Source organism: Martes martes (assembly GCF_963455335.1).
Source record: "Martes martes genome assembly, chromosome: 12".
NCBI classification, from domain to species: domain Eukaryota; kingdom Metazoa; phylum Chordata; class Mammalia; order Carnivora; family Mustelidae; genus Martes; species Martes martes.
Genome location: NC_137900.1, coordinates 43,073,190 through 43,197,932, shown reverse-complemented (window position 1 = coordinate 43,197,932; position 124,743 = coordinate 43,073,190). Strand labels below are relative to the sequence as shown.

General features: G+C 38.8%; 1 protein-coding gene across 4 annotated transcripts; it reads left to right on the top strand.

Annotated features, from left to right (window-relative positions):
- Positions 1 to 3,050: 3,050 nt before the first annotated feature.
- Positions 3,051 to 59,528, top strand: ZDHHC21 (zDHHC palmitoyltransferase 21). 4 transcript variants are annotated; one of them, XM_080819600.1, is made up of 9 exons: positions 3,051 to 3,163; positions 10,799 to 10,931; positions 16,670 to 16,868; positions 18,161 to 18,259; positions 26,049 to 26,160; positions 29,167 to 29,305; positions 47,797 to 47,913; positions 58,126 to 58,169; positions 58,717 to 59,528. In XM_080819600.1, exons 3-9 carry the CDS (start codon positions 16,715 to 16,717, stop codon positions 58,847 to 58,849), a joined length of 798 nt encoding a protein of 265 aa, XP_080675726.1. In that variant the 5' UTR covers positions 3,051 to 3,163; positions 10,799 to 10,931; positions 16,670 to 16,714; the 3' UTR covers positions 58,850 to 59,528. The 4 variants fall into 4 exon arrangements, with proteins under 4 accessions (XP_080675726.1, XP_080675729.1, XP_080675727.1 ...); XM_080819603.1 differs by lacking the exon at positions 10,799 to 10,931 and having other exon boundaries at positions 3,081 to 3,163; positions 58,717 to 59,524; XM_080819601.1 differs by lacking the exons at positions 3,051 to 3,163; positions 10,799 to 10,931 and adding an exon at positions 13,519 to 13,678 and having other exon boundaries at positions 58,717 to 59,524.
- The last annotated feature ends 65,215 nt before the right edge of the window (positions 59,529 to 124,743 follow it).

The window sequence follows — 124,743 nt, the reverse complement described above, 5'->3', positions numbered from 1 at the left end:
TGATGATAAGCAACCAAGAAATCATGAATGTGCATCAAATGTGGGTGCTTAGGGCATGGTACCCAGCTGGGCAGGTGGAGAACGCCATCCACCCAAAGCTGCCAAGGGCTATTAGCCAGTGTTGATTAAACTCTGGACTGCACTTGCACTGACTTTTGGAAATTGTAGTCAAATCCAGTCCTCCCCCGTCACGGCACAGAAGCACAGTAGTTGGCTGAGTTTATCCACATAAATGCCCTGACTGTGCCTTTGTTGAGAATCTAAGTTGGCAGTGGTAGCCATGTTGCTTGTTCTTGTCTACTTTTTCAATTCCCAGATAAATATTAGTTTGATTAATAATCATGTTACAGGAAGGATGAAGTAGACTAGAATTCTGGAGGGAGAATATAGCATATCTATCTTCTCTCCATCCTTACAGTAAATAGAAAAGCTTCTCAAAAAGATTACATGATACCATATCTCCCTCACCCTCTCATTGTGACATAGGAGTCAAGTATATGGGTTGCAACATAAGACAATCATGCTTATGACTTGACCCTGATAGGGCCCTGATAGATAGGCCCCTGATTAGACTTCTTAAGTGCCCATGCTAACGAGATCATGATTTTGAGAATGGTTTTCCTGCCACTTCTCTCTTTCCACGTCTTATTTAGAGAATGCTCTGTGAAATGGGCTTGGCTGATCAGAGACAGGTTTACTCATGACAAAATGCACGAAAAACACATATAGTTCCAATTGTCACAGCACTCATGTGCCACTCAACCAATTCTCATTTTGGTACTTGTTGAAATCATTTACTGCAAATTATTCCTTCTCACAATAGTATACTAAAAAAGAGCCAAATAATATGCAATTTGGGTACTCGAATTTTGGAAGTAAAATTCCACATTTCTCCTTCACCCAAAGTGACTAGTTATGTTTCCTTCCTTCTTTTATTTATTTGAGAGAGAGAAAGAGAATGTCTGTGAGTGGGGAGAGGGGCAGAGGGAGAGAGAGAATCTCAAGCAGACTCTGTTCTGAGCCAGACATGGGGCTCCGTCCCACAACCCTGAGATCATGACCCAAGCAGAAATCAGGAGTCTGATACATAACAGATTGAGCCACCCAGGCACCCTTGCACCCACCCTTCCTTTCTCCCTCCCTCCCTCCCTTCATTTTAAAGATTTTATTTATTTGAGAGAGAGGGAGAATGAGAAGGAGAGGGAATCCGAAGCAGACCCAGCACTGAGCACAGAGCCCGACATGGGGCTCGATCCCACAGCCTTGAGATCATGACCTGAACCAAAACTCAAGAGCTGGACGCAGGTGCCCCTTTATTTCTTTCTTTTCAAACAAACCCAAGTTATAAAGATCCTACTACATAAAATGCATTGTGAAAACCAAAGGCAATTCTTTCAAAAGCAATTGTCACTGCCTTCTAGGCTAGTTATGCATAAATGGAGGAGCTGATTGCTTAATCTGAAAGCCAATAAAACTTGCATGTAGTCAAATCAATCCCAATCATTGAGTTCCTTTGGGGGGTAAAAGACAGTATTCCAGGTCAGTAGTTCTAAAACTTGAGTGTGCATTAGAATCACCTGGAAGGCTTATGAAAACAGTGATTGCTGGGCTTCATCCCTGAAGTTTCTAATACAGTATATCTGGGATGGAGCTGGAGAATGTGGATCTCTCACTAGTTTACAGGTGATGTTGATGCTGCTGGTGTGAGGACTACACTTTGATATCTACTGGTGTAGGTCTTTAAGGTCCTAAGGTGTTTGTATTTGAAATACATCAGAACATAACATGTTAAAAAATATCTAGCAATACAAGGTAACTTATGGTTTCAAAATAAGCTTCATGTGTGTGATATAAGTACAGTGGGCAGGGAGAGTACTCTGGGCTGGCAGGATTTGAACTGACTCCCAAGTATGGATAACGATCATTGGGGAGGAAGACAAAGGGCAACCTAAGAAGGCTAAATGAACCAAGTTCATTTGAGCTAAGACTGCACAGGTAAGTAGAGACAAGTTTGTGAAGGACTTTCAATGCCATCCTATAAGAAGCTCAGATTTTATATATCAAGTAACATTCTTCCATCCATACATGATCTCCTGAGGCATGCAGGCACAAAGATTTAGCTCTACATTACTACAAAGGGTGTAGTACTGTATCCAAAGTACTGCACGGCTTAGGAGAGGGAAGAGAAGGCAGGTTTTAAAGTAGATCTCGGGTGTTTGGTAAGATATCCACTTAAACCGGGAGGTGGACTGATTATTTACAATGTTGGGTCAACTTATTTTTCCTAGGCTGCAGGGATGGGAAAGCTGACAACTTTTGGATGTTTCCTTAAATACCAAGTAAAGCTGGTTTGGGTATAGACTGAGGTGGCCCACGGGAACCGACAACATCTTAGATAGCTGGGGCAACCCTAGCTCTTGCTCATAGAGGGTCTGAAGAGGGCAAGGGCAGGCACTAGAATCTGGTGCCTCTCAGTACTGAAGGTGCACATGTAGGGATCACCTGGAGATCTTGTTAAAATGCAGATACTGATTCAGCAGATCTGAGGTGGTGCATTTCTAACAAGTTCCCAGAGGATGCAGATGCTGCGGGCGCACTTTGAAACAAGGTACCAGGGGACATCCAGAACTCCTCAGCGGAAGACAGAGGCCTGTTGGCCATTGTCCCTGAAGGAAGAGGGCTACTGGGCAATCCTTACACGAAGGCCCCTCTGCGGTCCCCCTTAGAGGGGGACAGTGAGGGGTGCGGGGACAAAGAGAAGGACGGTCCGGGCACAGCTGGGAAGGTGGCAGCAGGGGAGGGCGGAGGCGCCGAGGTGCGTCAGGTACGAGTGTTCCGGTGACTGCGCGGGAACCGCCGCACGCGGCCTGGGACCGCGGCGCATCTCCCCCCGCCGGCGGCGCGATTTCTGCTCTTTCGGCCCTCGGCGGCTCCCATCCCGGCTCCCGGCAGCGGAGCGCAGACGGCGACGGCTGCGGCCGGTAGCCCCAGCGCGCGGGCGGGCGCACACCCACCCCGCCGGCCCCGGCGCTCCGGCTCCCGGAAGCGGAAGGAGAGCGCGGCCCGGCCTGGGCGACGGCGGCGGCGCCGGCGGAGGAGGAGGGGGAAGAGCGGCTGGCGGCCGCGAGAGCAGCGGCGGCGAGAGGCGAGCCCGCCGGCGCCGGTGAGTGTGTGCAGGCGCGGGGCCGACGCGGCCGCCCCCGTCCCCCCTCCCCCCCAGCCCCCGCCCCGCCGGGCCCTCCCCGCAGCCGCCGCCGTCGCTGCCCGGCGCCCGCCGTCCTCACCTGGCCGCGCTCTCGCTCCGCGCCCTGCCCCTCCCCGCACCTGCCCCTCTCGGCACCTGCCCCCGGCACCTGCCCACTCGCCCCGGCTCCGGGTCCAAACCGCGCACGCCTGGGCCCCGCGGGTCTCAGAGCAGCTGCAGCAGGAGCCGCAGCCGCCTGCCAGCTCCCCCTCCCAGAACTGGGGGTGGGGGTGGGGGGTGGGTTCCTGCTCTAGCCGAGGTGATTTAGGGTTGGGTTCCCCACCCCCCGCTTTTGCTTTTTAATTTATTAAATCTGTGCCCGGAGTTTCTCGCCTGTGAACTCCAGTTTCCCTCTCTGCATCCCTGTCCGGAGATCTGCGCAGGGATCCCGGATTTATCTATGTTGTCGCAGCCTTTCATTCATTTCCAGATCGCTGGTGTGAGGCTGCGGAGGACTAGGCGGGAGTAGAAATAGTTTGCTCCTTTATTGACCTTCTGCCTCCCTCCCTCCAGATCTGAGAATGATTTTGAGAAAATGGCTTATGGATGGCAGCAGTTTGCACTTGTTACCATTCACGATAATAAATAGGTCGCTGGATTTTAAGTGTAGAGTCCATTTAAAGTTGTGGTTTCTCAAGCTATATTTGGGTCACATTTTAAAATCCCTCGTGAGTCAGTGGAGGATGTCTGTATCTCTAGGGCTGAGAGAACCTGACCAGTTATTACTCGAAAATATTGCAGTTACGGCAGTCCCATAAAAGTACAAGAGGAAAAAAAAAATCAAGGTCATTGTGGGTGGGTCATAAATCATAGTGTAAAGTTACAGCCTAAAAAGACGACTGAGGATAATTAATCGCAAGTTGAAAAAGATGATGTGTCAGTGGATCCTCAGCCTAGGATGGTAATATGTATGTATCCTTAAAAAAAAATTAACTACCTTCCTTGTGGTAAAAATAATAATAATAACGAATAATAATAGTTATCATTTGATGATTGCTTGGTATGTGCCTTCCTTGGCTTTTTGCGCAATGGCTTGTTAAATCCTTCCATTTTTTAAGATTTTACTTATTTTACAGATAAAATCTAGAGCAGTGTTTCATGTTGCTTTAGTTGTTCGACCTCTTAATGGCAAAAAGATTTTTGAGGAAGTGATGAGGAGAGAAATCAATTGGAAGGAAGAACCAAATGAAATTTAATGTAGTGGAAAGAAAAACTCGATTCTAGTCCCATTGCTGTCACAGTCTAGCTGTAGGGTCACGGATAGGTGAGTGACTCACCCTGTTTTCTCATCTATACAACTAAGGAGTTAGGCTAAAGTCTTCAAGGCTCATTTGAGCTTTATATGTTACGTTTGTAATTAATTTAAAACCCTTTAACATGTTAAGAGCACATTTTAAACATACACCTGCAGAAGTATTGGGAAAATTATATCAAAATATAACTAAAAAATATATATTTCTATACTTTTGCAATAGTATTTGGTGTAGAAGTCCTCATTTTGGATGTAAACCAATAGGATCATATTAGGTCCCTTCAAACTGTGGTGATTTCTGTTAAATGTAAAATTCTTTAGAAGGTGTAGTTGGAATCAGTGAAATAGAACATATTTTAAAGATTTTATTAATTTATTTGACAGAGAGAGAGAGCGCACAAGCAGGGGGAGTGGCAGGCAGAGGGAGGGGGGAAAAGGAGGTTTCCCCGCTAAGTAAGGAGCCCGACATGGGGCTTGATCCCAGGACTCAGGGATCATGACCTGAGCCGAAGGCAGCCACCTAACCCACTGAGCCACCCAAAATTTTATTTTATTTTCAATAATATTTTATTTTTATTTTCAATGAAATTATGGTAACCATGTCACACTGCCTATCTCTGGGGTGTTTTATTTAATACAAGAAATGTAGGTATTTTAAAATGCACACGTGTAACCATCAGCTTAACAGATAGATTCTAAAGAAGAAGTGATCATCAGTATGAATCATAAAATTTTTACTACTTATTTGCCCACTGCCTGATTTCTTTATTTCATAGGGCCTGATTCAGAACCTGTGGAAAAGTGCATGGATAAAATAATGCCATGTATTAGTGAAGAAACTAATTGAGAAGTCTAGTATTGTCTCCATGGAGCTTTTTTTCTGGGATTGTAATTGAGTGTGAGTCAATACAATCTTTTTCAGCATAGAAGGCTACATACTGGTAGTATCCATATTAATAGGTGTAACAAGGAAGGCAGAGGAAAAGCTATTTTTATTCCCAGGGAGTTTTCCCTAAGCTCAGTTTTACTTTTGTATTAAGGCATGAAGGAATTTTATATTGCTTCAGTAAAACATTAAGGCTCAGAGTCAATTTTTCAAGTGCACTAAGTATAAATGGCATTTTAACATCTAGTAGAATAATCAGTGCACTTATAGCTCTTATTTAATAAGTGTTTTAAGCTGAAAATGTTTGAACTCTTGTTATCAGTGAAAAATACAGGTAAGAGACAAGAATAAATGGGGAAAAAACCCCTTTTTTATTCTCAGCATAGTGATTCATTGGCAAATTGAATAAACCTAGTTATTCACAGATGTAGCACTGCTCTCATTGGTAGCTACCTTGACAAAAGTATCTTAGGATGATGGTAGCTTATTTACTTATTTCCTCTTTTGATGTACCCTAGGGAAAAGACGGAACATTTTCCAAGTTTGTCTTCTGCCATTTAGGCCTCCTCTTGCCCTGTGCTTTACCTCGTAGATAAATTAACTTCATCCCATTTAAGAGGCTGACTAGGTATCTGCTCCCTTCATCTAACTGTTGCTGCTTCCACAAAAGGGCAGGTTAGGTTAAAAATTAGTATTTTGCCATTCGCTGATGAGTTTTATGTTAGTTCTTTCTAACTTTAACATGCTCATGTGTGATCTCAGCCAGGTTTCTGATTTTAAGCCTTTTATCCATAATTATGGAACAAATAATCTCCTGTAGGATTTTCAGCTTCAAGCAAGTAAGGAGTGATGATTTCTTTTGGTAGTTTTTGTTCTTGAACTGTGCCTGCTTTGGTAAAGTCTGGTGTGAAGGAAATCTGATTTGTTGTTGTTTTTCAGTTTGTCTTGGTGGAGTGAGTACTGGAGGTAGGTAGCCAGTTTCCCTTCCCCCTTGGAAGAACGTGTCAGGTTCATGTCCAGGAAACACCAGAGCCTCTTCATTTCTGGCTTTTACTTTATCTGAAGGTTTTTCCTTGGGCTGTGTTTGAAGCGAAGGTTATCTGTAGCCTTCTGTCCTACTCTACATTCAGCCTTAGTTCTCGCCTTTCCCGACCCTCTCCCATATCCCTATCTTCTAAGTGAAGATTCCTACGTGACATTTTATACCGACTCAAGCAGTATTTGGTATCTTTAATTCATATTATCCCACACCTTCGAAGCTGCTTTTACTTTCTGTTGGGGAATTCCGATGAAGTGTATCACTGCAGTGCAGTATTTTTAATGGAGGTATTAATTTACATTTATTTTTCACTCATGAAGCAGGCACACAGAGGAGCAATGGCTTATGTTCAGTTTTGCCTAGAATGTAGTGATTTAAGGACTTGTTCTAGAAGTGGATTCTTGAAACCATTGATGGTGCAAGTATGTTCTGCTTTGACACTTTGCCTACCCACATTTTCACAAAGAATTCCTGGAGAACTCAGCATTGAGTCAAAATTGTGCATTCTTCATTAGTTTCTGAAAGCAGGTCCTGATTTGCTCCTGTGTTTTAGTCCTTAAATTACCAGCCCTTCTGCTTTTCTGCTTTTCCTTGAAAGACTTTGGTTTGAAGGTTTTAGTTCACTCCATTTTAGATCAAATCTCTATTTTCAGTTTTCTGCTTGAAGAGACCCCATGCCAACATGTGGAAATAAAACTTCCTCTGTGCTCCTAGTATGATAACAGCTGAAAGACTGGGCTGTGGGAGGCTTCTCATTCCTGACAAGTGTTCTCAGTCTTTAGTGTTAGAGGAAGTAGAGCTGGGGTATGGTTAAATTGTATCATGACTTTAAAGATAGGGACCCAGAAACATTGTTGATTCTGGAGTTTGCAAGACTAGAAGTAAAACTTAATTTTTCTCTCTTCCTCTCCTGTCTCCCACTCCCCTTTAAAGTTACTGTTTTGGGAGTTGCTTTTCATTTGTCAGGCAGTTTCTCATTTAAGCATGACAACAATTCCATGAGTTATTTTTATCACCATTTTACAGATGGCTAAACGGAAGCTTGAAAAGAAACGGCAGCTTGGAGGCTGTGTCATAATTTGAATGTGGCTCTCTTTTTCATATCCCCACAAGATTAATTTCCTACTCTTGAAATAAACTGAATACCTATATGATATTTAAAAAATTGAATTACCCCCTTGGCTAATTATTGGAAACAGCTATAGCCTGATTTTTTTTTTAATTAAAAAAAATATATATTTTTAAATGATTCATTTATTTTAGATTCATTTATTTTTTAAATTCATTTTTAAAATGATTCATTTATTTTAGAGAGAGAGAGAGCAGGAGCAAGGGGAGGGGCAGAGAGAGTGTGGAGCCTGTTTCGGGGCCTGTCCCAGGACCCTGAAATCATTACCTGAACCGAAATCTAGAGTCAGCTGCCTAACCGACTTAGCCACCCAGGTGCCTCTGTAGCTTGATAGTTTAGGTAGAATTATTTATCCTGGCCAATTTTCAGAGTAGACAGCATCAGAAGTTAAATATCTATATAAATATGTTTAAAAGTATATAGTTGTAACTTCATTTTAAGGTGCAGTTTTAAGTGTAAATTTTATATATCCGTATATTAACTGTTTCCTTTTGGGAACTTTCTGTGGGATTTGTTTTGTTTTGTTTTGTTTGCCCTGTGAATTGTTGATTGTATTCTTTCAGACATCGCAATATTAAAAATACCTAATGACCTTATTATGACCTTTTACAGTTATGAAACTTTGGGATATTATTCATTATCCTCAAATTACATGGAGTTTTAAGCCTAGCATTGTTTTTGTACCTCATAGGTGAGATTTGATTCCATGATGTCGGTGATGCTGCTGAATTAGATAAAATGGTCATCCCGTTGGAAATGCTGTGGTGCAGTGTAGCTATAATAACTGAAAATGTAAAGTAGGAGTTTTCCTTGAGTGTAAGCCAGTGAGTGACTGGAGTTTGACTCATAGATGTTTGACTTGGGCTATTACCTAATAATTCTGACAGGAAGTACTGTTTTGCTGAAACATTAGGAAGCCACCCTAGAGTCATAGCCATAGCAGCGTTATTGACGTTGGCCCTGTCTCAGACATTTTGTAGTACCGTATTTAATTCTGCTTGTGATATTTTTCTAGAAGAAGATCAGCTCATTAATTTGCTATTAGAGTAGCAGCTCCTCTACTTTGTCATTCCATATTTTGTCTCTAAAAAAAATCAAAGGTGCAGGCAAGGAAAGCACTCTACACTAGCTTAGAAAGTTAGTGTAGAAACAAATTACATTTGACAATCTAACAATCATGGCCATAGAAAAATTGACACTGGGAAAAAATAGAGTTAAAAAAGTCTATAAGGGGAATGGAAATGTAATGCTAATGATTTAGGTAGATTTCTCACATCCTCAGAATGTTAATACTTTCCTTTTGCTTTTGGTAAGCAATATACTTAAGACACTCCTAACTTGTCCTTCATTTCCTGTCTTGGAAATGGTACTACCCTTCATGTAGTCCCTACACCAAAAACCTACAGTCTGCCCTTTGCCCCCCCCCCTTTTTTTTTAAGATTTTATTTATTTATTTGAGAGAGAGAGTGAAAGAGAGAATGTGAGAGGGGAGAGGGGAGAAGGTCAGAGGGAGAAGCCGACTCCCCATGGAGCTGGGAGCCCAATGCGAGACTCAATCCTGGGATTCCAGGATCATGACCTGAGCTGAAGGCAGTTGCTTAACCAACTGAGCCACCCAGGCACCCCTACCCTTTGCTTTTAATTGATTACCAAGTCCTGTTGATTTTACTCATTAAATTCTTAATCTGCCCATTTCCAGCGTGTCTCCTGTCCTAAGTATTCGTTCTTTACCCTAGTTGTTCCACACTCCCCTTATAAGTCACTACTGTTTTGGTCTTCCCCCTCCCCCTCCTTTCTCACCTGGGTGACCAGTAAGCGGAGCTTATTTTATGTAGTCAGTTTTGGAGCCTTATTCATTCACCCAAGTCCATCCTTCCTAGTGTTGCTGTTCTTCCAAAATGTGAACTTCATCATGGCATTCTTCCGCCTAAAATCCTGCAATGGTTTCCCACTGTGTTTGGTGCAAAGTCCAAACTCATTAGCATGGTTTAACAGTGTTTTTTGCTCTTAGATCATTCTTCTCTTGTGGGTCATGAAATCCCTTTAGTGGACTGTGACCGTTATATATATTTTATTGAAGTGAACTAGGGTAAAATAGAGTAACAGTGTAGTAAGAGCAAATATTTTATTAAACCTTTTCAATTATGTTTTATTTAATGAGTATAAAACATTCTCATATCATATATTTCTGTGTGTACTGGTAATATTGTGAAATATATTTCTTACAGGTGAGTGTACTCAAAAGGTTAAACATGTTTTACCCCATTCTTCCATATGTAATGACTCTAGTCATTTCGGTTTACTTAGGTTTTCTCTGCCTGCTTCTATACTTTTCTTATTTTGCTTTCTTGTTCAGAAGAGCCTCCATTCTTTGACTAGCTAACTCACAGGTTTCACTCTCTCCAGAGTGATGGCACTTTTTCTGATGGCACCTCACCATAAGAAACACCTTTTGTACTACTACCCAGTATGCGCATAAATATTCCCATAATTGAAAAAAGTTCCATGAGCCAGTACCCTTCCTATATGAGCTGCATTCCTGCCATCTTGCCCTCTAGCTCACCTTGTCTTACAAGGTATTGATCTGGTCTGATACCTAGTCTGTCTGAGGATGGGGCCCATCCCTTTTTTATCTGTATCCTGTGCAAAAGCATAGTGTATAGTTTGTAGATGCTAATTGAATTAATAAAATACTGAATCTGTGTGTGTATGTTATCTAGAAATCTTTACAGTATTATTGTTTAAACTTGAACTGTAGAAACTAACTTTTATGGTTGATTCTCTTAATGGTTCATTACAGGAGGATAGCTTTTTTCTCTTAAAACATTTTAAACTTAAACTTGCTTCTATTTTAAACTCTTTATGTTTATCAATTGTGATTGGATAGTTCCAGCCTCACATCTTGATAGACATTACAATGCATTTTGTCTCATCAGTGATCTCAGAATCTGTTGTCATTTTGTGATTTGTGGTCAGGAAGTTTGATGAAGCCCAAATGTTGGACACACAATACTAATTTGATTTTATGGGAACTGGGTGGTTTCAAAAGAGAGAACTTTCCTGTATAATGGTATAATCAAATGCAGATTTTGGGGGGATGGGGTAGGATATGGAAACACAAAATCAGGTGGAGTTGAGTCATCTTATTTTTGAATTTAAAACTTCTGTAATTGACATTTTCACAGAATATTTAGCGACTTGCAATTTTTATCTTTGTAAGAGGTCATTATTTGTTAAACCATTAATAGATTCTCATGGAGAACTGTTATTGAGGAGAGATCCATTTGTTGGGATGTAATTAAAAAAGGAATGAATCAAGATAAAACCTCTAAATGCAAGCACTAGAAAAATTACAACACATCTTGGTGAATTTGCAAGTCGGTAAGTCCACATTTAATTTTACATGGGAATATGTTTCTGTATTATGTGGCATAGTATCCTTAAAGTCTTATTTTTAGATGCATTAAACGACTATTCATTTGCAAAAAAAGATAATTGTAGTTACATTATGTTTATTTAAAATTTTTCATATTAAATTTTAACTAGGCATTTTCTTGAATAAGAAATTTCTTTTTCCATAGAGAAAAGTAAACTGTAAGTAATACAAATTTCAGAAACACAAATTTGAAATGGCTTTATAGCTGATGCTTCTACACTGCATTTTAAAAAAGATTAATTTTAAAAACAATTAGTATTAGGGTAATAAATATAATGATAAAGAGAGCTTAAATTAAACATCTTATGTACAAGGTTGTAGTGTCTCATCAGAACCCCTAGGCAATCTTTATTTTTCAGTTGGTTGAAAAGAATTTAGAAGTGCATATGTTTATTAATAAACTTAGAAGAACACATAAGCCATACATGAAATGTGAAAGCTTTCTTTTCACTGCTCTGTCCTTTAGATAGCCCAGTGATAAGCATTAGTGTTAACAGTTTGATGGACGTGTTTTCTTCTGTACTTCTTTTTCCCTATCCATATATAGAAATTACTAATACATGTTTTTTAACAAAATAAAAGAATCATGTTATATGAACTTTTCTGTAATTTGCTTTCCCTGCCAACATTTAATAGTGAAAAATTTTAAACAGAAGAGTTGAAAAAATTTTATTGTATAACACCTGAATACTTACCTCCTAGTTCTTCCACTAATATTTTATTAAACTTCATCACATGCTCAACCATCTCTCTGTCCATCTGTCAATCCACTTTATTTTTTTTTTTTGATCCATTCCATAGTAAATTGCAGACATCAGTACATTTCTTCCTTCCGCCCCCTCCCTGATACTTCAACCTTCTATCATTAGCTAGAGTTCAATGTTGGTTTATAGGGTTTTTTAAAGATAAATTTACATACCATGAAATGCACCATCCTTAAGTGTAAATTTGCTGACTTTCGGCAAATTCACAACCTGTGTATCTCAAATTCATACCAAGATAGAGATCTTTCTGAGGGAACCAGAGTGTTCCCTTATACCTTTTCCTAGTCTCTCATTATCCTCCTCTACTCCAGGAAACCACTGTTAAGCTTTTCTCTCATAACCTCCTTTCTTTCATTCAACACTACATGTGTGTACCCATATGCAGATCTAAATCTATCTCCTTTTCTTTTCTTTTCTTTCTTTCATTTTTTTTAAATTGCAGTAGCTTGGAAATAATGCTACACCTTGGATGTCTTATAATTTATTTGATCAGTCCCCTCCCTCTTCATGAACATTGATGTTGTGCCCAGTTTTTATGATTACAATAAGCAGTGTGTTGAGCACCTTGAATGTATCTGTACCTCCTCACTCTAATGAGTACTTTGGTAGCACTTACTAGAGATACAACTGTGGGTCAAAGAGTTTGACTTTTTAATAGATACTGCTGCATTGCTCTCTAAAGATGATTGTATCAGTTTACATGCATAGCCGTAATGGATGAGAATGTCCTTTTCATTGTGCTCTCTCGTCATAGAATAATCATCTGTCTTCCCCAAATTTTGTGCATACAAAGGATGAAAAAGCATACCTAGTTATTTCACATTTTCCTAATCAGTAATGATTAGCCATTAAATTTTGTTTTCTTTTGTGAATTGCTTCTCTGTGTGTTTACTTTGTATGACTCTTACCAGTCATATGTTGTCCTTTTTTTTTTTTTTTTAAAAGGATACTTTGTCTTTTTACTTTGTTTTTGGTATGTTGTAGGCTTCAGAAATTTTAATCTTTATGTGGTCTCTTATGAGGTTTTTCCTCATTTCAAGATTACAAAACCACTTGCTCTTTTCTTGTACCAGTTTTGCCTTGTGTTGTGGAATTTAGAAGGGGAAAATCACTGTGAGCTGAGGTGGCAGGAAAAATTTCGTCTGGAGAGTGAGATTCAAATTGACCTTGAAGTATGAATTGAATTGAAGTAGAGTAAACAAGATGATAGGGACATTTCAGATAGGAGGAATGAGAGAGGGAAATTTTTTTTTTTTCATTTTCATGGAACATTTATAAGACCATTGGCTGAGGTGGAGAGTCATATAAAACTCTTAAGTTTCGAGAGAACATTTGGCTAGATTTCTTGTAAATTATCTTGGCTAATTTTTATCATTTTCTAAAATCTGCATTTTCATGTTGTAGTTTTCTGTCCTATAATAGTTATCTATCCCTTTCTTTTCATAGTGATTCGAGTCTTCTTCCTGAGAAAATACACAGTAAAATTTAGTGGCCTAAAAAGGCAAAAAAGGAAAGGTCGTTTCCTCCTAGAATAGTTCGGGCATTGTAAATATTTATGTAGTCTAGTTTATTAGAGTTGAATTATATCTTTTAAAAAAAAAGTTGGTGCTGTAGTAATTTACATCATTAATGAAGTTAGTCACAGCACTCAGGTAGAGTTACCAGATAGCAATCTTAAAAAATGTGGAAGTACCAGTATGTCCACTGGTTACATCAAAGTTTGAGTTATGAACTCACCTTTTAATAGACAGATTAGCATGTCAGGATCTCTAGCTAAGGAAAGTATTTTACAAATGCCACCCTTCAGATCGGGTAGCAGCGCTGTGTGCTCGGTCTGGTCATGGCTCAGGATGTGTAATAGTTTCTGTTCAGCCATAAGCCACGCCTGGTAGATATTAGCTGAGGGAGGTGATCCTACAGTCTACCAGGTACGTGTTTCTGGTTGTAATCTGATTTGGAGCTCTTGGAAGACTACTGTTTGCTTCTCTACAGTCTAGCTGTAAAGCTTATGTGACACTAATTTTCACTCATCAGGTATTTAAAAAACAATTCAGCATCTTATTTATTCATTGTTCTGTTTTTCTTTTCTCTGCTTGCTTTTCCTTGGAGATGCTTGTTCTCTTAGAACTTGTTGCTTGTATATGCTCACACTTAGGAAAATCAGAAACCCTTTACTCTACTTTTCAGTGTCTAGTATTTTCAGTTGTGAGGAATCTCCTAAGAAAACTCATTACTCTCTGGTAGAGGAGAATACAAATAGAGTTCAAAAATATGAATGAGTGTTTGAGAATTCTGCTGCTTGTTTTGCCGGCTTGTATGCTTTTCTGCTTGTAATATTAATAAATTTAGAAATAAGTAGTGAAGTTCTCTCTTCTTTGTGATACTTGGAACTCATGGTCTGTTTCTCAGTCCTGACTGGAACTGAAACATTATAAGGAAGAAGGTACATGAAGTTAATAATATTGAACATGTTGAGAGACAGAGCCTTCTGTCATTTCTTTTGGCACTTGATGTTTGGCAAGACTGTAAAAATAAACATTCTTTTTAATGTTTCTCATTTTAGCTATGCAGACGGCTTATCATTTGTATTTGAGCTCCTTTAGTTTTTTAAAACCAAGATACCCAGTAAATTAAACAGTATAATTTATCCTCTTGTGACTTTCCTCACTTTAAGGATAACTGATAGTTCTTTTAATTTTCTAATTAAAAGGTAATGAAGGTCAACTTTTACTTTTTTTAAAGGCCTAGGTGCTATTCCTATTTTAAAATTCGTTCATAAGGACTAATTTAGACCATATCTGATTTAAACAGTTGAATAGTGTTGTATTTGAGGTTTTTTTTTTTTTTCCCCCTGCTGCTCCTACATTTGCATGTTCTAAAGATGATAGGATCAGGGTATTACTTTAAAATTAGCTAATCCTAAATCTTTCTTTTTCTCTTTGTCCCTGTAGCTTTGTAGCTTTAAAGAACATTGGCATGACCTCTAAGGGGCAGGACCCTGAGGCTCTCCAACTGATGATAGTGAGGGATAGAAGATGACAATCTGGAAGTCGTTCTTGAGTCTTTCCTCTGTAACCCCTAATATCCAGTCAGTTAGTAAAACATACTGGTTTGATTGCAACTATTTCCTCAGTTGATCTCTTCTCCAAACCTACCTTTGGTTTTTGTCTTTCCTTAACCTAACTGATCTTTCATTTTATCCTTGACACTAGAGCTTCAATGCTTCATTTAAAGTTATAAATCTCATGTTAACTTCCTGCATCAGGAACTTTCCAGTGCCTATGAATGAAGTCTTAGCATTCTAACATGGCATCTTTGTGTCCTTCATGACGTAGCCCCTTATTTCTCACCCCTCACTCTCCACTGTGAGCTTTATGATGTAGGAAGGCAATTTGTAATACCTCCTACAATGTTTACTCTTGTATACCTCCTGTTCTTCCTTCTGTTCGCCATACCGTTGCCACTTTTCTTTGCTTGGATAACTTTTACCAATCTTTTAAAACTGAACTCAGATTTTACCACCTGCAGGAAGTCTTGCCCTAACTTAACTAGTCCCCATCCTCCAGGCCTCTAGGGACATCTTGTCCACATCTCTGAAATGTCACGTGTTATATTAAACCCATTTTTGTGACTCTTTTCCCCAGTAGACTGTTAGTTACTTTGGGCAAAGACCACATCTCACTCATCATTGTATCTATAGTAACTGATATGTTATGGTGGCTCCGTGAATAGATTTGTTGAACTGGGTTCAACTCCTTGCCCTAGCATTGAAGTCTGAGGGAAGCTTTTGGATCAGTAGCTTCTAGACACCAGTCTGCTCTATCAGAGACATCTGGGGAACATTTTAAGACATTTTATTGGTTTTTTAGCTTTTATTCCATAAACAGTTATGATTCAGTAGATCTGGAACGGGACCTGGGAATAAGTATTTTTAAAAAGCTCCTTAGTTGATTCTGGTTTGCTTACAGGTTTGAGAAACACTGTCCTAGTTTATTATTGTATTATTCCATTGTATTTATGTAAAAGGTGCTCTCTTGACCTTCTGTAGTAATTTCCTGTTCAAGCCTTATAAATTATATCTACTAAGGTAGACATGTATTTTAAATCACTTGTTTTGATACCATAAACATAGAACTATCAACTTTAAGTGTCTCACTGGGAGGTCGATGAGTATTTTGTTAACACTTGTATGAAAAAAGCTCATTTCTTCTTGAATTGGTAATAGTAAGATTAGTTGGGCTTCATTCTGCAAATTTGAATATTTTTGGCAATTTGTGGTTAGTTTCTGCTTTTTATTACGATTTTTCAAAAATGATTAGGCATTGTTTTATGGTTTAAAATAAATCGCACAAATCTTCAGTGTACAGCACAGTGAATTTTTACATATGTGAGTACCCATGAAGCACCACCCAGGTCAAGATATAGAACAATTCTAGACCCTCAAAGTTTCCCTTATGTCCTTTTGCAGTTAATAAACACCCCTCCCACCACAGGAGGACCACTATTTTGGATGACCATCAGTTAGTCTAATGATTAGGACTAATGATCATTAGATCTTATCTAATCTAAAAATCATTGGATAGATCTAATGATCTATCTTTTGATATGTGTCTCACTTCTCTTGGGTTGACACATGGAATTGCTGGGTTCAGGACAGTCTCGTGTTTAGCTCCAGAAGCTATTGCCAATTTATCCTCTATGGTAGCAGTTCACAGTAAAAGTTGGAATTAAATTATTTGAAGCTTTTGATGAAATTTGAATACTCTGAAACTTCTCTTTGTTTTCCAATGTGTTTCATTTTGTCAAAAATAAACAAACAAAACTCAGTGTCATTTTATAGTTGCCAGTAATGTAGTTTTATTTTAGTCAAATGATTTTTTTCTATATAAGTAACTTTTTTCTTTGTCACCTCTCCTTAGGATCGTCTTTCCTTGTGGGTTGGCACGCAGTTGTAGGACTGCAAAATGGGTCTCCGGATTCACTTTGTTGTTGACCCGCATGGTTGGTGCTGCATGGGTTTGATTGTCTTTGTCTGGTTATACAATATTGTTTTAATTCCCAAAATTGTCCTCTTTCCTCACTATGAAGAAGGACATATTCCAGGCATATTAATAATAAGTAAGTTTCTGATCTTTATTTCTTTATATAATTAGTTTTCTCATTGTGAATATTTTTAGAGTATAGTATCACTATGATAACCTTTTAATATTATTAGTGATATTAATATTAAGTTACTTACCAGATTATGGAAATTTTAAAGAAGACTGGCTTTTATAGATTTTGCAGAGTTGGATAAATGTGGCATCTCCATATCTAACTGTGAAATATATAAAGGTCATCTTGTTTAAATTGAAACTGGCACAATAGTGCTATTTTGTGTGTGTCTGTGTGTATTTTTAATGTTTCTATTATGTACTTATTTCAAACGTGGAAGGAATTTTAAAAATGTAGATGATATATGTTACTGAGAAATGGGAATTTCATGTTACAAAATTTGTTGATTATGATGTTGATTATGATAATACTTTGAACTTCTGGATAATTATTTTCTGCTGTAGTTTCATTTGGTGATGGTTTGCTTATGATTAAAAGAATAAGATTGAAATGATATATTTTACATATACATGGCATGGGCAGTTTCCTTGTATATTATGTCCTTTTGGCCTCACAAGTGCTATGAGAAATATAATCTCTGTTATACAAGTGATAAAACTGACCAGTACCATGCAGTCAGTCCTGGAGTTAGCCCTCAAACTGAATTTCCTACTACTGGTGTGGGGTCTTCCCCCTCCTCTGCCAAATGCCCATTTTTTTATTCATCTAAAAGGTAGAATTATAATGAATGAGTCTATTTTTCCTTACTGTTATTTTCCTAGTTATTCTTTTAAAAATTCAAAATTCCTGGAATCTTTATTTTCACATTACATTAATATCATAGACTCTATGAAAAGGAGCAATTGAATGTCTCTAGCTCAAAATAATTTTGAAGATAACCAATTAGAGGTAATGAAAAAGTTTAATTGTAGGATGGGTTTAAAATGCTGCTTTGATTCTGTCAAATATATGTTTGTACATGTAGTAATTAAAAGGGAGCCCATTCATTTGTGCCATTATTGACAAGGAATCTCTGTTAATAAAAATCTGATTTATAACAAGTTTATCAGTTATTACGCAAAATAATATTTAAAGTTAATATGTATGAGATAGTCCTGTTGGCAGTATTATTTGATGAATGAGATGAATGTTTAATTATTTTATTTAATCATTTAATTTTTCCATTTTCGATTTGAAAATTATTCTGATGGCATTAATTAAAACATGCATTTAAACTTTGAATATGCTTCTTGATAAAATGTTTTAAAGAATGAATAACTAATTTCATTTATTTAACTTTCTCATTTATTTCCAAGTATTCTATGGCATTGCCATATTTTGTCTGGTTGCTTTAGTGAGGGCCTCATTTACTGATCCTGGAAGACTCCCCGAGAACCCTAAGATTCCACATGGAGGTATGGCACTCTTCAGATTGGTCACTTTTGCTCTCTCGGCATTATTACCTTTGTGAATGTACTTTATGGCCTTCAGCACATATTCATTATATATGTCCTCTAACACCACTCGCAGGTCTCTTCTCTGATGTTTCCTTTGTAGACTTCTTTTCTTTTCTTTTTTTAAGATTTTATTTATTTGACCGAGATCACAAGTAGGCAGAGAGGCAGGCAGAGAGAGACAGGGGGAAACAGGCTCCCTGCTGAGCAGAGAGCCTGATGCGGGGCTCGATCCCAGGACCCTGGGATCATGACGTGAGCCGAAGGCAGAGGCTTAACCCACTGAGCCACCCAGTCTCCCCTAGACTTCTTTATTTAAAATCGCAAAGCCCAGCTGACCCCCAGTACCCCCCACTCCCTATCTCTTATTTGTAGTTTACTTGTTTTTCTTGTCTCACACCTACATCTATACAGCCTCTGTGAAGGTATTGATTTTTTGTTTTGTTTTCTTCATTTCTTCAATTTCTGCATTTCTTAGTGCCCATCTCTGTCACTTAGTAGATGCTTGCTTGGTAAATGTTTGCTGAATGATACATAAATACCTGATACATTTTTATTTAATAAAGGAATCTTTTTGATGGTGCCCCTCTCTTGGTGATATTATAAATAGAATATTGCTTAGCATAAATATTTGTAATATAATGATACCGTTGCCTGTATTTTTCCGGGTTCTGACAATTCAGTGAAAAATTTGAAAGCTTTTTATTCTAGTGTCAATTGAAGTTGGTTTTGGGTCACCTTATTGCACAATAACCATTTGAACCATGAAAATGAATTGAAATGTATCGCTTGTTTTATTGTGTGCCAGGTATAGTAAACCTCAGGAACCCTCTTTTCTCAGTTTCACTTTTTGATCATTTGGTCTACCAGCTTTGAGAACTGTCTGTACTTTCTTCTAAGGAGACATTTCTATGATTTTGTTGGGCATTAGAACCAGAATACTTTCTATAGTGTTTTAGCGCTTTCCAGCCTTGCTGACATTAGACGTTAGAGTTGCGGGGGGAGCTTTTAAGAATCTCAGTGTCCTGATCCCAATCCCGTATTGATTAAATCATAACATATGGAGCTAGGAGCTAGATACCAGCATTTTTCAAAGATTTCAGGTGATTCCAGTATATAAAAAATTGGGGAGCCTATTAATTCCTTCTGAAATTAGATTAGTGGCAAGTCACTAAGGGAGCCTCCCTTGAGTTCCTGAATGTTGTTTTTTGAAACCCATCATTTAGGGACTTACGTGGCCTTGCAAGTTTAATGATTAAATGGGAGTGATAACGACACTAATGTTTATGTGACTATAGAAATTTCTGAGAACTGTGTGGAGTATTTCGTTTCTATTCACGTATAGAAGCCTTATCACTGGCAGTTAGTTTTTGTGTGTGTTTGGGCGCCAGTCTGCAACTTGTACTGAATCTCTTTTCTCAACTAGCCTAACCCAAAGAAAGGCTCTCTAACATGTTGGTGAATGTATTGTCTCCTTCAACTCTAGAGCCCAGTGTTTCCAGAATATTAGGAAAGCAAGTGTTTTCTAACTCAGGACCGTGTTGTGATGAGCACTGGGTATTATACGCAACTCATGAATCATTGAACACTACATCAGAAACTTATGATGTGTAATGTGGTGGCCAATTGAACATTAAAGAAAAAAGGACCCATTTCTGATGAAATCTTGAGCGTGCAGTGGTCAAACACTCAAATGCCTACATAGATCAGATACTGCTCATCAGTGAGAGGGGCCAAGAAAAAACCGTTTCATATTGAAAATCTCATATCCAAAAGCAGCAGCTACAGGGAAATTGTTGTGTAGGCCCGGTATTCATAGGTCTTATAATTTTTAAAGAGAAAACAGAGAATTGGAGGGTTTTTTGTTTGTTTTTGTTTTTGTTTTTAAAGATTTTATTTATTTATTTGAGATAGATAGAGAGACAGAGTGAGAGAGAATGAGAGGAGAGGTCAGAAGGAGAAGCAGACTCCCCATGGAGCTGGGAGCCTGATGTGGGACTCCATCCCAGGACTCTGGGATCATGACCTGAGCCGAAGGCAGTCACCCAACCAACTGAGCCACACAGGCACCCCAGAATTGCAGTTTTTAAGAGAACTTTTATGATTTTAAAAAAACTAACAACTAATTAAAAATTTTACAAACGTTGGTTTTAGATGAATACTAAACAAATGATGTCTGTATGCCTAATTGAATCTACAGGAAACCACCCTGTTACCTTTAGCTTATAGACCCTGGTGATGGAAGACTCCGTGTTACCTTGCTGCTGTTTGTCTGTATTCTCTCTGATCTCAGTTGACATTTGGCCTAGTTTTTTCCACTGAGTCCCAAAGACTTAACTTTTGCCCAGTTGAAGAAAAAAGTACATTCATTTATTGTATTTTAATGTCTCCAAAGTCTTTTACTAGTTCCTGTCATTTGATTCTCATGGTAATTGCAGGAGGTAGTTTGACTGAATAATAAAGTGTAGATTGTCCTCTCTAGGTCACAGAGTGAGTTGTTATAGAGCTGCTGTGACACTCAAATACTTGTCTCCATCCTCTTTTTTACCACGTGTCTATATTGAGATTAGTAATTTTAGCCCTTTATTCACCTTTGCTTTGATTCTGGGAAAAATTGAAGTCATCATGTGCCTTGTGGTGCTGATTTCCTGATTATTTTGTAAATACGGTTTTAACTTAGTAAAAAATACAAAATTTTAACAGTGAAAAAATAACATAGCATGACTAGAGAGTTGGGGCTATAAAAAGTAACATTTATCATTATTGTTTTAAGGTTGAGCAGTTTCATATAATTGAATTCTTTAGGAAAGGAAACTTAAGCCCTAATACTTTTGATTTTAACCATGTGTTAGGTGAATTACTCTGAAGTAGTTTACATGACTTTCTTTTTTAAAAAAAAATAGATTTTAAATAAATTTAGTATCTATGTGACCTGCCAAATATATGAAGCAGTTTGAATATAAGAGGATGTTCCTCTGTCCCACACAAAGATCCCCAGAATTTGATTTTTTTTTTTTTTAAAGATTTCACTTATTTATTTGACAGAGAGACGGATCACAAGTAGGCAGAGAGGCAGGCAGAGAGAGAGAGAGGAGGAAGCAGGCTCCCTGCTGAGCAGAGAGCCTGATGTGGGGCTTGATCCCAGGACCCTGAGATCATGACCTGAGCTGAAGGCAGAGGCTTAACCCACTGAGCCACCCAGGTGCCCCCCAGAATTTGATTTTTATAAAGTTCTTAGGATGTAGATGAAATAGTCAAATGAAATAGTTAAATGTTTATTTATATTCAATCCCATGCATGTTTGAAATATAGAAATATTACTTTATGTCATTTTCAAGTTTTATGAAATGATTTTATTCAATCTCTTAACCTTAATAAAACAGCTTTATTGAGTATAATTCATACACCATATGATTTACCCATTTTAGATAGACAGTTTAGTGGGTTTTTTATGTCCACAGAGTTGTGCAACCATTACCACAATCAGTGTCATGTAGGTATCTATGTATGTATGGAAACTCTGCATCCAAGGTAGGGCTTTAACTCATAGCCCACAGATAAGAGTTGTGTGCTCTATTGACTGAGCTAGCCAGGGGTCCTACCACAGTCAATTTTAGAACATTTTTTTTTCAAGATTTTATTTTTATTTTTTTATTAGAGTGAGAGAGCACAAGCAGTGGGATGGGGTAGAGGGAGAGGGAGAAGCAGGCTCCCCGCTGAGCAGGGAGCCAGACATGGGCCTCAATCCCAGGACCCTGAGATCATGACCTGAGCCGAAGGCAGAGGCTTAACCGACTGGGCCACCCAGGCGCCCCTAGAACATCTTCATCATCAAGCTCTTAACTCACATGTTTGACTTCAGTGTTTTTGTCATCATTAGAGCCACTTCAAGTAGAGTCACCTATTACAGAGCAAAATCTTCCAAGTTTGAAAAAAAATGTAGCATGTTTAAAATTTGTGTGTTCATGTCCGTTGAAATTTTGCCCCAGTGGTAGGGACACTTGTGCCTTAATGCTCAGGGTTATGTTTCCTCCTGTAGTTTTGCTCCCCTCCCTATTTTTTATATTGCTTTTTAAAGGAGATCTGTTTTAGAGACTTACTGCCGTTTATTTTCTGTATTGGCAAGTGATTCTGTCAGGGAACCTCTGTGAAGAGCCAAGCGTTCTATTGATTTTCATCGTTTCAGGTTATATTTTCTTCCTTAAACATTACTTTGTGGTTTGAAATACAGTAATTGGGAGAACCTAATACGTAAGGCTTTTAAAAGTCTTAAATAGAAGGTGATTCCTTTCTTTCTGAGGGATAGCTAAACAAAACCAAATCTTGCTTTGTCTTTATTCATGCATTTACAGCATTAAGAGCATCCTTGCTACAGAGTACAATACTGTTTACTTAGGTTACTTACTTAGGTTTTCCCAGGCATTTACAGGGTTTGTCTTTTCTTTGATTTGTCTTATGTTTTGATTTTTTTTCCTCTAAAAAAAGTCACTTTTCAGTTTTTCTTTCCTTTAAAAAAAAGTCAGTTGTCAATTTTTCTGTAGCTACCATAAATTAGCAATTGAATTCTCTCTCCCATGGGCTTTTTTTTTTTTTTAATTTAAAAATTTTATTTTCATCACTTACAGATGGCATTTTGCCTTCTGATTTTTTCCCCATAGGCTTTTATTTTATATTAGATGGCTAGTACAAAATTTTTCAGACATCAGAATATGTTGGTCACCAAGGTCACATTTAGAATGAATAAACCTAAAGAAGGAAAGGGAGAAGAGCAAGAAACGGTTTCTAGATATGTGGGGTAGGTTAAAATGGATGGATTTTTTTTTTTTTTTTTTTTGGCTATATGAGGCAAAAACATAGATGATACTTTAGTTAACTTTCTAGGTATTTAAAAAAGTGATTCTTTTCTTTGTTCTCTAAACAATTGGGGTATGTATGTTTGAGAAAATGGTGAGTTTTCAAAGCCATTTTAGATGCTTGTATAGTGGGGCACCTGGTGGTTCAGTGGGTTAAAGCCTCTGCTTTCCGCTCAGGTCATGATCCCAGGATCCTGGGATCAAGCCCCATATCAGGCTCTCTGCTCAGCAGGGAGCCTGCTTCCTCCTCTTCTCTCTCTGCCTGCCTCTCTGCCTACTTGTAATCTCTGTCTGTCAAATAAATAAATAAAATCTTAAAAAAAAATAGATGCTTGTATAGTATCTTAAGGTTAGCCAGTGGAATGGCTCAAGCTCTTTCTTTAAACAAACTTATGATCCAGACCATAGATTGGCAAACTCTTCCTCACTGTACACATCCAGATAGTAAGTATTTCCAGCTTTACAGACCGTACAGTCTCTGTCAGAGCCTCTTAGCTCTGCCGTTGCAGCCCAAAAGCAGCCATAGGGAGAATGTAAATGAATGGGTGTTCATTTGAACTGTGTTCAGATAAAACTTTATGTGTGGACACTGGAATTTGAATTTCAAGATTTTTACATATTACACATTCTTATTTTCAGTTGTTGAAAATTGTAAAAACCATTCTTAGCCCATGAAAACAGGTGGTGGCCTGGATTTGCCTGGATTTGCCACCCCGTGGTCTAGACTACACAATTACAGGATTTCTCTCACTATAACCAAATGCTGTCTTCTTTTCCGAGGACACAACGTGTCAAGTATGAAATAAAGAATTTTACTCTCTAGAACATCATATGCTGAAATGACCAGTAATGAATATGCCATATTTATATATTAAGGCACTAGTTTAAAACTAAAGTTTTTCTGTTGTCTTTTATTGAAAATTGGCTCATCAGGGGGAGTCTGCTTCCTGACTATATTCCTTGCAATATGTGAATTCAGAGTTTTAACACTGGGATGTTTGGGAGCATCTAGCTAAGTGGGAAAAGCATCTGCTTATGACACTGTATTGTGCTACATATGAAATGAGTTTTCATTTCAGTTACAGTTAAATAATACTAGTTTAACTATCTAAATTAAACTTTAATGTTGCTTTCTCACGGAAGTTTTTATTAAAATAAGAACATAAGTAAGAAATGAAAGAGGATCTTTAGGAAACAAATTGCGGGTTGCTGGAGGGGGTGGTGTGTGGGCAGATGGGGTAACTGGCTGATGAGCATTAAGGAGGGCACATGATGTGTTGAGCATTGGGTGTGATTTGCAACTGACGAATCACTAAATTCTACCCCTGAAACTAATAATATAATATATGTTAAGGAAATTGAATTTAAATAATTAAAAAAAAGAAATTTTAAATGCAAAAGTTAATTTCTCAACTTTAATATTATTGGAACAATAAATTTGATATTATTGTTATTATTATCATTATTATTGATTTCTTCTATGCAGAATGTTTTCCTAATACTTCACTCTATAAAATTCCAGTATATTGATTTTACTCCTTGTCATTATACTAAAATAATGGAATTAAAATAAGGTATCTTTTAGAAAATTGAATACTACCTACTATTATCTTCTTTTACTTACATTTAGAATCTTTCATTTTTAAAAATTCATACTTTAGCAAGCATTTAATGACCACCTCCTATGTGCTAGGATCATACTTTGCATATATGAATATTCACTCAAAATGGGAATTAGGTTGATATTACTATACCCATGCTTTTAACAAGGTTAGAGTGTAGTTTAAATATAAGTGATGGAAGGTCTAAGAATTTTGTAAAAGTAAAGTTCCATTTCAACAAATATGAAATAGATACATTCTGTATAATAAAGCAGTTGTCTTGGTAGGTGACTTTCATATAGTTCTTATAGATCTGATTAGAAAGGTTTATAATGGAAATAAATGACTTTTTATGTCTGTAAACTTAATGTTTTTAGCACAAAACTTAAATGTCTGCTCTTTAATTACAAGGTAAAAGAAATTGTTCCTTGGTGGTAAGAAAGAGATTGGTAAAGAACTCCCTTATTTCCATTAAATAATAATTTTCTTGTAATCTTCTTTCCTTCTGAAATCATTCTAATTCCTCCTAAACCCATCTGAAACCCTTTTCCAACCCTCTCCCATAAACACTCCCAAATGAATTCACTGATATTAAAAACATAAAATGGTTAGGGGATGGGAATGCTATCTTTGTTTTTCTAATGAGTTTATAGGATTGAGTTTTTTTTAAAAGCTTTTATTCATTTATTTGAGCAAGTGAGCAAGAGAGAGAGAGAAAGTGAGCACAAGCTGGGGGAGAGGGAGAAGCAGGCTCTCCGCTGAGCAGGGAGCCCAATGCAGGGCTTGATCCTGGGACCCTGAGATGATCTGAGCCTAAGGCAGATGCTCAACTGACTGAGCCACGCAGTTGTCTCATAGGATTGATTTTGACTTCTTAGTGAAACTAGAATTCAGTATTATTTCTTCTTTAGAGTCTTTAATAAATTTTGAGAAATTAAATTGTTTACATAAAATTCTATTTTAATATAATAATTTGGTTGTACTTTTGGGTTTTGTTATTAAAATTTTACTTATAGCAATTATGTCCATCACCCAAATACATTATTTTCTATCCCTTAGTTTAACATTAATGGTGTCTTAACTATGATAGTGTTTAAAATTAGGAATGTATAGAGTAAGACGTGTAGAATAGAGAAGCAATATTTATGGCAAACTCTTCTACAGTGAAGATGTAGAAGAAGAAAAATCTCTTGAACACATATATCGAAGACTTCCTGTAAAAATCTAAACTGTTGTTGCTAAATTTCAACATTACTCATTTGCCTTTATTAAATGGATTTTAATTTCCTTCTCTAGAACGGGAGTTCTGGGAATTATGTAACAAATGTAATTTGATGAGACCAAAGCGTTCCCATCACTGTAGCCGCTGCGGCCACTGTGTTAGGAGAATGGATCATCACTGTCCATGGTAAGAAATCTATGATTTACTTTTAGAAAAAGAAATAGTAAAAAAGAAATCTTAGTACTTAGCAGATTTAAATAAAAGTTATGTTAAAGTCATGCAGTTTAAAAAAAAAATCCTTCAGTAAGGATAGCTTTATTCTGTCAGGTTCTATCAACTGCTAAAGTCATTTTTGCACAGAGATCCTATCTTTTCTAACAAAGAGGCATTGGAGCAGAAAACTGACATTCAGATGCACCCACGTGTACAAGAGACCTAAGATGGTTGTATTCAATGAGGCAATGTATGTAAACCATTGTAGTGAGTATCTGACACATAAAAAGCAAATAATAGCTGTTATTGTCTCTAACTGTGTGATAAACCATATACATTGCATGGTTTGTATTTCCCTTTCCAGTTGTTTAATTAAAGAATAACACATCTCAGATACCCTGATAACCCCATCTCTACCCCTGTAAGCTTTTTTCAATATTGTGTATTGGATACAGGTATTAAGGTTACATGCGAGTTAGATCTGTGTCCGTGGTAGTTAGCTGATTCCACTGAACTGCCAACATTTTTGGTCAATAGGGGGCTCTCTTGTAATATTTTTAAAAACAGTTCAGTTGAGAAAAAGAATGTTGAAAACAAATGCTGTGAGAATTCTGCATTGTATCTCATTTCAAAGCTGTCACAAAAATCTGTGAACAAGATATTGTATTTAATTCTGTTTTCCTAGCATGGGATCTCTGTATAAATATTTAAACTAGTATAGTGTAGCACTTTGTAAATATATCTAAATACATATATATTTATGTTTGTACACACATACAGGCACATATACAAAGTTAACTGCACAATGGGCTTCTTAAATTCATCACTGCATTTATCTATAGTTGACTCCTTGATGGAGTTTAGCTTTCCCAGATGATGCTGACCAATTTAGAGTTTCCCATATTTTTGATGATTTCACTCTGCTAGCACAAGATCATGTTTGCAAGCTTTTTGTGAAAATTTGATTTTTACCGTAAACTGATTATTTAAACAGAAGGTAATTTCCTGAGATTAGGAAAAATAAAAGCATTTTAGATAAAAGCACTTTGTTATTATATAAAAGAAGTTTCAAATTGCTTAAGTCTGTCAGTGGGATAGTATAGTGTATAATATATAGCTGATGTTTAAGAAATGTGCCTTGAATTTAAACAAATTCTCAAGTGATTTCCTAAACCTCAGTGATCTGTTTATAATTACAATAGTAATACATTAAAAAACAAAAGGCTAGGTAAAACATGTATTATTAGGCAAGTAGTAACCACACTGAAAAACTCAATTGTGTAACCTTTTTTAGAGTAATGTTTCTGATTAACTAAGAATATAATAAATGTTCATGTTATGGTTGGATATTGATACTTCCTTTTAAAAGAATGCTAGATTTTAAGCTTAAAAAATAATCAACCAGGAGATGTTTTGGTCCTGTAGAGATTAGCGACATCCTTTCTTTATTTTTAAGGAATAGAGCTTAACTTGGTGACAGAAAAATGTGCTGTTAATCTAAATTCTAAGATTCGGGTGAGCTCTCTGTTTGTCCGCCTCTTCCGTGGTTTTCAACTTCTCAGAGTACTTGTGGGAAGAAAAGTGGAAGTAGAAGGAATTGGAGGTAGGGAAGGAGGGTAGATCAGAGGCCTTTAATAGATCCAAGGGACTTTGGTGACTGAATTCTTAATAGGGCATTGCCGAGGTAGTCACAGGGTGAGGGAAATGGACAGTGTGAAATGAAAGCAGGGAAAATTTTTTATATATTCAGAAACTACATTTCTTTACTGCCTAACAGCTTTAGATTTGAAGGTCAGTTCTCAGGTCACCTGGAGCTTTTCTCTCTTTCTGGCCCCTTGAGTAGTTTGCTACCAAGAGAACTCTTACGTATAGACTGAGTATCTTCATGTTTCTCAGAGCTCTCTGGTTAAGAATGCCATCATTAAAGCAGGTGGGTTCAAGGAGGATGGGACGAGGAGAAGTCCTTGAAGCCAGAGCTGTTGTAGAGTATGTTTGAGGGCACACATGAACACACTTCTGTGAAGACCCCCCTTGCAAGTCACCAAACACAGGAACTTTCATGGTTTACAAAGCATGAGCTCTTAAGTTTAGGAAATGCCTCTTTGGCTTTTGTATTTAGTTCTATATCTGAGTTAAAAAAATAGTTTAATGATACACTTTTGAAATAACAGTTTGTTAGCAATGAACCAGTTATATCTTTTTTCCCTCAAACAATAGCAGTATAATGCTATAATGAAATGAAAACATTTGAGCAAGGTCAGTGATTGTTTTGAACTCGGGTTTTCTGCGGGAATTGTAAAATATTCTGAAAATTTGGAACGGTGAGATTTTCAACCTGCATTAGGCTTGACAATTTTAGGATTTTCACATTAATTATTTTTCCTAGCTGTGATTCCCTGTTGTCATGGTGGAAGTGTAGCTCTAAGAATTTGTAAATACTTGTGGGTATATACATTTATTTTTAGCGACGAAGGGCAGAATTGAAAAATAAGAACTGGGAGTGCTTAGCAGGAAGGTCAGAGTGGCAGGTTTCAGTCCTCTTACTTCGAATCATTCAAATTGCTCTCTGCAGCTGGGATGCTGTAATGGGAGAGCAATATACAGAAGAAGGTTCTTGTTCTCTTGGCTACTTTCGCTTCCTCTGGCAAGTGTCTTCACTCTTTTGTTCCTGTTTCCATACCAATGAAACGAGGAGACTGCCATCTGCTCTTCCTGCCACACCGGGTGGTTGTGAGTTGAAGGCAGCCGTATCCATGGACTTCCTTTGTAAAGTAGAGAGTGCTTTGCAAATGCGAGGTGGCATATTTAGAGTCTGTCTGTTGCTGTGTACTGTTTGCTTGTAGGTTTCAGTGGCATTAGCGGATCTCCATAAAGTCAAGCCTATATGAAGTTGTTTGTGTTTATTTTCAGTTTTTACCAGTCCTGAGGTGAACATCTTATTAAAGTCTAAAATATTATTTGTTTTCCTTTTTTCTTCAGGATTAACAATTGTGTTGGTGAAGATAATCATTGGCTTTTTCTGCAGTTGTGTTTCTACACGGAACTTCTTACTTCCTACGCTCTGATGTTTTCTTTCTGCCACTATTATTACTTTCTTCCAGTAAAAAAGCGTAACTTGGTAAGAAATGTTTATATCCACTAATGTTAGAACGACTGTAGCATACAGTTATTAACATGGGGTTCCTTCAAGTGCAGAAGATTGAAAACAAAAAGGAACAAAAATAAACTCCAAACTTGGTGAATTCTAAAATATATTGGGATTGAGAAAGTGGGCCCTAATCTGCCGTTCCCTTTTAACCAGATCCATTTATGATTATTTATTAGGGTTGAGTGACTTTCTTGAAAAAGCAACATATTAGATCTTTCAGTATATATGTTTGGGTTTAAAAATACCTACAACAATGGGAGAGTAAGTGAAAAATGTTAATTTCTTGTTTCCTTTCAGGAATAAAGATAGACTTTAATTTTTTAAAGGCACTCAAAGGAATGTTAAATTTTTGAGAAAAAAGGACTTTTCCCCTCTGACTTTTAATAATAATGAAAAGAAGAATTTGCAAGATCCTTTAAAAAGTTATTATTATATATACCATTGGAAACAGTGCTCTTCCCATTTTGTACAGGAATAACAACAGATCTTAGTAAGGCTTGTCCCAGATTGGTGATGTTGGAGGTGGTGATGGGAGTAAGAGCAGCAACAAGTTTTAAGTACTTGACTATGTACGTATCAACACCATGCTGTAGGCTTGCCGCTTCCATTCACTTTAATGCCCACAACAACCACATGAGGTGGGGTATGCTTTTCCCCCATTTTTATAGATGAGCAAACAGATTAATAGAGGTTCAGTAGGTAGTCATTGAAGGCACAAAGCTAGTAAGTAATTATTTGACTGGTTTTAGTGGTGGAGCTGGGATTTGAATCTGCTCATGTTTTTGAATCTTTTGTATTTTGTGTGTGCAGTAGTTTTTCAGCCTGATCTTGTGTATTATTTGGACTTGGATTGTGTTTTTGAAATACATTGCGTGTGTATGTATGTGTGTGTGTGTAAGTCAGAGAAAGGCAGACAGACAGAACAGAAAGCCAGCAGGCACAAGGGTGCGCAAGTGTGTATGAGGAAGGAAGGTAGGGTGGGAGCAAGGGAAGGAAGACCAGAATCCTTGATGGAGAAGGGAAATATTTCTTTCCTATTTATACAATGTTATACTGTTTAAATCTTAAAAATAACAATCTCAGTGATGGCACATATAATTAAATTTTGGAATAAGGGAGTGAAGGGCCTTTCCAAAAAATAAGGTCTTTGAGTTCTGTGTCTTTAGGTCACTTTTGTATATATGATCATTAAAAAAAAAGATTTATTTATATATTTTAGAGAGACAGGGAATATATGAGGGGGAGGGACAGAGAGAGAGAGGGTGAGAGAGTCCCAAGCACATGCCTTGCTGAGCACAGAGCCTGATGCAAGGCTTGATCTCACAACCTGGAGATGATGACCTGAACTGAAACTAAGAGTCGGATGCTTAACTGACTGCTCCTTCCAGGCGCCCCCATCTGTGATCATTTTGTCTAATTAAAAGAGGATATTTGTTCTTGTTGCTTGGCTGTGTATTAGTGGAGCCTTGTGGTGATTATGCTTATTAAATATAGATTGAACAATTAAAATTAGATACTAATAGCTGAAAAAAGTTCAAAGGGAAAACTTTAAATACAGATGTTTGACATTTTCACACTGAGAAGTTAGTGCATGCAAGTAATAGTTTTAGAAGTGTTTCATCTTATTTATAGATTAATTTCTGATATAATTGACATTATAGTTAGAATATGTAAAAGACTAAATGTATTCCTCCAAGAGCAACCTGTTTCAAATAATGGAGCCTAATAAGAAAAGCATTAAAATAAAATTGCCCAGGAAGATGAAAGTCATAATTTTTTAAGGAGAGAGAGATACAATTTGGTGATGTTAATAAAAACTTAATAGAGGTTCTTTAGGAGGAGATGCATTGTAGTATAGTGGAGGGATTGACAATTTGACTTTCTATGTGTTTTTATTAATAAAGTTTTACTGAAACACAGCTACTTTTGTTTCCATATTGTCTATAGTTGCTTTTGGACTACAACAGCACAGTTAAGTAGCTGTGACAGGGTCATATGGTCTGAAAAACCTAAAATATTAACTCTCTGGCTGTTTTTATTGAGTTTGCCAACCTCGGTAGTAGAATGATCTTGGCTTTGTTAAACAGACACACCTAGGATCAAAGTCTGGCTTTTGTTACTATACGTATAATCTTTGACACCATGTTTAACCATTCTGAATTACAATGTTCTCTTTTGGAAAAGGTGACTAATAAGATATTAAATGAGGTAACACATGTAAAAGTATCTAATATATAATAGATGTTCAGTTTATGTTATGTTTGACTTTTATAAAAGCTCTCGGAAGGAGGAAACAGTTTTCCTTTGGCCTATTGATTTTTTAAGATTTATTTATTTATTTGAGAGAGAGAGTGAGCATGCATATGCATGCAGGTGGTAAGGGGGATAGTGAAGAGGGGGAGGAGCAGACTCCCTGCTGAATGCAGAGCCCGACATGGGGCTCAGTCTCAGGACCCCAACACCATGACTTGAGCTGAAACCAAGAGTCAGGTGCCCAACCAAATGAGTCACTGAGGAGCCTCTGGCCTATTAATTTTCATGAAAATTTTACAGACTGTTTGATAGTATTGTTGGGAGACTGATGACAGACTGAAGAAATTTCAGTACCCAAAAATATAATGGTACTATTTTCTGAAGGATTAGCACATTTGAATTTACAAACTGATTTCCCTTTCCAAATGAAAGGTAGAAACTTTGAAAAAATTCTACCAGTTAGAGGTTTTTTGCCTGGATAGCATAGTTGGTTAAGTTTCTGCCTTTGTCTCAGGTCATGATTTCAGGGGTCCTGAAATAATAGATACACAACTAATATTTTTATATTGATTTAGTATCCTGCAGCTTTACTGAATTAATTCACTAGTTCTAACAGATTTTGGTGGAGTCTTTAGGTTTTCTATATATATCGTGTTATCTGCAAAGAAGGGCAGTTTTACTTCTTTTCTAATTTGGGTACCTTCTATTTTTTTTCTTGCCTTATTGCTATGACTGGCAGTACTAAGTTGAATAAAAGTGGTGAAAATGGCCATTCTTGTCTTGTTCCTGATCCTGCAGGAAAAGCTTTCAACTTTTTGTTGTTGAGTATGATGTTTCTCTGGGCTTATCATATATGGCCTTTATTATGTTGAGATATATTCCTTCTTCACCTAATTTAAGACTTTTTATCATGAGTGGATGTTAAATTTTGTAGAATGCTTTTTCTGCATCTATTGAAATGATTATGATTCTTTTTTCCCCCCATTTCATTAATGTGTATCATTTTGGTTGTTTTGCAGATGTTGAACCATTCTTGTATCCCTGGAATAAATCCTACTTGGTCATGGTGTATGATTTTTTTTAACATTTTATTGAATTCAGTTTACTAATATTTTGTGGAGGATGTTTACATCTCTGTTCATCAGGGATTTTGTCCTGTGATTTTCTTTTCTTCGAATGTTGTCTGATTTTGATAACAGTTTAATGCAGGTCTTGTAAAATGATTTTGAAAGGATTCCTCCTTCAGTTTTTTTAATAGTTTGAGAATGATTTATATTAATTTGCTGAAGTTTTGTCTATTTTGTTTATCTTTTCAAAGAATCTGCTTTTAGTTTCCTTAATCTTTTCTGTTTTCTTTTTAGTCCCTATTTCATTTATTTTTGTTCTTATCTTTGTTATTTCTTTCCTTCTACTAACTTTTGGCTTGGTTCTTCGTGTGTGTGTGTGTGTGTGTCCACCCTAGTTCCTTGAGGTATAAAGTTAGGTACTTTGAGACCTCTCTTTTTTCCTCAGGTAGGCATTTGCTGCTGTGAACCTCTCTCAGAATTGCTTTTGGTGCATCTCCTAAATTGTAGTGTGTTTAGTTTCTACTTTCATTTGCCTCAAGATATTTTTTGATTTCTGTTTTGATTTCTTCTCTGACCCATTTGTTGTTCAGTATTATGTTGTTTAATCTCCACATATTTGTGAATTTTGAATTTTTTCCATTTTTTTCTTATAATTGATTTCTGGTTTCCTACCATTCTTAGAAAAGATGTTTGATACAATTTCAGTCATCTTGAATTTATTAATAAGACTTGTTTTGTGGCCTAAACATATGATCTCTCCTGGAGAGTGTTTTATGTATGTTTGAGAAGAGTGTGTATTCTCCTGCTGTTGTATGGGAGGGTCTATAAATGTCTGTCTGATCGAATGTGTAGTTTAAATCCAATGTTTTCTTGTTAATTTTCTATCTAGACGATCTATCCATTGTTGAAGCTCAAGTATTGAAGCCCCTGCCATTATTGTTTTGCTTTCTATTTCTCCCTTCAGGTCTGTTAATATTTGCTTTATGTATTTAGGTGGCCCTATATTGTTTGCATAAATATTTAAGAATATTAATCCTCTTGTTGGACCAATCTCTTTATCATTATGTTGACCTTCCTTGTCTCTTATTAAGTCTTTGACTTTAGTCTGTTTTGATTCATATAAAAGTATAGCTGCTTCTGATTGCTTTTGGTTTCCATTTACATGGAATATCTGTTTCCATCTTTCACTTGCAGTCTGTGTGTCCTTAAAGCCAAAGTGAATCTCTCATAGGCACCATATTGTTGAGGGTTTTTTCTTTAATCCATTCAGCCATTCTTTGTTTTTGATTGGAGAATTTAGTCCATTTACATTTAAAGTAATTATTGATAGGCATGCACTTAATATTGCTATTTTGTTAATTGTTTTCTAGCTATTTTATAATTTTTTGTTCTTCTCTTGCTCTCTTCCTTTGTGATTTTTCTATAGTTGTGTTGTGTAGGAAGTACTCATCTAGTTTCTGTATTTCTTTAAAAGAGAATTGTTCCATATGTAGCAGTAGATTCAGTGTGTCCATGAAAAGAGTTGAGTTCAAGAGCTTGTATGTCACCACCTTGGACTGAAATTCCTTTTCTTTCTTTCTTTCTTTTTTTTTTTTTTTTTTGGTCTTTGTAGTTTAGCAGTTATTCTGTGATGTGCTTCATTGTCTTTGCATTTTTCTTCTATGAGAGAGTTTATATAATTTCTTGATCTCTGGCTTGATAACATCCTTAAGTTACAAACATATCTTGGCCTATGTTACTTCAAATACTGCTTCTGCCAAACTTTTCTTTTGCATTTCTGATATTCTGATTTTATGTACGTGAGATCTCACTGTACTGCATACCTTTCAGTCTTTTCTGTATTTTCTTTTTTTTTTTTCTCCTTCAGAGTGGGCATTTTCTACTGACCTTTATTCTGGTTTACTAATCAGCTTTTCTGCTCTGTCTAATCTGTCAAATCGTTTTACTGAGTTATTAAATCAGTTTTACTTTTCACATTCAAAACTTTCATTGATAACTTTTTCATAGATAACTCCTTTAGTGAAATTTTCCATTTGTCATCTATACTTTTGAACATTTTAATTAAAGTTATTTTAATGTCTGTGTCAGTTTCAGTATTGAGATCTACTTATGGGTCTGGTTCTGTTAGCTTTTTTTTCTGTCTTAGTTTCCAGATATTCAGTCCTTTCTTTTGACATGTGTGATAGGTTTTGTTGGATACCAGGCATTTTATATGACAAACTGTAGAAGAGCTTTTTTTTTTTTTCCCCCCAAGATATGATTTACTCCTTTTTTTGGATAGGCAATAAAGAGAAGACTCATCTTGATCCAACTGAGGGTTTATATGACAGATGTTTCTAAGGTTATATAACAGAACATTGGTCTTAATACAGCAGTTCCTTTTAACATGACATTTATTACATTTATTGAAGTTTACTAACAATTTATGATTACAGGGCTTTGTCTTGGTGAAGGACTACTTTCAGTTTTCCTTCTCTCTTACGACGTAACCCTTCATGAGGCTCAACTGAACAATTTAGGTGTTTACTGTGGACCATGCCTTTTCCTTGTTCTTTTCCCAACTCTGTGAGGTTACAGACTGCTCCGAGCCTCTGCTTATGCTTGACCTTTCATACTGGCGATGAATTGGCAAGTCCCTTATGGTAAAAAAGCAGTGCAGAATGTAGGACTCACCTTAGTGTGTTTCTGTATGCTTGGATCTTGGCCCTGTAAGCCTTGGCTAGTTTGGCTACTTCCCAGTGTCTTCAGTCAGTTGTTTATTTATTAATTAATTGGGTTTATGTGGCTTTTCGTAGTGTTCTTTTTGAGGTGAGTCTCATAAAACTGTTTCCCTCACAGATGATGTTGGCAGTAGCATTTTGTTTAAAAAAATTATTTCCCAAGAGATTCTTTTCTTTTTCTTTTTCTTTTTTTTTTTAAGATTTACTTATTTGAAAGAGAGCGCACAGGAGAAGGGGTAGAGGGAGAGAATATCCAAGCAGACTCCTGCTGAGCTCAGGCTCCATTCTGGGCTCAATCTGAGGAGCCATGAGATCAGGACCTGAGTTGAAACCAAAAGTCTGATGCTTAACTGACTGAGCCTCGCAGATGCCCCACTTCCCAAGTGATTCTAATCCGTGTTGCTTAACTGTGCAACTTCAGGAGACAACACTTATGTCATAGTCCATGTAAAAGGTATCCTGTGGAGTTGTACGGCAAGTCAGCTCTAGCCATAGGATTTGAGAACTGTTGTGCTATAGGGAATGAGGCTTGGGGTGTACTTTTAGTACAGTAGAGATTAACCAGATAAGGAGATGAAGGAAGTCACTGTTGGCGAAGAGTAGAACTAAATGCCAGAGGCAATAATTGAAATAATTGCTTTTAAGGTCAAATCTGTTCTAAAATACTAACATATTGTGTAGTAAATATTTCTCAGGTGAAATAATAGAACCTTGTTCTTACTGTATTAGTTCTCTTAATGATGACATTTATTGTATTTTTTTTATGATAAGGTAGAAAAATACTACAAGTAATTTCAGTACAGAAGTCACCATTATTACCATTGACATTAAAAAATATATATATTTGGGGGGCGCCTGGGTGGCTCAGTGGGTTAAAGCCTCTGCCTTCAGCCCAGGTCATGATCCCAGGGTCCTGGGATCGAGCCCCGCATCTGGCTCTCTATTCAGCAGGGAACCTGCCTCCCCCTTTCTCAGTGCCTGCTTCTCTGCCTACTTGTGACTTCTGTCTGTCAAATAAATAAATAAAATCTTAAAAAAAAATATTTTGTAGTGGAATAGTCTTTAAACTGCCCTGCCCCATCAATTTTTTTCTAAGTTTTTGCCTGTGTCTTTTTTATTTTTCTGTAAAACAAACAAAACCATAACCATCTCTTCCCTTTGTGTGGAAAGCTGGCCAGATAGTGTCAGAAACATGTTAATTCACATTGTTACCCTTTCAGTTATTTGGGGTATGAACTAAAGATCCCCAGATGCCCCTAATTATCTTTGGAGATTGTATTAATGATTACTGTGCATCTTTCTTGTGGGGATATTAGCACAATTAAGGGATGCCGTGGACTTTGACCCTGTGTTCTTCTGTCAGTCAAAGGATGTGAGGGCTTTACTCTCTGTTCTTCTTATACCCTCTCAGGTTGGTAGATGGCAGCATAGTATCTTTTCTAGCCAAATTCTAAGGCCCGGAGCTTGCTCTCTGGGTGGGAAAAGAAAGTGTTAACAACTCTTCCTCTGGTTTTTGTTTCTTTTGTTTGTTTGTTTGTTTGTTAGGTAAGAGTGTTTTCTCATTAAACAAAAGATGAAATGGATTGCCATGTAAGCTTTGTTGTAATGGCAGTCAGCCTGTATTCAGTAGAAAACTGGTATGTTTTGGTTAAGCTCAAGGAAAAGAGAGTTGAGAGAGAAAAAGCAAGCTGTTCACAAACTCTGGAAGTGAAGGGCTTTGGGATCCTGATTTTCTTCCATTTCTCTTCTCTTAGCTTCCTCTTGTCAGGGGAGGTCTTTCTGGTCTGAATTGTTTTAACCGATTTGCAGATGCCCCATTGTTTTTTTAGAGTAACTTAATACTTCTAAGATTTCTTCTTATTCTTTTAAAATACCCATCTATCATGAACTTCAAAGGATTTATATGTTTTTACTATATGAGGTTTTGAGGAAATATTTCAAATATCCTTTAATGAGAGAAAAGGGTAGTAAGAGGTATAGGAGATAAAGAATTTATTCATTAGGCATGAACACCCAAAATACGGATATATTTTTAAGCTGTAACTATTGATATATGTTCTAAGTTTTATACTAAAGAAGGCCTACAAACCTAAAATGAATAATACTTACACCATCTTCTTTGTCAACAGTCACTAATTTCAAAATTCTCTGTATTAGGGGTGCCTGGGTGGCTCAGTGGGTTAAAGCCTCTGCCTTTGGCTCAGGTCATGATCTCAGGGTCCTGGGATTGAGCCCAGCATCGCATTGGGCGCTCTGCTCAGCGGGGAGTCTGTTTTCCTCTCACTATCTGCCTGCCTGTCTGCCTACTTGTGATCTCTCTGTCAAATAAATTAATAAAATATTAAAAAAAATTCTCAGTATTAAAACAAAAATACATAAATGGAAAAATGGCAAAAACTTAAGTAATAGGTATCTTTCTAAATAAATAGGGATAATGTAAGCATTTTTAGTTAGAGTCACAGAATCCAACATCAGTAAAGATCATAAGCTTTGAGATATTTGGGTAAGTTTTTCAAATGTTAGATGTTGAATTAGTTTGACCATCATTTGTATTTATCATGCCAATATAATGTTAAATTTTATTTTTTAAAACCCCTCTTGAAACAAATGTCTTATTTTAAGTAGTTACTAGGATAAAATTACTTTAAAAGTTTTTAAGACCTGTAGATTGGCAATGATTTGGCATTTTAAAAATGAATAAAATAAATGGATATTAAAGAAAATTTTCTTTGACCAAGGTCCACATTTGACTATTTTCCACATAGTTATTTTAAGTATTTATAAGCAAATGCTTAGTCATTTGGTATATTATTAAAGTACAATAATGTATTTCATTTTATTGTATGCTAGCTTACAAAAGCAATATTAGAAAATTATAGTTTTGTAATTAAATATGAAGGAAAGTATCACTTTACTTAGTATACTTTTAAAAATTTATTATTCATGGAGTCATGAATATATCATTAGCCATAGTTTTCATGAATTTTACATTCTGTTATTCTGGATCTGTAAGCATTTGATTAGTGGAAAATGCCAACTCGTTTAAAATATCTCTGAGAGGATAAGTGGTATGGTTCCCATTTGTACAGAGAAGGTGACTAAGAGTCAGAGAGATCCAAAACTTGTTAGTCCAAGAGTTACCACTTGGCAGAGGTGTGATTTTGGCCCATTTCTGTCCATCCCTAAGTCAGTGTTCTTTCCATAGTACCAAGATGCTATTGTACTTTTTGTATTTTTCCCTGGAGTGATTTTTTTTTTTTAAACAATGTTGTCACATTCCAATAGTGTTGCTGAGGACTTGATGTCAGATATAACAGTGCCACAGAATTAGTTGGCTAACAAAGAATAGAAATAGCCAGAAGATTTGATTGCAAGTAGATTTGATTGATTCGAATGTTGGTAAATATTATCCTTCTATATAATCAATCTTAAAGTGTCCTGAGTACTTTCATTATTTATTGCTCTTTAAACAGTATTTTCGACTTTATTCAATAACCTTTGTTTTTTGATATCTATTAAATCATTTATTTATCATGGTCACTTTAGAATGGATAAAAATTACTGATATATTTATTTAACTTTTTGGATTTGGGGAAAAATAGCTGAGAATAGGCAAAAACAGTGTGAAATTAAGAAAAAATGAAATGTAAGTTATTTTTAATGCTAATATAATGGTAATTTGACATGTCTGTGGATGCTTCCTGAAATGGTGGTGGAGATATCATCACTTGGTTTTTGCTTGAAAGTAATAGTGTCAGATACATAATTAGTATATATTTATGGGGAAAGAAAAACATCATGCTGAGGCTGAAAAACTTTTTAGTAACAAGAAGATCCTAAATACGTCAAATCTTGTTAATTTTCAGATTCATTTCATAAAAACACAGAAAATTACTTAAAAATGGCTTATAAACAAAGATTGCTTCCTACTGGTGCTATAAAAACTTATAGTTTATAATAATGTAAAATTTTATTTGTGAAACATGTTTAAGAAATTACAAAAACCACTCATTTAGTCACTTAACAAATATTTGTTGAGTGTCTACTGTGTGCATTGGTCCCAGATCTAAGCTCTGAGGATGCAGCAGTGAATAAAACCCAGTTCTTGCATTAAGGAGCTTATATTCTAATTGGAGGAGACAGGCAATAAACAAATACATAACATGCAAAAAAGTACTATTAAGTGTAATACAATTGGGTAAGGGAGAGAGATTAATGGTTGATAATGCAGCCAGAGAAGGCCTTTCTCAAGAGTGACACTTGAGCAGTGACCTGGAACTCAAGCAAGTCACTGATATTGGGAGGAAGAGCATTCCACAGAGAGGAAAGGACCTGGGCCAAGTCCCCCTGGGGTTGGGAGCATACTTGATATTTTCAAGGAGCAGTAAGAAGACCAGTCTGCCTTGAGTGGAGCAAGCTGGGAGAAGGTAGGAGGAGCTGAGAGCAGTGAGGGATAGAACTGGAGGTTGGAGATGAGTTTTTTTAGGATGTTTAGTGGTTGGGACTCTGGAAACTATTGGAAGGTTTTGAGCACAGTTACACAAACTCATTTACATTTTAGAAAGAAAACTGATGGTTGGGAAATAAATTGAGGGAGAACAAGGATGACAACACTTAAGACTAGTTGTGAGACTATTAAAATGTAGTCCAAACATGAGATGATTATGGGAGTGATGGAAGTGTTGAGAAGTGAGCCATTATAGTTTGAAGAGCTAAATGATTTGGTGATGATTTGGATGTAGAGTATGAAATAAAATGTGACAGGTCAAAGATGATCACGAGGTTTCATGGCCTGAACAACGGGAAGAATAGACATATCACCTCCTGAGGTGGAGAAGCCTGGAGGAAGAGTTGGTCTTAGGAATAAGTTAAAGATTTTGGTTTTATGTGTTTACTTTGAGGTGCCTCTTCTGTATCTAAGAAGAGATGTTGACTAGACAGGTGTAGGCAGCAGTTTCAGTGGAGTGATGTGAGCTTTAAATCTATGAGCTTTCAGCATAAAGATGGTATTTAAAGTCATGGGATCTGATAGGAGATTTCTAGGGAGTAAGTACACATTGAGAAGAAGAGAGGTCTGAAGACCAAGCCCAGGGCACTCTTAAAGTTGAGAAGACAGAAAGATGAGGATCAATCAGAAAGGTGATGAAGAAAATGCAGCCAGTGAGCCAGGAGGAGAACAGTGGTAAAGGAGAGGGTCAAGAAAGTGGATGGTGTACTGAGGAAAGCTATGGCAGTGTACTGTGGAGTGTAAACAAGCAGGGAGTCAGTGAAAGTGTTGGGGGAAGACAGTAATAAGTAGTAAAATGGTGGCTGGGTCAACAGATTGGAGGTCGCACTGACGCTGACAGTTTGTTAGCATCATTGGCCTACAGGGAGTTAGGCTCCAGAGGTAGGAGGTCGGTATTCACAGTGTGCTGTGCTTGAACTTGCATTTATGGTACGGGTACAGTTATAGGAAGCAATATGATACAGGGTTTAATCATAGAATTTGGATCAATACTAGATTAGGGTAGAAGATAAAATTGTTGAAAGAGATGAGCTCAAGGAATTCACAGATCCAAGTTATCAGAAGACTTATTTGCTAGATTGTGAGTGACCAAATCCAGCTCATGGCTTATTTCATCTAGCTTGCGTCAGGAGGTGATGCCCCCACTGCTCACTAGTTTTGTAACATTTTGAGAGTTTCAATGACAGCATTCCAGAAGATGGCCAGATGGGAATGTAGCTGTTTATTCCATGTAAGCGCCCCTCTCTTCCTCTGTCGGTTTGTGCGGCATGCGTGTGTACATGTCGCCTGTATGTTTCTTCTTCTCTGTTTATCTCTGCTATCGCTGTGTGCAGCGGTCTCTGTGGGTGCTGCTCTGCATCTCCACGTGTTGGGCGAGGAGACTCTGCCATCCGACTGGCCCGGGAAGAAAGTGGTAGATGAGCTCACAGAGCAGTGGGACTTCCCCTCTCTCCTTTTTTCCTTCTGTCTCATACCCTTTCTTATAACTTATTGGACATTTTTGTCTCTGCTTTCACAGACCATATGTAACCTAATTTTATTTTGCATGTTGCTTATATGTATTTTAAAAGAGTTTTGTTTCTATTTATGAAATTAAAGTATTTTTCTATTGTATATTTCAAGGTCACAGCTTTCTTCTCAGTGTAATTTCATTTTTTGTACCTTCTATATTGTAAAACACACCTACGGAAGAGTGTACAAAAATAAAAACAAACAGCTCAGTGAATTATCACAAATCCTCCTTGAGGAGTCCTTATAAGATTTATTCTTTTTGTTATTAGACAGTTCCTTTTCATTGCTGTGGATATTACTGTAAATTTATTCACGAGTGCAGTTGACTCTTGAACAGCACACTCTTGAATCCTCTGTGTGGTTGAAAATTCACGTATAACTTTGACTCCCCCAAAACTTCACTGCTAATAATCTTACTGTCGACTGGCAGCCTTAACAATAAGATAAACAGTCGGTTAACACATGTTTTATATCGGTATCATATAGTGTGTGCTTACAATGAAGTAAGCTAGGGGAAAGAAAATGTTATTAGTAAAAGTATAAGGAAAAGAAAATACACATATAATATAGGGAAAAAATCTGGATATAAGTAGACTGGTGCAGGTCAGACTGATGTTCAGGGGTCAACTGTATTTCATTTAATTTAAGACTATTTATTTATCCATTCTGTTGATGGACATTTGCATTGTTTCCAGTTTGGGGCTCTTACGGATAATGGCCAGGAAGTAGCCTTGTCTCTCCTGTATGTGTGCAGGTGTTTCCCTTGGACTTACAGCTAGAAGTGGATAGTGTTCAAAGGATTTATCTGTATTCCTTTAGACACTGTTACGCAGTTTTCCAAAGTGGTCCAATGAATTTAAACCCCCACTTGTAGAGAATCTAAGTTCAGAGTGCTTCACAGACCCACTAATATTCGTCCAGGTCTTCTTCTTCTTGTTGTTTTTTTAATATTCTATTTATTTGAGAGAGACAGATAGAGCATGAGCCGGAAGGAAGGAGAGAAGCAGGCTCTCTGCTCAACAGGCAGCAGAGATGGGGCTCCATCCCGGGACCCTGGGATCATGACCCAAGCCGGAGGCAGATGCTTAGCCGACTGAGCCACCCAGGCATCCCTGGTTCAGGTCTTCTTAAAGTTAACCATTTTGCTGGAGATGAGCAGTACTTGATTGTGTTCTCAGTTGCATTTCTCCAATGACTAATGGTATTGAGCCCCTTTCATATGCTTACTGAACATATGAATAGCCTATTTCATGCAGTGTGCCTGTGTAAGTATTTTGCCTATTTGGTGGTGGTGGTGTGGGGGGGCACGGTTATTTGACTTTTTTTGTTTTTTTTTCCTAATTGTAGGGCATTTTAGATTGGACCTCTGTTTTGAGTATGTGTAATAAGTATTGTCTGCTCTCTAGCTTACCCTTTCTCTGTTGATGCCATTTTTTGATGAACAGGAGTTTTTAATTTTCATGTACTTCAACTTATCAGTCTTTTCCTTTTCAGTTAGTGCTCTTTGGGTTCAATTTAAGAAGTCTTTTTCTATCCCCAGATCATCAATATAATTCTCTTACGTTGTCTTCCAAGTATTATATTTTTTTTACATTTCCACCTGGAATTGATTTTTGTGTTTCCCATGAGGTATGAGTCGGATTTCATTTTCTTTTTCAGATGGATAGCCAATTGATTTAGCACCATTTATTAAAAAAGATAATTCTTTCCACTCTGCAGTGCCATCTTTGTCAGAAACGCAGCCGTCTGTGTGTGTATCTGTTTCTGGTTCTTTCTAGTCCGTGGGTCTATTTGTCTATTCTTGTGGTTGCACCATGCTGTCATAACCATGGTTTTATAGCAAATCTTCTTATCCAGTGGAGACTCCTCTTTTTTCATTATTTTTGCTCCCTCAGGAGCCTTTTTAGGCCTTTTCTCCCCTTCCCTCTATGAAATTAAATACTAAGGAATAAGATTTTGTCAGGTAGGATTGATTTGCGTATGGCCACAAAACTATTGAAATAGGTGATTTTTTTCCCCTGGAAGCACCAGTTTTCTCCCTCCTTTGGGAGCCATATTACTTACATTGAGAATGCATGCAATAAACTAAACCCTCCCACCATTTTCTTTTTATATAGGAGTGGTATGGTATTTGTTGTGTTTTGTTTGTTCCCATGAAATTTAGATACAGCTTACTTAGCAATTTGTACAAAGAAAAGTAACATAAAGTTTAAAAAAAACGCTTTTTTTAAATGAAAAAAAAAAAAAAAAACCAACCCATATAGTCCACCATTAGTAGACTATATGCTCTGCCAGTGGGGATTTTTATTGGAATTGTATTAATTTTATTCATCAGTTTGGATAGTTGACATCTTTAGCAGTACTGAGCTTCCTGATCGTAAGCATAGCATAGCTGTAAGAAGAAAATTGCTTCAGGAAGAAACTGGAAACAGGAGGAGTTCTGTAACCATGAGTGAGTGGTTAAAACTTGTGCAAGAAATATTCACAGATTTATCAGTGAGTTCTACCTCTGTCAAATATGAAAGGAAACAATAATTCTAGTCTTATACAAACTCTTTTAGAAAGAACAGAAAAAGAGGGAACTCTCCCCAACTCGTTTTAGGTGTTTAGCATATGTTAAATACATAACTTACCAAAGATAATGAAGAAAGAAAGAAAATTATAGACTAGTCTGATTATGAACATAGATGAACAACTTCTACACAGAATATTAGCAAACTGAATCTGGATATATACGTAACCAGCCTAATCCAGTTGTGTTTATCTTAGACATGAAAGGCAGTTTTTACATTAGAAAATCAGTATTTTTATCACATTAACAGATTAGAAAAAAAATCATGTGTACGCAGACAACCATTTGGACAATAAAATGAATAGCAAAACCATTTATAATAGAAACAGGGAGTTCCTGAATTAAATATGGCCAAAAAGTACAAGACCTCTGGGGGAAAAACATGAAGCTTAAGAGAGAGAGAGAGAGAGAGAGAGAGAGACTGTGTGTGTGTGTGTGTGTGTGTGTGTGTGTGTTTCTGATTGTGTGTGTAACTTGAAAGACTAATGAAATTTTTTCTGAAAATACAGATGGATATCCATATAATGAAAGTAAATTCAGACCCCTATATTGCATTGTGCAGAAAAAGAATAAACATCAGTTCCAGATGGATTAGTGACCTAAATGTGAAAGGCAAAGCTACAGAGCTTTTAAAGGCTTTGGATGATAATGTAGGAGAGTGCCATTAGTACCTCAGGATTGGGAAAGGCTTCTTAAACAAGAAATAAAAAGCACTGAAGGAAAAGATTGATACATTGGTCTACATTAAATTGAAGCCCTTAGAGTTATCAAACATGCCATAAAGACAGTGAAAAGGTAGACTTAGTGTAGAAGGCATCTGCAATATACAACTAAAACTTGGTTGTATCCAAATGGCAGGAACAGTGAGTCAGTAACCTTTACCTTCAGAGTAGGGATGAGGAAGAGAATGTGATGGGGAGGGAATGCACAGATGAAAGCTCTGTGTGCTGTCACATGTTCTCATTCTTGAGAGGATGGTGTTACTTTTCTCTACACTGAACTTACATCTTCTGCATTTCCTGGATATAAGCACATCTCTTAACAAAAAAATGGGGAAAATGAAAATGATAAAGGAATACTGTTACAATATCCGTTTGTTAAGGCTGCTGTAACAAAATGCTGCAGACTGGAAGGCTTACACAACAGAAACTCAGTTTCTCGTAGTTCTGGAGGCTGGATATCAAAGAGCCTGAAGTCAGCAGGTTGGGTTTCTTAGGATGCCTCTGTCCTTGGCTTGCATCTGGGCCACCTTGTCGCTGTGTCCTTACATGGTCTTTCCTCTGTGCGGGAGCATCCTGGTGTCTGTGTTTCTTGGTTTCCTCTTATAGGACACCAGTCAGATTGGATTAGTGCCACCCTGAGGGACTTGTTTTAACTTCTTCTCCTCCTTAAAGGCCCTGTCTCCAAAGACGGTCACATTCTGAGGTACTAGGAATTAGGACTTCAACATATGGATTTAGGGGAAGACACATTCAGTCATAACACTGAATATGTAGGAAAGATCTCGAATAGCACACGGGTTCTTGTGATTTGGATAAAGTTTTCCAAGCGAATTTTTAGATCCCAAAAATGCTACATCAAAAAAAAAAAAATCTAAAATAAAGTGAAGATGTTATGCTCTGAAGAACTTTGCTAAATGACCAAGATTTGGATTTAGTACTGAACATGTTAATTATGTGTGTGCAATCTTGGAATGCAGTTGTGTTTTGAAAATGTTAAGAGTGATAAAAAGAAATTTCTCAAAGTATTTTACTGTTTTACACGAATACTCTTAAATCCAAATGTGCAACCTGTGAATAAATGTAATATTAGTGTTAGATCTTTTAATCTCATCATCCCCAACATTTATAAATTCTAGCTGGCAAAATTTGTTTAAAAGCTTTTCACTGGGAGAAGAGAAGATGCTTTTTATTTGGTCATATATGGTATTTTTATTACACCAAGCTCTACTGTAACACCATATGTGCATTTCTGAAATTCACCCTACTATGCAAAATTATGCAGTGAAAACCACAGAGCTTATGGGAAGAGGGAGGCACAACACTCAGAAACTTTGTCAGTGACACTCAGAAGGGTCAGAACCTAATAAAATCAGCAGCATGGTTTCACACCTGTTAAATAGTTAAGAAATACACAAATACGATACTGAACTTGACACTTCACCTTAGAAGAGAGACCTGCTGTGTTGGTGTGGCAGCGGGCATCAGACAGGTTGCAGTAAGTGATGGAAGGAGGGTCATCTGAAACCTGAGGGAAAGTTGCAATAGCAGGTGTGGGTGAGTGCGGTCCCTAACACAGACGGTCAGTTGCGGTGGTCACTAGGTGTTCTGGAGTCTGCATGCGTTTTGTGTATTCCCGCAGGCCTTCGTTTAGCTGGGTGCGGTCTTCCGTGTTCATTTAGGGTTTCTCGTGGATGAAGTCACACCCAAGCAACACAGAATTCTCACTGTGCTCAAGTTGTCGTTTCACGTCCTGACCCCGTTGGAACAAATTCGTGTTTTCAAACAGCAGTAGAGCAGGACTTCCTGCATATAATTTCTTGTACCGTTCGTAGCTCCATCTTTTCATCGTCCGCGATTTGGAAGGACTCTGTGGCAGGCTCTTCTCACTGAGCATTTGAAATGACTGCCTGATTTCTGACTGCTGTATGAACTGAGTGGTTTGGGTATAGACTCCGATTTCTGCTTGAGTCTGGTGGGTGGTCATTGTACTCCACCGAAAAGCATCAGTTCTTTTGTTTCAAGCAAGCTCCTTATGTTCGGTGACCTCCGTATTTTTGATGTTGCTACCAGGATACCCTTAAGCCTGAACCTGATTCAGTGTTAAAAAGGCATGTGGGTGGTTATGGTTTGGGGGATCCTTCCGTTCATCTGTTGCTTCTGTCCATGTGGAAGTATTACTGCACACCTTAGCAGCGGGAGGTTTCCAGAACTCCATCTCACTGCTCTGGTCTGTCTGCTTGGTTACAGAGAAAATGAAGTTCTTCTTGTTTTCCTGTCTTTCCACCACTTTCTTGGGTTCACTTTTGAGACACTCATTTTTATGCCGTGAGCCAGGAAATCAGCGTTCCTCACAGCATTTACATTTCTCCTTCCTGTCTAGGCATTGCTTGGTGTTTCCACAGTCTTCTGCATGCATCCCTGTTAGAGCATAGATCACACTGTTTTGGAGTTTCATGAAGTTGGCTTCTCTCTCTAAATAAGCTGCAACTTTTTCAGGGCATGGACCATATCTTTCTCATTTTTACTTTTTTCTGTTACTTAGCGCTGCGCTTGGCAGTGGTAGTGGAGTGGATGGATGGGTGGATGAAGTAGGCTTAAAGAGAACTTGTCCACATGATCCCATGATTAATATTTCCCCCTTGTTTTGACTAAGTGACATAATCTCGGCTATCTTGGTCACCTGAACTTCAATACTGTGAATCAGGCTTGTGCATTCAACTCTTTAGAAGTATAATAATAAAATTTCCTTTTGTGTAACCAAAGATTGTACACTGTATGTTTTGTTTGTGTTTTTTGGAGGTTTTGTTTTCTTGTGGTTTTTGCTACAAACAGTAAATAAGTGTGGCTAATTTGCAACTTTAAGATTGAGGTTTTTCGACACGAGAGCAGTAAAAATCCTATTTTTTGGTATGCTACTATAAATTAAAAGCAATTATTTTTGAAATTTTCAAATATTTATATAGTGATTAAGTGGAGTAAACTCAAAAGGGGGAGAGCATTTTTTAAGATAATAAGGAGCAATGTTATGGGTTAATTCTTGAGTGTTACTGAAATTATAAGTAACTTTTCAACTTGTTTTTAAGTCTTTCTTTTTTCTTCTTCTTATAGGACCTCTTTGTTTTTAGACATGAATTGGCCATAATGAGACTAGCTGCCTTTATGGGCATTACTATGTTAGTTGGGATAACGGGACTTTTTTATACTCAACTAATTGGCATCATCACAGTAAGTATATTTTTTTAATGTAATGTATTTATGAACACATTTCCTAATTATGAACCTAATCCTAAGTGACAGAAAGTTTAGATATTAAAGGAGAAAATTACCACATAGTCATTTATATATTTTCATTCCCATGTGCCGTGTAATTTTAAAGTAGTGATAATCAGTGTACAGAGTATATATACTGTTTTGTTTTCTGCTTTTAAAAATTTGCATATTCTATATGGCTACAGATTCCATGTTTATAGTTTTTAATAGTTGGATATACTGTTTAGTGACTATGCCATATTTTAATTAATAGTTTTCTTGTTGATCAGCATCTAGTTTGTAATCTTTTTTTCTATATTACAAATAAAACTACTTTGAACATCTCTTTTCCTCTTGAAACTATTTAAGACTATTTAAGATAAATTCCAAAAAATGGAGTTGCTGGTAGAAACATTTTATTAGTAATTGGGTCTTATTGTTATTTTTTTTGCATGCATTTATTAGCAAAGTAGGATTTATCACAACAGAGAAGTTTAAAAAGTGAGAAAAATTACGTTGCGTAAGGATGTACAAGTTTGGTAATATGCTGCATTGTAAAAGATGTAGGGTAAGGTTTTCTCCTACATAGTTGATGGGGATAAATTGGCATAATCTTTTTGAAAGGTGAATTGTCAGTGTGTATCAGACCTTAAAACTCAGTCATTTTGGTCAACCTCTACACATTTGTTTTATAGAAACTATTTGTTGATGTGTGTAAATAAGCATGTATGTTAAAAAAAGATCCCCACTGTTATATTCTGTATAGCATATGTATTGTGTATGTAAACATAAGTGTTTATCAGAATATGTTCAGTGAAAACAATGTATAGTAAGAAAAAAAGGTTATCAAAACTTACTATGAAGTAACAGTAATCAAGAAAGTGTGCTACTGACACAAGGATACACGTATAGATAAATGACCTAGAATTGAAAGTCCAGAGATGTATGTAAAAATAGTCAATTGATTTTCAACATGAGTGCCAAAACTATTCACCAGGGAAAAGAAAAGTCTTTTCAATAAATGCTGCTGGGATAACGAGATATACACATGCAAAAGAATAAAGTTGGGCCCTTACCTCACACCATATACATAAATTAACTAAAATTGGATCATGGAGCTAAATGTAGGATCTAAATTATAGAATTCTTGGAAGAAAACATAGGAGTAAAATTTGGAGTAGGAAATAGTGTCTTAGATATGACAAGAAAATTACAACCAAGAAAAAATGGATAAATAAAACTATAAACTTTTGTGCTTCAAAGTACATGATCAAAAAGTGAAAAGACAGCTCATGGAATGGGAAAGGATATTTGTAAATCCTGTGTCTGATAAGGGGCTTTTTTTTTTATCTAGGATAGAGAACTCCTATAACGCAATACTAAAAACCAGCCTAATTAAAACATGGCCAGAGGATCTGAATGCATATTTGTTCAAAGAGGTTACACCAATGGACAATAAATACATGAAAAGATGCTCAGCATCACTGGTTATCAGGGCAATGAAAATCAAAACCAGGATGAGGTGCCACTTCACACACACTAGGGTAACTGTAATTTAAAAAAAAAAAAAAGGTAATAACAAAGATTGGTCCGGACTTGGAGAATCAGAACCCTTACACACTGCTCGTGTGGACAGAAAACAGCCCAGACAGGTAACAGTCTGGCAGTTCTTTAAAAAGTTACACGTGGAATTATCATTTCATTCAGCAGTGCCTCTCCTAGGTGGATACCCAAGAGAAATGAAACATATGTCCGTGCAGACATTTGTACATGAATATTTATAGCAACATTATTCATACATAATAGCCCCAAACTGAGAGCAGTCCAGGTATCTGTTAGCTGACAAACGGATATACAGAATGTGGGATATCCGTACAGTGGATCTTACTCTGCCGTAGAAATAAGTGAAGTACTAATACATGCTGGGAACACGGAAGAACCTTGAACAAGTCACAAAAGGCCCTGTGTTTGTGGGGTTCCATTTATATTAAATGTCCAGAATAGGCAAGTCTGTAGAAACAGAAAGGAGGTTAGTGCTCGCCTGGGGGTGGGGAGCTAGCTACAGGTAGTGGTAACTAGCCTTGGGATAAAACTGGAAGAACGCAATCAGAAATGGAGGGAAACGTACCTCTTGTACAAACCTGTGTTTGCATACTTTCTACGGTACTCATCATAACCTTTCCTCCCTAGGTTTTATAGGAAAAACACTAAACACACAGGAAATTATAAAGAATTTTATAGTGAATACCCAACCACCGTTAACATTAGAATATTTGTTTTATCTCATGTCTGACTGTCTGTCGATCTGTTATATGTTTTGATACATATCAAAATAAATTGCAGGCATCAAATTGTTCACCATGCAGATCATTAATAGAGCTTAATGCTTATTTCCATTTTTTTTCCCTTCATGTTCTTATTGGCTGTTCATGATTGCATAATGTCTGTTCAAATTATTTTTATATTGTTATTCAGCTTGAAATATTTTCTAGTATCTCGTGACTTCTCTAATGATGATAAGTATTAAGAACAGTGGTGAAGATTAGAGTAGGTCTTTGCCTAAAATCTTTTCTCTACTTTTACATTAATTCGCAATTACTTTATAGTCTGTCTGTAAGTCATGTCAGAATTACCAGATTATACTTGGATTTTTTGAATTTTCACTTTTGGATTTACCAAAATCATTGATATCTATTTATATACCCCAGAATGAGAATTCTCAGATTTCTTTCACTATCTTATGAATGACTGGAAATGGACATCTGGGATATTGCTGCTAAGAATACCAGTTACCCATGAGGGCCGTTGGGGTTTATAGCTGGGGGCAGTAGGTTCTTTCTCACCCAGCAGCCCCAGAAGCTTCAGAGAGAGGGTTTGTTTGGCAGCAAAAGCTTCAAAATCTTTTGAGAATCCCCAGTCTGAAATTTGAGTGTTCACTTCTGAGTTGACCCTAAAGTTATCTATTGAATTTCTTGGTTTGGGAGGATGTGTAATATTGGATTCTGTTCTGACTCTATTCCATATTACCAAAGTGTTAATATTTTTCAAATTGCCTGATTTTTTCTTTTGTTATAATACTGAACAGCATTTCATTATCTTAAGATGAGGAGGTTGGTTCTGATGTTTTGGTATTTCTAAAACTAAGTAGAAACCACATTGGTTATATAATGCTTTCTTCAAAAGTTTCATTTCTTTCTGTATACATATAGTACCCTCTCAGAATACTCTGTACTAGACAGTTCTGATGTTTGTAGAAATTATACATTTGTGAAACATTCAAAAAAGAATGCAGTGTTAAAGTAGACATTTGTTAGCCCAGTCTCTACTCACCCTACTTCCTCTTGAATCCAGGTATTTTGAACAATTATAGTCAACTTCAGTTCCATTTACCTGGGTTTTCATAGTGACCTTCTAGCTTCACTCTTTTTGGATTAAGAAAAATTCTTTTAAGGTTTCCAGCATGCACTCCTCCTCACATTGATTTAAGGCTCTTTAAAGCTTAATTATTTAAGGTTTTAAACCTCAGTATTAATTTTAAATCTAATGAATTATTAGTAGTTAAATAAAATAAAATTTAATATTTTAATTAAAGTTAAAAATATAGAGACTGTGCTTACTTTTTTTTTTTTAAATACAATATGCTTGCTGTTTTCATTTTATGAAAAAAATTAAGACTGTCCATAGGAAATTTCACACCTGGACATGTTTCTGTCATAATTTGAATCCATGCATCTCTCACAATGTGGAAGAAGTGATGAATTTGTTAGGTAGCATAAGAAAGACAAAGAGGAAAAGCAATCACAGTAAATTTAATCCTTCCACTGGAGTCTTCCTCCTCCCCTATTCCTGTTCCCAAAGACCAGGAGGCATTTTGGGAAAACACCGGTAGGAGTATTATTTCATTATATAAACTATGTCATTATGTAACTTGAATATAGTCCTATTAGACAACAAACAGGCAAAACGAATGCTTTTTTAGGTTTAGATTGAGGCTTTGAGGAAGTAGCACATCCGTTTTCAGTAATTTTTCCTCATTATTTGTTCTTAGAATAAATAAGTCATTTCTTTCCATGCAAGAGGGAAGATTCTGTGGTCTTATTGATAGTAGAAGTTAACAGGATAATCACAGTAATGATTATCTGATGTCGTTTTAGAGTTAGCAAGAGCAGATTATCTGTGACCCAGATAAAATAACTAGAAATTAAGTTTAAAAACAGTGGATTTCTAATCTCGTTTCCAAGGTTTAAAGATTGCAACACAACCAGATGCTTCTGTGGAATAGGCTAATCTTCAGCCCAGATTTAAAGGATTACCTTTGATTATTTTTAGATTTCATTTTAGACGTAGGTTTAAATATATGTTTGTGTCTTTTTACTAAACTCAGTATTGAAGTTAAAATATTTTCAAAGCAATCTGCTTTGACGCATTCTCTATTTAGGGAACAGATTATTCTAATTACTCCTTACTTTGCCTGTTTAGCCTTTTTCTGTTTCCGAATGAAATGGATAGTGATGTTGTTATTCACGTAATTGATGTTGTCAGAATCTCTTATTGAGCGGTAGTCCACACACAGCCAAGAATGATGTCCATTCTGATGCGCACTGATACTAATAGTGCTGGGTGATGGTATTAGTCATGTTTGCAGTCCCTGGGCTTGGGGAGAGTTCCTCAGGAAGTGCTGTAACAGCTGGTCCAGCGCCTTCTGGTGGGGTTCTGACAGGGAGCCATTGTGTACCATGACACTGCTCTGACAGTTTATCTCAATTTTGTATACAAGCATTTTTGTTTTCTGGGCACCGTGGAGTTGATATAATAGCTTAAGCTTTTGATGGCGTCTCTGGAGCATAGAGAGCTTTTCTCAGTTGTGGTGAGGTTGAGGGTAGGGTGCGGCATATTTAGCTGTGGTTTTGTGCTTTAAATTCTCAAAGAAAAAAATGGAAATTTTGCCTTTGCTTTCATAGGTACTATTGTTGAACTCTTACTTGAATCACTAAAGACGGCTTAAAGTAAAGCTTTTCAAATTAAAAAGGGTGAAATGTCTCCCCTCCCCCCAACATGATTATTTAAATAAATACAAATAAATACAAAAAGAATCACAAAGGCAGGGGTGACTTAATTTTCATTTGGTTATCTTAGGCAATGAAAAGTATCTTCTGTTCAAAATGTGTTCAATTAGTTTAAATGAGATTGTCTATTAAATAGCATTCTCATTAGTCCGACAATTAGTGGGCTTACCTGCCTTTTACTATGTACCCAGAAATGTAGTCCTGAGATTATTAATCCTTATAATTAAATTTTGCCAAGTATCCCACCAAATCAGTGTGAATTAGCATCTTTCAGTATAGCCTCTGTACAAATTATGTGTGGTTTACTCAACTCCAAATCAGCATTGCAAATATGGAAATCATTGCTAATTATGCTGAGCCCAGCTCACTTAACATTTTTATAAAGGGCGCTCTGTATGGCGTTTTCTTTTCTGAATTATATGTTTTGTTTAAGAAAAACAAAATGTATTTCTAATAGAGTACTCCTAGTTGTAATAGTGGCTTTTAAAAATCTAGAAAAATCATTAAGATTTTAAGTGCCATTTCTTATATGCTTTTAATATTATACACAGATATTTCTTTGAACTTTGAATATGTAGAGAACTTTATAGAACCTAGGTTCTCCCTTTCCAAAGAATTAGTTTAAATACATACTAAGTTACATTGCATGGTAATAAAACAGCATTCTTTTAAAAAATGCCTGCTAGCATCAAAATTATTTTGTGTGGGATTGGATTGCTTTTCAGCATAAATGTGTTCGTTTGTGAAAAATAAATTTATGTTATGTCATCTCTCTAGCTCAGTGTCATAACCTCCTTGTATTTCTGATAAAATTACAAGTAATTACAAACTATTTAAATCTATTGTGAGAAGTTCTTCCTTAGGAATACTGCATTTTAATTTTCTCAAAGCATTACTAATTGCTTGAGTGATTAAATTGATGCTTTTTTCAGTAAAGAAGCTAAACATTTATGAGTTTTCATTTTACTTGCATTTTTACGCAAACATTCATTTTATTTTCTCCTGTTCTGAATCTACATGAATTTTTGATCTGACTTTAAAACATTACTGTAGGATTGGCAAAAACACTAAATCCTGTATTTATAGTTAACTTATGAATCTTTCCCACAATGATTCGTAAGCTTCTCTGTCACATTTTGTCAATACATTAGTTACTCCCTAAGTCTCAGCCAGAGAAGCACATTAGACCATCTTACCAGTACTGGTAACCAAAAATCTTATTGAAAGTATAAGTTTGTATTAAAAATGTAAGAGTAGTTGACCTGGAGTGTTGATTGGGAACATGGTTTCCAGCTGTTTCAAATATTTAGCTTAAGGCTTACTTATACAATATGTTATTGTATGTAACCATTCTCTCTGACATTCTCTGTGTATTTCTGTACAGTTATCTTGTGTACTTGACTGCTTTCACTAGACTGTGAGCTCCTTGATGCTAAGGACTGTGTCCTTAGTAATAGCAATAGGTCCTTGGTAAATTTTCGATAGGTGGATAAATGAGTATATGATCTTGGTTTATATACCCAATACTTGTTTTTTCAACTGGAGTATATGCCCTTTGTGAATATTGGATTTTATCTGTGTAGTCTCCTGTAGCCTCTGCATTTTATCTTTCGTTATAAAATTCACCTTGTAGAAGTTATATTCTGAGGTAATTGAGATATTGTATCTCTAAGCCCTCTCAAAAGAGGGTATATATAGTAGGAAGCAATATCAATGAAAAGTATAGTAGGCAATATCAGGAAAAAGTAGGACTGCCATTTATTGAGGCCATATTAAGGACTCTAACATATATTAACTCATTTAATGCCTACAAAAATCTATGAGTAAGGAATGATTATTTGAAAATTGAGATACAGACTTTTAGTAAATTTCCTAAGGTTTTATATAGCTGGGAAGTGGCTTGATGAAGAGAAGGACAGGAATTATTTTGGAAAGAGATTTTCAGTGACTATATATATGTAAGATCTACTGCCTTCTCACTTTGGTTCCATGAGTGATTAAATGTTCGTGTGAACTCCAGATCTCTGATAAAAGATATAGCTCTTTCTCTTTTGGAGATCAATGCTTAAAGAACCGATTATTTCAAATGAGGACTACAGTGAGTTCTGACTTCAAAGGAGGAGAGTGAGCTATGATTAGCAGGAAATAGTCTCTCTTTAACTTACCTTCTTAGATTGAACCTGAAAGATCATTTCTTAGGGTAAGATCAGCCCCAGGAGAAGATAAAGTATTGGTTGATAAACTAGGAAAGGCCCATATAGGTCTTGCTGTTTCCACTTTATTCTTTTTTAGAAAATAAACTTTCCATTTTTAAAATAAGAAAGCAGGGCTGCCTGGGTGGCTCAGTTGGTTAAGCGTCCAACTCTTGACCAGCTGAGGTTGTGATCTCAGGGCTCTGAGGCCAAGCTCTGCATTTGGCTCTGCCATGGGTGTGGAGCCTGCTTACGAGTCCACTCCCTCTTCTTCTGCCCCTCCCCGCATGTGCTTGCTCACTCGCTCTCAAAACAAAATAGGAAAAGATTTTCATGTATCTCTTAGTTATGCAGATTGATAGAAGTCTTAGATATTTGGGTCATTAAACCCATCATCATGGTGTAAATATTTTTCTGGAGGTAAGTTATCCTGATTGTAGACAACATATTATAAAAACTTGTTTCTTATTCTTTGACAAATGCATTTTTTCTGGATAGTTGAGTTTTATGTATAACTAAGTATTTATAAATTATGTTTATACTCCTCAAAGATGGCAAGTATCTTATTGGTCATTTCCTGATGGTCACTAAAGGTATTGACTCTTTTATGCTGAATGAAATTACAGCACCGAAATCCATTTTAATTATTTGTAGTTTGTTTTTTCTAAAATAGTCCACATTTCCCTGCTTTGCAACACACACACACACACACACACACACGCAGTATATTTAACCTCATTTGGCACTTTCGGCATTAACTTGTGGTTTTCAGTGTTCTGCCATTAGTAACCCTCTCTCCTCCTCTGGTTTACAGATCCTATTGTGTTTACGAATGTGATAGCATGTTGACTTGTGTTGTTCTGAGCACGTCCTATAAGTGCCAGGGACATGTTTATGCCATGTTTGGCTGTTCAAATACAAACTGCATTTTCTTTTCTTATAACAGTATTCTTGATAGCTGAGTTTCAGAGAGAGATAAGCATTTGCTGTTTCTAGAGGAAAAAAGAAAAAGCAAGCCTGTTTTTGGCTAGCCTCGAAAATCCTGTTCACAAAGTCATGGTAAACATCACATTCTTTGATAGAATAACCATCTGTTTATGATGACTTAACAGGTACTATTCTACTTATTTCTTGAACCAGATTCTGGAAAGATGTCAAAAGCACTTGGAAATAAAAGCTTTTCCCACTTGAAATCTAAATCCAAAGTCTTTGAAGTTGATTCTTTTATTTAAGCCACATATAAGTACCTCAGAGTTTCAACCAAATTGTAAACTTAGGCATAGTAAAAATGTGCTATAATACTAGGTGTAGTAGTCTGACTCTGTAGTCGCCTTCCTTATCCCGAAACAGTTTGTAAGTATTATCCACAACTGTGATTTGAAGCCATTTACTTACCTGTCCTAAGAGCACTTACAGACCTCTGTCCTGTCTTTTCCTTTGCCTGGTTGCACAAGCTGCCTACATTGTTCTGGGGCAACGTGTCGCCCATCAGTGCTAAGAACCTGTTCAAATTACTTCATTCACTTTCCAAACAGATGTGGAAGCAGAGGGCCCGCTTTCCACTAAGCCCATAATCAGCGTTCTCATGTATTTGCAGACTGTGTTGTCACAAAGTAAAATGTTATTTTGAGGAAATTATGCAACAGAACTGAGGAAAGTTAATTATAAATAGACTTGTCATTGGATACCATGAATTTCAAAGCATGATAGGAAAACTAATGAATATGGAATATGTGGCTAATCTACAATCTTGTCACAAATTCCCAGGGAAGAGGGAAATGAAACACTGCTATTGGTGACTTTGTCGTCTAAAAAAATAGATTTATTTTCTCATATGTGGGCTAACTATAGTTATTCAACTGTTCATACATTGAGAACTTAATATTGTGAGCTGTTGATGTAAATGCTATAAAGAGATTTTTAAAGTCAAATGTTTTTTATTAGTATCATTGGAAGAGAGGTCTACAACCAAAGAAGTTCTTGGGATTGGAGTGGCCACCCCAGACACTTGCATGTTTCATAACTGCGTAGTCCACCGGTCATATGTGAGCAAGCTCTTGAAGTAGAGGATAAGAGGAGGGAAACTTCTCTGACTGTTTTTCATATATTTGAAAGAACGTATTTTCTTTTGTAGTACTTTGAAGTCTGTTTAAAATGTAAATAAGTGTCTAAAATAAGATTGTGTCATTTGTGTTTTGGTTATCTGGCTATTACTTACCAGCACAGTTTCTCAGCCTAGCAATGGATTTTTCTCTTAATGTAAATGAAACCAGCATATCTAGAAACTCTCTTCTCTTTGTTGAGTTGTTTCACTTACCTATTTGTGTTAGAGCTTTATAGAAAGCACATAAGAAGAAGTTGTATTATTATGAAGATACTGCTTTTTCTGTTAAAGAAATAGTTTCACTTTCCTTTTCAGAGTGATAGATGCTGTAATATGGCAAATGCATAGATTGCCTTGTTGGATTGTGTTTGTTTATAGAAGTCCAGAACCAGTAGCCTTCTTGGGCTCTTTGCAGTTTTCTGTTCATGAGTGCCTTTAATTCATCATTTTGGTATTTATTTTCTCGTGCATATTCACTGACAGTTGAATTAAAAATAAATCCTAGACTTTTTAGAAGAATTATCAAAGAAAGCAAATGTAATAAAAGGTTATATTTTAATAAAGTGAGACTCCTACAATTTTTGTGAAGTTTTGTAGTTGAATAATTTTTTTTTTTTTTTGGCACGATGTAATGTTCATTCTGTTTTTGTCAAGGGGATTTCAGCAATGTATGCAGTTAATTTAAAATTCTTAGTACCCATATGTAAACTGTTTAAATCTTTAGAATATTCTCTAAATACGATGAAAAGCCTCATAAAGTAGATGTAGACTAAAGCCTTGATAACTTTGTTCCATCTGAGTATAATTTTTCTTTAATTTTTGATAGGATACAACATCTATTGAAAAGATGTCTAACTGTTGTGAAGAAATGTAAGTATAAACGTGAAGTCCGTAGTGCTCTTCTTTAAAAATGGAAACAGCTGGCCACATTTGAAAAATGTGTACGTGTAGTGGCAAGATAGCATAATGCTGGCTTTTTCTCAGGGCCCTGTCTAAGGCCTGAGCTAGGCAGGCATAATCCAGTCTTCCAGTAGGGGTCTTCAAGCCATGCTAGTTTTCAAACAAAATAAGTAGTGATCCTTCTTGTTCCTTGTCTAAGTAAAGTAAGTTAAATTATTTGTCCCGAAAGTACATCAAAAGAGATTTGCTACTGTGTTGTTGACACACATTCTGTTAATCCCGAGATTCTCCTCTGCTTCAAAAGTTGCCCTAGGTTGATTGACGACACAGATACAATATCTGCTCTCCAGAGTTAAAACTCAGCTGCATGCCATAATGAAAGGAAAGCTGTATTTGTGATGCTGGGACACAATTCATCAGAGTCCAGTAATGGATCCCCAGCCAACCTGTATTGTTTTAGCTGACTGAAGTACACCATGGGAGTGCTGTCTTTCACTAATAATGCTGTCTTCTGTAGATCGAGGCCCCGAAAGCCATGGCAGCAGACCTTCTCAGAAGTTTTTGGCACTCGTTGGAAGATCCTGTGGTTTATTCCTTTCAGGCAGAGGCAACCACTGCGAGTTCCCTACCACTTTGCCAATCACGTCTAAACAGATGGATGGTGGGCACAGATGGGTCCTCCATGCTGGAGATGCGTTACAGGTTTTCTGATAATAGAACTATGACAGTCTTCAAGTCAATTAAAATACACCCACCAATCTTAGCCATCATAATGTGCCCCAGGCTTTATTTTAATAGTGATCTTGATCCTGTTGTGGGACTAATACGAGATCTATATTTAAGTTTTAAAGCATGTTTACTTTCAAATTAGCTTTCCACAGGGATTTCTTTAAATGCTTTTGTGATTAGACCCCAAGGCAGTGATTGAGATGAAATAATTGTACATAATTTTTTTTAGTACTGACAATGTTACAGATTTTAATTTATGGGAAATTTCAGATGTTTATTTAAATTTTTCACTCTTAAGCAGTACTAACCAAATCTGAATTTCATTCTTTGGGTTTACAAAAGTTGATACACCTTATATTATATGTAAGTTTTCTTTTTCAAATACATCATAATTTAAATAGCAATACTGCCTTTTATATGTGCTGCAGGATTTTTTTTAATGCAGCATAGATTGAACAACAATGAAAAACCAAAAAAAAACAACAGAAAAAGGGTAGTGTTTTCTTAGAAGTAGCTCTCTAATGTTTTCTGTTTTTCTCTTCACCAAAAACCAAAATAAAAACACCACTAAAATAAAACACCAACTACCTACCTTATTTTAAAGGAAAGATGAATTTTTTCTCCATATTAACTTTCCCACTTCCTTTCCCTACACTGATATAATTATTGGTTGTTGTTAAAATAATTGCTCCAAGGCAGAATTTTTGACCACATGGGCATGTATTCTATTTTACCCTAAGATTTTGATGAGCAAAAAGGGTAGAGAATTTGCAATAATTCCACAGGTACCTTTTCTCGTACAGTTATATTAGAATGAATATGTTTTTAAAATGCTAGTGTACTAGATAATATATAATGTACAGTGTAAAGAGGAATATTGTGCTTTTAAAAAACATATATATATATATATATATACTTTTTACTTTTATTTACCTACTAGTACATCTAAAATTACACATTGAAGGTTTATATGTAATAGATATTGACCAACTAAATAATGAAATTTTATTTGTAGGAAGTTGCTAGTAAAAATAAGTAAGTAACCTTTGTGTACCTATAATCACCCAAATCAAAATGAAATTTTAATCGGCCAACTATAAATTTCGATTGAGAGACCGTTTGTTAGTAGCTAATGTTAAGAAATGACCTTAAAATAAGAAAACATAAAGATCTATATTTACCATTAGCTTATACAGATTTAAATGGCTAATGGTGATGGTCTCTTGGAAAGCAGAGAAGATCTGTGTGAAAAGACATTTAGCAGACTTTGAAAAAAATTCAGCTTTTACATTTTTTTCCATTAGAATACTGCAAAATCCATATATCTTTTTAGAAAACGTATGTCCTCACAGTCTTTGAAGATAAGATTGAAGGGGTCTGCTGTTCTTGGAGCATATCAATATTTTCCTTTTAGTTAGTTTTGAGAGTCAGGAGTCACACCTGAGAAATCATGAAACCGAAGATTTCCGTTGTCAGCCAGTTAACTATACTGTAGTTAGTTCCTCCAGGAATTGTAAATATCTTCTAAAATAATCGGATGAGCTGTTCTCAGAGATATAAATACCATGTCTTTTGTGTTCTGACTGCAGTGATTTATTATTTAAAAATGTAGAAGTGGCAGATGAAAATATTTATTGGTGCTGATAAGATGTGTAGTAAATGTAATATGAGAAGTATATTTATAGAACTTAATGAACCACAAAATTAGTATTTCATGTCAGGCAACTGGGTTGAGTTTCATGCAAGCTAATGTTTTGACCAAATTTTGGTCTAGTGACAGAACCGTTATAAGGAAGTAATGTGTAGATATATAAATAGGTATCAGTCAAATGCCTTATGCTGTATACATTCCTGTCAGATGAGAACCTTGAGAAAAAGCAAAGCCTACTGTAGACCCCCCCCAAAGAGCTTTTTGGACATATTTATACATCATATATTAGCAGTAGGTACACACCTGGGAGGTCCTCAGTCCCAACCTCTGCCTCGGCAAGGAGAGCCGGAGGTGGTCCCTTTCTCCCTCCAAAGGTGGTTTTTGTTTTCTTAGATACACCACTTGTAGGCACACTTCCTTCCCTCCTTTCTCTTTACCCTCCCTGCTCCTGATCCCACTACTTGAGTCCTCTAAGTTACGGGGATATAAATTGATACACTAGGCAAGGCATATATTTATTTTGTTTGAATGGCAGAAATGCTATATATCAATCTATTTATATAAGAATCTATATTAAAGCATAGCTATATATACTTATGCTGTAACTTTCAGTATTCCCAAGTTAGCACACCTAACTGGGTTTATAATTCTTGTGCCAGGACTTGAAAGAAACCAACTGGCAGTTTGCTAGGGAGTGCAGGAAGTCTAGTTGTGTTCTGTCTGCGCCCTCTTTTGGCTAATCAGTGTAATTATACTGGCCCTAGAGATCCACAGTGCCACAGTGAACTGTATAGCCTAATCCTGAACATGCCAGAACTTAGGGGCAGTGTATGTACAAAAATGTATGGGTTTATGAAAATCAGTGTGTTCCACTTTATAATGACGACATCTAGTTCGTATAAGTGTGATAGGTACTTGGCTTCATTTATGTGTATTCTTATATTTTTTTACTCTCAATTAGAAATTTCTATTAGATCAGGATAAACAAATGTAAACCATTTCATGAATTTTATTTTAAACCTTACCTTGGCAAATTAAGTCCTTAGAATTAGGAAAACCGTTACTTAAAATGGCCAATTTATTACAAAACACAGAAACTTACTGTAGTTACATCAGCAAGCAAGTACCTAGTATGTTTTGATGGATATTAAAAAAAATAGGTTTAGTTTTTTTTTTTTAAATCTCAGTTTTGGAATGACTTTTTTTTTTTTTTACCTGATTCTACTGCATTAAAAAAATAAGAGATTAATAATTCTTTCCATACTTTTTTTTTTTTTTTAGCTCTCCTATTCAGTTACAGCTATAACTTTAGTAGTCATTGTGTTATGTATTTTGGATAACCATGAAAATAAGAAATGATGCTGAGTATTAGTAAATAGTTACGAGCAATGGGATTACTGATGTGATCTGTTTGTTAGAAGAAGTATTTCCTTATAAACATTCCATTTCGTTTTAGGCAAAATATGTGTTAAAGGATACTTTACATCAGCCAAGTTTGTGGCTGGGGTCTGGAAATGAAAGATTTTTAGCTAGATGCTCTAGGTTACGCCTCTTGAACAATTATATTTGTTGTTGTTCTCTTCTGTAAACAAACATGTTTATGGGCCCTAGATTGCAGGGAAAAAAAGACTGAGTTCAGAATCCCCCAAACTGTAGGTATTCGGTTAAAGAGCTTTTGGTACTTTATAACCAAGACTTAAAGAGTTTTTAAAATATGTGAAGGTGTTGCATTATAAGAAAAATACTATTTTGCTTAAGAGTTGTATTAAAAATATTTGTGGTTAACATAAGAGATAGCTGTATTTAACATTTTAGTTAATGTATTAATCTCTTTTAACAGAAGAAAGCATAGTTTACTTTTAATAGTAATGGAATTAGAGAACATAAACATACGTAACGTTCAGTATAACAACTAAGTTAAAACTTCTGTCAGACTGAATATCAGTGAATTTTTGCTGATGCTTAGAGGTATTTTTCTCTAAGGATGCTGGCTAATTAAAAGCATTCATCACCAGGCTTTTTCAGGTCACTTCCATAAAAATAATTACTTGAAGGTGTGTTTCACCCAAAAGGATATATTATTTCTGAATGCTAATCGTGAAGACTTAGGTTAGAATAACACTTCCAACCAGGAAATGTGAAGTAGTTTAGACTATGGCCACACAGTTTTCTATGTATTAGATCAGAGGGCAGTTTCAGTGTTCTCACATGTGTTGCTCTAAAATCAATGTATCCAGCCCTAGTTTACAACGGCACTAATGTTAACAGAGCAGATAGTCTCTCCCTGGGCTTTTTTCTAGTCTCTAACTAGTCCCTTGTGCTTCATGTATTTATAGATTATCTAGCTCAAGTTTACTAAACTATTGCTGCTTCAGTAAATAAAATTTTGAAATCACCTCTAATATATGTAGATATACTTGAATTTATTTGGGAAAGCTTATACTTATAAACATCAAACGATTTACTAATAGATACAAGTATTAGATTTTTTTACCTGACCAACTCTTGCTTTAAAAAATGTTAAGTATTGGAAGATGTAGTTAGTCGTGTACATTTAGTATATTCTACTTGCTAATGTTATTAACCATATAATTAACAGTTCAATGAATGTATTATTTAATGTCCACATTTGTTACCTTCTACTCGAAGAATCATCCTCTATTTATCTATGAATCAAAAATTTAATTATGCTCTGAATTTAGCCGTCCTCAATTGAATTCTAGAATATTCTACAGTAGAAATGTGAGAAAGTAATAGAAGCAACTCGCTTAAAATAGTCTGAACCCATGTTGTTATTTTATAAATCAGCCAGTATTTAGCATTTCTGCTGCCTTTGGGACGATGATAGTTTAATTTCAGGAGAGTGACTGTTTTCTCTGATGTCTCCTTTCATTTTCATTGTGCGATTTTTAACAACAAAATTTTTGTCTAGTTCTGCTCATGCTGATTTGAAACAGAAATAACAGTGGTATTTACAGTTCTTCAGTTGATATTGCCAGTATTTTTCATTATCATTATAATTTATATTTTAATATTATATGTCCTTTTCCCTTTGTCCACTATAGAGGGCAGGTACAAATGGGCAAGTAGCCAAAATTGGATAGAGAGAGTAGGGGAGTTTACAGCGATGGAGAGAAGGCTGGACAGGACATGGGTAAGCAGCATCTCAGCAACAGGGCTGACGTGGTGCTGTCTCTGTGACATCAGGAAAGCCCCCGGGCTAAAATCATGTGCTCATGTGAGCCTTCTTTCTTGTTGATATCATTTTACTGTGAGAGTGGCTACTGCGCGTAAGCATTTGGTTAGAGCCATTTTATTTCTATTGCTGATTCTCATCAGTTGGCCAGATGCCTCTGAGAAATGATTTTCAATTTTAAATATCGTACTTTTGTAGCATGTGCTCACCTGAAGTGTTACCAATAACGTGCAGAGGGAAAATGGACAGGTTGCCGAAAGTTTGAAAAGTCCAGGTCCTTTTTTACAAGCTTCCTATTGCAGAGAAAGCATACTGAGTATTCTAGTCGATAAAATCAGCTATTTGTTTATAAAGGATGATTTTCACTTTAAAAATGTGGGCTTTTTTGGAGTTCTTGATCACCCCAGAGGTCGCCTAACCCATCGGTATCATCATAAATACCTGTCAGGTAATGTGGTACTGACCACAGCTGTTCACCACTTGGAGCTTTTTTGGTATTGATCGCTTTATATGTAAACAGAGATGTGGACAAAACAGCAACAAGAAAAGATGTGTTTCGTTTTGTGGTTTTGCCTGCCTGTTGGACGAAGTGTGGGGTTTATTCGTGTAGGCTGGTAGCTAAAGGGGAAGCTTGTCTGCATGTTGGGAGCTCTGCGCTCTTGCCGGTGTGCGTCGGGTGATACTTTGACCTATCGGTGCCTGAAGTTAGTGTTTTACAACCTCAGCAACTGAAACATCCTGGTGCTACTCGCTTTAGCGTTGCGTGAGTGACATTTTTAATTCCTGTACCAAAGAGTTAATTTTTTTTTTAAATTTTCGGTTGCCTAAGACTTTTCTTCTCTCATCCTTGTGAACGGTGTTCCTAAGAACAATTTTGATGAACACATCTCCTTTTTTGCACACTGCTGCCTCCGTTTAATTGGTTTTAAATGTCTCCCATTTGGATTTTTTTTATATATATAGTTAGGCATATTGGTATGGTTTTTCATGCTGTATTAAAATAGAGTTCCTCTATATTTTAATATAGATTGGCTGCTTTAAGAGGTAGTTTAATAGGTTGAGGTTCCAAAAGATAATTGAACACTTTTCACAAGATTTTTTAATTTTGTTTTTCTTTCTGCAGAAGTAAGTGAAAAATAATAAGAACTCTCCTTTGATTTTTATAAATGAGCCACATGGCTTACTGAGCCCTTTTAATGAAGGCTGAAACAAAATCCTAAAATGAAACCTTAAGGGCCCTTTCTGATTATCAGTGAAGAATCCTGCATCTGTGTATGTGTGAGGGTCGGGGGGTGTGTAACCCTTGGTGGCACTAAAGAATGATGTTGCCATTTGTCTTTTTTGCAAATAAAGATAAAATTAAAGAAGACCTTAAAAAATATGTATGTGGATACGCGTGCACGCGTGCACACACACACACACACACACACTTTCCCAAGAAGAAATGTAGATGTACGTTCATTTAAGCGAAACTACTAATAGAAAATTGAACTTCACAAAACACACACACAAAAGAAGTCTGGTTGTTGTTAGTCACTTTACATAAAAAGTTAGAGTAGAATTATTTTAAAAGCTAATTCTGGTTGGTGGTTCATTTTACAAAAAAATGGCAGAAAATACCTTTTAGAAATACTTGTAATTGTCCCAGTGCCATACTGCTATGTACACTAGTCTGGTTCCTTATTTTTTTCCACAAGTTTTCAAGACACTACTTTAGTGTCTTTAAAACTGCAACTGTAATCAACTGTAATGGTTAAAATTTCTGGCAAGAAGGTAACTGTTCATGTATTGGAAAAGTAGACAATCACATTTGAGAATACTTTGCATTATTTTCAATCAACTGAAAAATCAATCTCTCCTTGAATGTAGATACAATATATGGTTTTGCAGTGATTTCTGAATGGAAAAAAAATTCATTAAATGAAATGACTTAGGATCATTTGAATTATATAGAGAAATACATATGGACATGCCATTAGATGTAAAAGGAAAATATGTAAGCAAAATGGAAAGAAGCAACAGTATGTCTCTAATTGTCAACAATGTATTTCCTAGATTCTGTTGCTACAATATTGGTTCTGAGTTTTTTTGGCTTGTTTATGTATTATTTAAATTAATGTGGCTGAGTGTAGTTACATGTTCAAGTTAGTGGTAGTGGATAGTTCACCACTATCTGTTGTCCTCCAGAGATGAATATGAAAAGAAGTTCTACTTCAGCGTAGGTAGAATGAAATAGCTGAGATGATATGATAGGGAGAATTTCCTGCACAATCGGAACTACTCAGACAAGTGAGTTGCAAGTCTAACCTGGTGGGGGTGGGTTGGAAGGCGGGGGGCTTTGGGAGGCTTGAGCACAGTTGACCGTGCTTGTATGGGCTGTGTGTCCCCAAATAGACTTTTTAAAAATCTGACTGGCAAGTTTAATGAATGGGCAAAATCTGTGATATTTGGGGACTTGTGTCAACCTCTAATTGTGTCTAATGTTCTATCCCTAAGATATAAGGCTTTTAATAGTGCTGTGTTCCAAGTGCCATATAAAGATCCCGTTTTTAAATATGTCAGGTTTTGGTTTTTTTTTTCATTCAGTGCATATGTTTAAATCTGAGGGCTGTTCTGCTGCATTGTCTGTTTTACCTTATCTGGTCCCTCAAGAGCATTTAAAGAAAATCTTCAGTAACATTTCTAATGCTCATGGTAAAAAGGGAAAATAATGGTTGAGAGACACGAGCCTAGATTGAGAAGAGGGAGGAAGATGACAAGCAGGAGCCATGTATCTGAGATAAACTTGTTGAAATGAAAATTCTGCACTGGTTCTTAAAATGAAAAACCATGTATCTATCATAAGAACAATGTCTTTTTTAAAAAATATGTTTTAGTGATTTTGTTTTTATTCATGTAGTATTTCTGTTTTCCTTTGTAGATTGTTTTTAATTTAAATTGTGGAGTTTTTACTTCTCTTGAAATGTATTATGTACTGTATTTTTAGAAATCTTATTTTTAAATAAATATTTTTTAAAAACATAGGACTGTTTTTCTCCCCCACCTCTTTATTTATTAAAATCAACCCAAATTCTAGATTCTAGCACCAAGAGTGTGTGATAGGCCACTTCTTTTACTTTGATGCAGTTTGAGTGGTTATTCTTAATTAGTAGCCTTTTTGGGATATTGTTCTACTATAATCTCAAAATTCATTACACATCAAGAACTTGGTATACATACCAGGATTGAAATTGACAAACACAGTATTCGCAGTCAGATATTTTTGTCTTGGAGATGACCTAGATTGGGTGGCTAGATTCAGTCACCCAATTTATTTACCATTTATTGTGCCAGTGGACACCATTTTATAGAATTTTTTTTCCCCTAGAGGAATAATTGACATAAAATGCAGAAAGTGTAAGTATACATCTAGGCATTTTAGAGCTAGGGATATTGGATTACTTGAAGCCTTTGTCCCCAGTTCTATTTTTAACTTTTTGAGGAACCTCCATACTGTTTTCCACAGTGCCTGCACCAGCTTGCATTCCCACCTGCAGTGCAAGAAAGTTCCTTTTTCTCCACATCCTTGCCGCACCTGTTGTTTCTTGTGTTGTTGAGTTTAGCCCTTCTGACAGGTGTGAAGTGATATCTCATAGTTTTGATTTGCATTTCTCTGATGATAAGTGATGATGAGCATCTTTTTCATGTGTCTGTTGGCCATCTGGATGTCTTCTAAGGAGAAATGTCTGTTCATGTCCAATGCCCATTTCTTAACTGGATTACTTGTTTCTTGAGTGTTGAGTTTTATAAGTTCTTTATATATTTTGGATACTAACCCTTTATCAGATATGTCATTTGCATACATCTTCTCCCATTCCATAGGTTGCCTTTTAGTTTTGTTGATTGTTTCCTTCGCTGTGCAGAAAGCTTTTTATTTTGATGTAGTCCTGATGATTTTTTTTTTGCTTGTGTTTCCCTTCCTCAGGAGACCTATCTAGAAAAATGTTGCTGTGGCTGAGGTCAGAGAAGTTACTGTCAGTGTTCTTTCCTAGGATTTTAATGGTTTCAGGGCTCATTTTAGGTCTTTAATCATTTTTTAATTTATTTTTGTGTGTGGTATAGGAAAGGGGTCCGGTTTCATTCTTTTGCCTGTCGCTGTCCACTTTCCCCAATGCCATTTGTTAAGAGACTATCTTTTTCCCATAGAATATTCTTTCCTGATTTGTCAAAGATTAATTGACCATATAATTATGGGTTTATTTCTGAGTTTTCTATTCTGTTCTTTGATCTATGTGTCTCTTTCATGCTGTTTTGATTACTAAAGCTTTGTAATATAACTGGAAGTCTAGAATTGTGGTGCCTCCAGCTTTGCCTTTCGTTTTCAAGATGGCTTTGGCTTTTCAGGGTCTTTTGTGGTTCTGTATAATTTTAGGATTGTTTGGTCTAGTTCTATGAAAAATGGTATTGGTAGTTTGATAGGGATTGCATTGAATGTGTAGATTGGGTGATACAGATATTTTAACAATATTTGTTCTGCCAATCCATGAGCATGGAATGTCTTTCCATTTCTTTGTGTCATCTTCAGTTTCTTTCATCAGTGTTTTATAGTTTTCAGAGTACAGGTCTCTCACCTCTTTGCTTAGATTTGTCCCTACACATCTTAATATTTCTGGTGTATATATAATTGGGATTATTTTCTTAATTTCTCTTTCTGCTGCTTCATTATTGGTGCATAGCAATGCAACAGATTTTGTACATTGATTTTGTATCCTGTGACCTTACTGAATTCATTTAACAGTTCTAGCAGGTTTTTGGTGGAGTCCTTTGGGTTTTCTATATGTAGTATCATGTCATCCGCAAATAGTGAAAGTTTCACTTCTTCCTTTATGATTTGGATGCCTTTTATTTCTTTTTGTTGTCTGATTGCTGTGGCTGGGACTTCCAGGGCTATGTTGAATAGAAGTGGTGAGAGTAGACTTCCTTGTCTTGTTCCTGACCTTAGGTGAAAAGCTCTCAGTTTTTCCCCAATTAAGGATGATGGTGGTCGTGGGTTTTTCATATAGGACCTTTATTATGTTGGGATATTTTTCTCTAAATCTACTTTGTTGAGGGTTTTTTTTTTTAAATTGTAAATGGATGTTGTACTTTGTCGGACACTTTTTCTGCATCTTTTGAAATGATCATATAGTTCTTATCCTTTCTTTTATTGATATGATGTATCACACTGATTGATTTATATATATTGAATCACCTTTGCAACCCAGAAATAAATCCCACTTGATCATGATGAATGATTTTTAAAAATGTGTTGTTAAATTCAGTTTGCTAATATCTTGTAGAGGAATTTTGCATCTATGTCCATCAGAGATATTGGCCTGTATTCTTTTTTAGTGGTATCTTTAGTTTTTGCAATAAAGGTAATGCTGGCTTCATAGAATGAATTTGGAAGTTTTCCTTCCTTTTCTATTTCTTGGAATAGTTTAAGAAGAATTAGTATTAATTCTTCTTTAAATGTTTGGTAGAATCTGCCTGTGAAGCCATCAGGTCTTGGACTTTGTTTGTTGGGAGTTTTTTGATTATGGAATCAGTGTTTTTGCTGGCTCTCAGGGTGTCCAAATTTTCCATTTCTTCCTGTTTCAGTTTTGGTAGTTTCTATGTTCTAGGAATTTATCCATTTCTTCTAGGTTGTCCGATTTTTAACATGTAATTTTTTTCCATAATATTCTCTTACAATTGCTTGTATTTCTGTGCTGTTGGTTTTTACTTCCCTGCTCATTTGTCTTTTTATTTATCTGACTCTTTTTGCTTTTTGATGTCTGCTGGCTATTTTATCCTTCACGCCCGAATGCCGCAGGAGCTCTTTTTCCCTGTTATACAGGGCAGTGTTTGGTCCCTGGCCTGAACATGGTGTGTTTTAACTAGGTGTGCTTTGGTCTGCTTATGAAATGAGAACTGTTGTCACTCACTGCTGCTGGAACCGAGGCTCTGCAAAGCTCAGGAGGCACGGGTGTAGGGTCCGGGAGATGGGGTGTAAATGGGGGTTTGGGCTGGTCTTCTGAGGGAGGGGGTCCGCCACGCTGGGACTGAGGCAAGTGTGACTGGGAAGGGCAATTCTTCCAGAGCCAGGGGTGGGATCTGTGCTTGGTATAAACAAGTTGGGTAATGAGTGTCCGCACTAAACTGATTCCTCCAGGTGTTTCTGTGCTTATTCTGAGGAGCAGGAGAAGGGAGTGGCCCCTGCCAGCTCCTTTGTTCCTAGTCTCTCTGTGAAGGCTGCCTCTCTGGGATGCGCTCAGAGATTAACAAATAACCTCCCCAGTGTGTGCCCAAGACACCCTTCAGATGGCTCTTTCCACGCTGTGTGTCTGCGGGCTGTTTGCCCTGCCTTCTCTCCAAGAACTGCCCCCATGTTCCTTGGCTCTATCTGAGCCAAGCTGCTTGACCTTCAGAACTCCAGGTTTTAAGCCCCAAGAACTCAGCAAAATTCAGCCCCTCTCACTTTCTAAGGGAATTGCTAGATGGACTCATTTTCTCTGTGTGCTCCCCTGTGTGTCGGTCTGTCCTTTGCCCTGCTCTGCAAGTGTAGCTCCCTCCCCACCCTGGCGGCCATGATCTGTTTCCCAAACCGAGTCTGTGCATTTCCTACCTTCTTCAATGTGGCCTCTTCTCTATCTTCGGTTGTGGAGTTTCTTCTGTCAATCTTCATGTTGATTGTCTGGGATATTTAGAATCACTTGATAGTGATCTAGTTGTATTCATGGGATGAAGCGCACCTAGAGTCCTACTCCACTACCATCTTCGAGACTCTCCCCAAGAAACTTTCCATATTTTGTCACATTAAAATCCATTGGTCTCTCTTTGCCCTTTGGAAAGTTCTCTTAACTCCTACATGATTTTGTGACAGCATTCATTGGTCATTTGGAAAATACTGGAATCATGCAGATCTTCCAAGTGTTGACACGTTTCATCCTATAAAACTAAATTAAAATTTACAAAACTTAATAATACCACTGACCTTGTTAGAAAAGTCAATATTGGAAAGCTTTAAACTCATACATTACTTTTTGCAAAATTCTGATTTTTTATCTGAAAACTTGAGTTTTATTATTTATAGTCGTTTCCCTTGAAATGACGGGATCACTTCACTTAGTTTTGAAAAAAAATGTTTGTGAAATACCTGCATCTGAAAAAGCATAGATGCTCTTTAAAGTAAAAAAAAAAAAATAACATTCCGTGCAAAACATGGCTAGTTCAGCTTGCAACTTAAACAGGTGCACCGGCACTTTTCCTCAAGAATAACAATCATACTTTGAAATGCAGGTGAAATGCTTTATGTGTACTTCCCATCTTGTCGAATGGAATATTAGAAATGTACTCCAAGATTTAATAAAATGAATCATTTTTACTGATCCATCAAGGGCAACTATTAAGTGAAGCTGGCTTGTTCTCCTTTCTAAGCAAAGTTTATCTGAATCTACTTAATTTGGCTCTATTTAGGGAAGATAGCAAGGGAGGAAGATAGGGCAGAACATTATGCATTTGAGACTCAAGTTCACTTATTCTATATTTGATAAGTGAAAAGGCACAGGAGTTGCCTAAACAGAATTTGCATTGGTATATCCCTGCTCTTGAAACACCTAAAATATAGCATCCTTAAAGATTTACATCTATTTAGTCCTGTTATAAAAAGACAAAAACTCAAAATGCATGACAGTATAATATTGCAAAACCATCTGAGAAGCTGCCAGATACTGTAGATGAACAAATCTACAGAAATGCCACTCTAGGCTGACCAATTACCCATATGAGCAGCAATTATATTAGCATGCAAGGGCAATTGGAGGGAAAATTGGACCCTGTGGACATCCAGCTGAGCAAACAGGACTGAGGAAGGATAGAGGATGTGTTTGAAGGAAAAAAAAAATACATCTAAGCTAACTTAAAAAAATATTTGTATCAGTTGCAGCATATTCTTTACATGTTCTCTGGTTGCTTAGTATTTTTCAAATTAGTTCTCTTCTCCAGACCAAAAAAATGCCCCTGCTTAGATCAAATGCCCAAATAGCAATGTCTTTTGCATGCAAAAAATGCCAGAATAATTCAGGAAGTAGAGAACTTGGAATATACAAATCCAAACATTCAGATGCTACGATACACATGCACACACAATTGTGGCGTGGTCTGAGTTATATTTATCCTCAATACTGAAATTTACTATTTTAAAAAAGATTTTATTTATTTATTTGAGAGAGAGAGCGAGCACAAGCAGGCAGAGGAGCAGAGAGGAAGGGAGAGGGAAAGAATCCCAAACAGACTCTGCACTGAACATGGAGCCCGACACAGGGGTCAATCTCGTGACCCTGCGATTGAGACCTGAGCCGAAACCAGGAGTCGGAGCCACCCAGGAGACCTCGAAACTTACTATTTTTATAACTGAAAGTGTTCCCTACTTCTTATGATCCATAGCAAAAACTGACTAAGGGTCTGATATGATGTGGAGCTTTTATAGTTCCACATTAAAACTATGGATGACTAATCCTTGATGAGTAAGTAATGACTCACGTTAATGAAATTTGTTCTATAGATGGTATAAGCTTTGTAACTGTAGGCCAGATAGCCTCATTCCTTTGAGCATATTTTAATGGCAACTAGAAGTAATGGATACCAAATTTTGGGGGGTGATCTATACTTCGTATAACTTGATTTCTGATTTAGAGAGTTCTTGATTCTTTGAAAGCATTTCAAATATTCTCAATATGGAAAAGTACCCACAAATGGGGAAAATACCAATCCATCTAAAGTGCTCTAATTTTTGCCATTCCTTTTCCATGTGCTTTTTTTTATTTTTGAAAAATAATTTCAATAATTTGGACAATCACTGTGGTAAGGAAGCTCTAAGAGGGCATCCAGTCAGCCCCATGTCCTGGCATTTCAGTTCTTGTAGAATCTCCTTTCTCCTTACTGAAGGTAAACATGATTATGCGTTTGAAATCTATTATTCTATTCGTGTTTTTATACTTTTATGTGTGTAAACATGAACAATATTTTATTGTTTGATCAATTTCTAAAACTCACATAAACCTCCTTACAGTAATCCCTGTCTTTCAGGGGACAAAATGTGAAAAATCCCCACTCTCACTCTCCTCCCAAAGGTGGCTACTGATAATACTTTGGTGTCGACCCTTCCTTAGCCCTTCCTTCACAGAAATATATACATATATTTGTCATCTGCATGGTTGGTTTGGTTTTCGAGGGAGAGTCTTTTAACTTGTGTGATTTGAATTTCTAACTTAATAATATGTCTTGTGATCATCCATACCAAGACATAATAGTCAATTGCATTCTTTTTAACTTTTCTATAGATTTCACCATAGCAGTTTCCCATAATTTATTTAACTATGCCTCTATAATGAACATCAAATAGATTCCTTTTTTATTTTTATTTTTTGCTATTGGTAACAATGCTACAGTAAACACGTGTACAATATCTTCATGCCCCTTTACTATTATTTCTCTAGGTTGATTTCTAGAAGTGAAATTGACAAGTCAGAGGATGTGATTATTTTCAATTTTGATAGGAAATATCAAATTACCTTCCAAAATTCTTTAATTTATACACAACCTCACTTGATAGTGTTAATCTTTAAAGTTTGTATCAATCTAGAGGTGTCTTCATTTTTTTCTCTCTCCTCTAGGTTCCTTGCTTATGACGTCTGAGTGGATTGTTTACTTCTCCTTGTTGAATGTTAGTTATTCTCTGTATTTTTAAAAATTTGTTCAGTGTGTTTCTAAATTTCAGCTCAGTCTCTTGTTTTTCTTTATAGTGATTTTTCCTGTAACTATTGCTGTGTAACAAATAACCCCAAACTTAGTGACATAAAAGAACCAGCCATTTCTTTGTGGTCATAGATTCTGTGGGTCAGGAATTCACAAAGGAGGGGTGCCTGGGTGGCTCAATGGGTTAAAGCCTCTGCCTTCGGCTCAGGTCATGATCCCAGGGTCCTGGGATTGAGCCCCGCATCGGGCTCTCTGCTCCGTGGAGAGCCTGCTTTCTCCTCTCTCTCTGCCTGCCTCTCTGCCTACTGTGTCAAATAAATAAATAAAATCTAAAAAAAAAAAAAAAAAGAATTCACAAAGGACACAGCAATTTTTCTCTGTTTCATGGTGTCTGGGTCTCAGTTAGAAAGACTTGAACACTCTGAAGGAGTCTATCACTGGACACTATAATTATCTAAAGCCTCATTTACTCTCATGTCCGATGGTAGATACTGGCTATCAACTGGAGCCTAGCTGAGGCGGTCATCAAGAATACCTGCATGGACCTTTCCAGATGTCTCATTGAGCTTCCTCACAGCATGGTGGATGGGTTTCCCAAGAGAGTGACCCAACAGAAACAGGCAGAAGCTATATTACTTCTTGTGACCTAGCCTCAGGGGTCATAAAGCCTGCTCAGAATCAGTGAAAGAGAATGTAGCCTCTAGCTATTGGGAAGAGTGTCAAAGTTACATTTCACAGGAAAAGCATGTCAGTTGGGAGATACTGTTGAGGACATCTGCGGAAAACAAATTTTGTCACAATCATTGTCTTAGGGAAGAAGTAAATGATCTTGAAACAATCATATTAAGACCTTAAGACCTCTGGGTTTTAAAAAGCCTTTCTTAAATGAAGGTTATTTATTTCTTTTTATTTTTCAAAAATACTGATAATGTTGCTCTTTTTATGCTGCTAATTAGAGTTTATGAATACAAACTCCAATTAACTTTAATTTTTGTAAACTTCAAAATATTTTATATACTTCTATAACCTTTTATTTTTGTAATAAATGTGTAGTAGAAGACTGAGTTTAAACTTTTCAGATATACAAAGTGTCACCAACAAAATTTTTTTTTGCATACCTTATTTTTTCATATCTGATTTGTAAGGTCACTGGTGTCCTTGGAGATATGTTATATGCATTTAATTCTTCTGATTAATTACTGTTAAAAATTTCAGAAGCATTCACCAATATTTTTCTAGTTGTAAACTTCATGTAAGGAATACCCCCACCCATTTGAAACAAAAACTTCTCACATTTTTGTTTTCTAGAACTTCACATAAATGGAATTATACATACACAGTATATCCTCTTTTTTTTTTTTTAAACAGGCTTCTTCTCAGCATAATGTTTTTATGTTGTATCAGTTTGTTTTCATGTTGTATCAGTTTGTTTTTTGCTGTTGTCCCTGAGTGTTATTCTTTTGTATGAATAATCCTCAACGTGTTATCTATTCCACTTCCTGAACCAGTTATAAAGGATTGGTATTAGTTCCTTAAGTATTTGATAAGGGGTGCCTGGGTGGCTCAATTGGTTAAGTGTCTACCATCGGCTCAGGTTATGATCTTGGGGTCCTGGGATGGAGACCCATGCTTAGTGGGAGTCTGCTGCACCCTCTCCCTCTGCCCCTTCCCTCACCTGCTCATGTTCTCTCTCTCTCAAAAAAATAAATAAAATCTTAAAATATATATATTTGATAAATTTCACCAGTGAGGATAAATGGGCCTGGGCTTTTCTTTGCTGGAAGATTTTTAATTAGTTAACTCATTCAAGTTTGTTACCTTGTAGGTCTATTCAGGTTCTTCCATTTCTTCTTAGTTTGGGAAATTTATGTCTTTCTAGGAATTTGTCTATTCCACCCCAATTGTCTAATTTGTTGGCACAGACTTGTTCATAGTATTCCCTTAGAAGTATTTTAATTTTTTTAGTGTCAGTAGTGATATTCCCTTTTTCATTCCTAATTTTGCTAATGTGCCTTCCTTTTTTGTTTTGTTTTGTTTTGTTAGTCTACTTTAAGGTTACTCAATATTGTTTTGTTTTCAAATGATGTACTTTTGTTTTTACCAATTTTCTCTATTTTTTTCTATGCAAGAGTTTAGAAATTTCTCAAATTTATTTCTACTGTAGGTTTCTACTTTAATTCCACTATCATTGAAAAAAACAGTTTCTCAATTATTTTAATTTATTGAGATATATTTTTTGTCCTAGCCTATATTGTCTCTTGAAGAACGTTACAAGTGTGTTTGAAAAGAATGTGTATCCTTCTGCTGGTTTGAAGTAGTGTTCTATAACTGTCAGTTATAGAACAGTTTTTTTCAGGTCTTCTATATCTGTAGTGGCTTTCTGTCTGGTTCTTTTCTTATTTATAGAGATTGGAGTATTTCAGTCTCTAAATATTGTTGAATTGTATATTTGTTCTTTTAATTCTTTAATTTTTTGTTTCATATATTTTACAACTCTGTTGTCAGATGGGCATAGATTTATAATTGCTAGATCTTTCTGGTTGTACACCATACTCTTTGGTTTATAACATACATTTTATATGTAATAGATATATAGATTTTATATATGTATGGATATGGATTATACATATACACAGTAGCACAAAGGAAGAGAGGAAATGAACTTATATTGGAACAAAGTTTCTATATCTTGCTGGAATTAGGTTAGTGTTAATTCATAGTAGGTAGTAGTGAGTTACAATGGAGATTCTAATCACTGAAGTAACCACTAAGAAAATAATGCAATAAAATATAATTTAAAATCAGTAGAGGAATTAAAATGGTGTACTAAAAATTATATTTAAGACAGAAGAAGGCAGTAGGAGAGGAAAAGAAGGGAAAGAAGATATAAGATCTAGAAAACAAGTAGTAAAATGGTATATATAAATCCAATTATATCAATAATCACTTAAATGTAAATAGAATAAAAACTCCAATCAAAATGTACAGATGGTCAGACTGGATAAAAAAAGCAAGATCCAACTATACACTGTCTGCAAGAGATAAAAGGCATAAGTAGACTGAAAATAAAGGATTGTAAAAGATAGACCATGCAACCAGTAATCATAGAGAGCTAGAATAGCTTTAATGATATTGAACAAAAGAGATTTTATACCAAGAAATGGTACCAGAGACAAAGAGGGATGTTTATAAAAGAGGTATATTGAAGGGTCATGATTTAATAATATCAGTCATTTTTATTGCTCCATGAAGGTTTTCTTAAGTGGGACTGACTTTTTTTCCCCTGCAGATTTAATGAGGATGAACAATACAATGATTACTAATACAGTGTGATGTTCTGCCTTGATTTCTGCTAAAGGGCCATAAACCATGGATTTAGAACTGTTGATTTAGACCATTTATACTTAACATAATTATCATTATGGTTGTGTTGAAAACTAACATCTAGCTTTTTTTAAAAAAAGATTTTGTTTATTTGACAGAGATCACAAGTAGGCAGAGCAGCAGGCAGAAAGGAGGGGAAGCAGGCTCCCCGCTGAGCAGAGAGCCTGATACAGGACTCGATCCGAGGACCCTGAGATCATGACCTGAGCCGAAGGCAGAGGCTTAACACACTGAGCCACCCAGGCGCCCCACATCTAGCTATTTCTAAAAAATTATTTGTCCTATCTATTCTTTTTTCTGTTTTCTTGACTTTTTTGGATTAATTTAGTGTTTCTTTAATACTCCATTTTATTCCCACTATTGGTTTATTAACTATACCTCTTTTAATCTTTCAATGGTTTCTCTCAAAACTACAATATGGCTTTTAAACTTTCCAGTCTATTTTCAGATATTATTATTCCATTTCATGTATAATGCAAAAATCATACATTTTGTTTCCATTTCCCTCTTCTTTCCTTTTGAATGTTGATGTCATATATTTACTGGTACATGTGTTACAAAGCTCATAATAACACTGTTAATACTTTTTGCTCACCAGGCAATTATCTTTTAAAGAAATTTAAAAGTAGGAAAAATATTTTTAAAATTTGCCCATCTGCTTACCATTTCTGGTGCTTTTCGATCCTTTTTTTAGATCTTGGTTTTATGTATATCTTTTTCCTTCTGTCTGAGAATTTCCTTTTACATTTCTTGTGATTCAGGCCTGCTGGTAATGAATTCATTCAACTTTTGTTTGTCTGGAAAAGTTTTATTTCACCTTCATTTTTGAAGGACATTTTTGTTGACTGTAGAATTCTAAGGTAGAGGGCTTTCTTACCCCACTTTTAGCTTCCTGTATTCCATCGTTTTCTGACATGCATATTTTCTGCTGAGACGTTTGTTATAGTTCTTTATTTCCCCCCCCCCTACTCAATGTATCATTTTTTTTTCTCTTGCTCTGTCTTGTTTAAAGGTCCTTTTATCTGTGGTGTTCAGCATTTTAATTATGATGTGTGGTTGGTGTGGTTTTCTTTGTGGTTATCCTGTGTGGGTTTATGGAACACCTTAAATCTATGAGTTTCTTCTTTTCATAAAAACTTTAAAACTTTGGCTATTATATTTTTGAATATTTTTCTACCCCATCACTTTTAAATAGATGCTATACCACTGGGTTTTGTTTCACAGGTTACTGAGGCTGTTTGTTTGTTCATTTGAGTGTTCTATCTGTCCTTCTGTTCAAAAAGTTTCAATTTGGATGTCTCAAGTTCCTGGGCTTTTCTTCTGTAGTCTCTAAGCTACTGTTAATTTCCTATAAAGAATTTTCCATTTTAGGTTTATTTTTTATTTCTAGAATTTATATTTAGATCTTTGTATCCTCCATTTATCTTTTTATGAGGTACATGTTTTCCTTTAAATATTTAAACATGATTGTAACAGCTGTGTTTTAAACAGTCTGTGTTTAGACTTGTCTGTTAATTCCATCATTTCTGACATTTTTGCATCTGTTTTTATTGACTATCTTTTCTCCTCATTATGAGTTACATGCTCTTCCTTTGCATGGGTCTAGTAATGTTTGGTTAGATACTGGACCTTCTGAATTTGACACTTTTGAGTGGTAGATATTGTTGCCTGTCTTTAAGAATGTCAGACTTTGCTGTGAGGGGCAGTTAAATTACTTGCTGACCACTTTGATCCTTTCAAGGCCCAACTGCACCATCTTTTCCCACTCACTTCTTAGAGCCCACAGAACACAGATGCTCAGCTTGCCTGGTGCCTTGCCAGCCTTTAGAGGAAAAATTATTAATTTAGTTATTATTAATTCAGTTTTTCATTGAAAAACAGGGGTTTGGAAGTCCCCAAACTTAACTAGAATTTCTTTTAGGATTTCCCTTCCTTAGTTTCAAGGAGAACATATGTCAGTTACCCTCCTCCATAGGGAAGGGAGGGCAGCGGGTATAGTCTCTTTTTCTGAATATTCACCTAAAGTCCACACTTCCCTGCCAGTTCTGCCTTTATATCAATTGGGGGACTAGGGTCTGAGGTGGGGAAGACAGAAACAAACACCTCTCAGTAGACCTAGGACATTTTAGGCCATGATTGTCTTCCTTCATTACAATTGCGGGACAATGGGGAAAATTCTGTTTTACAATGACAACAGTAACAGTCACGAAACTCTGCTACTCGTAGCTAGCAATTACGGGATACTTACTTGGTGCCACACATGGTTGCTGAGAGCTTTACGGGCATTAACTTCTCTAATCCTAAGAACAAGCCTATGAAAGTGGCCCCATGACCTCATCTTCACAGACGAGAACATGAATCTCACTCAGCTTTTAAATGGTGGGGTCAGAATTAAGATCTAGAGTCTGCATTTCCTAACCACTAGTGCTATCGTCCCCCAGATTGTGCATTTGGCCGTCAGTGTCAGTGATGCCCTTGCAAGTTTCCATCTTGGGTTGTATCTTCCTAGGTATCATTGGCCAGGAAGCAGCAGTGCTGTTAGAAGTCCTTTTCAAGCAAAGTCTTATTCTCCCTTTGGAGTCTTTTTTAACTTTAGGATTCTGTGATTTAGACATAAATAATAAATATGGTTTAGTAGAGGGTAATAAACACTCGTTGACTTACTGCCAACTTTACTCTAGGTCCTCGTTTCTTTGATTCTCTTAGGGAATAACTACCTCTTTGGGAATGATTTTCCCCATGTGGATTTGAATTAATTCCCTCAGGCCACAGAATTGTAATCTGGAAGAGTTCATTTAGCAAATGGCACCCAGCTTTTCTCACCCTGGTTTGCCAAAGACAGTGTGAGGCTTTGTTTGAACACAGGCAACGGTTCTGGACAGCAGATGTTTGCAAATACCATTTGTTTAATTGCTTAGGCACTTGATAATATATTTTTCTCCTAAGCTGTGGGAAACACATCCTTTATCAGCTTTAAAACAGAGTGCAACTTTGGAGGGCCATTCTGTCTGTCTTTTTTCCTTGTGCATTGGTCCAGACAGATTGAGTGAACAAAAAGAAGAGAAAGGGGAAGCTGTTGGCAGTTAACCTCAACTTTGCCTCTTACGCCAGAGGCAGCGATACAGAAATGAGTACCCTTTCCCATCCCACTCCCCACCCCTTGAAATAAATAAACCCAACCACCAAAAAGGCACTCGCATTGCAACTCACAAGCTGAAAAGACAGTCAAGGAAAAGAAGGCTCACACGGCAGCAGCTCTCCCCAGCAGCCCATCTCATTGCATCTGCAGTTAGCCAGTGTCCCAGGGATCTGGCATCGCCTTATGGCTGCCATCAGCTCTAATGGGACGCATACGTGGGTGCAGTTAGAATGCTAGGCATGGCCTTTCATTCTGTGTGCAGTAATTCAGGCTCTTACCCAGGCTGTGGAAGCTTCGACAGTCGCACCTTCGAGGACACGGGCGTGCAGTCATGGGTGTAGGTTTCAGATGTAGTGCTGGTCTTGGGTGAGGCGCGTGGTAGGAAATGAGCCTCTCCAGAGCCTTCTTCCATGATGTCTTGTAGCCACAGACTCTTCCTGCCCTGAAGTCAGCGTGCCAAGCCTTAGCTCCATCTCTGTTCCCAGAGATGCCTTCAAACTACGTACGGCTGGACCTCACTTGGAGAGTTTGATTCAGTCTGTCTTGATCTGGACTCGAGCATCTGCTTCCATGTATCACTTCCTTGGTGATTCAGCTGTATAGCTAGGGTTGAGAATCCTTATCTTAGTGCTTTCTCAACTGGGCACTAAATACATCATTTGTATGTACAGTTACAAGTAAATTCTCTAGAGCCAAGATCCTTAATCCTAGCTCTGGCACTGGTGAGCTGTGTGATGTTGCACAGCTACCCTTTCTGTGCCTTATTTTCATAATCTCTGACATGGGAATGATAGTTGTACTCACCACATGTGGTGGCTTGAGGATCAGATAAATTAGTGCAGGCAAAACCCTTAGAATGCAGTCCCTCAATAGGTTGTTGTACACGTGAACTTATTTAGAAGGAAAAAAAAAAAATGGCGGTATATTTGCTTTGAGGCTTGTTTTGTTTGAGTCTGGTAGGAAAACAGGAAATTGCTTTGTTCTACAGCTGCCTAACCATTACAGTATCTGAGCACAGAGAGAGCCACAGCGCTGTAGGGCTACTTTGCGGTGCCAGATTTTCCTTTTAGTTCTTGCTATAATTTTTGTCTCTCTTGAAAACTTTTTTGGAGAATCCAGTTTTAATAAAGAGTTAATTATATATTTTAAATCTCTGAAGGGATTTACTTCTGGCTGCTTCAGGAGTCAGTCTGTTAGCCAGATAAGGCTCTAATCCCCTGTGAAAGATACACATATTCTGGGCACATACTCGGTATTTTTTTTTTTTAATTTTTAAAGATTTTTATTTATTTATTTGAGAACACAGAGTGAGCGAGCATGAGTGGGGGGAGGGGTGGAGGGTAAGGGGGACGCAGACTCCCCGCTGAGCATGGAACCCCACATGGGGCTTGATCCCAGGCCCCCAAGATCATGACCTGAGCCTAAGTCAGATGCCTAACAGACTGAGCGAGCCACCCAGGCACCCCACATATTCAGTATTTTTAAGTTCAGTTAACTTCAACAAATATTTGGTAAGTTTATACTGGGCGTGAGGCACTTTTGGGAAAGGGAGGAAATAAGAGAAAGGAATCTGACATTTATGAAGCAGCTGCTTTATGCCAAATACTGTACTAAGAACTTTATAATTGCCTTATCTACTATCTGTGGTTGCTACAGTTAGCCGTATTTTATAGCTAAGGAAACGGAGACTTCACAGAATTCATTGTCTTAGGATTTGAGAAAATCCAAGGCTCTACCATTTACTCCTTTGCCAAACCACCCCAGAAGGTTCAAAGATGAAGGTGAGTCATACCTTACTTCTACAGCATGTTCTTGTTTATAGTGACACGCCCACCTCCATTGTTCACGGGGACTTAGATCCTAGAGCTGCCAGCTCGCATGGATTCCTTGTTACTTTCACAGAGCTGAGAATGTCCTGTATTTGGGGTACTTGATGCTAAGGGAATGCTTTTGTCTTGCCTCACAGGATTGTTGCAACGACCCCATGAGGGAATTTATAACAGTCATAAAGATGGACAGTATTTAGTGGGAACTTATCATCTGGGTCAGCCTGCCTCCACAGCCCAAGGTATTAATCACTGTTACACTATCTCATTATCTGCATTTTATGAATGAGGATACCAAGGCTCAAAAGAGGTACGTGACAGCTAGACTGAGAATCAAGCCCCTCTCTTCTGATGACATGTTTCTGATCAGTCTAGTAAAGAGGACTAAACGGTATACAAACAACTATACTATGAGGCAGAATACAAAAGGAAATAGGGTAATGACAAGTGTGTAGCCTGGTGGGGTAAGGAGAGGCTTATGAAGGAAGTGAACGGAGTCTAATAAGATGAATAAGATTTCTAGGACAGAAATAACCAGGAAGGATATCTGAGATGGAAGCAAGAAAATGCGTAAAATTATGAAACATGGAACATCCAGGAGACAACAGGTATACTGGTGTAAATTCAGCACAGGATGGGGTACACGTAAAGGCTGCTGGAAGACTGGGTTAGAAAGCTATGTGTGCTTGAATGCAAGAAGGGTGTGCTCTTACATTGCTGGAGAATGGGGAGCCATTGAATGTTCTGGAGCATGGAATGTGTCATGATCGAAGCACAATGGGAAGAGCATTGTGGTGGAGAATACTAAGACCAGGAAGAGGCCACTATAATAGTTCTTAGTATAGAAGGAGGATCTGACCCAGTACCAGAAGTGTGGGAAGGGAGAATTCAAGAAAACATTGCAATGGAGAGTTGGCGGAACCTCCTGACCATCCAAATGCTGGGGCCACAGAGAGGGAGGCAGCAAAAACAGTCCCATGTTGGCATCTAGGTCCCTACAAGAATTGTGTTGCCATACATGAAAACAGGGAATTAAGAAAGAAGAGCTAATTTGAGGTGGGGTGGGGGGGGGAGATAATGATCTCAGTTGGAAATAGGGCAACTTTGAAGTCCAGGCAGGTTATTAAAGTTGAAATACATCCAACTTGAGTGGAAAGTGATGCAACCTAATACTTAGTTGAAGGTGATCGCGGGTTAGGTCATGGAGGGAGCAGGCACAAAAGGAGAGTCAAGGCATAACCTTTGGAAATTCCTACATTTAGAAGGCAGACGGGTGCTGAGCAGCTCTTAAAGGAGGTAAAGTAAGCAGAAAGGCAGAGGGAGAACCAAGAAAGTACAAAGACATGGAAACCAAGGAAGGGAGTGTCTAGAAAAGAAGAAATGACTCACGGTAGGGAAATGGGACAGTCAAGGAAGCTGAAATTAGAAAAAAGATCCTAAGAGCAAGTTTGATTCCAGAGTGGTGGTAAATTGGGAGGGGTTAAGAACTGAGTGTTCTGGATCAGGCAGAATGCATGGGCTACTAACTCCCCCAAGAAATTTATCCACAAAAGTCGAGAGACAAGTTCAACTCACTCCTATTTTAGAATGTGATATAATGCACACAAGTCAAGGAGGGGTGGTGGGTAATGACTTTTTATATATGAATCCACATTTTTAGGGGATTTGGTGAAAATTTTTTAAAAAGTGTTGGGAACCAACATGAGAGAGACTTCCAAGGCAGTTATTCTAAAGAGGATGGATAAAAAAAAATCTGGTATCACAGGGTGGAAATGAACTTGCAACTTAAGAAGAGATCACAACTTTGGCTTTTACACAACATTCCACTAATAATTAGAGAGAAAACTACAGCCTCTGGGAGAAAAAAATTTTTTTCAAATCATTTCCCAACCCAGACACTGAGTTTCTGAAAACAACTAGTAATGCACCTGGCTACACATGGTCCTTATCTTGTAGATAAACAAGTCAGCTTCCTCAGAGAGACACGGTATGCAGTGTTCTCTTAGTAAATGCTTCATTTCAAAGCATGCATCTCATGTCTCCCAGCAGATTACAACAAAAGGACAACATTCTTTTGTTTTCCCTTATTGTTTTTTTGCAAGTTCTTCTCTGCATGTTACAGCGATGGTCAGATTAAAATGGGCCCTTTTAAAAACAGTCAATATTGGAGTATTTGAAGTGGATACGCAGACTTCCAGTTCATAAGCTGTAGGGATGTAATAACTATTACACTCTGGAATAAAAACAGGTTACACGGAGAAGAGACTCTGATTCCAGATGGTCCATACTTACCTCTGACCTCGAAGGACAGACAGACACACATAAACACACACAAGCTGAAATAGTACAGTTGGTGAATCATTCCCAGTTTTCTAATTAAGGTACCAAGACCTACTCTTCTTGGGGGAAATGGAAGTCTTGTTTTAAAAATAATTTTGGCACATGGCTGCTTTTAGATGGGTTTGTCTCTCTTCCCGTACATAACTAAGAAGCAGGAAACCAATAAAAACTCATTGCTTACTTCCTCTCTCCTTCAGACCCTTACAAGTCATGAGAACCCATTTGCCCCATTCTTAAATGTTCCTTCTATTTAGAAAATTTGAGAACTGAAACTGTCACTTCATTAATTTTAGTGTTATTTTTAATAAAACTGCATTATACAAGACCCCCCAAAAGAAAGAAAAACATTACCTGTAACTGTATTCGAAGACCACGATCTTTATTTTGATGTATGTCCAGCAGTCTTTTTTGCTATGCATATTTATTACATAATTTTACTACAGTGCAGTTCTCCATTTTCTTCGTGTAAGGCAACTTTCGTGTGTAAGGCAACTATGCCCTTGCTTCATCCCAGGGACTAACAAAGATTTCCTACCTTGTCAAGTAAAGCTACCAGGAGATTGGTATTTACCAACTCATCTCTCTTGAGGGAGAGACGCTAGTCGGTTAGACCTTAATCCGGCTATATGCTGTTTGCATTTCTTTTAATTCCTTAAAAACAAAGAGACCATATCACTGTCCAGAAGACCTACTTGCCTCTCCTTCAACAATGTGATGGTTCTTTCACCTTTGGGGAAGGAGGAAAGTGCCATGATTATTTAGCAATGGCTGCCTCAGAGGGTGGGGAGGAAGTTACAGAACCCACACCCGGTGTTTGCCATCCCTTCAGAGAAAGATTTATTCAAAGCCTACTACATGCCACAGACTCTGCCTCCGCCATATGATATATTCTCCACTAGGGAATATATCCGCTAGGAAACAGATACCATTTTCTCATGTGGGTAGAACAGAGAGGCAAAAGTGAGATGTTCACCTGAAATCGGTAATCAGGGAAATTAAATTACCTCAGAGGGTGAGGCTGTGGAAGCAACACAAAATGAAAGGCAGGGAAGGAACTTGAAATTTTCTGCTGAAGAAACTTGTCAGACTGGCTCCCAGGAGAGCAAGATGGTTGTTTGCTGGTAACCATATCTAGTGATGAAGCATATTTTAAAGAAAGATTGTCCATCAGAAGAGGATTTGATTAATAATGGGAGCTTAGCTCCGTGGGTGTCACTGAGCCACCTATAGGCTGTACCCTTCCAAGCAGGACCATTCAGTAATATTCAGCAAACATTTATCGAGTGTCTCCTATGGGCCATGCGTTATACCAGATGCTGGACATGCGAAGGTAACTAAGACACAGTACTTGACCTCAAGAAGCTCACGGCTGATTGGAGGTAACAGACACATAAACAGGTAATTAAAACAAATGCACAAGATTAGAGATTTGCTTCTGTGTTTGAAAGTCTGGAGGAAAAGCATGCACCCCATCTAGGAGGAAATGCTGAGGGTTCCTGGAGAAAGGGGTATTTGAGACACGTCTTATGGCAGCTTCTCAAACTACGCATAGTAAAGGGCTCATTTCTTTTTCTCTTTTTAATTTCCAATTTGCTAGGCAAATACAATAAAAATGGATGACTAGACCAGTAAAATTAAAAAGTTCAAGCCCCATTTTGTTATTAGAGTACACTGATACATAATTACTCTAGCATATTACTATAAAAGTTTCTAAACGCTTACTCTTAATTTCCAGCCTTCCCTCATTTCACTGGTTAAAAAAACCAACAAAACAGTTCAGAGCCTGGCACAGATCCCTAGACCACACTTCGAGTGGCCTCGGGTCTAAGTAGGCATCAGCCACCAGCTGGGAGGGGACTGGGCGGTGGGGAGCACAGCCTAAGCAAGGACAGGACCACAAGGCTTCCGGAGCACCGGGAGGGGTTGGGGGGTGACATGGAAGCACTGGGCAAATTCTTTGGGCCACTCAAGGGGACTAAAGTGACTCTTCCTTACCCCTGGCCCGTGGGGGGTCTGCTTGCAAACTCCCTCCAGCCCTGTCCTTGGGTCTTTTTCTTTCTCTCAGATATGATGTTCTCCTTCAGGCTGTGCATTCTCTTCATCTCCTTCCAAACCTGGAATGACGACTTTTCTTGGGACCAAGACACAGAAGAAGAGAGGGGGAAGGTGTGATTGGGGGAACTGCTCCCTTTTCCTTCTTCTTGGCTTTGGTCCGAGAACATTTCGAATTCTTACTCAACATTCCCAAGCTTACAAAGCACGTGGGGGTTTTATGTAGAAATGGAACTGATGTATTTGAATCTGTTCAATTCAAATTCCAGAGCTAAAGGAGACAGGGGTCAGTCTCACATTTTAATTTCCTGAACCTAAGACCTGGAAAGGGAATGGAATTTTTTTAAAAGGTAAATGAACTTAAAAAAAAAAAAAAAGTAACTTTGTAACATGTCATTTTTTCATTGCCCCAGCATCACTCAGGCTCATGAAATTTTGTCATAGCCTCAATTAGAGTAATGTCTAACTCAGAACTTTGGAATTGGCTTCAGAGAAGCTTCTGGGTGTGGTTTGATAAACTGGCTTTCCTAGTTTCAGAAGGCTGTTTATTTGAATGATAAACTGAATACGACTGCCATTAAACTCAGTTATAAACAAAACGAGTGATGCTTGCGTTGAACTCTCCAGGGGCTCAAAGCAACGAATGGATGCGCCGAAGATATCATGAGGGAAGATCTACAGATTCAACTCTGGTTTTTTTTTTTTTTTCATTTTTTTCACTTATTTATTTTCTTATTATGTTCAGTTAGCCTCTATATAGTACATCATTAGTTTTTGATGGAGTGTTCAGTGATTCATTAGTTACGTACAACACCCAGTGTTCATCACCACCCGTGCCCTCCTCACGACCTATCACCCTGTCACTCAGTTTTTAAAAATGAAAACTTTCTATTATATTAAAAATTTCAAAGCCAAAAGTGAAACTGAAAGCCAATGGGAAAAATATTTATAACTACATTGACAAAGGACTAGCACCTATGTTCCATAAAATAAACATACTATCTATGTTATATAAATCACTTACATACATTAATGAGAAAAACACCAAGGATACAATAGATAAATGAATAGAGGGTATGAGGACCCAGAACTGATATCAGATAAAAATAGAAATTATAAGGTTAAAATGTTTTTAAAGGTTAATAAAGTTAAACGAGAAAAAAATTCTAATCTCTATTGATGCTTCTGACCAGCACCCCGTTGGACTGCTCTGAGCAACGTGAACATTTGAGGGAGTTGGAAGCCACTGGGCGGTTCTAGACCCTGTAATTCGTGCCTGGGTGACCATCTATGGCAAATAGATCGCCTATCTGTAGGAAACCATTTTTCAAAAGGAAAAATACACACTATATATATGTGATACCGTTGTAGCATTGATTGAAAAACTAACATATCCAATAACAAGAACGAGCTTTAAATAATGGCATATTGACAGGATGAAAGTATAACCCCCTAAAAATAATTACGAAGATCACAATTCACCAGCTTACTACTCTCATCAGAGAAAATAATTTGTGGCTCAAAATATCACAGAATAAGTCAATATAAATTTTTATTGTGCTATGGTTAAATGACGTTAAATGGGTATGCCTAAGAATAACAACTGGAAGAGAAAAGAGAAGGCTGAAGTAAGTGTTGTTTCGCTGTTTAGATTCCCATCCTTTCTTCCTTTCTCCCCCAACCCCCCACTTTCTTTCTCTCACGTGTGAAATAATACGTTGGTGACTTCTCAAAAGCAGGCTTCCATTTGTCTCGATTTCTACACTTATTTCTTTTACAACTGGATATGTTTTTACAGGTCAAGCTAAATCGTTCTTAGGAAGGAGGCTAATTATAAATTGATAAAAATTGAAAAAGTAAATAAAATGGTGAATAAAAGAAGAAAAGTTTGCCTTATGAGTTGGCTGTAATTTCTTGTCCACTCCCCACCCCTCACGCGTGGGACCATCGTCTCAGTGCCCAAGAGTAACCTAAACCCTAAACCCTAAACCTAAAGTAAACTTTTCATTAAACAGGATACTGTTAAATGTGGTTAAAGGCATGAATGTGTTCTCATCACTGTGTTTATTCATGAATATTTCAATAAACTAGTCCTATAAACACAATCGTGTGAAACTATGTAAAGCAGAGCCATGACTTGCTTGTGAGATGGAGAAGTTGTAAAGAAGAGAGGACGTTTAAGTGGGTTTTGTTTACTTAAGAAAGGAAGTTTTTATTCTAACAACATAGTGCATGCATATAGTTTAATATGCCTGGTAGTTGTGGGACACTTGTGGGGGGCACAATCTGTTGAGCTTCTGACTCTTGACTTCAGCTCAGGTAGTGATCTCAGAGTTATCAGATCGAAGCCCCTGTTGGACTCTGTGCTCAGAACAGATTCTGCTTAAGACTCTCTCTCTCTCTCTCTCGCTCTGCCCCTCCTCATCGTGCATGCTCTCTCTCCCTCTCACTAAATAAATTTTTTATATATATATATGTATATATATATATATATGTCTAGTAGGGCGCCTGGGTGGCTCAGTCAGTTAAGGGTCTGCCTTCAGCTCAGGTCATGATCCCAGGGTGGTCCCGGGATCGAGTCCCACATCAGGCTCCAAGCTCAGCAGGCAGCCTGCTTCTCCCTCTGCCTCTCTCTCTCTGTCTCTTTCTGTCTCTCGTGAATAAATAAATAAAAATCTTTAAAAAATATGTCTGGTAGTTTTACAAAGTTTTTCATGAAATCAGACAAGCCCTCAGTCCCACTCCTAAGAGACAATGATTTCTAGCACTCTTCAGTTATAGTTCTGCTACCAATATATTTCTAAATAATACACTGATGATGATATTTCTTAATTTTGTACAAGGTAAGTGTTGTGTGCTGTCTTAGGTCTATGGAAACATGGAATTGGCTTTCTTATCACGTGACCTCCACGGTCCGCCTCCCATCTCATTGGTTGGATGCCAGTTTTGTTGCTGTCTGTCATAGCAGAGACTTTGTTCAGAGGTCTCCGGGCCATGGCAGATGGTTCCTGTATAAAGTTGCCTGGAACAATCTGTATGGAAGGGCCGGGCTATGGCTGGAGGCTTCCCTTTGGGGAAATCAGGCAGGTATCTTGTCATCTTCTGGGCAGCTCACAAATGTCAATATTTTTATGATGTCTCTTTTGAGTTGGCTGATTTCCCTAAAGAGTCGTCTTCCAGTCTCTTGCGTGGGATGCATAAAATTGGTTGCCAGCTTTCTCAAAGCCAAGTTGGGCAAGCCGTGGGGAGTCCCCCCCTTCTAGCTTGGGAGTCTCACCTTCTAGTGTGTAGAATTTCCCTTAACCCTTGGCGCCCTTGTTGTAATCTGCTTGGTCTTTCTAACCCCAGAGTTCCTCAGGCTTAGCCTCTCTAGAATTAAAGCTCAGGGCTTCTGGGTGGAGAGAGTATTTACCTGGCTGTGTGGGGAGGGTAAGTAGATCCAGGGGTCAGCAACTTCTTGTACATTTGATGAATACTGTTTTTTTGTTTGTTTGTTTGTTTTTTAAGATTGTATTTATTTATTTGACAGACAGAGATCAGAGGCAGGCAGAGAGAGAGGGAAGCAGGCTCCCTACTGAGCAGAGAGCCCGATGCGGGGCTCGATCCCAGGACCCTGGGATCATGACCTGAGCTGAAGGCAGAGGCTTTAACCCACTGAGCCACCCAGGCACCCCGATGAATACTGTTTTTAGCCTCTTCCACCCTGCCTTCCATGACATCCAACCCCCTGTTTCCTGCGTCCTTTGGGTTCTGCAATGAGATACATTGTGTTGCTTGGCTCCCCCACCCTGCAGACACTCAGCCATCTCTGGTCTACTAAGCTGGGCACTGCATATTTGCTTTCTACATTCCAAAGTTTTGTTGAAATACTTTATCACCTGTCAACGTCTCTACTCTTTGTCCTTATGGGTTTATGCATCTTTATTTTAAAAATCCCTTTTAAAAAAAGATTTAGTTATTTTAGTGGGGGCAGGGGGAGGGGAAGAAGGAGAGGGAGAGAGAGAATCTCAAGCAGACTCCCCACTGAGCATGGAGCCCAACATGGGGCTCGATCTCATGATCCTGAGATCATGACCTGAGCTAATATCAAGAATCAGACACTTAGTCGACTGAGCCACCCAGGTGCCCCATATTAAAAAATCCTTTTTATATCCTTTTACTAAGTTCTCATGAGGGAGTAGGAAGATTGCATCTTCAATTGGTCCCTTTTAACTTGGAGCCAAAAGTTATACTTTAAAGGATTATTTAAGGGCGAAGACACAGGGGAATGAAAAAGGCCTTTTAGGTCAAGGAAAGCAAGGCCACAAACATGGATTCTGAAAAGATATGGCATCCTGTTTGGGAAATGGGAATCCCAGTTGGCTGGAGTGTAGGGTGAACTGGATGAGGGTGCTCAAGGCAGGTAAACAAGGCCCCTGTGGTAGACTGGTTGCAAAAATGGCCCAAATTATTTTTCTCCCTCAATGCATAGTCCTTGCAATGTGACCTTGTAGCTTCTTCCATTAAAGGGGAAAGTCTAGGCCCCAACCCCGGAATCTGGGTTGGCCTTGTGGAGACTTTGGTCAACAGAATGTGGCAGCAGTGATGATGTATAGTTCACCCTAGGCCAAAAGGGACCTTCTGTCTTCCACTCACCATCTTGGAATGTGCCCAGGTGCTGTGAGGACAAATTCAGTTATACTGTGGGAGACTGAGAGTCATGTCACCCACCTCACTTCACCCCCAAAGCAGCCACCTAACTGACTTCCAGCAAAGTGCATGGACAAGGGAGCCCAGCTGAGACCAGAAAAAGCACCCTACTGAGACATGTCTAAGGGTCCAACAACTTAGTTGTTCAGAATTCTGAGGTAAATACGGTTGTTTTCAGTGATGATGTTTTGGGTTGGTTTGTGACTCAACTAGAGCTAACCGATATGCCCAAGCAGAAATTTGAAGAGGCATCATGAGGCCAAGGAGAAACTACTGGTTAGAATTACAGGATCAGATTCTAGTTCTTCCTGTGCTACTGACTAGTTTTGCATCCTTGGGCCAGTCACTTCACCTTAACCCTGCCATCTAATTAAAGACACTGGAAGGTAGACCACAGAAGTGGTTGTCAAGCTTCTTTGCAAAGTAAGCCACCCAGGAGCTTGTTAAAAATAACCATTTTGTGGGGCACCCGGGTGGCTCAGTGGGTTAAGCCCCTGCCTTCAGCTCAGGTCATGATCTCAGGGTCCTGTGATCGAGCCCTGCATCCGGACTCTCGGCTCAGCGGGGAGCCTGCTTCCCCCTCTCTCTCTCTGCCTGCCTCTCTGCCTACTTGTGATCTCTCTCTCTGTCAAATAAATAAACAAAATATTTAAAAAAAATAGTCATTTTGTCCCCAATCTTGTAAGGTGGAAAAAAACTCTAATTGTATTCAGTTCCCTGGTGACTCAGAGGCAGCCAGGCCAGCAGACAACTCACACACCACTGTACCATGTGATTGTCAGGATGTCCTCCAGGCTCAAAATGCGGTGAGCTTCCCTCCCTTCAGTGGACTTTGCCTGGCTTTAGATGCTTCTCCACCGAGGTGTGTAGGTTCCTTCCACCCATGGGTGGGGGCTCTCCGCCTGCGCACGCTCCCTCCGGCCCACTCGACTTGCATTGCCTCAGGTGGCTGTTTACAGCTCCCTGTCTCGCCCCCTCAGCAGCCGTCCAGTTCAGAGCTCTCCAAGAACTCCATTTTTCAAGAAAACGGTCATTCCACCTGGGCTGTTTTTATCCCTCAGTCTTAAAAGGGGAACCCATTCAGCATTCTCAGGCCCTTCAAATCACTGGTTCCACAGTCTGTTGGATTCTCTGATAGACGAAGACAGATTTCTAGTGTTCTTTGACTGGTTTCCAGTTTTCAAGGACCGGTGGCCCACACTGTGTCATACCTTGTTCCATCAGCTGCTGTCTTAAGGCTCTGTGAATCCATGTTTTAAAAAGACCTCAGTCTCCTGCCCCTTGACATCACTTGTTTCCCATCTGGAATGCTCTTCCCACAGGCCCACGTCTCCCAAACTAGGGTGTCTCCTGGGTAACCGTTTACCATGGATACCAGTGGTTCTGGCTCTCAAATCGAGTTAACAAGCCTTGGTTTAAGCCTTCCTGTCATTTATTCTTGAATCGCATTTTGCATGTATGGTTGGGGGAGGGGAGAGGAGAAGGAAGACTTTCCATAAACTACATCCATATTGTGTACTCCCCCTCCTATCCCAGAAAAAATAAAATAAAATAAATGATCTCAGGACATCAGACAAAAGCTGTAAGGCAGATGGCAAAACCAGAGTGGTTCCCAGCCTTAGGACAGCGGGTGGGGTTTGCAAGAGGCAGGCCTCCTGGGAGCTCAGGGAGAAAAAACACCCTTTGTCATCCTGGGTGCCCCTACAATCTGACCTCATTTGGTCCTATATGCTCCCTTCTTTCTGGATTCCCCTCTGCACCAGGAGTCAGCTCCTCTAGGGTACAATGATTAGCAAAGCTGAACAATTTGCAGATAGGTTCTACATCCTGTTTAGGATTTAAAAACTAGTGGGAGTCGATCGTGTTCATTGAACTCTTTTTGTTGGGATGCTAGGGCGATTTATTCGATAATTCGACGTGCACTCAAGGGCTTACAGCCACTCACCGTGTACTCAGCCAGCAGGGCTAAAATACATAACTTGTTAATTCATTTCTTTGAAATACAATGTTGTAGCCATAAACTTGGCTTTTTCTCATACTTTAAAATAAACAGCTCCGTTTCTTCGTTGTTTGGCCCACAGTTGAGGTTCCGTCTCACTCACGAATCTTTGGATAGATCTTTGTGAGCAATCTAAAGACAAGCCAGCCTTGTTTCAGATCAGATGGTCCCTTTCGTGGTCTTGGGATAGCATCCAGATTCCGTGTCAGTCATCCTATCACAAGCTCAGTGGTGGTAGGGTCCACGGGGTCTCTGGGTTCACGTGTTGAACTGCATGAGTGCTTCTCCGTGTTGGGACAACTGAGTTCTACATGGGGCTGGGCAGGGACTGGGCTGAGTGACCCAAGACAATTCTTACCTCCCTGCTTCTCTGGTTCCTTATTCTATAGAAGGGCGCAGTACAAATGGTCCCTAGAGCTCTTTCAGAGCTGACACCGTGAACACATTTGTGATTACGATTTCAGTCTGCAGTAGCTGGCGAGGACAGTAGACTCTGAGTCACCATTCAGGGTTCCTGACTGATGGATGGCGTTGGGATTGGTGTCGGGTTCCCTCGCCCTCTGATCAGTCCCGGGTACCATTTCTTGACTTCAGAGGGGAACATTGAGACCCTTTGTTTCTGATTCAAAAGAATCTCACATTGAATAACATTCATCGTTCCTACTCCAAACGCCAGCATGAAATTTGGAGTTCATTTTTCTCATCTGATCCTCACCCTACAAGGACATCAGAGCATTGGTTAGCATTTTTGTTTGACAGAAAAAGAAAATCAGGTCTCGCTGCTCTAAGTCACCCGTCCTGAGTCACGTGACTAGTGGTGGTGAAACTGGCTTCGAAATCAGGCTTTGCGCTTTTCACCAAGGTCCCTTACACCATAACTAAAATCCCAGCAAAATGAAGGGACCCCACCTTTCTCAGACAAACACAGGGGTCTGTCTGTGCCAGGCTGGGTGCTGGGGACATAGTGTGACCCAGGCGTGAGGGTTTGGGGGCCGAGGACAGGAGTACGATGGATCTGTGCCATGTGACTCAGTCACCTCAAGTCAGTTCAGCCTTTAGGACCACAAATGCATCCTTCATGGATTTCCTCTTCCATCTTAGTCTCTCCTTTATCCAATCCCAAAAGAAAATTAGCTCAGGATGGCACTGCTCCTCTGAATGTGCTCTCCAAGGCAGCAAGGTCCAAAGGAAATAAAATGAGAGCCACAGGTATGACTTAAAATTTTCCAGTAGTTGCATATTTAAAAAAAGCAAAAAGAGGCAGGTAAAATCAATGATACTTTTTATTTAAGCCAGTGTATCCAAAATGTTATCCTTTCAGTATGCAGTCAATACAAAACTTACTGAGACATTTTACATTCTTTTCTGTGAAATAGGGGGTATCTTTTAACTTTTCCCAGCAGACCTCGGACTGGTCACTTTTCCAGTCCTCAGTCGGCGCCTTGGGCTGCTGGCCGCTCTGTTGGACAGTGTGCTGCACTGGGTCTGCCTCAGAGAACGGACTTGTAAGGCCGCAGAGCGGGGCTCTCGCCACCTGTCCCTCTCTGTTGGGCGCCCCATTCCAAGGAGTCCTGGACTCCTGCTCTGATGATGCTCTGCGGGGGAAGCTGCATCATCTCGCCTGCTGCCAGTTGATCAGCCGTAGGCCTCCTTTCCTTATGGTGAAACATGACCACTACCTGAGCCTGGCCAGCAGGCGCCCCCCAAAGCAAGCCCTCATTTGCAGCCCTCATGAATTGCTCTTTCTTTTCCACAGCACACAGAAACCATTTCCCTGCCTCCTCTTACCCCCGTGGAAGTACCACACCGCCCGGCGGAGGGAGCTGCACAAGGCTCCCTTTGTCTCTCGGCTTGGAGCTCTGCAATGTACCTCCTTTGGATAAAAGCCTTACCCTGAAAAGCCACATTTTTGTCCCTTTTCTTCCTTTCCCATTTTTACAGAACCAACAATCAAACCTTCACTTTCCCATTTAACCTTGCAAAATACGAGCAGGTTTCGACTTTGGCAGTGGGTCTGAGAGCTCCCCAGCTCCCTGCCCCGGGTTTGGCTTTCTGAGAGGAGAGGTAGCTAAGAGCCAGGAATCGGTTCTGAAGGCTCCAGAAATCCCTTTCTGATGCCTCGTGATCATTTGGGGGACCCTCTGTTATCCTTTATTTCTTACTAAAATCTTTTCCCAACCTCAGGGCGGCGGTGTCCTTTAAAGAAACAGGTTTTGATAACACTGTGCAGTTGCTTAATTCAAAGAAAAATCAGGAAGCTGGGGCATAAGGGGAGAGACACAAATGCCATCCTTGAGGATGAGAGTTGCCAAGGTCTGTGCACTAGAAAGTGGAGCCACCAACCCCCCTCCCCAGAACCTGCTCCCCAGAAGAGGCGGAGAATGTGGGCTCTCGGGTCATCATCATCCGTAACTTGTTTTCTTATTTTAAATCCAGAAACCCTGCATCTGTTGCACAGCAGGACAGCTGGAAACCGCCTCAAACAATTGTCTGACATTGTCCTGGGTACACCTCACAAAACAACAACACTGAGGACAAGGCAACCCTGTGGAGAGCGTGGACCCCGCTGGGCCATTCAGAGGCCTCGTACAGGATCTCTGGACACAGGATACTTTTAATGTAGGCTCCTGGAACTTTTACTTTTGGGAGAGAGCCTTGGTGTTATTGAAACCAGTTTTCCTCTGGAGGAAATCATGTTTTTTACTCCTTTCCTTCTCCCCCTTTCCATCTGATTGACTCCAGACTCAGCCCTCTCTAGGACTTGGCCACAGAGAAACTGCTGTTCCATTCCGTGACAATGGACTGAGCGGCTGTGTCTTGTCACCTGTAGGACTAAGTAGGGGAGAGGCCAAGAGGCCCAGGAGAGGCTCTACCCTTATAGCACCAACCAGTGCCGAAGGGGAAACTTTTATTTCCACTCTGTAATCGTCATTGCCCTCAGAATCTCTAGATCAGGGGCTGGCAACCCATGGCCTGATGGGTAAATGTGGCCATTTATCTGTTTGGTTTTTAATAAGATTGTGGCTAAATATACTCAACATAAAATCTACCATCTTATCCATTTCTTTCTTTTCTTTTCTTTGAAGAGAGAGTGATAGAGTGAGAGAGAGAGAGAGAGAGAATAAGAAAGAGAGAGAGAGAGAGAGAATCATAAACAGGTTCCACACCCAGCACGGAGCCCAATGTGGGGCTTGGTCTCACAACCCTGAGATCACTACCTGAGCCGAAGTCAAGAGTTGGATGCTTAATCGACTGAGCCACCCAGCACCCCCATCTTACTCATTTCTAAGTGTACAGTTCAGCAATGTTAAGTACCTTCTCAGTGTTGTGCAACCCGTCTTCAGAAACCCTTTTATCTTGTAGAACTGACGCTCTGTGCCCTCGAGCAACCCCCCATTTCCCTCCCCCTGGTTCCTGGCAACCACCATGCTACTTTCTTTCTTTCTTTTTCAAAGGTTTTATGTATTTATTTGACAGAGAGAGAGAGATCACAAGTAGGCAGAGAGGCAGGCAGAGAGAGAGGGAGAAGCACGCTTCCCAAAGAGCAGGAAGCCCGATATGTGGCTTGATCCCAGGACCCTGAGATCATGACCTGAGCCAAAGGCAGAGGCTTAACCCACTGAGTCATCCAGGCACCCCTACTTTCTGTTTCTATGAATTTAACTACTCTAGGTACCTAATATAAGTGGAATCATACAGCATTTGTCTTTTTGTGACTAGCCTATTTCACTTAGCATAATGTCCTCAAAGGTTCAACCATGTTGCAACATGCTCTGAATATGGATGTCCAAGTATTTCTTTAAGACGCTGTGTTCTGTTCTTTCAGGTATAGTCCCAGAAGTGGGATTGCCAGATCATATGTTAATTCTATGTGTAGAATTATGGCAGTTCCTCAGAACTGCCATACTGTTTTCCAACTGGCTACACCTTTTACAACCTCACTAATGGTGAGGCTACGGTTTCTCCACATTTTTGCCAACAACATATTTTCTGTATTTTTGATGGAAGCCGTCCTGTTGAGAGTGAGGTGGTATCTCATTGTGGTTTTGGTTTTCATTTCCCTAATGATTAGTGATACTGAATATTCATGTGCTTATTGGCCATTTGTATAACTTTTTTTTTTTTTTTTTTTTTTTTTGATAGTAGTGTCTATTCAAGTCCCTTGCCCATTTTTTAATCGAGTTGTGCCAGTAGCCTGGTTTTGGAAACGAAGCTTTATTGGAACTCGCCCCTTCATTTGCATTTTGTCTGTGGCTGTTTTCTGAGCTACCACCACAGGGACCATATGGCCCACAAAGTCTAAAATATTTACTCTCTGGTTCTTTACAGAACAACGTTGCCAACCCCAGCTTTAGAGAATTGACAATTGACTATGTAGGTGTCCTTCACGTTGCTGAAAGTGAATAGTTGGTGCACATCACAGCTCACACAGAATCCCACAGATGAGAACTTTCAATATGTGGTGTCACATAAGCGTTAAAGAGGAAAATTAGACTGAGATTTTTGTTCCTCGCCAACTCCTAGTCTCATGGGCCTTGGCAGTGGCTTGAAGCTTTTTTACTCTCCTCACATACCCTTACCTTAAAACCTTCACTCATTTTTTAGAAATGACCTTGCCCCCCACTTCACAGGAGGAGGAATAATGTAGCAGAGGGATGGGGTTCTTCAAGCTCATTCCCTACCAAATTAAACTGTTCCTGTCCTTGTTTTCTGTCTCAGAGGGCCTACTCTCTCCACCTGGGCTCACAGTCTCTCCTCATCCTACTCTCTCTGGAAGGTCCATCGGGCATCCTCTCTCCTCATATGTTTAGTCTTCCTATTTTCTAGTTCATCCCCCTATGCTTTCAAACAATGCTTGCTTCCCTATCATCTATCATCTACCTCTCTAACTACCCGTCATCTATCCACCTATCTGTCATCTGTCTATCATCTGTCAATCATCTCTCCAGCCTGTCTTTCCTTCAAGTTACCACTCTCTATTACAACTTTTGTTTTTGGTAGAAAATGACGAAGCCACCTGAACTTGAGCAAACGAAGGGTTGACTGAAGGACCCTGGGGTGGCTCAGAGAACTGAAGGGAAAGCCAAAAGGGCTGAGCAACCAGGCTTCAGGAAGGACAGGCAGCTCGGGTGCCTGGAGGTCTAGAACTTAAGGATTCCCAAGGTTGTTCTGTAGGACTCCTTATGTCTCTGTTGCTTATCTCAGCTTTTTGTCTACGTGGCTTCAATCACTCAGACTATATTTCTCCACCAAGTGGGAAACATGGCTCAGGATATCCTCCCAGAGCATCTATTTTCAACATTGCCACCAGAGAGAAACAACCAATGTAGTTCCTGTTTAATAATCCCTAGAGAGGGGCTCCAGTTGGCTTTTCTTGAGCCATGTGTCACCCTCCCGTGGGTACCCTGATTCCAACATTCTCTGAAATGTGTGGGTAGAGCAGATCTCCAAATGAAGGCAGGTTTCCTAGAAGAAAGGAAGGGCACTGGGCAGCGAAAATGGATTTTCACGATATAATCTATTTTCCTATTTCCTTTTCCTACCAAATTTCTTGAAGACATTGTCATGCTTTCTGTATCTACTTCATCAAGTGACATTTATTTGGGTTCCTGTCCTTACCCTTCCATCACTGCACCTGCCTTGTTAAGGTCTCTGTTACCTTCATTCATGTCTTTGACTTCTCTCTGGGACTTTTGACCTGATGGAACCCTCCTTCCTACTCAAAGCCCCCATCTGTTATGACTTCACTTAGTTCTCTTACTTTCCTTTTGACATTTTACTGTCTTTGTTGGTTCTTGCCCAGCTGATTATTTCTTCAAGATTTTTATTCTCCAGGACAGTTCTTTGCCCTGATTTATACCATACACTTCATTTGGACATTTATACCATATACCTCCTGAGGCTCTGCTTACCCCATATAAACCAGGAACTCCCAAGTCCCTATCTTCTGTTTCTTTCTCCATCCTGACCTCCTGATTGGCATTTACAAGTTCTTCCTCTAGATGTCCCTTTGACATTTCAGATGTGTACAGAAACAGATGCACCATTTTTTTTTTTTCCTGCCTGGCCTTCCCTCTAGAGACTTGCCTCTCCTTCCGAAGATCCATTTTAGTTAATGGTACCACCATCACCCAATCTTCACTTCGCCCTCTTCATTTCCCATAGAGGCAAGAGAGGTCTACCTCATGCATATCACTTGCATCCATTTTTCTCTCGATGCCCACGTTCTCTTGTTTGGTTCTGAAAGTCTTCATTGCTTGTTAGGACTATTGCAAGAGTTTGCAAATCGGCCTCCCTGTTTTTAAACTTCTCCTACTCCCTATGGGGTTACCTTTTATTATGTGTGTATATAAATAAAAATACATATAATCCAATTATATAGTTAATACATATTTAATTATAATATGTATAACATCTATAACATGTAAATCTTATTATATATTTATAACTAGTTTTTCCAGAATACGACTTGAACCTACTACTCCTTTGCTTAAAAACTTGCACCTTTTCCTTACTTTCTGAAGCCCTGCACAATGGGCTCAACTAAAATTCATCCCACTTTGCAGCCCTTGATTCAAACACTTCAAACTGAGCCGCATTTTCTTCCTACCTTTAAATATATTTAATGTTTGGGGCACCTTGGTGGCTCAGTGGGTTAAGCCTCTGCCTTTGGCTCGGGTCATGATCTCAGGGTCCTGGGATCGAGCCCCGCGTCGGGCTCTCTGCTCGGCAGGGAGCCTGCTTCCTCCTCTCTCTCTGCCTGCCTCTCTGCCTGCTTGTGATCTCTGTCTGTCAAATAAATAAAAATCTAAAAAAAAGAAAACTGTAACCTCTGCCTGTGCTTCTTCCCAGAGTAGCCATTTTCAGCTCTTTTAACTGTTTCTTTTGAGTTGCCTCCATATTTCTAAATAACATGATTGTCTGTTTTGATTTTTCAGATTTAATATTTTTACCTTTATTTCTGCCCTCTCCTGCCTCCCCAACTCACACATACACACTTTCCCTTTCACATCCTCCCACTACAGTTATATCATACTCTTGATAGATACATATGCAGACTTTACATTAACATAACTACATGAATATTTCTCACAGCTGAGCCATGTTATATATTGTAACTACATTTACTTTTTTTTTTAAAGATTTTATTTATTTGTCAGAGAGAGAGAGAGAGAGAGCACACACAAGTAGGCAGAGGCAGAGAGAGAAGCAGGCTCTCCACGGAGCAAGGAGCCCAATGTGGGACTCAATCTCAGGACCCTGGGATCATGAATGAGCCGAAGGCAGTGGCCCAACTGACTGAGCCACCCAGGCGTCCCTACATTTACTTTTTGAACAACTTTCTATTTCCCTGGAGTTAGTAATTGCCATGCTTTTTTAATTGTTTACTTTTCTATATACCAATCAATGATCACGCCTAAGCTCATTGTCAGAAGTTAAAATATGTTCTCAATATATTCACACACGTCAGTAATCCATTTATTTATATTTTTGGACTTAATCTTCCTGAGCCCCTCTGTCTCCTCATCTGATTTTTCAATTTGGGGGAATAGAAATGAGGTTAGGGGAAAGCACTGAGAAGTAAAATATATACATCACTCTGGCATTTGGAAGTGAGAGAAAACACTTTTCCTCAAATGTAATCCCTATTTACTTTAATTTTAAAAAATCATCAGTTTATTTACTATGTCACAGTATTGCATGTCCCCTTGGGCTGTTTGTGTTGAGGTTTGCTCTCTGACTGGTTCATGTTCACTTACATGCAGCCTCCTCCACCAATATATGATGGGATGGTAACAATGCTAGTGATGATGACAGTGTTTCTACAGAAGGTGGTGACCAAACATCTCCAAATGATCTCTATTTCATCTTGCAAAGGAAGGAGAGCGGTCACAGAACTGGAGCAATCAGCAGTGGTGGTTTCTTCCCAATGGAGCTACATACTTGGAGGAGTCACATAGCTCTTCACAGGAACACAGATGCACATATAAAGTGCCTATTGGAACAGCCTACATTTCTCCAGTGTTTACAGTTTGCCAGGTGCTGTGCCTGCATTTTCTCACTTAGTACACACAGCATCCCTATGAGTTTGAATGGTTAGGACTCCCATTTGACAGAGGAGTAGATGCTGCCCAAAGTCAAGCAACTAGTATTTGTGGGACTTGGGAGTTGAGCCCAAGTCTGACACTACAGCCCCACTCCTGCGTCTGTGCCTCACTGCTCTCGATCTTATAAAGTGATGTATGGTGTCACTCCAACCAATGGAGTAACAAATGATTGAAGTGAATACCAAAGGTATGTGGAAGAATGGTGCGCCAACTACACTGTGAGAATTGGACCACTGGGATCTTTTCATGTTCATCTTGATGTCCTCAGGATTGCCCTGGGTATATTTGCTGAATTTCATTGACTAGAACACATCATTTCCACAAATATGCCAACATATGTTCTCTCTATGAAAAAGGAAGAAAGAGCACATGTTTTTAGCAATACCTACAACGCTCTGCAAAATCAGAGCTAGCTTTTTGCTTGGTCTCACCTTTAGACTTAGCATGATGTGTTCCTGGTTATTAAACCTTGTCATTCCCTTACCTCCACGTCTTTCGCATTTGTGTGCTTTGTTAACACTGTTCCATTGCCATGAAACCCCTTTCTCCCCATCTTTCCCTAGCAAGCACCTATTCACCCTTAGGATAGTTTAAATATCACCTCCTTGAAGGACACTTTCCATGGCTTTTGTTGGGAATTCCTTCTCCATGTTCTACAAGGATGCAATTTTCCTTGCCTCCAACATAGCTTGTCCTCAAGCTCTCTATACCAGTATTTAACACAGTGCTTGGCTTTCTGATGACATTTAGTAAAAGCTTATTGAATTAATACACAAATGTTGAACAGGTAAATATTCTGATGTAAACTCTCTCTCAAATTCTCCAGAGCCACTTTCCCTGGATAAGAAATTTTCCAGAACTCTTCCCTCCATATTTTGCTTTATCCTATCTTTTTTGTTATTTATTAAAAATACTGTATAATGGAAAGTGGCTAACCCTTAATTTCTAACTGACTATTTTTATTATACCCAACTGAGTGCAAATATTCCACTCCATGACTTTGTTATTTTTCAATGTTCAACATACATATTACTCATAAAAATGTGACTTCCTGCTTTCTTTCCAGTGTAACACATGAGGGTTCCATAAAATTTACTGGAGAAAATGAAATGTAGGGCAGACAGGAGATTTTATCTATTCACGTGGCTCCCCACTGTCGACTCATATCATGTAATTCCACTTAGCACTTCTGGGCCCATTTCCTTCAAAGTACTTTCCAAGCATTACCTAAGTGATGTTGTATAGGCGAGTGGATGGGACGCCAGGAACTCAAGCCGTAAATGCACGACTGTTAAACACAGTTCTGAGGAAATTAGATTTTAGACTTGGAAAGAAATACGGTCCTGACGCTAATACCCTGTCTCCATTCAAATGACCAAACCTCCACCTCCCTTCTGACATGTCCTGTATGAAGACAAGGGGGATATTATATTAAATGGAAGGGTGACTGAGCAGTGGTGTTCCAAAGATATGAAAAGCTATAATCGCCCGAGAGCAGCCACATTAAAAAATGTGGTTTGGTTTTTTTTTTTTTTTCAAGATTGTTGAAAAAAGAACTGCCGTCACTTCATAGTCAAGACATCGTATACCACACCTGGAAAAGCCAGTAACAGTTCAAGAACAACCATGATTTTAGTGTAAGACTCGCAATTGCTATTTTGTGAGTGCCTACTACGTGTCAGGCATTTTGCATCCTGCATCGTTAATCCTTTTCCTAAAACTTAAAACAAGGTTGCGATTCTGCAAAATTGAAGGATTTTGCCCAGTCCAGTCTCTAGGATCCCTTTGAACTTCAATCTAGGATTCTCCTACGTCAAAAGGACACCCTTTAGAAAATGCCACCAAGTAGAGAAAAAGACCTAGGGTTAAATACTGTGCTCACAGAATGAAGTTTTCCAGAATTAGTTTTTCAAACACATGGAAATTTCTGGAATTGGTTATGGTTATATGGTCATATGGTTATGACCAGCAGGGAGTGGGACTACAGGGTATTTGGAGAGGGGTAGCTTTCAGTTATTAGTTTATAGACTTCTGTATCACTTGCAATTTCTTTTTAACAATAAGCAAGTGGTGATCTGGGAATTTCAAAATACTATAATGGAAAAAATGTATGCATGTTTTTGGTTGTTTTTTGTTTGTTTGTTTGTTTTTGTTTTTCTTTTCTTTTTTTATAATCCAGGTCCTGTTTTCACATGTTGCTTCTCTGCCCAGTCCAGTGTCATTATAAATCTGAGGAGTAATTCTTCAGTTCTTCCTGCAGTCAGGAACACGCTCTCTCTAGTTCATCCCTAGCATCTAGCAGCCGCCCAGTGTCTAGTGCGAGCTCTGTCATTATTGGTTGAACGAGTGAGTTCTGTTTTCCTTTCCATGAGCATTATCATTGGTTAAAAAATTCTAGTTTTCTTGAGACCAACATGGTGTTTCAATGCCTGTGTTTGCATTAGTTTTTAACATAGTGCTGGAAACAAATGATCTAGGCTACTGAGAAAAGGAAACCAGGCAACTGGATGTGTAAATGATGTGCGTGTGCTGAGCTAAGGTCAACAACACTGGATCAGGCTGTGGAGTAATGACTACACAGATATCATGAGACCCTTCCTGGTATCACCAGTCCACACTCTAAGCACCTGTCCATTGCTGTCAGGACCATGTGAGGTAGACCATTGGTAGACCAGTGATTTTGTGTCCCATTAATGTTGTTAATTTGATTTTCGTGGGGTTTGCATTTTAGTTTTAACTTTTAGCTTTATAGTGATATAAGAGCCATGTGCAATATTTAGTCTTGTTTGTGCCTATATTTAAGTAATGTTATAATAAAAATAATTTAAGTTCAACCTTGAGGGTCTGTCAATTTTTTAAAAAAAGGAATTACATTGAAGAAATACAAGTTCAAATTGTTATTGAAATTATTAAACCAGATAAAACCAAGGATGGAGTCCTATAACATATTCCTTGAACTATTAATCCACAGTTGGGGTATATTTGGTCCATCAAGCAAAAATACATGTAATAACTATTACCCACCCTGGCCAATGATCTTATCCATAGGATAGAATCACAGAATCATCTACTGTTTATCGAAATCAAAACAAACGATGGCTTGGGCCACCTCCTCACCTATGGGGCTAGTGACCCTGTTAGTTGTTCATGGAACAGATATTTACCACGAGCCTGCTGGGAACCAGACCCTGATCTGGTAGCTCAGGCTCTTAGCGCCTGGGGCTGACAATTGGCACAGCCATTCCAGACTCCTCCTCAGACCTCCACCTGGTGGGGCTCTACTGTTGACACTGTTTTCTCAACTGCATGCAATTTTTGTCATTATCCATCAATTATCACAACTAGGAAACCAGAAGCAAGCCATATGCAGTTCCTGCCCATTTTGACTTGAACTCTACTACACTAAGTTCCCACTGAGTTCTCCGGACCTCACTTCTTAGGTCAAGTGAGATGCCAAGCATTATTCCGCTCACCTGGCTTTTTCTCCCTGCTCAGCTTCTTTTTCCGCTGGGCCCAGGGGACTGGTGATTTTGCTTGAATTTACTTATGTAATTAATATGACTTCTATTACCCCCTCTTCTGCCAGTTCAGTAGATCAGCCTTCTGAGTAGCCCTGACCCCAGCATAAGATACCTGATGCATGTAGATAAGTGAAAATGTGTTGTAAAAATGATATTGAGTTGAAAGAGTAGGAAATAAAATTGTATATATATGCTGATTATAGCCATGTGAAATATATGCATACATTCTAAAAGGATTTGAAAAGACAATTATATTATTATGTATTATTAATAAATTATATTGAGTTCAGTGTTTATTACATTTTTTTCCATTGAACTGGAGAATAATTAATATTAACAAATAAAAGTCACTGGATTTTAGGGTGCCTGCATGGCTCGGGTAAGTGTCTGACTCTTGATTTAATCTCAGGTCATGATCTTAGGGTTGTGAGATTGAGTCCCACGTCCGGCTCTGGGAATGGAGCCTGCTTAATATTTTCTCTCCCTCTGCCCCTTCCTCCCTCTAAAAAAAATAAAAAACAAAACAGTAACTGGATTTAGTCAACATGATGTTTTTCTTGAACATATGATGGCTCCAAGTTTTCACAACTTTTTCTAAGTCCTCACAAGAAGATGAACGTTACCAGCTTCAAACTTACACAGAGTCACCCTTAGTTACCTTTCTCTTCCCTTAAAAAAAAAAAAAAAAAATGCTGGGGGAGGGCATATGTTTTGCCCAGCGTTCTAGAACCTCTACTATTCTCCATGATTTCTCAAAAAGACAAAAAAAAAAAAAAAAAAAAGGGCTGATGGTGATTCTGAATTTCATACTCTCTACCTCTTTCCATGTCCTTGAAATATTTGTTAGGGCTGGGCTAATTCTTTGTGCTTCACCTTCTTCTTTATAATGTTTGTCCTACCTTCTCTGGGAATTGGTAGTATCATCTAGAAAAGAAAAAGAGGGTTAGACAAGATTATCACTAATTTACCTTCCAGTTCAAAAATATACCATTAGGAGCAACTATGTATTAAACACAAATGTGAAAAGGTCTATCAGATGTAAATAAACTATAAAATAATTGAAGTTGGAATGATATATACATATAAATTTAACTAGGAGTGGTATAACAGAATGGTTATTTTTGTTACGTGTAACCGACCTGACTTTGATTTTATTTTTTTAAAGATTTTATTTATTCATTTGAGAGAGCACGAGCAAGAACGAGAGAGCACAAGAGCAGGGGGAAGGGGTAGAGGGAGGGGGAGAAGCACGCACTGCTGAGCAGGGAGCCTGAGTAAGACTCGATCCCAGGACCGACTGAGCCACCCAGGCACCCAAGACTTTGATTTCTGAAACAATGAACACTTGAAAATATATTTTAAAAAGTAAAAGATAGTGTTAATTTTATCTATAGAATTTATTTCCAATGTTCCTGTGTTCCACTAAGGCACTATATATTAGCTAGTCACAAAAGAACAGTTCCTGTATGATTCCACTTACACGAGGTACCCAGAGTCCTTTGCTTCACAGACAGAAGGAAGAAGGGGGAGGGGCAAGGGGAATGGAGAGTTGCCATGTAATGGGTACAGTTTTGCAACAGAAGAGACTGTTGTGGATGGATAGTGATGATGGTCGCGTAGAAATGAGAATGCCCTTAATGTCACTGAACTGCATACTTAAAAATGATTAAGACAGTGAATTTTGTGTTATTATTATAATTTTTTTTTACTACAAATGAGAAACAATGTACTTACTGTTCAAACGCAGAGAAGTCTGTTTCACTCCTATATATTGATAACATTCTTAAAAAATAAAATGCTCAAGGGGCGCCTGGGTGGCTCAGTGGGTTAAAGCCTCTGCCTTTGGCTCAGGTCATGATCCCAGGGTCCTGGGATTGAGCCCCGCATCAGGCTCTCTGCTCAGCAGGGAGCCTGCTTCCCTTCCTCTCTCTCTGGCTGCCTCTCCGCCTACCTGTGATCTCTGTCTGTCAAATAAATAAATAAATAAAATCTTTTTAAAAAATGCTCAAAAGGAAATTAATGAGAACTTATGGAATCTAAGTGAAGGAAAGCTTAAAATTTTACAAAAAATGTAAAATTAGTTTGAACAATTGGAGAGATGTGAGTAGTTCTAACTAGGAAGATATAAGTGCAAAACTGCTGACTGTATTAAAAATATATAAATCCGGGGCACCTGGGCGGCTCAGTTGGTTAAGCAGCTGCCTTCGGCTCAGATCATGATCTGATCCCAGGGTCCTGGGATTGAGCCCCGAGATGGGCTCCCCACTCAGCGGGGAGTCTGCTTGTTCCTTCCCTGCCCCTCCTCCCTGCTCATTCTCTCTCTCTCTCTCTCTCTCTCTCTCTCTCAAATAAATAAAATCTTTTTAAAAATCTCTAAAAATCTAATGTACTTCTTTTGTGAAAGACAAATTGATTCCAAATTGCATATCAAAGAAACCTATGGCAGAATACTCCAGATGGTCTTTATAAAGAGGAAAGGAAAAAAAAAGTACTAAAAATGGATTGGGACCTCTGGATATTAAAATGTACTCTAAAAACTAATTTTGGAAGGTTGGTATGATTGGAATAGACAGACAGAGGAACGGAACAAAATAAAATTCAATAATAGAGCCAAATGCATGCATACGTTTCTAATAAAAATATAGCCCAAACTGTTGGAAGGAATAGATCTATTTATTATATTAATATTAATATTATTATATGAGATTGGGCATTGGCTAGTCCTTTGGAAAAGAAAATACTACCTTGCTTGTCATGCAAAATAAGTTCCTGTGAGCCCAGCAATTTAAACAAGTTAATAAGGGGGCACCTGGGTGGCTCAGTCGGGTAAGCCTCTGCCTTTGGCTCAGGTCATGATCCCAGGGTCTTGGGATTGAGCCCTGTGTTGGGCTCTCTCTACTCAGTGGGGAACCTGCTTTTCCCTCTCTCACCCCCCTCCCCCTTCCCCTGGCTCATGTGCTCTCTCTCTCTCTCTCTCTCTCAAACAAGTTAGTAAGAATAAGGTACTGAAAGAAAATTTGGGAAACAATTTTTTGTAAGAGTGGAGTGGAAGAGCTTTAGAATAAGAATGGTAATTTCAGTATTGTCGGGCTGTTGATAGACTCATCTTTTTGTTGACTTAGTTATTTAGTTTTGTTAGTCCATTCATTCATTCCATTATTTAATTCATGTTTACTGTGCAATAGAACACCATGATACCAGGCTCTTATTACAAGTCTAGTTGATGAGAGACACCGCAGTTGTAGCAGTAGGAGTCCACAGCTTGAAATATTCCTTTACTGAACGGGTTCCCTTCTAGAAATTTATCCCATATCAGTAATCAGGTACGTGTGTACAGAAGGCATTAAAAGGATATTTCGTGAGCATTTGCAGAGGGGGGTAAAATGGCAAAAATTCCTCCATCCTTATACGTGCATCACCTGTCATGTGGCATCGCGGCTTCTCCCACCAAGCCAAGGATGTTGTTTATACGTCCCTTGAATCTGGGTTGAACGTGTGACCTGGAATAGCCGGCAAGATTTTAGTGAATGAGTCAGAAGCAGAGGCTTGAAAAGCACTTGCACTTCGGGGTTCACCCTCTGAGATGCTGAGACCACTGTATGGAGATGCTGAGACTAGCCCACTAGAGGATGAGAGACCGTGTGGAGAGCGGCCCTCCATTTCAGCTGTCCCAGTTCTCCCAGGTTCCTCAAAGCATTGTGAGCTTAAGACAAAGGGTTTTGGGCACACCTGAGTGGCTCAGTTTGTTAAGCATCTGACTCTTGATTTCGGCTTAAGTCATGATCTCAGGGGTCATGAAATCGAGCCCCACGCTGGGCTCCACACTGGGCATGGAGCCTGCTTAAGACTCTCTCTCTTCATCTGCCTCCTCCCTGCTGCAATCTCTCTCTGCCCCCACCCCACTCACTCTTTAAAAAAAAAGAAAAAGAAAAAGGGTTGTTAAAGTTGTGAAGTTTTGGGGTGGCTTGTTATACAGTGGAAATCAGTTGATAAGGCATTCTTTGTCATCGCTAAAAAACAATCTACTTGTTTGTCCGACAAGAAATGAGTTAAATGAAAGCCCATTGACTCCTACAATGAAATATGAGACTGCCATTAAGAATGATGTGGTTGTGGGGCGCCTGGGTGGCTCAATGGGTTAAGCCTCTGCCTTTGGCTCAGGTCATGGTCTCAGGGTCCTGAGATCGAGCCCCGCATTGGGCTCTCTGCTCCGTGGGGAGCCTGCTTCCCCTCTCTCCCTGCCTGCCTCTCTGCCTACTTGTGATCTCTGTCTGTCAAATAAATAAATAAAATCTTTAAAAAAAAAAAAAAGAATGATGTGGTTGTATAGTAACTGACATGGGAAGCTATTCTTGATGTGTCAAGTGAAAAAAGAAAGTTATAAAACAGCATGTGGAATATGATAATCTTTTGGGTAAAACACACACACACACACACACACACACACACACACACACACACGTGGCTGATTATCCTCTAATGTTAACAGTGGTTATTTCTGATTTTTAAAATCAATTCTTTGCACATCTGTATTGTTTCATTTGTCTGCTTAGATGAAAAGAAATACTAATGAGGGTCTGGGGGGACAGTTATGGAAGAGATAGGGAATGCAGTCTGATTTCTATAGGTAATAGTTGAATTAGCCAACTTTTCGAAAAGCCACTGTCTGTGTATATGCCTTGGTCCCAACTCTGGGCTCTCACCCTTGTCTCCTCAACTCAGCTTCACGAACCGCCCCACGGGTCTCCGCTCTTGGGCTCCCCTTCCTGTCTTATCCCTTTTCTGCTTTCCTGCCAGTGGCCTCCATGAAACATTCATTATAATTTTATTCTTTGTTTCTGTTACAGCGCCTTTCTCTGTCTACTTGGGTTCCCATGCGGGATCTGTGCTCGTGGATGAAACCCGAGAGCACTTGGCTACAGACACACTTTTGTCTTCTCAGTAAGCAAAGTAATGTGAGAACCTGGGGGGACAGAATGAGCACTACCAAGTGCACAAGGAGGGCGCTGGTACGGAAGGTGAAAGATGCAGTGTCAGTGGCGGGGTAGTGGGGGGGAAGGCTTTCAGGTTCAGTGTCAAAAAAGAATGCAGTGAGAACTCACTGCCTTGCTCACTCTTCCAGATACCTGCTAAGTATGTATATTATGGCTTTTACTGGGGAGCTGAATATTCTTTCCAGAATTCTTTTGAAATTCTGACTAGTCTTGAGGTAGGTGACAACCTCTTTCCACTGATGGAAATATTGAGTGCCCAAACAGCTAAGTCATCTCTCTTAGGGCAGAGGAAAATGTAGTGTCTGTTTGTGGAGGCCCCGTCATCTGATCACAACCAGTGGTCTACGGACTTTAAGCCTCCACAAACAGACACTCGGAAAGAAATGGTGTGGCAGCACTGCTTGCATTTCTACAAGTAAAACGATAAATTTTCTGTTAAACATTTACACCACCAGAGAATAAAAAAGTAATGCTTAATGGGCTTGGACCAGAGGAAATAACAATAGTATTTGTCTACATTTCTACCCACCTGCCTCTTTCTTCATCCACCCTTCCTTGTGTCTACCATCACGGAAATACATTTTTTAAATTTTTAAAATTTTTATTATTAAAAAATATTTATTTACTTATTTAAGAGAGAGAGAGAGAGAGTGAGTGCAAATGGTGGGAGGAGCAGAGAGGGGCATAGAATCTCAAGTAGACTCCCCACCGAGCACAGAGCCCGATGTGGGGCTCAATCCTAGACCCTGGGATCATGACCTGAGCTGAAATCAGGAGTTGCATGCTTAACCGACTGAGCCACCCAGGTGCCCTGAAACATATATATATATTTTTAAAGTGAGTTTACATCAGTAAAGCCACCGTGTCTATAAGGCCTTTTAGGGAAGTTTCTGAGCCTTTGTATCCGGTTTTCCAAAAACTCAATCAAAATGCTAAGTGATGCAGTGTAATTACGTGGTTTTGTGAGCTTCAGGATAGTTTTTATTTTTTTAATTGGTTCAGTCTCATGTTTTCCCTAATGATTACAAATGATCTGAGGCTTCGAGCTGTGAAATCTGCTTAGTGGAAGGTAAGCCTGTCCTGGTAGGCATTCATTGTGCCTGGGGGGTTTGGGGTGGGGGAAGAAAGAGTGTTTTGTATATTAGCAATGTGAGTGGTTGCACAGGAAAATAACTTTGCAGCCACTATGAACGGGGTGTGTGTGCTAATCCATAATTACAGTTGAACCACTTTCGCGGAGGAACCAAAGATTTATCTACTTTGGGTTCTTTAATACCATGCGGTAAGTAGGTAAGTATGGAAATAAATTCCTCAGGCTATAAAAAATCAGACTAAAGCACATTTCTCTTAAATGTGCCCTCTAAAATCTATGCACAACTCATTTATTAGAAATTCCTATCTTACTGGGCTCTGCATTTTCCTGGCTGGCTCTTTTAATATAATTTGTCACTTTTAAGTCCCAATATACTGAAGGATCAGATAGCAGTGATACAAAAATAATAGAGTTGAACTAAGCTTTCTCTTTTTAGCCACATGGACATTGTCTTGAAGCTCTGGTGAACTCCACTTATTGCTCTCTCCCAGCCCCTCTCCACAGGAGAGCAGGTTGGAGGCTGAGTTACCACTCCAGGGGGCTGGAAGTACTTAAACTCAAAGGGAGAATGGTGTGCCAGTTTACTAAATCAAATTAATGCTTTCATGTATGATATACAGAAACCAATTACTTACCCATCAGATCTTTATTACCTATTATGTACCAAGAAATGTTCTAGGGGCACCTGGGTGACTCAGCTGGTTAAGCGTTCAACTCTTGGTTTCAGCTCAGGTCATGATCTTGCAGTTGTGAGATTGAGCCCCGCATCAGGCTCTGTGTTCAGAGCAGAGTCTGCTTCGGATTCTCTCTCTCTCTCCCTCCAGCTCATGTCTGTTCTCTCTTGTTCTTTCTCTCTCTCTCTCAATTAAATAAAGTCTTTAAAAAAACCCCCAAAACTGTTCTAGGTTCTCTAGATGCTTCTTCCTAAGACATGGGTCAGCAAACACATCTGCATTGCAGCGTGACAATTCTTTGGTCAACTTTGGCCGAAGAAGATGAAAGAAGTCTTCAGAGAAGGAGTAATGATTGTAGACACAGAGGTTTCCAACCCAGGCGTTGGAGCAGACAGACCTGGATGTAAATTTCTGCAGAGAAACTCACTCCATGACCTTGGGCAGGTTCACTCATCTGCACTCACCTTTCGTTTCCTTGGCAGTAGAAATGTGATAAATAATACTAGTGAGAAAAACATGTAAGAAGCTTAGCAGAATTCCTGGTACATAGTACATTCTCATTAAATGATAGTTCTCAGCATCATTGTTACTACTCACCCCCCTCACTGTGTAGACGAGCATTAGACTCAGGCCTACGGAGAGTCAATTATCCCAGTTCACACAGCCATTAGGAGAAGTCATAGGAGCAGAAGCACAGTCTTCAAATTGTCAGTCCTAGCTCCTTCCGTTACACAATGGTACCCAGGAGGTCGACACCACTGAGAAGCCAGCCCTCTTCTGACATCTTTCAGGCCCGGGCTGTACCTCTCTGTGTGACAACAAACCAATGGCCACGTTCCCTTTGTACTTGAGGAAATGATATTTCCCTGGTGGGGCAGGAGGTTGCTATTTTTTCTCTGTGAATTTGATTGGAGATGGATCAAGTGGAAGAATTAGAGGAGGAGGAAGAAGGATGACATGAGGAAAGAGAGCAGTGCCAAAACGCAGACCTTAACAGTTCATGGAGGAGGGGTTCTGTCTAGAGTCAACGGGTCCAGATGGGCCTTATGAACGGATTTGGCTGGGGGGACAGTAAAGAAAGGGAGAGAAGGGGATTTTGCTGCTCCCTTTGCAGAAATTACAGTAAAATGCATAAATCATCAAATGCATCATCAAATGCATCAAAAAATGGACCTCTTTTGGCCCATTTGTGTGGAGTTCTTTGATAAGAGACCCTTGCAACTGTCCAGAGCTTCAGTCTCTTGGGAGGAAGCAGAAGGGAGTGTGGTTGAGTTGAACTTCTTGGTGATGTAAGGAGGGGTAGAAAGGAGGACTCTTGTCTCTCCTAAATCACATTGGAATACTGAGAGCTGAACCATAGCTGGTAACACCCTGATCTCCGTGGCAGAGATAAGCCGCACCGACCTCATTCAGATACCATCCTCCCAGCAAGTTAATATTTGTGCAACGCTCAGCAGCATCCTTATCTGGAACTCCCGATACGCTATGCAATGAGCAGAGGTGGAATAGCATCACAGGCGAGGGCTTTGTAGTTCAGAAAGGTTAAATGATACACGTGGTTGACAAAGCTGAGTCAGAGTTCGACTTGAGGTTCTTCTGATTCCGTGTCCAGTTCCTTTTCCTATATGGTCTGCCCTGCTATAATGCATGTTTCTGTACATGTGGGTTCATTCCTGCTCAGTTGGTCAAGGGAAACGGTGTTGGGATAAGGAGAAGACTGTATTGGTTCATATACATTTTATCCTGAGCAAAGAGACCTGGAACGATGAGAGTAGAAATTAGAATCTTCAGTGAGATAGAAAAACACTTAGCCTCCGGTCCACTGGCAGCAGGAGCCCATCAGATGTGTTTTTATATATTCAAAATAGAAACTGGTCCCTGGGCTCCACCCCTTGCCTGTGTGGCCTCCAGCTCACATAAGTTGCTTGCAATCCTTCCTTTCCCACTTTCATGGCGGCCCCACTGGCTCACAACTCCACTTCTGATTGTCCTATTTTGTCATTTTCAGCTTTGCTCCAAGCTCCAGCATTTCCACTCTATTACTTTAGGGCTTTTTTCTTTTTCTTTTCTTTTTTTCACTTTCTTGATTTTTCAGTATGTAAGGTGACGGTCTCCAGCCATGCTGAGCCGCACACTGGGCAGTCCAAACGACCTCCCTGCATACTGATGATCACTGCTTTGGTACATGCTCTGTCCCAACCTTGTGTTTCTCATAACCCTGTGACTTGATCTCTCAGCTTTGGATAAGAAATATGTTTTCACTGTCCTAAACCCTCTATACACATTATCATATGAGTTCATCACAAGAATAGGTAACATAAGATGAGTTCTATTATTGAGTTCCATTATTATTCCCATTATTATTCCCTATCATTGAGTAGAGCATGGGTTTCCACAGAAGAAGATAACATGCCTTCTTGGTTTATTTTGGAAAAAGCCACCAAGGATTCTTTAGCCTTTGAATTGGTGTCAAAGTTGTGATGTCAAGACCACAATACCAAAAGGGGAAATCTGCAGATGGGAAGGTGATAAAAGACCTAAAGTCAGGAGGGTCCTGTTATTTTAATGTTAAGTACCAATCAGACCACAGTAGTCATCTGATAGTCTCAGGATGTCTTGCTATATACATTTTGGATAGGTTAAGTCAGCGCTCCTCAAACATTAACATGCATATGAATTGTCACGAGCTGAGACCAAGAGTCAGACGCTTAACTGACTGAGCCACCCAGGTGCCCCCAGAGTACCAATTTTTAAAGACTCCTACCTAAAAGCAAGGAATAATAGTATCCTAGTGTAGGCCACAAAACAAGTCTCAATAAACTTAAAGGAATGAAATTATATGCAGAGTGTTCTCTGACCACACTGTATGAAATTAAAAATCAACAAAAGTAAGCTATCTAGAAAATATCCAAGTATTTGTAAAGCTAAAATGCACTAGTACATAATGTATGAATTTAAAAATATTATAAGAGATTAGAAAATATTTTGATATAAGTGATAATAAAAAGCAATATTATAAATTTTGCTGGATGCAGCTACAACACTGTTTTGAGGGAGATTTGTAGGTTTGAGTAACTGCAGAAAACAATAATAAACATATAAAGTAGATGGTCTGTGGTCAACCTTAAGTGATGAAGAGTAGGAGAGAAAATTAAACCCAAAATTAATTTTTAAAAGGGAAATTCTAAAATAAGAATGGGCATAAATGAAACAGAAAATACATGAGTAATAAAGGAAACCAACAAACCCAGATTGGTTCTTTGAAAGGATTAATAAAATTGATTTAAAAAAGAAAACCTTGGGGCACCTGGGTGGCTCAGTGGGTTAAGCCTCTGCCTTTGGCTCAGGTCATGATCTCAGGGTCCTGGGATCGAGCCCCGCATCGGGCTCTCTGCTCGGCAGGGAGCCTGCTTCCTCCTCTCTCTCTCTCTGCCTGTCTCTCTGCCTACTTGTGATCTCTCTCTGTCAAATAAATAAATAAATTCTTAAAAAAAAATCAATAGTATTTCTACAGTCTGGCAATAAACAATTAGAAAATAAAATGTAAAATTTCTTCAGCAATAGCATCAAAAAATATAAGATACCTCAAGAAAAATTTAAAGAAAGAAATGCAAAAATGTCTACATAGAAACTATAAAACACAGCTGAGAAAAACTAAAGAAAATCTAAATAAATGGAAATGTATTACATATTCATGGATAGGAGGACTAAAAACTGTTTAAATGTCAATTCTGCCCAAAGTAACCTGTAGAATGAATTGCAATTTGATTTTATTGCAATCCCAATGCAAATCAAAGCAGAAACTGACAAGCCAATTATAAAGTTTATATGGAAATACAAAGAACATACAATGGCTAAAATATTCTTGAAAAAGAAAACCAAAATTGACTTGTACTTCTTAAAAGTGATAATGGTCAGGACAGCGCAGCATTTTGTAAAAGGACAGACAAATCTAGCAATGGAACAGACAAATAGACAAATAGAGGGTGCAGACATTGATCCACATGAATTAGGCCAAATAATTTTTAATAAAGGTACAAAAACAATGCAATGGAGAATGGAAAGTCATTTCAACAAATGGTTTTGGAACAACAGGATATCAATACGAAAACCAAAACCAAAACCACCGATCCTTACCTCACACCATACAAAAACATTAATTTGAGATGGATTATACATCTAAACATAAAAATTCATATTATAATGCCTCTAGAAGATGGGGCGCCTGGGTGGCTCAGTGGGTTAAACCTCTGCCTTCAGCTCAGGTCATGATCCCAGGGTCCTGGGATCAAGGCCCGCATCGGGCTCTCTGCTCAGCGGGAAGCCTGCTTCCTCCTCTCTCTCTGACTGCCTCTCTGCCTACTTGTAATCTCTATCAAATAAATAAATAAATAAATAAATAAATAAATAAATAAAATAAAAAATCTTTATAATGCCTCTAGAAGAAAGCAGAAGAATACCTGTGTGGCCCTTGGGTCAACAAAGTTTTTTTTAGATAGGAAATAGAAAGTAATATCTGTGAGGAGAAAAACTGATATTTTGGACTTTATCAAAATTAAAAACATTATTATCAAAATGAATAAAGAAGCTACAGACTAAGAGAAATACTCACAGTACAGGTATCTAACAAGAAACTTGTATCCAGAATTTACAAAGGACTTCTACCTCTCAATAATGAAAAGAGAAATCAACTTAAAAATCAACATTAGACTTTAATAGACACTTCACAAAGGTGAACATACAAATGGCACATGAGAAAGGGCTCAAAATCATTAGTCATTAGTCATGCATATTATACCAAATGAGATACCTTTACACATTCACCCAAAAGGCTAAAGTTAAAAAATCTGACAACACCAAGAGTTGACAAGAACATGGAACAACTGGAAATTTTGTATATTACTTGGAGGGGTATTAAATGGTAAATCCTGGAAAACTGTATGCAAGTTTATTATTTAGTTAATTATACATCTATCTATGACCAAACAATTCCATTGCTTATTTACCCAAGAGAAATAAAAACACGCTCACAGAAATATTTGTCTATGAATGCTCATAGCTTTTCTCCTATCAGTCAATACCTGGGAGTAACCGAAATATCCATCAATGGGAGAATGGTTAAACAAATTGTCATATATTCATAGAATAGAATGTGATTCAACAATCAAAAGTAATAGTAATGTGGATATATCTCAAAAACATTATGTGGAGTGAAAGAGAAGGAACAAAGAATAAATGTTATGTGATTCTATGCATATGAATGTCTAGAAAGGGCACAAGTAAATGGTGATAGAAATCAGAATAGTGGTTGTGTGGCCTGAGGGAAAGTAGGTGTACCTTGGAGAAGGCAATGGGGAGGTTTTCAGGGCATTGAAAATATTCTATATCTTAAAAAGAATGGGGATATACAGGTGGAAACAGTTGCAAAAAGTCATCACTTAGGTTTGTACCATATGTGAATTATACCTCAATGACGCTTTTATTAATATAAATAAATGGTAGCAGGAGCCCTATCTTTCCAGATTATAGTCCTCCCAAGTGCATTATAAAAGAAGGAGTTTGGGAGGGCCCTCAGCAGAACTTTTCTGTCCTAATCTTCTTTTTCTCAAGCTAGAACTGTTTTAAGAAAATGAAGAGCATGGTGAATTGAGGGTCCTTTCATCCTTCCTTCTTCCAGTCCCAGAAAGGGATTGGTTGTTGGCTGGTTCTAAGGAAGACCAGAACCTGACACGTAATACCAGCTTCCGAGACAAAAGCAAGTGACCTACAGGAAGAGTTATTGGTTTTAGAGTATGATAGACCTGATTTTGACTCTAGGCACTAACACTTACTCTGGGACAAAATGGTCTGTTCCTAACTTGCAGTTTTGTAAAATGAAGAGAATTATCCTTGCCTTGAATGTTACGGAGAGGGATACTGTCCAGCTCTCTTTGCTCACTTCTGTGAAGCCTTTCCCAACTTCCCTGACTCTTGCAAACCAACTATCTTCCCAGTTATACATGGTCATAGTAATTCTCCTTTATTATTATTTTTAAAGATTTTATTTGTTATTTGTCAGAGAGAGAGAGAGAGAGAATGCACCAGCAGGGGGAACAGCAGGCCGAAGGAGAAGCCGGCTCCCAGCTGAGTAAGGAGCCCGATGTGGGCCTCGATCACTGGACTCTGGGATCATGACCTGAGCTGAAGGCAGATGCTTAACTGACTGAGCCACCCACGTGTCCCAGTAATTCTCCTTTAGAGCATCCATCGTAGATGTAGTTTTGTATTTACCTGTGTGAATATGTGATTAAGGTCATCCCCCATTCCTACTATAAGTAACTCCAGCATAAGGAAAAGTGTGTATTTTTGCTCACCAGCACCTTGTATGGGGCCTGGCACATGACAGGTAAGCAATAAATATTTGCTGGAGGAATGAGGCCTGGCAAAAGCAGGGGAAACCATGAAACTCTGGCCACCCTCCTACTCTTCCCTCTTTTCCTTAATCCAAGTACATACCACTCGCCCCCAGACTGCCTTTGGGGACCTCCTTTTCCCCTTTATCATCTCCCTGAGTTTGCCAGTATCACTTTTATTCATCTTTTTTTTTTTTAAGATTTTATTTTATTTGAGACAGAGAGGGAGAAGCAGACTGCCTGCTGAGCAGGTAGCCCAACTGGGGCTTGTTCCCAGGGCCCTGGGATCATGACCTGAGCCGAAGGCAGACCCTTAACCAACTGAGCCATCCAGGAGCCCCTCAGTGTTATGCGTCTTAACAACATATGTGCGGCAAAAAATAAGGCAGGGGAGTGGAGGGGGAAGGTGTTAGGGTACAGGGAGATTTGTCTCTTAATGGCTGCCTCAGAGAGATAACTTATCCTGAAGGAGCCCCACAGTAGGAGACTTTGACACAGCGTTTAAGAAACCTGCACGCGTCTTTGTTCCTTTCCAAGAACTTTTACACTAGAAGGAACTCCAGGCTACCTATCACCACTTCCCATCAAGGTTTGGGGGTTTCATGTTTATCTGTGTTATTCATACGTTGAACTTGCACCAGCCTGAGCCTTCCTAGGAGGCTTAGTTGTGAAACTCCCATATCTTTTGGCAAGGCTTGCCTTGTTCGAAAGGGGCAACACGGCAATATATTGTTACCTTGTCTTTACTGCCACTTTTCTTCTTCTTCTTCTTTTTTTAAATCTTATTCTCTGCCCTTACTGAAACCACAGAGAGAGCCTCCTGTTATGATCCCATGGACCAGGAATGCTTCTGCTTCCAGGCAGTCCTCTATAGAAATCCTTCCCCGGCCTCAGTTGTTCAAAAGCTCAAACATTTAGATGGGAATGTAATTACTAACTTTTCTTTTCAATTTTTCATTTGAAATAATTGTATATTCACAGGAAGTTGCAAAAAATAAATAAATAAACGGTTCGGGGAGGTTCCCATGTATCCTTCACCTTACTTCTTGTTTATAAATGTTTGTTTGTTTGTAAAATGCAATGTCTGCGCATTACAAAATTTCTAAGAGTACGAAAGCTTACTAAGTACAAGTTCTTCCCCATTGATAATCAAGTCTGTATCCTTTTAACATGTTTTCTATGCATAAATGAATATCCAGACACAGCTGAGTTGTTGATCAGAAATGGGACCATGCTATCCAGCAACCCCCTTTTCTTTACTCAGAAGCTAAGTCAAGAATCTTCCCATTTCTGTGGCCAGAGCTGCCACACATTCTTGGAAAGAGCTACATGAAAGAGAAAATATTTCAAACACTTATGTTCAGAAAATGTGGCATTCTTGAGAAACTTGCTGGAGAAAAGTTAATAAAAAAAAAAAGTCATGTTGCAAGGGAAGCTCAGCCTCTGTTCCTGGTTTCAATCATCTTCTCTGGAAATAAACACCTATCTTTGGGAAAAGCTGCAGGTGAATCATTACTGATATGATTCCAACTTTCATAACCAGTTGTTTCCATTCTTCAAAGCACTCGATCTCCTTGTTTGAGAGGTTGGTTACTTGTCTCAAAAAAAAAAAAAAAAAAAAAAGGCCTTTTGTTGAGCATACTGGACAGAGCTGGGGAGTTCCTTTGGGAGCCATTCAGGATGGGTGAGATCAGTTGAGTTGGGGGCACAAGGGCTGCAGTGGAAGGCGACCAGAAGCCATTGCTGCAGAGGGTGGGGAGCTAGGTCTTTCCAAGAGTCTTCGTGCACTACCCGCCACGCCCCCACGGCATGGGCTTCCTTCTGCACCAAGTGGCCCCGGACCCACTTCAGATAGTATCACCGAAGGGAGATAGTGAAGGTGGAGCACTGCGGAGGGTGGCTGGCTGTTTGGATGGTCTCGGGTGGCGGAGATATGGCCCGAGAGGCAGGGAATCCTCGTGGTGCACTCGTGGGACCGTCGGACCCATCTCTTCTCTGCTGAGCTCAGGTCAGGGGGCTCCGAGCGCGCAGGGATTGCGGTGTCTGCTGACAGCGCCTGGGGATGAGTGCATGTGACTCCTAAAAGGCCACAGGTCTCTTCCTGAACTCTCAGCGATGGTAGAAAGCTGGGACGGCTTCACTTGGGAGGAGAAGCAGACTGATTTAATACTTCTTTGACCCATCCCCCTTCGCATGCTGCATATTCTCCTCCCTGTTGCCCTCTTGCTTGCGGAGGGGTCCAGTGACTAGGTCCCTGAACTTCCCTGACCTGAACAGGGCCTTCTTCTGCCAGGTCTGGGTAAATAATTGGGTAACATGCGTGGCTATTGCAGACAGTCAAAAACCTATTAAGGCTAATATTCTCTTCTGAATATTAGCTGGACTTGCCATTCTCCCATTTGCTTTCCATTTTGGATCCACCAGGTGTCCCCGTGGGGTACTCTGTCCATCAGCCCATACACCCAAGGCCTGTTCTTCTGTTTTCCCTATCAACTCTCTGCCCTACCACCGTTGCCTAAGTTCAGTCATCTGTTTGACAAAGATCTCTGTGTTTGTGGGCCAGCCTCCGCATGTGGGAGATGAGCAAGCTTGGTCCGTGTCACCTCCTCTCTCCTGGAAGGCATGGTTTAGGAAACTAAAGTCTTCCTCAGTTTCTCCAAAGCCTTCTCCCCAGAGCCCAGTTCATCCTCTGGGGAGTCACCAGCACATTAGCCAAACCGAACAAGACAACAAACAAACAAAACCCCAACCCTGACGTGAATCCTCTTTCTCTTGCTGGTGGCCAGAAGGGAAGAAGCACTAGATGAAGAGGGGAGAGAGCAAAGGCTGAATTCTAGTGCTTTCACTGAGCACCTGTGTGCCTTGCAAGGAGCCTTAGTTCCCTAATGTTGAAGACGGAGGGGGAACAAGTAACACCAACGCTGAAATTTACCCTGATTTTATTTTATTTATTTTATTTTATTTTATTTATTCATTTAACAGAGAGAGAGCACACAAGCAGGGGGAGCTGCAGACGGAGAGGGAGAAGCAGGCTCCCCACTGAGCAGGGAGCCTGATGCGGGGCTCAATACCAGAACCCTGGGATCATGACCTGAGATGAAGGCTGACGCTTAGCCGACTGAGCCACCCAGGCGTCCCTACACTGATTTCAATAATAACTACAGCTTAGGATGGAGCTTTATGCGGTCTTATTTCATCTTTGCGTTGAGGGAGGCTATTTTCAATCCCTCTTTTGGGTAAAAAAAAAAACAAAAATAAACTGAGGTTCACCAAGTTTAGTAACTAGTTCCAGACCATACAGCTAACAAGTGGCAGACAAGGACTGGGGAGTAACACCCCACAGTGGGACTCCTCTCTCCACTACAGTCTATTATGCTTTCTTGAGCACAGGACTCACTCGCTCAGCACAGCACTCAGTAGAATTCAGAAGAATTGAACATCAGAGCCAAAAAGCTAAACATTGAATAAATCACAATAAAACAGTTTCACAAAGTGATCCTCCAAATCGCATCTAAACTTGTAGGTTTCTATGAAGAGGGATTACTTCCATCCATGGATCCCAACAGGAGGTGGGACAACCCCACATCCAGTGTTGGGGGGGGCGGGGGCGGGCAGATGGATGAAAAGCTGGGGAGAGCCCCGGGGAGGGTCAGTGTGGGCTTGGTGGCCCTGACCAAGGGCTCTGGAGATCAGAAGGGGCTTCAAGTTTGCTTTCTCATTCTGTCCTTTCCTCTCTTTCTGCCTCTCCTTATCTCTTTACCTATTTCTCACTCTGTTTTCTCTGGTTATCTTTATAGCTCTCTTTTTCATGTTTTTCTTTATCTGTCTGTCTCTCTCTCTCTCTCTTTAGTTATTTCTTCCTTCCCTGCTCTCATTCCCCCTTATTAGCTATACGATTTGGGTCAAATTATGGGCCTCAATTTCCTTATCTGTAAATAAAGCATGATGGCAATAACTACATACATAGCTCTTATCCATCAGGAACTGTGTTAAGCACTTTACTTACAGTAACTGCTGGAATCCTCATGTCAATTATAACGTACTTTATTAGCACGAATTCCATTTTCCAGGTGAGAACGCTGAGGCACAGAGGTTAACTTACCTGCCTCTAGTAACAACAGTAAGTAACAACACTGTGATTTGAATCCTGGCCACACACGGGCTCCTGAGTTACAGCCGTTGAGCACATCCGTGCTGCTTGTCAACGAGGGCAGGACTGTGAATCCTTGAAAGCAGCGAGGGGCACACGGTAGCCTGTCAGCAAATATCAGCCTCCTTTCACTTAGCTCTAGGCTCACCCCTGTTTTGTTTTGGTTTGGTTTGGTTTGGTTTTGGTTTTTTGGTTTGTTTTGTTTTTTGCCAAAGGGAGAAATCAAAGCACTTGGAGAACATAACTGAGCGAGGATCCATGGTTACTTTGGGCTAAAGAGCTGGCTTGTGACAAGGTTTCGTTTCGCAGGGTGAGGCGTGGAACTTTTGGCGGGGGGGAACAGCTAGGTGGCTGAAGACAGAGGAGGGGAGACTGGGAGTCAGGGAGAGAACACCAGGCAAGGACAGCTGCTATAAAGAGAGGAATTGGGGGGAGGGGAGGCTGGGGGGTGGACCTTTGAGATTAGAGGTACTTAAGGACTGTAAGTCAGGTGGGATGTAACACTTACCAAAGTTTCCTCCTGAGTCATTAGTGCTTTTGGAGTTTAATGCATATTTTTTAAGGTCGAGTTGGCCCTTAGACCTGCATCAGGTGAGATTCGCTCCACTAATGAATCCAGTCGCACTGGCTCCCGCTTGTGAGCCCGGTTTGCCTGATCTCTCCCATTTACAAACTAGGTCTGCTTGCCCAGAACTTTTCACTCACAATGAAAGACGTTCCCCAGGACCCCAAATGCGGACAGGTCGGCCCCTGGGCATGCGTCGTAAATGCGTCGAGAACACTTCCGCACTTCGGAGGAATCCGGCACCCATTTCCTTTCCGGCTCCGCCTGGGACTGGCAGTCCCCAGTCCTCTGGGCTCCCCAGCCAGGCAAGTGAAGTGCACAGATTTGTCGGTTCTGTCCCGGTCTCTTTGTTCCCCACAGTTCATACGTTTGTGTACAAACGCCGCAGCCTCTCTCCCACAGGCTCCTTCCACTTGCTTTCCTCGCCCTCTTTCATCAGTTTCCACTAATCAAAGGAGGGGTCCCCACAGTGACAGTGACGACGGACACATTCAGCACATACACCTGTGTATTAGTCGTGCAGTGGGCCGGGAGTTTTAAAAGGATTCCGAGGCAGGCAGCAAAGTGTTGGTGGGCTGAGCAGTGGTTTCAAACGGGCCCCAAGTCGGACTACGCCCTGAAAGAGCCCCTAGAAGGCAGCAGTGGAGAAAGGTAGTTGGGGGGCCTCCTTCCACTAGAGCCACTGAGAGAGGTGGGCTGCGGCAGGTACTGATTGGAGGGGAGAGGGAGGAAACCTCCAGGTCTACACAATTCCCCGAAAGAGTGTTCTGGAAATGCATACAAGGTCCTGGTCTCCAGAGGGCTGCTGGCCCATCCCTTCCTCCCACCCCGGCACAGAAACCTGATTTCCTTTTGCCTGTCATGGCTTTGGGTGAAGGCATTTGGTACAGGAACGAGACAGACTATCTCATTAATCTCTGCAGCCCCAACGTCTACAGTGGGCTGCCCCGCACACAGTAGGCACTCATCAGTGCTGCTGTTACCTGAGCAAATCCAAACAGGAAACTATGATTACCATGAATGGACTTATTATCTGATCGTTGCTCAAAAGAAAAAAAAAAAACGTACAAGTAAGGATTGGAGAATGAGGTGGAGAAAGAGCAGAGAGGAAGCACTGGGATCGTGGGGGTGCTTCAAAGGAAGAGGCCAGGGTGGGGCATCCAGTCCCCACCCCCAACTCGCAGGAGAATAAACCAAACAAACATAAGGAGAAACCAGCTCCCAGGCCAGGTTATTACCCTGCCGGCCCAGAGTCAGGCTACCCTAAGCTCCCGTCCTGTCTGAGACCGAGACTCACATGCCTCCCCAGTGAATATAAAAATACCCGCAGGACCAAGCTCCTCCCAGCAGTTGCTTTTCATCTTTGGAGTTCACAGGCCGAAGCGAGTTGCCTTTGCAGCCTCACACACACTGCCCGCAGAGAAAAAGAAATGCCTGGTAATACAGTAATTTTTTTTTTCCCTTCACTTTGGCTGAATCGAATAGGAGTTTGTCCTTTTAAATTGTCTGCAGCCAATGTAAATTCTAAGCCTAAAAATCATTCTCGGAGAATCCTAGCGGCGCACACTGAGGAAAAAGGACAAATGCCCCGAGAGGGGTCGCAGGGCCTGGAGGGGGTACCCTAGGGGTCTGGTGAGTCGGTATGCCACGGGTAGAGGCTGCCCTTGCCTTTTTGTATTTCAGCAAAAGAAAGGGCAGGAATCCGTCTGCTCGTCCTAGCCTGGATTTCTAATTGTAGTGGCAGGACTCAGATCTTTACTCTCCAGAAAAGACGAAAGGCCCGTCAGAGCGTGTGTTGCATTAGTAAACGGGAGTTCCTGTGTTCTGCATGTGCTGATGGCAAGAACTGGTGGAGAGTTGAGGATGAAGCAAAAAATGATCGGTGCCGAGGAGAACACGCATTCCCTTCCAAGTCCAGGACGGAGAGGGGCTCTGAGGAATTCAGTCTCGGGTCGGGATGACGGGCCAACGCTGCCCTTCCCTCCTTGTTGTTGTCAGGTCTTCCCTCCTGGAAGGCCACAACACATCTAGGCCATCTTCGGCCGGGAGTGAGCACCCACCGGGCCTGCTGTCTCCTGATGGAGAAGCTGTTCCCGAGGCTGATTCATCCTTGCAGACGGCAGAGCTCTTCTTGAGCAGTGATTTCAAAGAGTTAAACTGCTTCCATATGTCCAGCATGGGAGTGGAGTTTGTAGCCTTTGGCAACCTCGGCTCAATCCAGCTGCAGCTGCTACCTGTGTGTTCCATTCTGTGTGTGTGTGTGCGCGCACACACACACACCCGCAC

What these genes read in the sequence shown, in the direction of transcription:
- ZDHHC21 (XM_080819600.1), top strand. Translation starts at nt 16,715, where the DNA reads ATGGGTCTCCGGATTCACTTTGTTGTTGACCCGCATGGTTGGTGCTGC. An exon ending in CAGTAAAAAAGCGTAACTTG is followed by an intron (nt 29,306 to 47,796) that starts GTAAGAAATGTT and finishes TTCTTCTTATAG; the next exon opens with GACCTCTTTGTTTTTAGACA. An exon ending in AACTAATTGGCATCATCACA is followed by an intron (nt 47,914 to 58,125) that starts GTAAGTATATTT and finishes AATTTTTGATAG; the next exon opens with GATACAACATCTATTGAAAA.